At 51.1% G+C, this 121896-nt stretch overlaps 1 protein-coding gene and 2 pseudogenes across 1 annotated transcript; 2 read left to right on the top strand and 1 right to left on the bottom strand.

Annotated features, from left to right (window-relative positions):
- Window positions 1-12646: 12646 nt before the first annotated feature.
- Window positions 12647-47190, bottom strand: LOC139230263 (germ cell-specific gene 1-like protein). The gene is made up of 5 exons (XM_070862093.1): window positions 46890-47190; window positions 24033-24080; window positions 21208-21360; window positions 19869-19980; window positions 12647-12917 (listed from the first exon to the last, which is right to left on the bottom strand). The coding sequence occupies exons 1-5, from the start codon at window positions 47188-47190 to the stop codon at window positions 12647-12649; spliced, it is 885 nt and encodes a 294-aa protein (XP_070718194.1).
- Window positions 15936-16167, top strand: LOC139230732 (U2 spliceosomal RNA; annotated as a pseudogene).
- LOC139230685 (U2 spliceosomal RNA) lies at window positions 16293-16493 on the top strand (annotated as a pseudogene).
- Window positions 47191-121896: the final 74706 nt, after the last annotated feature.

Below are 121896 nucleotides of genomic sequence, written 5' to 3'. Positions count from 1 at the left end.
TCATGGCTGATCACCCACCCCAGCACCTCCCCTCCACAACCCCCGACCCCCCCTCTCCAGCCGCAAGGACTACATCCAACTCCCTCCCGAACACATCCAATGAACTGGCATCAACAACTCTCCGCGGCAGGGAACCCCACAGGCCAACAACTCCCCGAGTGAAGAAGTCGCTCCCAATTCCAGCCCCAATCAGCACCCCCCCCCCCAATCCCAAGAGCATAGCCCCCCCCCCCCCGGCTCCGGACCCACCCAACACCGAGAACACTCCCCCCGCACCCAACCCGCCCCGTCCCGTCAGAATCCTTCCCAAATGCCAAACACCCCCGGAGGTCGAGCCCCCAGCTCCGGCCACCCCGGAGCCACGCCCCCGTGACGCCAACCACACCACATCCACCAACTGCCATCTGCGCAGTCAACCCGTCCACCCCACTCTGAACACTCCCCGCACCGAGGCACAGAGCCCCCAGGCCCGCCCCTCCAACACACTTCGCCCGCCCCCCCAGACCTCCGCTGTAATGTGGCCCCTCCCGTCACCCGCCCCCCACCTCCACCACTCTTCCCTCCATCCCCCGCCCCTGTCTCCCCTCATCTTCCCTCTGCCTCCCTGCACAGGCGCCCATCTTGGGGGCAGTAACCTTCTGGGGCAGGGAATTTTAGCCCCCAGCGTGGAAGTCCTGCTCCCGCCGCAGAATTGGCCTTACCGCCCCTCAATGGAAGCGGAGTGCAATTTCCCACACTCCACTTCCTTTGGGAGCAGTTACCAGAGCACGACTGGATGCTCCTGTGACAGTGGGAACTGGTGCTCTCCACTCTCCCGTTCTGTGACAGTGGGAACTGGTGCTCTCCACTCTCCCGTCCTGTGACAGTGGGAACTGTACCTGGCCCCATGCCCTTTGACCTGGAGTGATGGATTCATAGAAACCTAGAAGGAGGCCATTCGGCCCGTCGAGCCTGTGCTGACCTGTTGAAAGAATATTCGTGCTGAGTCCCTCACCCACGCTTTTTGTCCGTAACCCTATAAGTTGCCTCTCTGGGTAGCAGCGATCCCTATACTGTTCCCGTGTCCTGTTCTCCCTGCCCCTGTGTTGGGCGGTCCCATAGTGATGTTTGCCTAGCTTCCTTATCCAGTTCTACTGTACATGGTCCATGTCTCTGAGCCATACAGGAGGGCAGGTATTACTACAGCCCTGTAGACCATGAGCTTGGTGGCAGTTTTGATGTCTCCGCAAGATCCACAAATCCCCTGGAAGGACAGACGTACCAACATTAGCGTCCTCGACCAGACCAACATCCCCAGTATTGAAGCACTGACCACACTTGATCAGCTCCGCTGGGCAGGTCACATTGTTCACATGCCAGACACGAGACTCCCAAAGCAAGCGCTCTACTCGGAACTCTTTCACAGCAAATGAGCCAAAGGTGGGCAGTGGAAACGTTACAAGGACACCCTCAAAGCCTCCCTGATAAAGTGCAACATCCCCACCGACACCTGGGAGTCCCTGTCCAAAGACCGCCCTAAGTGGAGGAAGTGCATCCGGGCGGGCGCTGAGCACCTCGAGTCTCATCGCCGAGAGCGTGCAGAAACCAAGCGCAGGCAGCGGAAGGAGCGTGCAGCAAACCAGTCCCACCCTCCCTTTCCCTCAATAACTGTCCCACCTGTGACAGGGACTGTGGCTCTCGTATTGGACTGTTCAGCCACCTGAGGACTCATGTTAAGAGTGGAAGCAAGTCTTCCTCGATTCCGAGGGACTGCCTATGATGATGATCATCAGTTGTGAGGAGAGTTTCCAGCTGAAACATTATCAGTTGTGTTCGGAAACTGATTGCTGCAAGCCTGCGTTTGCAGCGATATCTGATTTCCAGTCTCTCAGCGTACAGGCTTTGAGAAACCCAATCAATTGAATTCAGTTTGAGCTGCTTCACAGCTGTTCCCAGGACCCGTCCGCCTTCAAATATCCATTTAAATCCTGGAAATGCAATCTTGGTCCATCTGCCTGGAGAATGCATTTAATTGTTATCAAATCCTCGCCATCAGTGAGAACGTTCCTTCATGGCAAGAGGGGGAAGTGGGTAGTGACTTGGTCATTGGCGTTTCATATTTCAGGCAACAAGGTGCTGTCTGTGTCAAACAGACCTCTTTGGCACTGAGTGTACTCTCTGGGGACGCAGCCTGTGCCCTCTCCTGCTCAAACAGCACTGCGGCCTCTCCCCCAGTCAGCAAACATCACACTGCCAAACCTTGAGTGAGATAGCACCAGAGGATAGGGAATTAAGGCACTCTCTTGTACTCACTCTGTGTATCTCTCACTCTGTCCATTTATCATTCACTGTCTCACTCACTTCCTTTTGCACTCTGTCACTAGTTCCCCATCTTTATTTGCAGTTCTCTCATACACAGGCAACTCTCGATTATCCGGGTCCCTCGGGGATCGGGCTATACCGGGTAAACGATTTCTTCGTTAGAGCGATTGACATTCTAAGTTAAAACCCGATGCCTTCCTGGGCCAAAATTTTTAATCCCGTTACAATGGTTTCCCGTTGGATCCATGTGCAGATAATCGAGAGTTGCCTGTACCTATTTCTTACCTGCCTGTCTCTCTCGTTCACTCTCTCGCTCTATCAAGCGATGACTTTCACTCTTTCTCTTGTTTTGGTTTTCTGGATTGAATTTTTCTCACTCTCTCTCCCCTCTATGTCCCGACTTACCTTCCTTTTCAGCAACTTGGGCCCAGGTGTTGGTGTTACAGTAAATATTACCAGAACGTGAGAAATCCGGGCAAAAGAAAAAACAGTTTAAACCGATCCCACACCCATTTAACCCTCCCTCACACTCCCTATCCACCCATTTAACCCTCCCTCACACTCCCTACCCACCCATTTAACCCTCCCTCACACTGCCTACCCACCCATTTAACCCTCCCTCACACTCCCTACCCACCCATTTAACCCTCCCTCACACTCCCTACCCACCCATTTAACCCTCCCTCACACTCCCTACCCACCCATTTAACCCTCCCTCACACTCCCTACCCACCCATTTAACCCTCCCTCACACTCCCTACCCACCCATTTAACCCTCCCTCACACTCCCTACCCACCCATTTAACCCCCTCCCTCACACTCCCTACCCACCCATTTAACCCCCTCCCTCACACTCCCTATCCACCCATTTAACCCTCCCTCACACTCCCTACCCACCCATTTAACCATCCCTCACACTCCCTACCCACCCATTTAACCCCCTCCCTCACACTCCCTACCCACCCATTTAACCCCCTCCCTCACACTCCCTATCCACCCATTTAACCCTCCCTCACACTCCCTACCCACCCATTTAACCCCCTCCCTCACACTCCCTACCCACCCATTTAACCCCTTCCCTCACACTCCCTATCCACCCATTTAACCCTCCCTCACACTCCCTACCCACCCATTTAACCCCCTCCCTCACACTCCCTACCCACCCATTTAACCCTCCCTCACACTCCCTACCCACCCATTTAACCCCCTCCCTCACACTCCCTACCCACCCATTTAACCCCCTCCCTCACACTCCCTATCCACCCATTTAACCCTCCCTCACACTCCCTACCCACCCATTTAACCCTCCCTCACACTCCCTACCCACCCATTTAACCCCCCCCTCACACTCCCTACCCACCCATTTAACCCCCTCCCTCACACTCCCTATCCACCCATTTAACCCTCCCTCACACTCCCTACCCACCCATTTAACCCCCTCCCTCACGCTCCCTACCCACCCATTTAACCCCCTCCCTCACACTCCCTACCCACCCATTTAACCCCCTCCCTCACACTCCCTATCCACCCATTTAACCCTCCCTCACACTCCCTACCCACCCATTTAACCCCCTCCCTCACACTCCCTACCCACCCATTTAACCCCCTCCCTCACACTCCCTATCCACCCATTTAACCCTCGCTCACACTCCCTATCCACCCATTTAACCCCCTCCCTCACACTCCTTACCCACCCATTTAGCACCCTCCCTCACACTCCCTACCCACCCATTTAACCCCCTCCCTCACACTCCCTACCCACCCATTTAACCCTCCCTCACACTCCCTACCCACCCATTTAACCCCCTCCCTCACACTCCCAACCCACCCATTTAGCACCCTCCCTCACACTCCCTACCCACCCATTTAACCCCCTCCCTCACACTCCCTACCCACCCATTTAACCCTCCCTCACACTCCCTACCCACCCATTTAACCCCCTCCCTCACACTCCCAACCCACCCATTTAGCACCCTCCCTCACACTCCCTACCCACCCATTTAACCCCCTCCCTCACACTCCCTACCCACCCATTTAACCCTCCCTCACACTCCCTACCCACCCATTTAACCCCCTCCCTCACACTCCCTACCCACCCATTTAACCCCCTCCCTCACACTCCCTACCCACCCATTTAACCCTCGCTCACACACCCTACCCACCCATTTAACCCCCTCCCTCACACTCCCTACCCACCCATTTAGCACCCTCCCTCACACTCCCTACCCACCCATTTAACCCCCTCCCTCACACTCCCCACCCACCCATTTAACCCTCCCTCACACTCCCTACCCACCCATTTAACCCCCTCCCTCACACTCCCTACCCACCCATTTAACCCCCTCCCTCACACTCCCTACCCACCCATTTAACCCTCCCTCACACTCCCTACCCACCCATTTAACCCTCCCTCACACTCCCTACCCACCCATTTAACCCTCCCTCACACTCCCTACCCACCCATTTAACCCTCCCTCACACTCCCTACCCACCCATTTAACCCCCTCCCTCACACTCCCTATCCACCCATTTAACCCTCCCTCACACTCCCTACCCACCCATTTAACCCTCCCTCACACTCCCTACCCACCCATTTAACCCCCTCCCTCACACTCCCTACCCACCCATTTAACCCCCTCCCTCACACTCCCTATCCACCCATTTAACCCTCCCTCACACTCCCTACCCACCCATTTAACCATCCCTCACACTCCCTACCCACCCATTTAACCCCCTCCCTCACACTCCCTACCCACCCATTTAACCCCCTCCCTCACACTCCCTATCCACCCATTTAACCCTCCCTCACACTCCCTACCCACCCATTTAACCCCCTCCCTCACACTCCCTACCCACCCATTTAACCCCTTCCCTCACACACCCTATCCACCCATTTAACCCTCCCTCACACTCCCTACCCACCCATTTAACCCTCCCTCACACTCCCTACCCACCCATTTAACCCCCTCCCTCACACTCCCTACCCACCCATTTAACCCTCCCTCACACTCCCTACCCACCCATTTAACCCCCTCCCTCACACTCCCTACCCACCCACTTAACCCCCTCCCTCACACTCCCTATCCACCCATTTAACCCTCCCTCACACTCCCTACCCACCCATTTAACCCTCCCTCACACTCCCTACCCACCCATTTAACCCCCCCCTCACACTCCCTACCCACCCATTTAACCCCCTCCCTCACACTCCCTATCCACCCATTTAACCCTCCCTCACACTCCCTACCCACCCATTTAACCCCCTCCCTCACGCTCCCTACCCACCCATTTAACCCCCTCCCTCACACTCCCTACCCACCCATTTAACCCCCTCCCTCACACTCCCTATCCACCCATTTAACCCTCCCTCACACTCCCTACCCACCCATTTAACCCCCTCCCTCACACTCCCTACCCACCCATTTAACCCCCTCCCTCACACTCCCTATCCACCCATTTAACCCTCGCTCACACTCCCTATCCACCCATTTAACCCCCTCCCTCACACTCCCTACCCACCCATTTAGCACCCTCCCTCACACTCCCTACCCACCCATTTAACCCCCTCCCTCACACTCCCTACCCACCCATTTAACCCTCCCTCACACTCCCTACCCACCCATTTAACCCCCTCCCTCACACTCCCAACCCACCCATTTAGCACCCTCCCTCACACTCCCTACCCACCCATTTAACCCCCTCCCTCACACTCCCTACCCACCCATTTAACCCTCCCTCACACTCCCTACCCACCCATTTAACCCCCTCCCTCACACTCCCTACCCACCCATTTAACCCCCTCCCTCACACTCCCTACCCACCCATTTAACCCTCGCTCACACACCCTACCCACCCATTTAACCCCCTCCCTCACACTCCCTACCCACCCATTTAGCACCCTCCCTCACACTCCCTACCCACCCATTTAACCCCCTCCCTCACACTCCCCACCCACCCATTTAACCCTCCCTCACACTCCCTACCCACCCATTTAACCCCCTCCCTCACACTCTCTACCCACCCATTTAACCCCCTCCCTCACACTCCCTACCCACCCATTTAACCCTCCCTCACACTCCCTACCCACCCATTTAACCCCCTCCCTCACACTCCCTACCCACCCGTTTAATCTCCTCCCTCACACTTCCTACTGTGGAAATTTACTTTTAAAGTTACATTTTCTGTTAAATGTACCCTTTTGTAATAAAACAAAATGGCGTCTCGGTTCTCCCAGAATCCCCTGCAGCAGACAGCCTGTTTCTGCATAAATATAATAACCTTGACTGATAGCCAACTAATTTAGAAAAGCAGGAGCCATCTGTGTGAGTGAGGGAACCTTGAGTTTACCCTCTCTAACAGAAAGAATGTTCTGTTAGAATTATACTCCCTGCTAATAATTGTTGCTATGCTAAACCTTAGAAATACTAGATAAAGGTTGTATAGATATAGAGTAAAACAAGGATGTGGTGTTAATTAAGTGATTGAAGAACTCCTTATCTGTATTTGCTAACCTCAAGGGCAGAAGTTATACACGTGATGGAACCATAATTTCTTTGTTTGTTCTTCAGTCTTCACTGAGCCTTTGACTTAGCAAGGCTTTTCCTTGCAGCAAGTAAAACTATTAAAGGGACATCTACCGGAGTTGTTTGTGTCAGAGTTTCATATTTTTTAGTTAAATTGAGAGTCGAGATTTCGACACTACCCACCCGTTTAACCCCCTCCCTCACTCCCTACCCACCTATTTAATCTCGTCCCTCACACTCCCTACCCACCCATTTAACCCCCTCCCTCACATTCCCTACCCACCCATTTACCCCCCTCCCTCACAATCCCTACCCACCCATTTAACCCCCTCCCTCACACTCTACCCACCCATTTAATCTCCTCCCTCACACTCCCTACCCACCCATTTAACCCCCTCCCTCACACTCCCTATCCACCCATTTAACCCCCTCCCTCACACTCTACCCACCCATTTAATCTCCTCCCTCACACTCCCTATCCACCCATTTAACCCCCTCCCTCACACTCCCTATCCACCCATTTAATGTTGTGTATCTGTAAAGCATGCACTCCCATGTTCCGCCACCAGGGAGCGCATCCCCTGAAGTCCCAAGGGATCCCAGCATCCCTTGGGAGCACTATATATAAGCCGGCCCCTAAGGCCTGTTCCTCACTCTGGAGTGTCTTAATAAAGACTGAGGTCACTGTTACTTTAACCTTCCTGTGTGCAGCCTCATCTGTGTTAGGAACACAATATTTAACCCCCTCCCTCACACCTTCTACCCACCCGTTTAATCTCCTCTCACACTCAGTACAGTCTTCTCCTTTGCATTCTCTTCCCACTCCATTAATTCTCTCTCTGCAGCAATCTCTTTTAATGTTTATTTGTTCAGCACTAACTGCTTTACCCGGTGCTGAGTTCCGGATGTTGAGTCTGTTGTTCGTTCAGTCAGAAGTTTTGTGACTGGAACCCCATCATAGGTTCCGGGGAGGGGGGGGAAGGGCGGGGTCAGTAAAGCCCCACTACTGCCACGCTGCTCCTCCCGCTCCCCAGCCTGCCCCGAGGGTGCTCGCAGGCCAGGGGCCGCTCAGCCTGCGGGGCCAGGCCGCCATGCTACTGTCCTATGATGATGTTGACTGCTGCATTCTCCCTCCCACCGATTCCCAATCAACCGAACAGCACAACCCCCTTGGCCTGCTGAGGGCTCGTTCCACCATCCGCTGTCCACATGCAGCTCACCGCTGCTCACACTGTGGGCCAGCCTTGCAGTGAATGTTTAAACAAAGCAAGCACTCTATTCCGAGCTCCGACACGGCAAGCGAGCCCCAGGTGGGCAGAGGAAACGTTCCAAGGGACACCCTCAAAGCCTCCCTGATAAAGTGCAACATTCCCACCGACACCTCGGAGTCCCTGGCCAAAAGACTGGCCAAAGTGGAGGAAGTGCATCCGGGAGGGCGCTGAGCACCTCGGGGCCCAAAATTGCCCCTCTCCTTCAGGCCTGTTACCATCGCAGAGCTTACGGAGTGGCGTGGCTGCCGACATTTCGTGGAATGGCTGCTGATAGCCCGATTGCTCTCTCGATGTTTCCCGGTGGTGCCCCGATCTCCATCTCCCCCCGCTGCCCCCCCACCGGACGACAAAATTCCTCTGGGAAAATCTTCGGCCCGCCCGGCAATGCCAAAACAAGCTTTTCCCCGGTGGTCCCGAGAGGCTGTGGCCTTCTGCAACGGCGGTATGGCTGCCCTGAAAGGGAAGGGCCTACTGCTGCTGCCGCCATGTTTTTTATTGTCTGCCGACTGCCATGTCGGGCCGACAAATATGCCCCCGGGTTCGGCCGGGCCGCCAACAGGCAGCCTTGGGTACCAGACCGCTGGCCCGGCCAAAACCCTCCCTGGTGGCCAAATGGAGCAAAGTTTTGAAATGGCGCAGGCTCTGCCCTTTAAGTGAAGGGGAGAGACATGGTGACGCGGCACGTGATGATGTCATCGCGGCGGTCACTCTGCACCTCCCCAACCCCCACCCCTCTCGTGTAGTCACCTCCCCCAACCCCCGCCCCTCTCGTGTAGTCACCTCCCCAACCCCCGCCCCTCTCGTGTAGTCACCTCCCCCAACCCCCGCCCCTCTCGTGTAGTCACCTCGCCAACCCCCGCCCCTCTCGTGTAGTCACCTCCCCAACCCCCGCCCCTCTCGTGTAGTCACTGCCCCAACCCCGCCCCTCTCGTGTAGTCACTGCCCCCAACCCCCGCCCCTCTCGTTACTCACTGCCCCAACCCCCGCCCCGCTCGTGTAGTCACTGCCCCAACCCCGCCCCTCTCGTGAAGTCACTGACCACAACCCCCGCCCCGCTCGTGTAGTCACCTCCCTAACCCCCGCCCCTCTCGGGTAGTCACTGCCCCAACCCCCGCCCCTCTCGTGTAGTCACTGCCCCCAACCCCCGCCCCTCTCGTGTAGTCACCTCCCCAACCCCCGCCCCTCTCGTGTAGTCACTGCCCCAACCCCCGCCCCTCTCGTGTAGTCACTGCCCCAACCCCGCCCCTCTCGTGTAGTCACTGCCCCCAACCCCCGCCCCTCTCGTGTCGTCACTGCCCCCAACACCCGCCCCTCTCATGTAGTCACCTCCCCCAACCCCCGCCCCTCTCATGTAGTCACTGCCCCCAACCCCCGCCCCTCTCGTGTAGTCATCACCCCAACCCCGCCCCTCTCGTGTAGTCACTGCCCCCAACCCCCGCCCCTCTCGTGTAGTCATCACCCCCGCCCCTCTCGTGTAGTCACCTCTCCAACCCCAGCCCCTCTCGTGTAGTCATCACCCCCAACCCCCGCCCTCTCGTGTAGTCACCTCTCCAACCCCAGCCCCTCTCGTGTAGTCATCACCCCCAACCCCCGCCCCTCTCATGTAGTCACCTCCCCCAACCCCCGCCCCTCTCGTGTAGTCATCACCCCCAACCCCCGCCCCTCTCATGTAGTCACCTCCCCCAACCCCCGCCCCTCTCGTGTAGTCTCTGCCCCCAACCCCCGCCCCTCTCGTGTAGTCATCACCCCAACCCCGCCCCTCTCGTGTAGTCACTGCCCCCAACCCCCGCCCCTCTCGTGTAGTCATCACCCCAACCCCGCCCCTCTCGTGTAGTCACTGCCCCCAACCCCCGCCCCTCTCGTGTAGTCATCACCCCCGCCCCTCTCGTGTAGTCATCACCCCCGCCCCTCTCGTGTAGTCACCTCTCCAACCCCAGCCCCTCTCGTGTAGTCACTGCCCCCAACCCCCGCCCCTCTCGTGTAGTCATCACCCCCGCCCCTCTCGTGTAGTCACCTCCACAACCCCCGCCCCTCTCGTGTAGTCATCACCCCCAACCCCCGCCCTCTCGTGTAGTCATCACCCCCGCCCCTCTCGTGTAGTCACCTCCACAACCCCCGCCCCTCTCGTGTAGTCACCTCCCCCAACCCCCGCCCCTCTCGTGTAGTCACCTCCCCCAACCCCCGCCCCTCTCGTGTAGTCACCGCCCCCAACCCCCGCCCCTCTCGTGTAGTCACTGCCCCAACCCCCGCCCCTCTCGTGTAGTCATCACCCCCAACCCCCGCCCCTCTCGTGTAGTCACCTCCCCCAACCCCCGCCCCTCTCGTGTAGTCACTGCCCCAACCCCCGCCCCTCTCGTGTAGTCACTGCCCACAACCCCCGCCCCTCTCGTGTAGTCACTGCCCCAACCCCCGCCCCTCTCGTGTAGTCACCTCCCCCAACCCCCGCCCCTCTCGTGTAGTCACTGCCCCAACCCCGCCCCTCTCGTTAGTCACTGCCCCCAACCCCCGCCCCTCTCGTGTAGTCACCTCCCCCAACCCCCGCCCCTCTCGTGTAGTCACTGCCCCCAACCCCCGCCCCTCTCGTGTAGTCACCTCCCCCAACCCCCGCCCCTCTCGTGTAGTCACCTCCCCAACCCCCGCCCCTCTCGTGTAGTCACCTCCCCCAACCCCCGCCCCTCTCGTGTAGTCACTGCCCCAACCCCCGCCCCTCTCGTGTAGCCAACTCCCCCAACCCCCGCACCTCTTGTGTAGTCACGCCCCCAACCCCCGCCCCTCTCGTGTAGTCACCTCCCCAACCCCCGCCCCTCTCGTGTAGTCACCTCCCCCAACCCCCGCCCCTCTCGTGTAGTCACTGCCCCAACCCCCGCCCCTCTCGTGTAGCCAACTCCCCCCAACCCCCGCCTCTCTCGTGTAGTCACTGCCCCAACCCCCGCCCCTCTCGTGTAGTCACGCCCCCAACCCCCGCCCCTCTCGTGTAGTCACTGCCCCAACCCCCGCCCCTCTCGTGTAGTCACGCCCCCAACACCCGCCCCTCTCGTGTAGTCACTGCCCCAACCCCCGCCCCTCTCGTGTAGTCTCTGACCACAACCCCCGCCCCTCTCGTGTAGTCACTGACCACAACCCCCGCCCCTCTCGTGTAGTCACCTCCCCCCAACCCCCGCCTCTCTCGTGTAGTCATCACCCCTAACCCCCGGCCCTCTCGTGTAGTCACTGCCCCCAACCCCCGCCCCTCTCGTGTAGTCACTGCCCCAACCCCCGCCCCTCTCGTGTAGTCACCTCCCCCAACCCCCGCCCCTCTCGTTACTCACTGCCCCAACCCCCGCCCCTCTCGTATAGTCACCTCCCCCAACCCCCGCCCCTCTCGTTACTCACTGCCCCAACCCCCGCCCCTCTCGTATAGTCACCTCCCCCAACCCCCGCCCCTCTCGTTACTCACTGCCCCAACCCCCGCCCCTCTCGTGTAGTCACCTCCCCCAACCCCCGCCCCTCTCGTTACTCACTGCCCCCAACCCCCGCCCCTCTCGTATAGTCACTGCCCCCAACCCCCGCCCCTCTCGTTAGTCACTGCCCCCAACCCCCGCCCCTCTCGTGTAGTCACTGCCCACAACCCCCGCCCCTCTCGTGTAGTCACTGCCCACAACCCCCGCCCCTCTCGTGTAGTCACTGCCCACAACCCCCGCCCCTCTCGTGTAGTCACTGCCCACAACCCCCGCCCCTCTCGTGTAGTCACTGCCCCAACCCCCGCCCCTCTCGTGTAGTCACTGCCCACAACCCCCGCCCCTCTCGTGTAGTCACTGCCCACAACCCCCGCCCCTCTCGTGTAGTCATCACCCCCAACCCCCGCCCCTCTCGTGTAGTCACCTCCACAACCCCCGCCCCTCTCGTGTAGTCACTGCCCACAACCCCCGCCCCTCTCGTGTAGTCATCACCCCCAACCCCCGCCCCTCTCGTGTAGTCACCTCCCCCAACCCCCGCCCCTCTCGTGTAGTCACCTCCCCCAACACCCGCCCCTCTCGTGTAGTCACCTCCCCAACCCCCGCCCCTCTCGTGTAGTCACCTCCCTTCTAATATGATTGAGTTCCGGATCGGAGAGCAGAATAACCCAAAGAGCTGAATGTCGCTCAAGAGGCGAGCTGAACCGCAGCTGCGGTAAAAACCATCGAGACTGGGCGGGAGCGCTCCGTTTCATGTGGGGGGCAATTTCTACCCCCTCGCGTCTCTTTGCCGGGAGCAGGCGGAAGCCAAGTACAAACAGTGAAAGGACCACTCGGCAACCCAGGCACCCCTCCAACCATCGCCTGCCCCACCTGTGACAGAGACTGTAGGTCCCGCATTGGTCTCATCAGTCACCTGAGAACTGGGATCAGTGTGGAAGCAAGTCATCCTCGACTGCGAGGGACTGCCGAAGCAGAAGAGTGTGGTGCAATTGATCCCGACATCAAACTCCAGGAGCCGCTATGCCCACATCTCAGGCTGTTTATTGTGCAAGGGGAAAACTACATCATATCAAAAACCACGCCGCAGAAGCAGGCAGTGCGGCTGCCACCCGTGTCAACAGTGCTCGTCTCCCAGGGACCCCTCGGGCCCCGGCTCCTCCAGTGTCCTCCTCAGCACATTCGAAGCCGGGTTGGAGAAAACTTCCACAGAGCTGGAAATGGACTGGCTGGAAGGGCCCGGGAAATAATACAGCCCCTCGGGCCGACGCTTCAGGCTGTGCTTGTAGATTTTCTGCGACTGGCGGAATTCGAGCACCGTTTTGGTGTAGATGTTGAGAGCGGTGACTGAGGAGGCCATGCAGAAGGTGAAGGAGAGCCAGGCCACACTGCAAAACAGCATTGGGTTATCGACAGTATACCAGCCGCACCGCACCCCACACACACACTGGCACATTCCCTGCCCCGCCCGGTTACATAGTGTACACACACACACACACACACACACACTGGCACATTCCCTGCCCCGCCCGGTTACATAGTGTACACACACACACACACTGGCACATTCCCTGCCCCGCCCGGTTACATAGTGTACACACACACACACACACACACACTGGCACATTCCCTGCCCCGCCCGGTTACATAGTGTACACACACACACACACACACACACTGGCACATTCCCTGCCCCGCCCGGTTACATAGTGTACACACACACACACACACACACACACTGGCACATTCCCTGCCCCGCCCGGTTACATAGTGTACACACACACACACACACACACACTGGCACATTCCCTGCCCCGCCCGGTTACATAGTGTACACACACACACACACACACACACACACACACACACACACACACTGGCACATTCCCTGCCCCGCCCGGTTACATAGTGTACACACACACACACACACACACACACACTGGCACATTCCCTGCCCCGCCCGGTTACATAGTGTACACACACACACACACACACACACACACACTGGCACATTCCCTGCCCCGCCCGGTTACATAGTGTACACACACACACACACACACACACACACACTGGCACATTCCCTGCCCCGCCCGGTTACATAGTGTACACACACACACACACACACACACACACACACTGGCACATTCCCTGCCCCGCCCGGTTACATAGTGTACACACACACACACACACACACACACTGGCACATTCCCTGCCCCGCCCGGTTACATAGTGTACACACACACACACACACACACACACTGGCACATTCCCTGCCCCGCCCGGTTACATAGTGTACACACACACACACACACACACACACACTGGCACATTCCCTGCCCCGCCCGGTTACATAGTGTACACACACACACACACACACACACACACACTGGCACATTCCCCGTCACATATTGTACACACACACACTGTTGTGTATGCAATAACTCAATAGACTGAATACTGTAAACTCCGAACAGGTACAAACCTGGCTCTACTTTATTCGGGCCCAAAGTGATCACATTACAAGATGGCTGGCCTTTTATACCTGGGCTGCATACACCTGCGCACAGCCCAATGACCTCCGACAGTGGCGCCACCTGGTGGCTAGTAAACCCCAAGCATACATACATGACAATATCCCCCTTTAAGATATTAGTAACGGTCTTTTTACAAATTGAGACGGTCCGGGGCTTTCCGCTCCCGAGTTGAACGTCTTAGTTCAACTCCAGCCTTAGGGCGAGTGTTCTGAGTCTGTTATGACTGGGGGCTGGGTAACCGATCTGATGGGAGTGGCAATGACCATATCAGGGATTGAAAGTCCAAATTCATTGATGACAGCGGAGTCCTCTGATAACTGAGGGTGGGTTGGTTGGGCACTGATTGTGTTAGCCTCAGACTGTTCCGGTTCATCTGTGTGCCACAGCTTTATCTGATCGACCTGTTTCCTGCATGTCTGCCCATTCTTGAACTTGACGATAAACACTCTGTTACCCTCCTTGGCCGTAACAGTACCAGCGATCCACTTGGGATCTTGACCATAATTCAGTGCTGGTCTTCCAGTGTACATACCCAGGATCATTGATAGAAATGTCGCGTGACACAGTAGCGCGATCATGATACACTTGCTGACTTTGACGTCTCTATTCGACACAATTATTCAAGTCAGGGTGGCCAAGAGAGAGCCTGGTCTTGAGGCCTCTCTTCATCAATAGTTCAGTAGGGGAGACCCCGGTAAGAGTATGGGGTCTTGTCTTGTAACTAAGCAATATGTGCGCCAAGCGAGTTTGCAGTTATACAGCGAGAACCTTGAGTTATACATTTCATACTCTGCTTGATGATTTAGACCGCATGCTCTGCTTGTCCATTGGATGCGGGTTTGAATGGTGCTGACCTCACATGTTTGATACCATTGAGTTTCATGAACTCTTGAAACTCCACACTGGTGAAGCAAGATCCGTTGTTACTTACAACGATGTCGGGCAGACCATGCGTAGCAAGCATGACACGAAGGCTCTCAATGGTAGCTGTGAATGTACTAAATGACATGATTATACACTCTATCCACTTGGAATAAGCATCCAACTAAAAATATCTTTCCCAGGAAGGGACCTGAAAAGTCGATGTGGATCCTGGACCATGGTTTAAATGGCCACGACCAAAGACTCAGCGGCGATTCCACTGGTGCTTTACTAAGCTGCATGCAAGTGTTGCACTGATGCACACATGATTCCAGATCAGAGTCAATTCCAGGCCACCATACATGAGACCTGGCAATGGCTTTCATCACGACAATACTGGGATGCACAAATTTCTCTCTGCATTTCTTGGGCATAATAACACGATTACCGCACAGTATACAATCTGATTGAATGGATAGTTGTCTTTGAGACAGATGTAAGGTTTGGTCTCCTCACACATTTGCTTGAGTATGATAGACCACTAAGGACACAACGTTTCACAACCGATAATATCGGGTCCTGGCTGGTCCAGGTCTTAACTTGTTGGGCCGTGACAGGGGTTCCTTCACTTTCAAAAGCATCCATGACTAACACTAGGTCTGCCGGTTGTGGCATTTCCACCTGCGGTGTGGGCAACGGCAGACGGCTCAATGCATCGGCACAATTCTCAGTGCCAGGTCTATGGCGAATGACATAATCATAGGCAGATAATGTCAGCGCCCACCTCTGGATGTGGGATGAAGCATTGGTATTGATACCTTTGTTTTCAGAAAACAGTGAAATGAGCGGCTTGTGATCTGTCTCCAGTTCAAACCGAAGACCAAACAGGTACTGATGCATCTTTTTAACCCCATACACACAGGCCAGTGCTTCTTTCTCTACCATGCTGTAGGCTCTTTCCGCTTTTGACAAACTTTTTGAAGCAGATGCAACAGGTTTTAATTTGCCCGACTTATTACTCGGCCTTTTGGCTAAGATCATGCGTAACTGACCTGACCAGCCACCATGACCTCCGGGTGGTTCTCCCTGGATCAGGAAGGTATATGCTTGCTTTTTTGGAAACAGGAGGTGGGTGGGGTGGCTTGACCCATCCACCTCCACGAAGGTGTGTGGGGGACCTGACCCATCCACCTCCATGGCACGAACCTGGTATTGCAGTACTTCCAGGAACGGTACAGTGGCTCTAGGCCTTTTGGCTAAGAGCATTGGCGCAGAGTGATCCTTGGTGTGTGCAAGGTGACCTCTGGCATTTGTGATTTGACAAAGAATTGGAACGATTGGCTACGAATTTCAAAAAAAAAAAAAAAAAAAATTACTCGGCCTTTTGGCTAAGATCATGCGTAACTGACCTGACAGGGGAGTAACCATGACCCCAATGTGGTTCTCCCTGGATCAGGAAGGTGATTCTCCTATGCTTTTTGGAAATAGGAGGTGTGTGGGGGTGCTGACCCATCCACCTCCATGGCATAAACCTGGTATTGCAGTACTTCCAGGAACGGTGCAGCCTTGGCTCTAGGCCTTTTGGCTAAGAGCAAAATCATTGGCGCAGAGTGATCTTTGTTTGGGCGTGTGGAAATGTATTTTTATCTAAGCTGATACCATACGGTATTTGTGTGCCTTTTAATTAAAATGGAGTCCTGGCCCTTCCAGAACTTTCTGCATTTTAGCAGTCAGCTTGCATAAACAGCTAAACCTGGTTTGAGATGGCTGATGGCCATCAGACAGCTAGGAGACAAGTCATGCTGAGACAAGTAGCCCCCCATGGTGCTCTCCTATTGTCTACACTACAGGAGTTCCATGACACCCCACCCTTATCTTCTAGCCATTATCTCTTTCCGAGACCTCATCCATTTGATGCAAACAGATAAACTGACCAGGAAATTGGAACAATCCTGACACAATACAAGACAGGTGATAGCCTGTAATGGAGTAATGGCCGTTTGGCTTTCTGATAACCCTGACAAAAGGAAATATCTGGATACCATGTCAGGACCAGGATATAGTAATTAACTCTTTATCTGTATTCACTGACTGTGAGACAGAGCAATACACAGGGAGAGGCCATAACTTGGGTTTTACTGTATAAATATCTTGTTAAACTGAACCATTTCGGAGGTGTTCACTTAGCCCTTGACTGAGTGAAACCCAACCCTTGCGAGCAAGTAAATTAAAGAAACTTCTACCGGAGCTGTAAGTGTCGGAGTCATTCTTTTCGGAGGTCGAGATTTCGACAGGCGCAAGGTGACCTTTGGCGTTTATGATCTGACAAGTTAATCTGACAAAGAATTGGAAAGATTGGCAACGAATAAAACAGGAAAAAAAAATTAGTTTGTTGGAGCACGCAACCAACTCCATATGACGAGGCATCACAGGCCAATACTAGACGTTTACACGGATCATAATGTACCAGCAGCTTGTTAGAGCAAAGCAGATTAGTAGCTTTCTCAAAAGCTCTATCTTGAGATGCACACCAAACCCAGTTATCGCCTTTTCTTAGCAGCATGTGCAGTGGCTCTAATAAGGTACTCAATCTAGGTAAGAAATTACCGAAGTAGTTGAGTGGACCAAGGAATGAACGCAGCTCCATCACATTCTGAGGCTTGGGTGCAGTTTTGATGGCCTTGGTTTTTGAGTCCATAGGTCTGATACCGTCAGCAGCAATTTTCCTCCCCAGGAATTCGACTTCCGATGCCATGAAGACGCTCTTCGAGGTTTCAGCCTGAGTCCCACTTTGTCCAGACAATGTAGAACCTCTTCAAGGTAGTTCAGATGTTCAGCAGAATCACGACCTGTGACCAGTATGTCATCTTGGAACACGACGGTTCTGGGGACGGACTTCAGTTCCTCTGAAATATGGCTGCAGCCGAGCGAATTCCAAAAGGGCACCTGTTGTAGATAAACAGTCCTTTATGAGTGTTGATGCATGTAAGTTTCTTCGACGTGTTGACCAGCTCCTGTGTCATGTAGGCCGATGTCAGATCCAGTTTTGTGAACGACTGGCTAGCGTTGCAAACAGGTCATCAGCCTTCGATAACGGGTATTGATCCTGTTTTGAAACTCAGTTGATCGTAACCTTGTAGTCTCCACAAATCCTGACAGTGCCATCACTTTTCAACACGGGAACAATGGGGCTGGTCCATTTGTTAAATTTGACCGGTGATATGATCCCTTCACGCTGGAGTCTGTCCAGTTCGATTTCGACCTTCTCCCTCCTCATATACGGAACTGCCTGAGCTTTATGATGGACGGGTCTTGTATCCGAGTCCATGTGGATCTGTACCTTGACTCCCGTGAAATTGCCGATGCCTGACTCAAACAACGAGGGAAACTTTCTCAGCACTTGAGCACATGGAGTATCCTCCTCCGATGACAATGCTTTGATCTCGTTCCAGTTCCATTTGATTTTTTCTAACCAGTTCCTGCCGAACAGTGTTGGATCATTTCCTGGAACAATCCATAACGATAAATCGTGAACCGCACCATCATACGACACCTTGATTACTACACTGCCAATCACCATTATGAGTTCTTTAGTGTACGTACGCAACTTGGCATTGACTGGACTCAGCTTAGGCCTCACAGCCTGTCGAATGTCCTCTGGCTTATTATTGATTGACTCGCACCCATGTCCAATTCCATCGATATCGGCACACCATTAAGTTTTACATTAATCATTATCGGTTGGCCCTTTGTTAGGAAATAATACAGTCCATACACTTCCTCCTCTGGTATCTCGGATTGCATATCCGGATCCGCGCTAGTCTGGTCATCATTCCTCACGTGGTGTGTCACAGCACACTCGCTTAGTTGCGGACACATGTGCTGGAGATGCCCCACTCTCGAACAGCCTTTACAAATATACTGTTTAAACCGACACTGATGATGCCGATGATTTCCCCCACAACGCCAACACGGTGATATCGGATTCATTCCCGTTGGCGGACTTTGAGCAGCCACAGGTTTTGCGTACGCAGTCGGGTAGGCCCTGCCATATGCAGCTCTACCAAACAACGATGCTATCTTGTTTACAGTACTTGCCGAGTTCCGATTTTTCAATGATATCTGCTTTAAGCTTTTGTCCGTCGTCATGCATGATTAGGCAATCGTGATGGCCTTGCTCAAATCCAGCGTCTCTGCCGCCAGTAGCTTACGCAGGATCACCTCGTGGTTGATGCCGATTACAAAGAAGTCCTGCAGCATGTCTGCCAACACAGTCTCGAACTTACACGGTCCAGCTAGATGTCTCAGGTCAGCAACAAATTGCGATACATTCTGGCCCTCAGAATGAACGTGTGTATAGAATCGATATCTTGAGATGATGATGCCTTCATCTGGTTTGAGATGGTCACGTACCAGAGCACACAGTGTTTCATAGTCCTTGTCCGTTGGACTTAAGGGCGAGAGGAGATTCTTTATGAGTCCATAGATTTTTGGACCGCAAACCGTGAGGAGGACCGCCCAGCATCGAACTGCGTCTATCTTTCTTCATTTTGTTGGCCACGAAGTACAGGTTCAAGCGGGCTACAAAGTCTGCCCAATCGTCTCCCTCCATGAACCGCTCCAGAATTCCAATTGTACACATTTTTGCATGCGAAGGTTCTTGTTACCTCGTCACCAAATGTTGTGTATGCAATAACTCAACAGACTGAATACTGTAAACTCCGAACAGGTACAAACCTGGCTCTACTTTATTAGGGCCCAAAATGATCACATTACAAGATGGCTGGCCTTTTATACCTGGGCCGCACACATGTGCGCACAGCCCAATGACCTCCGACAGTGGCGCCACCTGGTGGCTAGTAACCCCAAGCATACATACATGACACACACACACTGGCACATTCCCCGCCCACCCCGCCCAGCCCCATCACATATTGTACTCACTAGAAGGACCAGCCGAAGTCCCAGTGATGGGGTCTCCAGTCCTCTGGTCCCTGACTCGCTGTCACTTGGAAAACCTGCGTATACATCATATGGGCCACCATCCCCAACAGGCCTGAGAATAAAGGGAGAGCATCACACTCACACTCACAGTGACACACTCGCTCACACACTGAGATACACACACACACTCACACTCACAGTGACACACTCGCTCACACACTGAGATACACACACACACTCACACTCACAGTGACACACTCGCTCACACACTGAGATACACACACACACTCACACTCACAGTGACACACTCGCTCACACACTGAGATACACACACACACTCACACTCACAGTGACACACTCGCTCACACACTGAGATACACACACACACTCACACTCACAGTGACACACTCGCTCACACACTGAGATACACACACACACTCACACTCACAGTGACACACTCGCTCACACACTGAGATACACACACACACTCACACTCACAGTGACACACTCGCTCACACACTGAGATACACACACACACTCACACTCACAGTGACACACTCGCTCACACACTGAGATACACACACACACTCACACTCTCAGTGACACACTCGCTCACACACTGAGATACACACACACACTCACACTCACAGTGACACACTCGCTCACACACTGACACATTTACACACACACACAAACACTGTCACACACACACTGTCACACACAGTCTCACATACTCAGTCACACATACACTCACACTGATACACACACACACACACACAATTTAAATTCAGTTAATTAAATAAAGCTAGAATAAAAGGCTTGGATCAGTAATGATGACCGTGAAGCTACCAGATTGCTGCAAAAACCCATCTGCTTCACCAATGTCCTTTAGGGAAGGAAATCTGCCGCCCTTACCTGGTCTGGCCTATATGTGACCCCAGACCCACAACAATGTGTTTGAATCTTAACTGCCCTGTGAACTGGCCCAGCGAGCTACACAACGGCAACTAGGGATGGGCAATAAATGCTGACTTTGCCAGCGATGCCCACAATTTCTTTTTAAAACACAGTCACACGCTGCCCACACATACAGACAGTCTCACACACTGTCACACAGAAATACACACAGACACTCACTTACAGACATAGCTCTCACACAGATTATTTACTGGAGCTGTGTCAGTATTTATAGGGGTCCCTGGGAGTGTTTGATGGGACAGTGTAGAGGGAGCTTTACTCTGTATCTAACCTGTGCTGTACCTGCCCTGGGAATGTTTGATCGGACAGTGTAGAGGGAGCTAACCCGTGAACAGCCTGATGGTTTCAAACACTCACTTACCCGACAACACGGAGAAAACAGCTGCAAAAGCGTTGAGTTTGAGTCCACAGGTAGGGTTTCCAGAGAAACACAGCTCCAGGCCCATCAGCAAGAAACTAATGGACAGCAAGGCAAGGTAGAGAACTTCGGAGACCAGCGAGAGCCACAGGATACCTGTCCCACAGGAGAGAAGTTCAGTGTGAGTCAGCGCCAGTGTGATAGCCGTTCTCCTTTACACTACAGAGACATGGCTTAAGTACAGCAGACACCTCAAAGCACTGGAGAGGTATCACCAACGGTGTCTCCGCAAGACCTGCAAATCCCCTGGGAGGACAGACGCACCAACCTTAGCATCCTTGCTCAGGCCAACATCCCCAGAATTGAAGCACTGACCACACTTGATCAGCTCCGCTGGGCAGGCCACATTGTCCGCATGCCACACACGAGACTCCCAAATCAAGTGCTCTACTCGGAACTCCTTCACAGCAAGTGAGCCCCAGGTGGGCAGAGGAAACATTACAAGATCACCCTCAAAGCCTCCCTGATAAAGTGCAACATCCCCACTGACACCTGGGAGTCCCTGGCCAAAAACCGCCCTAAGTGGAGGAGAAGAATCCGGGAGAGCGCTGAACACCTCGAGTCTCATCGCTGGGAGCATACGGAAGCCAAGTGTCGACAGCGGAAGGAGCACACGACAAACCAAGCACCCCACCCACCCGTTCCTTCAACCACCGTTTGCCCCACCTGGGACAGAGACTAGATCCCGCAGTGGGCTCATCAGTCTCCTGAGAAAAGAAAAACAGAAAGTGCTGGAAATCTGAGCGGGTCAGGCAGCATCTGTGGAGGGAAAAGCAGAGTTAACATCTCGGGTCAATGACTCTTCGTCAGAACTGGAGCGTGTTTGAGAAGAACAGATTGTAAAGAAACATTGAAAGGGGGGAGGGGCAGAGAGGACACAAGGTAAGGTTTGTGATCGGGGGGATGGCAGTCGAGATTAGAGTGACTTGAGAACTCGGGTCACTGGGGTCAGGGATCAGTGTGGGTCACTGGGTCAGGGATCAGTGTGGGTCACTGGGTCAGGGGTCAGTGTGGGTCACTGGGTCAGGGGTCAGTGTGGGTCAGTGTGGGTCACTGGATCAGGGGTCAGTGTGGGTCACTGAGTCAGGGGTCAGTGTGGGTCAGTGTGGGTCACTGGGTCAGGGGTCAGTGTGGATCACTTGGTCAAGGGTCAGTGTGGGTCAGGGGTTATTGTGGATCAAGGGGTCAGTGTGGGTCAGGGGTCAGTGTGGGTCAGTGGTCAGTGTGGGTCCGAGGTCAGTGTGGGTCGGGGTCATTGTGGGTCAAGGGGTCAGTATGGGTCAAGGGTCAGTGTGGGTCAGGGGTCAGTGTGAGTCAAGAGGTCACTGGGGGTCACAGGGTCACTGGGGTCACTGGGTCAGGCATCACTGGGTTTGTGTAGTGTGAGAACTCTGTAATGTACAGCTGTTGTTCACCTTGATTCTGATCCAGACACTCGAGTCCCATTTGGGAATGTGGATTATGGAGGAGAATAATGAATAAAGGAGGGAGAAACAGACACACAAAGGCAGAGAGAGAAAAACACTCTGAATCAGAGATGCAGAAAAGGAGAAAGGGGAAGATAAACAGAGTGAGATACACAGAAGGAGAGAGGACAGAGCGACAGAGAACAAAAGATACCGAGAGAGAGAGAGAGAGAGAGAGAGAGAAAGCAATGAAATCTGGGCAGCAAGCAGAGAGAAACAGAATGAGAGAGAGACCGTAAGAGACACAAGTAACAGGGACAGTGAAAGGAGCAGAGAGAGAGCGAAATACCGGCCAGATCCCAGGATGCGAGACGGAGAGGGGCCGAGAGAATCAGAGGGAGGTGCTTGTTTAAAACAAAGTAGAAATGTGCACGTTCAGTGTTACCTCCCATGAATACAAAATGCAAAAACAGTGCAGCGAGCCCAGGAATTAAATGGGATTTCTGTTTTGACAAACCGTTCATTCCCAAAGTGACTTTTCAAAGCTATTTTCTTTGGTTGAACAGTTGGTTCAAAACCAGGACCAGATCCAATAATTCCCCTCCCTTTCCCCCCACTACCATCTCCTCCTAATCATCTCTCTCCCACTATCCCCCTACCCCAATCCATATCTCACCCCGATGACCTGTTGCCTTCTCACCCCGGTGACCTCTCACCCTGATGACCTGGTGCACACTCACCCCAGTGACCTGGTGCGCTCTCACCCCGGTGACCTGGTACCATCTCACCCCGGTGACCTGGTGCCCTCTCACCCCAGTGACCTGGTGCCCTCTCACCCCGGTGACCTGGTACCCTCTCACCCCGGTGACCTGGTGCGCTCTCACCCCGGTGACCTGGTGCCATCTCACCCCGGTGACCTGGTGCCCTCTCACCCCAGTGACCTGGTGCCCTCTCACCCCAGTGACCTGGTGCCCTCTCACCCCGGTGACCTGGTGCCCTCTCACCCCGGTGACCTGGTGCGCTCTCACCCCAGTGACCTGGTGCCATCTCACCTCAGTGACCTGGTGCCTTCTCACCCCAGTGAACTGGTGCCCTCTCACCCCGGTGACCTGGTGCCCTCTCACCCTGGTGACCTGGTGCCCTCTCACCCCGGTGACCTGGTGCCCTCTCACCCCAGTGACCTGATGTCCTCTCACCCCGGTGACCTGGTGCCCTATCACCCCGGTGAACTGGTGCCCTCTCACCCTGGTGACCTGGTGCCCTCTCACCCCGGTGACCTGATGTCCTCTCACCCGGTGACCTGGTGCCCTCTCACCCTGGTGACCTGATGTCCTCTCACCCGGTGACCTGATGCCCTCTCACCTTGTTGTGTAACGGGGGTCAAATCGATAAAACTCCGACACTTCTCCCCTGAAAAAAACACAGGCAGTTATTCAATTGAAATATTAAATTTCACACCCCTCTCTCCTCACCCCTGCCTGCAGCATTCCTGTACTGGAGTCTCCACACCTCAAGGTCTCGTGTCAGCCATGATACATCCAGCTGGCAAAACACCAGCTCACCAGCAGAGGGTACTGGTGTTCAGAGAGCTCACCAGCAGGGGGCACTGGTGGTCAGAGAGCTCACCAGCAGGAGGCGCTGGTGATCAGAGAGCTCACCAGCAGGGGGCACTGGTGGGCAGAGAGCTCACCAGCAGAGGGCGCTGGTGGTCAGAGGAGAGCTCACCAGCATGGGGCACTGGTGGGCAGAGAGCTCACCAGCAGAGGGCGCTGGTAGAGGGAGAGCTCACCAGCAGGGGGCACCGGTGGTCAGAGGAGGCTCACCAGCAGGGGGCGCTGGTGGTCAGAGGAGAGCACACCAGCAGGCAGCGCGGTTGGTGGGAGAGCTCACCAGCAGGGGGCGCTGGTGGAGGGAGAGCTCACCAGCAGGGGCCGCTGGTGGAGGGAGAGCTCACCAGCAGGGGGCGCTGGTGGAGGGAGAGTTCATCAGCAGGGGGCGTTGGTGGAGGGAGAGTTCATCAGCAGGGGGCGCTGGTGGAGGGAGAGTTCATCAGCAGGGGGCGCTGGTGGAGGGAGAGCTCACCAGCAGGAGGCGCTGGTGGTCAGGGAACTCGCTGCGATACCTCACGCAGGTGGCTCGTATACCTGAAGAAAGGTGAGAGAAAGAAACCAGTAAATTATAGACCAGTTAGTCTCACATCTCCTATGGGGGAAGTTATTGGAATCTATAGTTAAGGACAGTGAGTCTGAGCACTTAAATAAATAGAGGACAGAGAGTCGGGATAATGGGTATGTACTGGAATTCGAGGGAACATTGGCCTGAACTAGTCACTATATTTATTAATGACGTAGACAAAACAATAGAAAGCCTTTTATTAAAGTTTGCTGATGGCACAAAGATTGGTGGCATACAAGTAATGTAGATGGGAGCATAAAATCGCAAAGAAACAGATTGAGTGAGTGAGGAAAACAGATAGATTTCAACACAGGAAAGTGTGAGCGCATCCATTTTGGAGCAAAAAAGGACAGATCTGAGTATTATTTAAATGGTCTAAAGCTAGGAACAGTGGAGGTCCCAAGAGATTTAGGGGACCATGTTCACAGATGACTAAATGTTCTAGTCAGGTACAAAAAATAATCAGAAAGGTTAATGGAATGTCAGCCTTTATAACTAGAGGGCCAGAATATAAAGGGGAGGAAGGTTTGCTACAACAGCAAACTTGCATTTATATAGCACCTTTAATGCTATACAACATCCCAAGGCACTTCACAGGAGCGATTATCAAACAAAATTTGACACCGAGCCACATAAGGAGATATTAGGGCAGATGACTAAAAACTGGGTCAAAGGTTTTAAGGAGCCTTTTAAAGGAGGAGCTCGAGGTAGAGAGGCGGAGAGGTTTAGGGAGGGAGTTCCAGAGCTTAGGCAGCTGAAGGCACGGCCACCGATGGTGGAGCGATTATAATCAGGGATGCTCAAGAGGCCAGAATTAGAGGAGTGCAGACACCTCGGGGAGTTATGGGGCTGCAGGAGGTCACAGTGATGGGGAGGGGCGAGGCCATGGAGGGATTTGAACACAAGGATGAGAATTTTAAAATTGAGGCGTTGCTGGGACAGGTGTTCCTCACAGCAGTGTCCTGGAGATTAATCTGTCACTCCTGGAGACTCCCGGACAATCCTGGAGGGTAGGGGGAACCCTCGTTGGGGGAACTGTCTGCAAGATCAAAGATCTGAGCTGGTCTCAGAATCATTGAGGAGATAAACGGATTACAATGGGAAGTAAAACTGAGGTCAATGGGAATCCGGCGGGAAATTCTCCACTGGCTGGAGTCATACTTTTGATAAGGTCCCACATGGCAGACTGGTCACGAAGGTTAAAGCCCATGTGATCCAGGGCAAAGTGGCAAGTTGGATCCAAAATTGGCTTAGAGGCAGGAAGCAAAGGATAATGTGTTATGTCTGCAATTACCATCGAATAACTTCACGAGGGCTTGTACTGTGAGTAAAAGTTGTGTGACTTCAGTCCATTTAATACGACTGTAAAGTGAGGGGCAGCATGGCTGACTGCCTTTTATATGCCCCTGCACACCTGGGCAGGTAACCCCTGGGGCCTCCAACAGCAGCGCCCTCAGGTGGTACATCGTACATAGTTACATAGTGAATACAAAGAGTTTGCATACATGACATCATTCCCCCCCAAAGTCTTTGATGCGAGTTGATTACAGGTTAAGGCAAACCGGAGCCCTGCGTTCCCTGGGTGATCGTCTGAGTGTCGCTTCTGGCCTGGGTGAGTTGGTTGGGCCACTGCTGTCTTGCAGCACGACTGGTTGGGTTGGACTGTTGGGGATGGTGGGATCATCCTCGTGGTTGGCAGCGAGGTCTGCTGTCGATTGGGCCAGTGTCGGTGGGTCGCTGAAGATGAGGTCCTCTTCCGGTGGTTCCTGGTTATCTGTGAATCGTAATTTGGTTTGGTCCAAATGTTTTCTGCACATTTGACCGTTAAGCAGTTTGACACCAAACACTCTGTTCCCCTCCTTGGCTAATACAGTGCCGGCAACCCATGACCGTAATTCAGCACAAACACAGGGTCATTTACAGCGATGTCGCGTGATACAGCCGCGCGATCATGGTACGTGGTTTGCTGATAACGCCTGGTTTCCACCTGATCAATGAGGTCAGGGTGTACTAAGGAGAGCCTGGTTTTGAGTGCTCGTTTCATTAGTAATCCTGCAGGGGGAACCCCAGTAAGTGAGTGGGGTCGTGTCCTGTAGCTGAGCAGTATCCGGGACAGGTGGGTTTGTAAGGAGCCTTCCGTGAAACGTTTCAAGCTCTGCTTTATGGTTTGGCCTACCCGTTCCACTTGACCATTGGATGCGGGCTTGAACAGGGCAGATCTGACGTGTTTGATGCCATTGCGGGTCATGAATTCATTGAATTCCAAGCTGGTGAAGCACGGACCATTGTTGCTGACAAGAATGTCAGGTAAGCCATGGGTGGCAAACATGGCCCTGAGGCTTTCAATGGTGCCTGCGGACGTGCTGGATGCCATTATTACACATTCAATCCATTTGGAGTAGGCATCCACAACAACCAGGAACATCTTTCCCAGAAAGGGGCCCACATAATCCTGGACCAAGGTTTTGAGGGCCAGGTCCAGAGACTAAGTTGGCCCTCCCAGGGAGCAATGTTCAATTGTGAGCATGTGTTACACTGGTGCACACACGACTCCAGGTCTGAGTCAATGCTGGGCCACCAGACGTGGGAACTGGCGATAGTCTTCATCATGACTATGCCGAGGTGGTGCTGTGTAGGTCACGTATGAAGGTTGCCCTGCCTTTCTTTGGCAGACAACGCGGTTGCCCCATTAGAGGCAATCTGAATGGATCGACATTTCGTCTTTATGACGGTGAAACGGCTTGATCTCGTCTTGCTTGTCCCTAGGGGCCACTGACCAGCTCCCATTGAGAACGCAACATTTTACAAGGGATAGCAGAGGATCCTGGCTGGTCCAGGTCTTAATTTGGTGGGCCGTTACAAGTAACCTTCACTATCAAAGGTATCCATAGCCAGTAGCAGGTCTGCGGGCTGTGCCGTTTCCACCCCGGTGGTGGGCAACGATAGTCAGCTGAAAACATCAGCGCAGTTTTCAGTGCCTGGCCTGTGGCAGATTACATCGTTGTAGGCAGACAGTGTTAGTGCCCAGCTTTGGATTTGAGATGAAGCATTGGTGTTTATGCCTTTTGTTACGCTCATAATAAAATGATACGACTGAGTACTGTGTGCAATGAGTAAGTGTGACCTTAGCTCCTTTAATTAGACTCCAGAGCGTTGGTACAGCATGGGAGGCCTGCTTATATACAGTGCTCCCAAGGGATGTTGGGATCCCTTGGGACTCCAACAGGTAGGCCCTCTGGTGGTCAGGTGTGATGCAGGTTACAAAGGGTTAAATACATAACATCACTCCCTCGTAAAGTCAACAGTACACTTATTTACAAGGTGAGATGATCTGGGGCTTTTTGCTCCCTTGTCGATCGTCTCGGTACAAATGCAGGTGTGGGTGAATTGGTTGGTTCTTCACTGGGCTGCTGGGCAGTCGGCCTTGCCGGGCTGCTGGAGATGGTGAGTTCGGCTTCGTGGTCAACCATGATGTCGGTTGTTACTTGTGGGTGTGCTGGAGGGTCGAAGTTGGTGATGTCCTCTTCGGGTTGTTCGTAGCTGTTGGTGAACCACAATTTGATTTGGCCCAAATGCTTTCTGCATGTGAGTCCATTGGCCAATTTGACCTGAAACACCCTACTCCCTTCTTTGGCTGTGACCGTGCCAGCGAGCCATTTGAGACCATGTCCATAATTGAGCACAAACACAGGATCATTGATCTCAATATCATTTGCGCGATCATGGTACATGCTTTGTTGATGCCGCCTGCCCTCGACGTGATCATGGAGATCAGGGTGGACAAGAGAGAGCCTTGTTTTGAGCATCCTTTTCATGAGCAGCTCAGCTGGGGGAACCCCGGTGAGCAAATAGGATCTGGTGCAGTAGTTCAGCAGGACTCGGGACAGGCGGATCTGCAGGGAGCCTTCCGACACACGTTTCAAGCTTTGCTTATGGTCTGGACTGCCCGTTCTGCCTGGCCGTTGGATGCGGGCTTGAACGGGGAAGAAGTGACGTGCTTGACCCCATTGTGGGTCATGAATTCCTTGAATTCAGCACTGGTGAAGCACGGCCCATTGTCGCTGACAAGGATATCCGGCAGGCCGTGTGTGGCAAACATGGCTCGTAGGCTTTCGATGGTGGCAGTGGACTGCTTACAGACATTATTATACATTCAATCTATTTTGAATAAGCATCTACAACAACCAAAAACATTAGGAATGGGCCGGCAAAGTCAAAGTGGATCCTCGACCACGGTTTGGATGGCCATGACCACAAACTTAGCGGTGCCTCCCTGGGTGCATTGCTCAGCTGAGAGCAAGTGTTGCACTGGTTCACGCATGACTCTAAATCTGAGTTGATGCTGGGCCACCACACATGGGATCTGGCTATAGCTTTCATCATTACTATGCCTGGGTGGGTGCTGTGTAGGTCGCGTATGAACATTTCTCTGCCTTTCTTAGGCAAAACCACACGATTACCCCACAAAAGACATTTTGTCTTTGCGCCGCTGGAACGGCTTGATCTCTTCGTGCATCTCCGCTGGGACGCTGGACCAGCTCCCATGGAGGACACAGTCTTTTTACAAGGGACAGTAAAGGATCCTGGCTGGTCCAGGTCCTGATCTAGCGGGCTGTAACGGGGGACTTTTCGTTTTCAAATGCATCCATCACCAAGAGCAAGTCCGCTGGCTGTGCCATTTCCATCCCAGTGGTGGGCAATGGTAGCCGACTGAGAACATCAGCGCAGTTCTCTGAGCCTGGTCTGTGGAAGATTACATAGTTGTATGCCGACAACGTGAGCGCCCATCTTTGGATGCGGGCAGAGGCATTGGTGTTAATCCCTTTGGTCTCTGAGAATAGCGATATGAGCGGCTTATGGTCAGTTTCTAGCTCAAACTTGAGACCAGATACTGGTGCATTTTTTTCACCCTGTAAACGCACGCCAGAGCTTCTTTTTCAATCATGCTGTAGGCCCTTTCGGACTTGGACAAATTCCTGGACACATAAGCGACCGGTTGCAATGTTCCCGATTCGTTAGCCTGTTGTAACACACACCCGACACCGTACGACGACGCATCGCAAGCTAGCATTAAACGTTTACATTGGTCATATAATACCAGCAACTTATTCGAACACAGCAGGTTTCTGACCTTCTCAAAGACGGCGTCTTGATTTTTACCCCAAGCCCAGTCATCTCCCTTACGTAACACTTGTGCAGCGGTTCCAGCAAGGTGCTCAACCCTGGAAGAAAGTTATCAAAAGATTTGTGGAGTCCCAGGAACGAGCGCAGCTCCGTTACATTTCATGGTGTGGGTTCATTCTTGATGGCCTCTGTCTTTGAGTCCGTGGGTCTAATGCTGTCAGCCGCAATCTTCCTCCCCAGGAATTCTACCTCTGGCGCCAGGAAGACACATTTGGATCGTTTAAACCGGAGTCCAACTCTGTTTAGTCGACTTAAAACTTCTTCCAGGTTGTGCAGGTGTTCAGAGGTGTTGCGGCCAGTGATGAGGATGTCGTCCTGAAATACGACAGTGCGTGGAACCGATTTCAACAGGCTCTCCATGTTTCTTTGGAATATGGCTGCAGCTGAGCGAATCCCGAATGGGCACCTGTGGTACATGAACAGTCCTTTGTGCGTGTTAATGGATGTTAATTTTTTCGACGACTCAACCAGCTCCTGGGTCAGGTAAGCAGAGGTTAGATCCAACTTGGTGAACGCCTGTAACCCTGCTAATGTCACGAAAAGGTCATCGGCTTTGGGTAGTGGGTACTGGTCCTGTAACGAGGCTCGGTTGATCGTTACTCTGTAGTCGCCGCAGATTCTGACCGTCCCATCGCTCGTTAGTACCGGGACAATCGGGCTGGTCCACTTGTTGAACTCGACTGGCGCTATGATTCCCTCGCGTTGAAGTCTGTCCAGTTCGATCTCCACTTTCTCCATCAGCATGTAGAGGACCGCTTGAGCCTTGTGATGAACGGGCCATGCCTCGGGGACCAAGTGGATCTGTACGTTGGCGGCTATGAAGTTGCTGATGCCTGGTTCAAATAAAGATGGGAACTTGCTCAGCACTTGAGCACAGGAAGCATTGTCCACTGACGATAATACTTTGACGTCTTCCGAGTTCCACCGAATCTTCCCCATCCAGCTTCTGCCAAGCAGCGCTGGCCCATCGCCTGGTACAATCACAGTGGCAGCTCGTGTGCCTCTCCATCATAGGATACTTTTACGTTCGCACTGCCAATAATGGTATCAGTTCCTTGGTGTAAGTGCGCAGCTTTATCTGAATCAGGCTCAGCTTGGGTCTCTGTGCTTTGTTTTTGCCCCACAGCCTTTCAAATGCCTTTTTGCTCATAATTGACTGTCTCGCCTCCATGTCCAGCTCCATGGATACAGGAACACTATTTAATTTGACTTTTATCATCATGGGAGGGCTTTTTGTGGAGAAGGTGTGCACCCTGCACACTGCTCCCTTGGGCTGAGTTACCGCTCTAGCTTGTCCTTTGTGATCCACGCTGGATCGGGACTCTTTTGCCGACTCCACTGCCACGTGGTGAGTCACGGTACCTTTGCACATTCGCTGGAGGTGGCCCCTTGTTCGGCAGCTTTTGCACGCATAGTCTTTAAATCGACATTGATGGGCCCCATCATTACCCCCACAACATAGAAACATAGAATCATAGAAAATAGGTGCAGGAGTAGGCCATTCGGCCCTTCGAGCCTGCACCACCATTCAATAAGATTATGGCTGATCATTCACCTCAGTACCCCTTTCCTGCTTTCTCTCCATACTCTTTGATCCCTTTAGCCGTAAGGGCTATATTTAACTCCCTCTTGAATATATCCAATGAACTGGCATCAACAACTTTCTGTGGTAGAGAATTCCACAGGTTAACAACTCTCTGAGTGAAGAAGTTTCTCCTCATCTCAGTCCTAAATGGCTTACCCCTTATCCTTAGACTGTGACCCCTGGTTCTGGATGCCAGCATTGTATTAATGATTTCGCATTTACACCCCTTGTGGCTGAGCAACAGGCATGTAGGCGCTGCTCTGTACAGTTCTTATTAGCTCAACAGTTCTGCCTGCAATCGGCGATATTTTACGCACAGTACTTCCAGTGAGCTCCGATTCTGGTAGGAAGTCATCTGTATGGTATCGCGACTCGAGGACATGAACGCCTGGCTTATGGTGATGGCCTTCTTCAGGTCAATGGTTTCGGCAGCCAGTAGCTTGCGAAGGATATCCTCGTGACCTATGCCCATCACAAAAGTGTCTCGCAAGGCATCATTCAAAAGTCCCACAAATTCTCACGGTCCCGCAAGCCATCTTAAGTTGGCGACATACTTCGTCACGTCCTGGCCCTCTGGGCGGCGATGTGTGTAGAGGCGATACCTGGCCGTTAAGATGCTCTCCGTTGGTTTGAGGTGTTCCTGAATCAGCGTGTGCAGTTCTGCGTATGATTTCTCCGTTGGTTTCACTGGTGCAAGCAGATCCCTGATGAGGCCATAGACCGTGGATCCGCAGCTGCTCAAAAGAATCGCCCTGCGTTTTCCTTCCAGTGCCTCGCCGTCCAGGTCATTGGCCACGAAGTGCTGGTCAAGCCGCTCAATGAAGGCTTCCCAATCTTCACCCTCTGCATATGTTTCTAAAACACCAATGGCAGCCATGACTGCGTAAAATTTTGCGTTCTGTAACTCGTCGCCAGTTGTTATGTCTGCAATTACCATCGAATAACTCCACGAGGCCTTGTACTGTGTGTAAAAGCTGTGTGACTTCAGTCCATTTAATACAACTGCAAAATAAAGGGCAGCATGGCTGACCGCCTTTTATATGCCCCAGCACACTTGGGCAGGTAACCCCTGGGGTCTCTAACAGCAGCGCCCTCAGGTGGTACATCGTACATAGTTACATAGTGAATACAAAGAGTTTGCATACATGACATAATGGTTGATGGGTCTTTTTGTGACTGGAAGGATGTTTCCAGTGGGGTTCTGCAGGGCTGAGTACTAGGTCCCTTGTTTTTTGTGGTATATATCAATGATCTAGATTTGAATATGCGAGGTATGAGAAAGAAGTTTGCAGATGACACTAAAATTGTCTGTGTGGTTGATAATGAAGAGGAAAGTCATGGACTGCAGGAGAATATCAATCTACTGGTCAGGTGGGCAGAGCAGTGGCAAATGGAATTTAATTCGGAGAAGTGTGAGGTAATGCACTTTTGGGAGGGCTAATAAGGAAAGGGTATACACTTAACACAATCACAATCACTAAGGAGGTGGTACTCAGTAAGATAATGGGACTAAAGGCAGATAAATCTCCTGGACCTGATGGCTTGCATCCTAGGGTCTTAAGAGAATAACGGCAGGGATTGTGGATGCATTGGTTGTAATTGACCAAAATTGCTTGGATTCTAGGGAGGTCCCAGCAGATTGGAAAACACAAATGGTTAGTATGCAGGTACAGCAAGTGATCAGGTCGGCCAATGGTATCTTGGCCTTTATTGCAAAGGGGATGGAGTATAAAAGCAGGGAAGTCTTGCTACAGCTATACAGGATACCTGGAATTCTGCGTGCAGTTTTGGTTTCCATATTTTCGAAACGATATACTTGCTTTGGAGGCAGTTCAGAGAAGGTTCACTAGGTTGATTCCGGGGATGAGGGGGTTGACTTATGAGGAAAGGTTGAGTAGATTATGAGGGGGCTTGACAAGGTGGATGCAGAGAGAATGTTTCCACTGATGGAGGAGACTAGAACTAGGGGGCGTGATCTTAGAATAAGGGGCCGCCCATTTAAAACTGAGATGAGGAGAAATTTCTTCTCTCAGGTTGTAAACTTGTGGAATTTGCTGCCTCAGAGAGTTGTGGAAGCTGGGACATTGAATAAATTTAAGACAGAAATAGACAGTTTCTTAAATGATAAGGTAATAAGGGGTTATGGGGAATGGGCGGGGAAGTGGAGCTGAGTCCATGATCAGATCAGCCATAATCTTATTGAATGGTGGAGCAGGCTCGAGGAGCCGTATGGCCTACTCCTGCTCCTATTTCTTATGTTCTTATGTTCTTATTAAACGGTAGGCCACTTAGAAGTATAGATGAACAAAGGGACCTTGGAATGCTTGTCCACAGATCCCTGAAAGTAGCAGGCTAGGTGGAAAAGGTGGTTAAGAAGGCATACGGAATACGAATTAGCCGAGGCATAGAATACAAGAACAGGGAGGTTATGCTTAAATTGTTTTAATTTAATAAAAGGGTTAGGCCACAGCTGGAGTACTGCGTGCAGTTCTGGTCATCATATTATGGGAAGGATGTGATTGCACTAGAGAGGGTGCAGAGGAGATTTACGAGAATGCTGCCTGGAATGGAGAATCTTAGCTATCAGGACAAATTGGATAGGCTGGGTTTGTTCTCATTGGAACAGAGGAGGTTGAGAGGAGACCTCATTGAAGTGTATAAGATCTTGAGGGGCATGGATACAGTGGATAGCAAGGGCCTATATCCCTTGGTGGAGGGATCAATTACGAGGGGGCATAGTTTTAAGGTGTTTGGTGGAAGGTTCCATCATCATAGGCAGTCCCTCGGGATCGAGGAAAACTTGCTTTCACTCCCAAAGTGAGTTCTTTGATGGCTGAACAGTCCAATACGGGAGCCACAGACCCTGTTACAGGTGGGACAGACATTCGGCGAGGGAAGGGGTCGGTGGGGCTGGTTTGCCGCGCGCTCCTTCCGCTACCTGCGTCTGGCCTCTTCACGTTCTTTGCGTCGAGCCTCAAAGAGCTCAATGCCCTCCTGGATGGACTTTCTCCACCTCGGGCGGTCTGCGGCCAGGGTCTCCCAGGTGTCAGTGGTGATGTCGCACTTTACCAGCGAGGCTTTGAGGGTGTCCTTATAATGTTTCCGCTGTCCTCCTTTGGCTCGTTTACCATAAAGGAGCTCTGCATAAAGCATTTGCTTAGGGAGTCTCGTGTCTGGCATGCGAACTATGTGGCCTGCCCAGCGAAGCTGATCGAGTGTGGTCAGTGCTTCAATACTGGGGATGTTAGCCTGGTCAAGGACGCTGATGTTGGTGTGCCTGCCCTCCCAGGGGATTTGCAGGATCTTGCGGAGACATCGTTGGTGATATATCTCCAGCGACTTGAGATGCCTTCTGTACACCTTACAAAGGCCTTTGACACTGTCAACCGCGAGGGTCTATGCAGCGCCCTCCTCCATTTCGGATGCCCCCAAAAGTTTGTCAACATCCTTCGCCTGCTCCACAATGACATGCAGGCCGTGATCCTTACCAATGGATCTATTACAGACCCAATCCACGTCCAGACTGGGGTCAAACAGGGCTGCGTTATCGCCCCAACCCTCTTCTCAATCTTCCTCGCCGCCATGCTCCACCTCACAATCAACAAGCTCCCCGCTGGAGTGGAACTAAACTACAGAACCAGTAGGAAGCTGTTTAACCTACGCCACCTCCAGGTCAGATCCAAGATCACCCCAACCTCTGTCGTTGAGCTGCAGTACGCGGACGACGCCTGCGTCTGTGCACATTCAGAGGCTGAACTCCAGGATATAGTCAATGTATTCATTGAGGCATATGAAAGCATGGGCCTTACGCTTAACATCTGTAAGACAAAGGTCCTCCACCAGCCTGTCACTGCCGCACAGCACTGCCCTTCAATCATCAAGATCCACGGGGCAGCCCTGGACAACGTGGACCATTTCCCATATCTCGGGAGCCTCTTATCAACAAAGGCAGACATTGATGCGGAGATTCAGCATCGCCTCCAGTGCATCAGTGCAGCCTTCGGCCGTCTGAGGAAAAGAGTGTTTGAAGACCAAGCCCTCAAATCTACCCCCAAACTCATGGTCTACAGGGCTGTAGTAATACCCGCCCTCCTGTATGGGTCTGAGGCATGGACGGTGGAAGGTTCAGAGAGGATTTGAGGGGAGGCTTCTTCACGCTCAGGGTTGTGAGGGTCTGGAACTCACTGTCTGGAAGGGTGGTGGATGCAGGAACCCTCACCACATTTAAAAGGTGCTTGGATGGAACTTGAAGTGCCGTAACCTGAAGGGTTATGGACCTAGAGCTGGTAAGTGGGATTAGACTGGATAACCTCTTGTTGGCTGGCGCAGATACAATGGTAAATACTGCAAGGATTCAAATATTCCAGGGAATCGAATACGGCCTGAATGAGTTTCGTTCGCCTGGATGGATCGAAGAGGAATTTTTCCAGATTTTTTCTACCAATTGGCCTGGGTTTTTATGTTTTTTTGCCTCTCCCAGCAGATTGTAGGAGTGTAGCAAGGGGTGTTGCAGTTGTGTGGAGCAGACTGGTTGGGCCGTCTACTCTTTACCTGTCCGTCATTGTTCATAGGTTTATATGTAACCTTCAGGGCTACTGACCGAGGGCCGTGCGGCTCTTTGTCGGCCGGCGCGGACACAATGGGCCGAAATGGCCTCCTTCTGTGCTGTAAATTTCTACTTTTCTATACCTAGCACAAAGAAGATGGTTGTGGTTGTTGGAGGCCAATTATCTCAACCCCAGGACATCGCTGTAGGAGTTCCTCAGGGCAGTGTACTAGGCCCAACCATCTTCAGCTGCTTCATCAATGACCTTTCCTCCATCATAGGGTCAGAAGTGGCGATGTTCGCTGACAATTGCACAGTGTTCAGTCCCATTCGCAACTTCTCAGATAATGAAGCAGTATTGCACCGACCCTTGATACTCAGTGGCATTACCATCGCCGAATCCCCCACCATCAACACCCTGGGCGTCATCATTGACCAGAAACTTAACTGGACCAACCACATAAATACAGTGGCAACAGGAGCAGGTCAGGGGCTGGGTATTCTGAGGTGAGTGTCTCACCTCCTGACTCCCCAAAGCCTTTCCACCATCTACAAGGCACAAGTCGGGAGTGTGATGGAATACTCTCCACTTCCCTGGATGAATGCAGCTCCAACAACACTCAAGAAGCTCGACACCATCCAGGACAAAGCAGCTGCTTGATTGGCTCCCCATCCACCACCTTCAACACTCACTCCCTCCACCACTGGCGCCCCCTGGCTGCAGTGTGTCCCATCTACAAGATGCACTGCAGCAACTCGCCAAGGCTTCTTCGGCAGCACCCCCCAAATCCACGACCTTTACCATCTAGAAGGACAAGAGCAGCAGGCGCGTGGGAGCACCATTACCTCCAAGTTCCCCTCCAGGTCACACACCATCCTGACTTGGAAATATATCACCGTTCCTTCATCGTCGCTGGGTCAAAACCTGGAACTCCCTCCCTAACAGCACTGTGGGAGCACCTTCACCACACGGACTGAAGCCACTGTGCTGCCAACCTGACCAGTACATTGATGGCCCTGAAATTCCTGCCTCCACGGGTCCGTACTGAGTGTATACCACGCGGTGCACATGTGCCGAAAACCGGATTTTCCGATCTGTCAGGATTGGTCCAAGTCAGCATAGATTTATGAAGGGGAAATTATGCTTGACAAATCTTCTGGAATTTTTTGAGGATGTAACCAGTAGAGTGGACAAGGGAGAACCAGTGGATGTGGTGTATTTGGACTTTCAAAAGGCTTTTGACAAGGTTCCACACAAGAGATTGGTGTGCAAAATCAAAGCACATGGGATTGGGGGTAATATACTGACGTGGATAGAGAACTGGTTAGCAGACAGGAAGCAGAGAGTCGGGATAAACGGGTCCTTTTCAGAATGACAGGCAGTGACTAGTGGGGTGCCGCAGGGCTCAGTGCTGGGACCCCAGCTCTTTACAATGTGCATCAATTATTTGGATGAAGGTATTGAGTGTAATATCTCTAAGTTCGCAGATGACACTAAGGGCAAATGCATGGCAGATGTAGTATAATGTGGATAAATGTGAGGTTATCCACTTTGGGGGCAAAAACACTAAGACAGAATATTATCTGATTGGTGGCAGATTAGGAAAAGGGGAGGTGTAACGAGACCTGGGTGTCATGGTTCATCAGTCATTGAAAGTTGACATGCAGGTACAGCAAGCGGTGAAGAAGGCAAATGGTATGTTGGCCTTAATAGCTAGGGGATTTGAGTATAGGAGCAGGGAGGTCTTACTGCAGTTGTACAGGGTCTTGGTGAGGCCTCACCTGGAATATTGTGTTCAGTTTTAATCTCCTAATCTGAGGAAGGAAGTTCTTGCTATTAAGGGAGTGCAGCGAAGGTTCACCAGACTGATTCCCAGAATGGCTGGACTGATATATGAGGAGAGACTGGATCAACTGGGCCTTTATACATTGGAGTTTAGAAGGATAAGAGGGTTCTCATAGAAACATGCAAGATTCTGACGGGACTGGACAGGTTAGATGCGGGTAGATTGTTCCCGATGTTGGGGAAGTCCAGAACCAGGGGACACAGTCTTAGGATAAGGGGTAGACCATTTAGGACTGAGATGAGGAGAAATTTCTTCACTCAGAGTGTTGTTAACCTGTGGAATTCCCTGCCGCAGAGAGTTGTTGATGCCAGTTCGTTAGATATATTCAAGGGGGAGTTAGATATGGCCCTTACAGCTAAGGGGATCAAGGGGTATGGAGAGAAAGCAGGAAAGGGGTACTGAGGGAATGATCAGCCATGATCTTATCGAATGGTGGTGCAGGCTCGAAGGGCCGAATGGCCTACTCCTGCACCTATTTTCTATGTTTCTATGTTTCTATGTCAAGTTTTAGCTTGACAGATCGCACGCATCTCGGCAGCCAGGACATTCGCATGGGCAAGATTGCGGTATTTACCCATATCTTGCCCAGCGAATGTCCTTAAACTCTTGCGCCTGGTAAAAACAGGCACGTAGCCTACTTTTACTAGCTTAAGAGTTTTAAAACATACAAAAACATATAAAAATAAAACTTTTAATGTTAAAAACCCTGCCCACGAAGGTAAATTTATTTTAAACCATAATTAAAAAACTTTTTTAAAAATCGGAAAATATATTTTTTTCTAATACATTTATTAACTTTAATTTAAATTAATTTTAAATATGATTTTTTTGGTATTTTTTATTGGTGTTTGGGGAAGTTTCTCAATCATAATAATGAGAACTCCAACTTACGGAGTTCCCATTATTATGAATGAGAAAATACTGTACCTGGATTGGCTGCCCAGTGCCATGTGACTCCAGCCTACGGACATACCGACGTGCACGCGCTGCGATGCGCCGGGAGAGGAGGCCTCAGGACCAGGATCACTGGTGGGCACAGCAGCAAAAGGTAGGTGCGCATCTTTTCTCTAGAATTGAGTCGAACGCTGTGAGAAGGAACCGGGATTTCAGAGCCGATATCTTCCTGCAGTCCGCAGCTTTCTTCTTCATTATCAACCACTCGGCCTATTTTCATGTCATCTGCAAACTTCTTAATCACACCCCCAACATTTAAGTCCAAGTCATTGATATATACCGCAAAAAGCAGGGACCCAGCTCTGAGTCCTGCGGAACCTTACTGGATACAGCCTTCCAGTCACAAAAACATCCATCAACCATTACCCTTTGCTTCCTGCCTCTGAGCTAATTTTGGATCCAACTTGCCACTTTGCCCTGGATCCCATGGGCTATTACTTTCGTGACCAGTCTGCCATGTGGGACCTTATCAAAAGCTTTGCTAAACTCCATATACACTACATCATACACACTGCCCTCATCGACCCTCCTGGTTACCTCCTCGAAAAATTCAATCGTTAGGCAGACACGACCTTCCCTTGACAAATCCGTGCTGACTGTCCTTGATTAATCCACGTCTTTCCAAATGAAGATTTATCCTGTCCCTCAGGATTTTTTCCAATAATTTGTCCATCACTGAGTTTAGGCTGACTGGCCTGTAATTACTCGGTCTATCTCTTCCTCCCTTTTTGAACAACGGTACAACATTAGCAGTCCTCCAGTCCTCTGGCACCACACCTGTCACCAGAGAGGATTGGAAAATGATGGTCAGAGCCTCTGCTATTTCCTCTTTTGCTTCTCTTAACAGCCTGGGATGCATTTCATCCGGGCCTGGGGATTTATCCACTTTCAAAGCTGCTAAGCCCCTTAATACTTCTTCTCTCACTATATTTATCGTTTAATATTTCACATTCCTCCTCCCTTATTGTAAAGTCTGCATCGCCCCTCTCTTTTGTGAAAACAGATGCAAAGTATTCATGAAGAATCCTACCCACGTCTTCCACCTCCACACACAGATTCCCTTTATGGTCACTAAGAGGTCCCACTATTTCTCGAGTTATCCTCTTGCTCTTAATGTATATAGAAAACATCTTTGGGTTTTCCCAGATTTTACTTCCCAACATTCTTTCATGCTCTCTCTTTGCTTTAATTGAACCCCTGCACTTCTTATACTCCTCTAGAGGTTCTGCAGTATTGAGTTCCCGGTATCTGCCATAAGCTTCCCTTTGTTTCTTTATCTTACCCTGTATGTCTCTTGACATCCCGGGAGCTCTAGCTTTGTTAGCCCCACCCTTTTTCTTTAAGGGAACATACTTGCTCTGTACCCTCAGGATCTCCTCCTTGAATGCCTCCCACTGCTCTGACACTGATTTGCCATCAAGTAGCCGTTTCCAGTCCACTTAGGCCAAATCCCATCTCAGCTCGGCAAAATTGGCTTTACCCCAATTGAGAACCTTTTTTCCTGGTCCACCTTTGTCCTTTTCCATAATTACCCTAAATCTTATTGAATTATGATCACTAGCACCAAAATGCTCTCCTGCTGATACCCCTTCCACCTGCCCCTCTTCATTCCCACAAACCAAGTCCAGAATCGCCCCCTCCCTTGTTGGGCATGTTACATGCTGGCCAAAGAAGTTCTCCTGAATGACTTTTAGGAATTCTGCACCCTGTGTACCATTCACACTACCTTTTTCCGAGATAATATTAGGGTAGTTGAAATCCCCCACTGTTACAGCTCTATAGTTTTTGCACTTCGCGGCAATTTGCCCACATATCTGTCCTTCTATCTCCCTCGGACTGCTTGGGGGTCTACAGTACACTCCCAGTACTGCCCCTTTTTTGTTCTTTAATTCCACCCATATGGCCTCGTTTGATGATCCCTCTAACATAACATCCCTTCTCACAGCTGTAATTGTTTCTTGAATTGATACTGCCACCCCCCCTCCTTTTTTACCCCCCTCTCTATCCCGTCTGAAAACCCTGTAACCGGAATGTTGAGCTGTCATACCTGCCCCTCTTCCAGCCATATCTCAGTAATGGCTATAATATCATACTCCGAAGTGTCTACCTGTGCTCTCAGCTCATCTGCTTTATTCCCTATACTCCTTGCATTGAAGTATATACTATTTAGTATTGCCAAACTCCCCAATTGTCTATTTTCCAGCCCTTGTTTCCTCTGTCTTTCAAATTCACGTTCTACTTCTACTTCTCTGCTGCCCAATTCCAGATTTGCTTCTCTCCCCACTGAATCTATTCTCCGGTTCCCATCCCCCTGCCAAGCTAGTTTAAACCCTCCACAACAGCACTGGCAAAACCCCCCTGCGAGGATACTGGTCCCGGCTCTGTTGAGGTGCAACCCGTCCGGCTTGTACAGGTCCCACCTCCCCCAGAAACGGCCCCAATGCTTCAGGAAACTATAGCCCTCCCACCTGCACCATCTCTCCAGCCACACATTCATTTTCTCTATCCTCCTATTTCTGTACTCACTAGCACGTGGCACCGGTAGTAACCCGGCAATTACTACTTTTGAGGTCCTACTTTTTAATCTCTCTCCTAGCTCCCTAAACGCTGCCTGCAGGATCTCATCCCTCTTCCTACCTCTGTCACTGGTTCCAATGTGGACCACGATCTCTGGCTGTTCACCCTCTCCTCCCAGAATGCCCTGCAGCCGCTCAGTGACATCCTTGACCCTGGCACCAGGGAGGCAACATACCATCCTGGAGTCACGTCTGCGGCCGCAGAAACACCTGTCTGCTCTCCTGACTATCGAATCCTCTACCACTATAGCTCTTCCATTCTTCTTCCCCCCCCCCCCACCCGCCCCCTCTGTGCAGCTGAGCCACCCGTGGTGCCGTGGACTTGGCTCTGGCTGCACTCCCCAGAGCCACCATCGCCCTCACCGATACTCAGAACAGAGTATCGGTTGGAGAGCGAGATGGACTCATAAGAACATAATAAGAATTAGGAACAGGAGTAGGCCATCTAGCCCCTCGAGCCTGCTCCGCCATTCAATAAGATCATGGCTGATCTGGCCGTGGACTCAGCTCCACTTACCCGCCCGCTCCCCGTAACCCTTAATTCCTTTAAGAGGGAGATAGATCGATTTCTAAAAACAAAAGGCATCAAGGGGTATGGGGAAAAAGCGGGAATATGGTGTTGAGGTAGAGGATCAGCCATGATCATGTTGAATGGCGGTGCAGGCTCGAAGGGCCGAATGGCCTACTACTGCTCCTATTTTCGATGTTTTTATGTTGCTATGCAGGCCGAGCTCACCCACAACAGGCGGGAGGAGGGGAGCCCGACCTCCAGGACCTCACCGCTATCAAGGAGCGAGTGAGTGTCTGTCCCCATGGGCCCAGCAGTCGGAGCGGTGATGGCTGGACAGGCCGAGCTCCCACAGCACACTGACGCTTTGTCAATCAGATGTCCGCTTTCTGCGACACCCCCCCACCCTTCATCCCACATGCCTTACAACCTGTGTCTGCAAAATAACGATGCCCCCTCCTTCTTGCCTTCCTGCCCCCTCCCCAACTGTTCCCCAAACGTGTGTTGCTTTCTGCTTATAGACGATGAACCGAACGAGGAGGGGCGAGGAGGATGTCGGGACGTGTGTGGCCACCGGCCGGGACCCGACCCTAGTGCCCGCGAGTGGGGACACCAGCAACTTCCGGGGCGTCCCAGATCCTGATGCTCCTGGACCCAGTGGCCTGCACCAACGCCCAGCGCGAGGGGAAGCGAGGGGAGCCAGCTCCCCGGAGGGTAAGTCGGCCCAGGAGTCCTGCTCAGAGTCAGGCAGATGAGGATCTCGATTGGGAAGGCTCTGCACAGGGAGTCATCACAGATGCACCAAGAGATTAATGTGCAAAGTTAAAGCACATGGGATTGGGGATAGTGTGCTGACGTGGATTGAGAACTGGTTGGCAGACAGGAAGAAAAGATTAGGAGTAAATGGGTACTTTTAAGAATGGCAGGCAGTGACCAGTGGGGTGCCGCAAGGTTCTGTGCTGGGGCCCCAGCTGTTTACATTGTACATTAATGACTTAGACAAGGGGATTAAAGGTAGTATCTCCAAATTTGCGGATGACACTAAGTTGGGTGGCAGTGTGAGCTGCGAGGAGGATAAGAACATAAGAATTAGGAACAAGATTAGGCCATCTAGCCCCTCGAGCCTGCTCCGCCATTCAACAAGATCATGGCTGATCTGGCCGTGGACTCAGCTCCACTTACCCGCCCGCTCCCCGTAACCCTTAATTCCCTTATTGGTTAAAAATCTATCTATCTGTGATTTGAATACATTCAATGAGCTAGCCTCAACTGCTTCCTTGGGCAGAGAATTCCACAGATTCACAACCCTCTGGGAGAAGAAATTCCTTCTCAACTCGGTTTTAAATTGGCTCCCCCGTATTTTGAGGCTGTGCCCCCTAGTTCTAGTCTCCCCGACCAGTGGAAACAACCTCTCTGCCTCTATCTTGTCTATCCCTTTCATGATTTTAAATGTTTCTATAAGATCACCCCTCATCCTTCTGAATTCCAACGAGTAAAGACCCAGTCTACTCAATCTATCATCATAAGGTAACCCCTCATCTCCGGAATCAGCCTCGTGAATCGTCTCTGTACCCCCTCAGGAGACTCCTGCACTACCTGCCTAGTACTCTTCTTCTGTCTGGTGGTCATCCACTTCCTCTCTGCCTGCACACTCTTAAGCTGCGGGAAGACCACCGCCTGAAACGTGCTATCCAACGAAATTCTCGCGGATGCAGCACAGTGACTCCAGCCGCCGCTCAAGCTCCGAACCGCGGAGCTTTGAGTTGCTGCAGTTGTAGACACCTACATGAGAACATAAGATATAGGAACAGGAATAGGATATATGGCCCCTCGAGCCTGCTCCGGCATTTAATAAGATCATGGCTGATCCAATCATGGACTCAGGTCCACTTTCCTGCCCGCTCCCCATAACCCTTTATTCCCTTATCGGTTAAGACACCTCCAGCACACGTGGTCATCCCGGCTGTGTGAAGCATCCAGGACTTCCCACATGCCACAGGATGTGTTCTCCTCAGGACTGACCTGCCCTGCCAGGCCTATAGTTAATAGACTTGGAAATATCGAGCAGAAATAAACTCTAAAACTTAGCAAAACTCAGCAATCAGCTGATTTAATTCATGAGGTTTTTTAGATTAGAAATATCACTTATCTATGTTTACTTTTTGAATTGATTTTAATCGTCCCCCTCTTCTCTGAATTCCCACTCTTTCCAAATAAACCACTCTGCTTACGTCCACTCCGTTTAAGTCCGCCCTACAGATCACAGTTGAGTGGGGAAAGACCCAGGGCATTGCAGTGTGTGAGTGTGTAACGGTTCACCATCACTGCCGAGAGGCGAAATAGTGAAGGCAAGTAGGGTTATTAGGATAATCCAGTCTAAAACACAGAGCACCATCATGTCCCTGTACAAGACCTCGGTTAGGCCCCATCCAGAATAGTGTACTGTTTTGGTTATCTCGGGTGGTGGGAGATATTGAGGCTTTGGGAAAGGTTCAGAGGAGGCACACCAGATCCATACCGAGTTTAACAACAGGCTCAGGGGTACATTGCTCCCATTCTCTTGGCCACTTCCTCTTTGTGCTTGTTCCTCATTTGATGCCTCTCCTTTGCCTCACTGGGATCTCCCAGCACCTTTCACCTCTTTCCAGCTTTTCTATCAAGACTGTCGGACATTCTGCCCACGATGACCTATCTGTGACGGGAGCCAGCGACCCCGATTCTTCACCTCCGCCAGCAGTTGTTCTGTTCGATCAAGGGCTTTGTTTACCAGCCACTGCTCAGTCTGAACTCAGTCAGCTTCAGCTGTGGCACACTCGCCTCTGAGTCAGAAGGTCGTGGGTTCAAGTCCCACTCCAGAGACTTGAGCACAAAAAGCTAGGCTGACACTCCCAATGCAGTGCTGACGGAGTGCTGCACTGTCGGAGGTGCCGCCTTTCGGATGAGACGTTAAACCCAGGCCTGTCTGCTCTCTCAGGTGGACGTAAAAGATCCCATGGCACTATTTCAAAGAAGAGCAGGGGAGTTATCCCCGGTGTCCTGGGGCCAATATTTATCCCTCAACCAACATCACTAAAAACAGATTATCTGGTCATTGTCACATTGCTGTTTGTGGGAGCTTGCTGTGCACAAATTGGCCGCTGCGTTTCCCACAGTACAACAGTGACTCCACTCCAAAAAGTACTTCATTGGCTGTAAAGCGCTTTGAGACGTCCGGTGGTCGTGAAAGGCACTATATAAATGCAAGTCTTTCTTTCTTCTTTCCGATGAAGGGTCTCAATTCTCTGCATGTGCGCTGTGCGGACCCGCTGTGGCTTTCCAGCATTTTCCATTTTCATTTCAGATTAGCAGTTTGCTTATTAATCTTTACTTGGAACCATGTGACCCAGATATTAATCTTCTCATTTTATGTAAGCCTTTTTCCATTCTCTATGAAAGATAAAATCACTTAATCGCCTAAACACTGACTTAATGTTGGAAACCTGGAGTGGTTGAAGCGGATAGCATCGAGGTATTTAAGGGGAAGCCAGATAAGTGCACGAGGGCGAGGGAGTTGAAGGAGATGGGGACAGGGTAAGATGAGGTAAGGAGAGAGGAGGCTCATTTGGACCATAAACACGGGCATGGACTAGTTGGACCAACTGGCCTGTTTCTGTGGAATCGAACTTTTTATTCAATACAAAGCGATTCATTTATGTACAGACCCTGGGGCAAATTGACTCGGGGGAACGGGGGCAGATTCTGGGTGATAGTGCTGGGATTTACTGCCTGGACCAACTTGTTCACCCAGTGACCAGCGAGCATCCTGAGTAACACGGCTACAATCTTTCACAACGGACTGACTGCGTGCCCGAGGGCCAGTGAACCTCCACGTTAAATCACTTCAGAATGCACCACTGTCAATAACTCGTCTGTTTGATCTGGAGGTCACATCTCAGCCTTTAATGGCCCTTCGGTTTCTGACTCGCCAGAATCATTGAGGGAGAAACTAACAAAACTTACATTTATATAGCAACTTTCACCTCAGGACACCCCAAAGCGGTGTAGTCACTGTGGTACTGTGGGAAACGCAGCAGCCAATTTGCGCAAAGCAAGCTCCCACAAACAGCAATGTGATAATGACCAGATAATCTGTTTTAATGGTGTTGGTTGAAGGATAAATATTGGCCAGGACACCTGAGGATAGCTCCCCTGCTCTGTTTTCAATAGTGTCATAGGATCTTTTACGTTCACCCGAGAGAGCAGACGGGGCCTCAGTTAAATGTCTCAACCGAAAGACGGCACCTCCAACAGTGCAGCGCTCCCTCAGTAGATTCCCTCCAACAGTGCGGTGCTCCCTCAGTACTGCCCCTCCGACAGTGCAGCACTCCCTCAGTACTGCCCCTACAACAGTGCGGCACTCCCTCAGTACTGCCCCTCCGACAGTGCTGCACTCCCTCAGTACTTCCCCTCCGACAGTGCAGCGCTCCCTCAGTACTACCCCTCCGACAGTGCAGCGCTCCCCCAGTACTGCCCCTCCGACAGTGCTGCACTCCCCCAGTACTGCACTGGATTAGGTGCTCAAGTCAAGTGTTGGGTTCCCACCGGTGTCACCACATGATGATCAGCTGGTGTCAGGAATCGGGGGTGTGGGGGGGAGCAGAACTGGAAGTCTGGGGAATGGGGTGTCTGGGGAATTGGGTCACGTGATCGGGCATCACATGGTCAAATGTCATGTGGTCGGAGCATCACGTGATCAAGCCTCCTGGAATGCCTCGAACCAGAGACGGAAATCCTGAGATAAGTGATTCGCGCCATGGAATGCCGGCCTGCAATCAATGTGTAAAACGGAATGGAAACATTCTGACCTGTGCCCGTGATGTTCTCCTCGCACGAGATCCAGATTCCGGTGTGGAATGTTCGGAAGGTGAAGCGGTCATCGCCCATTTCCCAGCTGTACTCACGGCTTCCCGCGCTGGCGTTCTCCCCGCCCTCCACGTCTGGTGAAATGGTACAGTACGTGGTCCTGAGCTGGGTGCACAGTGGCTTCGGCACTTTCTGCGTCCCCACACACCAGTAGGTGCTGATCAGGGACGTGGCCGACAGACTCACAGCGAGGAAGTTCAGCACGAAGGATACCTTGTCACGGTTCATGGACAACCAAGCCATTGTGTGCCCTGCAACACACACACACACACACACAGCCTGGGTCAGGAGCATCAAATCACAGTCCATCCACCAAAGTCCGAGCGTACGGCCATTTATACACAGTCCCTTACTTTATGCCTCGGGGCTTCATATTAGATGAGTGTGTAATTCGGAGACATTCCCTGAATTAGTGCCTGGCAATTCTAGGGCTCAGTGATTGCCCTCTCACCCCTCAGGCAAAAGGTCTTGGGTTCAAACCCCACTCTAGCAACTTGAACCCATAAACCAGTGCAGTGCTGAGGGAGTGCTGCACTGTCGGAGGTGCCGTCTTTCAGATGAGACGTTAAACTGAGGCCCCGTCTGCTCTCTCAGATGGATGTAAACGATCTCATGGCACTATTTCGAAGAAGAGCAGGGGAGTTATCCCCGTTGTCCTGGCCAATATTTATCCCTCAATCAACATCACTAATAAACAGATTATCACATTGCTGTTTGTGGGAGTTTGCTGTGCGTGAATTAGCTGCTGCATTTCCTACATTACAGCAGTGACTACACTCCAAATGTGTCCTTGGCTGAAAAGCACTTTAGAATGTTCTGAGGTCACAATTTAACCCTTTTATCCCCAGTACCATTCTGGTGAATCTGCGCTGTTCCCTCTCCGAGGCCTGAGGGACGGAGCCCAGACTGAACACAGCTCTCCAGATGACCAGAGCCATAACTGTGGTACAACTTCCACACCTTTGTATTGCAGCCCCCTTGAGGTGAAGTTTAACATTCTATTGACCTTGTTAATTATTTTGTACCTTTCCACTAGCTGTTACACTGTCTTCTGGAATTGGGGCCCTCAATCTCTCTTCACCTCCATAGTTCCTGCTTCTCACCATTTAGAAAATACTCTGATCGATCTTGCTCAGGGCCGAAGTGGATGACATCGCCCTTCCCCACATTGAACTGCATCTGCCACAGCTTTGCCCACTCACTGAATCTCTCGATGTCCCCTTTGCAACTTTCTGCTCCCATCTACACTATTCACCGTGTCACCTAACTTGGTGTCATCAGCACACTTGGATATCCAGCTCTCTATTGCTCCATTCAAGTCATTGACAAATATAGTGACAAGCTGAGGCCCCAGTACTGATCCCTGGGGGACATCACCAGACACATTCTGCCAATTGGAGTACAAAGCCATTATCTCTACTCTCTGATTCCTACTCCTGAACCAATCCCTACCATGTCAATAGGTTGCCTCCAATTCCATGTTCTTTCATGTTTGTTAACAGTCTCTCATGTGGAACCTTGTGGAATGCCTTCTGGAAGTCCATGTAAAAATTTGGGGCGTGAGGTGCTTATATTTTTCGCACTTCTCAACCCATATAAATAACATCCATGGACACTCCTTTATCTGCCACATTCGTGACCTCCTCCAAAAAATTCAACTAGGTTCGTTAGACGTGTTTTGCCCTTTGCAAATCCACGCTGGCGCTGATCAGCTCATAATTGTCCAACTGTGCAATCATTCTGTCGCTAATAATAGATTCTGGTAACTTCCCCACAACAGACTGATCGGCTGATAACTTCCTAGTTTATTTATCCTACCCTTCTTAAATAGTGGAATGACATCGCATTAAACATCAGCAACCACCTGTAAGATAAGTCATTCAGGTTTAGTTGTCCTTCATAAGAACTTAAGAACATAAGAAATAAGAGCAGGAGTAGGCCATACGGCCCCTCGAGCCTGTTCCACCATTCAATAAGATCATGGCTGATCCGATCATGGACTCGGGTCCACTTCCCTGCCCGCTCCCCATAACCTCTAATCCCCTTATCGTTTAAGAAACTGTCTACTTCTGTCTTAAATTTATTCAATGTCCCAGCTTCCACAGCTCTCTGAGGCGGTGAATTCCACAGATTTACAACCCTCTGAGAGAAGAAATTTCTCCTCATCTGTTTTGGCGGCCCCTTATTCTAAGATCATGCCCCCTAGTTCTAGTCTCCCCCATCAGTGGAAACATCCTCTCTGCATCAACCTTGTCAAGCCCCCTCATAATCTTATTCGTTTCGATAAGATCACCTCTCATTCTTCTGCGAGATGCCTAGGTCATTTCAAGGTGAACTGAGGTGTTTAATCCCTCGCGATCGGTTCCGTCATCAAATAATCAAAATCAATAATCGAAGGCAAACAGAAATACGTTCCTGTCACACTCGGCTGTTGCTGGTTCTCCAGGTTGCCCTGTACATGTTCTGTACTTCACCATCGCTGCCCCAATTCACATCTCACTGCTTAACCTTCCTTTCCCTGTTCTGTACTCCACGTCTTACAATGCGCTGAGTTCTACCCCAGCTAACACAGCACCGACAGGGATCGGAACTGGGACCTTCTCTACTCCAAACTGATGTTACCCACGAGGGAGGGGTTCCCCAATCACAGTGGTTTATGGGGGGGGGGGCAGACAGCATAAGGGGAATACTCACTGGAGAAGGGTTTCCGAGTCACTAATTCCCATTCATCTTTCTTGTCCTATGAGGAGAGATTGAGTAGACTTGGCCTATATTCTCTACAGTTTAGAAGAATGAGAGGTGATCTCATTGAAACATATAAAATTCGTACACGGCTCGACAGGGTAGAGGCAGGAAGGATGTTTCCCCGGGCTGGACAGTCTAGAACCAGGGTCACAGTCTCAGAATAAGGGGTCGGCCGTTTAGGACTGAGATGAGAGAAACTTCCTCACTCAGAGGGTGGTGAATCTTTGCAATTATTTACCTCAGAGGGTTGTGTAGGCTCAGTCTTTGAGTAAATCCAAGACAGAGATCGATAGAGTTTTGGATATTAAGGGAATCAAGGGATACGGGGATAGTGCAGGCAAGTGGAGTTGAGGTCGAAGTGCAGCCACGATCTCATTGAATGGTGGAGCGGGCTCATAATTCTTATGTTCAAAGGTGCATTATGGAAGGGGGGGGGGGCGGTGGCTAGGGGTGTTAGTCACTGGGGGAGTTAGTGACTAGGGGTGTTAGTCACTGGGGGAGTTAGTCACTGGGGGAGTTAGTCACTGGGGAAGTTAGTGACTAGGGGAGTTAGTGACTAGGGGAGTTAGTCACTGGGGGATTTAGTCACTGGGGGAGTAAGTCACTGGGGGAGTTAGTCACTGGGGGTGTGAGACACTAGGGGGAGTTAGTCACTGGGGGAGTAAGTCACTGGGGGAGTTAGTCACTGGGGGTGTGAGACACTAGGGGGAGTTAGTCACTGGGGGAGTAAGTCACTGGGGGAGTTAGTGACTAGGGGAATTAGTCACTGGGGAAGTGAGACACTGGGGGATTTAGTCACTGGGGGAGTTAGTCACTGGGGGGATTTAGTCACTGGGGGGAGTTAGTCACTGGGGGGAGTTAGTCATTGGGGGAGTTAGTGACTCGGGGCGTTAGTCACTGGGGGAGTTAGTCACTGGGGGAGTTAGTCACTGGGGGAGTGAGACACTAGGGGGATTTAGTCACTGGGGGAGTTAGTCACTGGGCGGAGTTAGTCACTGGGGGAGTTAGTGACTAGGGGAGTTAGTCACTGGGGGAGTGAGACACTGGGGGAGTTAGTCACTGGGGGAGTGAGACACTAGGGGGATTTAGTCACTGGGGGAGTTAGTCACTGGGGGGAGTTAGTCACTGGGGGGAGTTAGTCACTGGGGGAGTTAGTCACTGGGGGGAGTTAGTGACTAGGGGAGTTAGTCACTGGGGGGAGTTAGTCACTGGGGGGAGTTAGTCACTGGGGGAGTTAGTCACTAGGGGGAGTTAGTGACTAGGGGAGTTAGTCACTGGGGGAGTTAGTCACTGGGGGAGTTAGTGACTAGGGGAGTTAGTCACTGGGGGGAGTTAGTCACTGGTATGTTAGTCACATGGGAAGTGAGACACTAGGGGGAGTTAGTCACTGGGGGAGTTAGTCACTGGGGGAGTTAGTCACATGGGGAGTTAGTCACTAGGGAAGTTAGCCACTGGGGGAGTTAGTCACAAGGGGAGTTAGTGACTAGGCGAGTTAATCATTGGGGGAGTTAGTCACTAGGGGAGTGAGTGACTAGGCGAGTTAGTCACTGGGGGAGTTAGTCACTAGGGAGAGTTAGTCACTCGGTGGAGTTAGTCACTGGGGGAGGTAGACACTAGGGGGCGTTAGTCACTGGGGGAGTTAGTCACTGGGGGAGTTAGTCACTCGGGGAGTTAGTCACTGGGGGGCGTTAGTAACTGGGGGGGTTAGTCACTGGGGGAGTTAGTCACGAGGGGGAGTTAGTCACTGGGGGAGTTAGTCACTGGGGGAGTTAGTCACTGGGGGAGTTAGCCACTGGGGGAGTTAGTCACAAGGGGAGTTAGTGACTAGGCGAGTTAGTCACTGGGGGAGTTAGTCACTAGGGAGAGTTAGTCACTCGGTGGAGTTAGTCACTGGGGGAGTTAGACACTAGGGGGTGTTAGTCACTGGAGGAGTTAGGCACTGGGGGAGTTAGTCACTCGGGGAGTTAGTCACTGGGGGGCGTTAGTCACGAGGAGGAGTTAATCACTGGGGGAGTTAGTCACGAGGGGAGTTAGTCACTCGGGGAGTTAGTCACTGGGGGAGTTAGTCACTCGGGGAGTTAGTCACTGGGGGGCGTTAGTCACGAGGAGGAGTTAATCACTGGGGGAGTTAGTCACGAGGGGGAGTTAGTCACTGGGGGGAGTTAGTCACTGGAGGGAGTTAGTCACATGGGGAGTTAGTCACTAGGGAAGTTAGCCACCGGGGGAGTTAGTCACGAGGGGAGTTAGCCACTGGGGGAGTTAGTCACAAGGGGAGTTCGTGACTAGGCGAGTTAATCATTGGGGGAGTTAGTCACTAGGGGAGTGAGTGACTAGGCGAGTTAGTCACTCGGGGAGTTAGTCACTGGGGGGCGTTAGTAACTGGGGGGGTTAGTCACTGGGGGAGTTAGTCACGAGGGGGAGTTAGTCACTGGGGGAGTTAGTCACTGGGGGAGTTAGTCACTGGGGGAGTTAGCCACTGGGGGAGTTAGTCACAAGGGGAGTTAGTGACTAGGCGAGTTAGTCACTGGGGGAGTTAGTCACTAGGGAGAGTTAGTCACTCGGTGGAGTTAGTCACTGGGGGAGTTAGACACTAGGGGGTGTTAGTCACTGGAGGAGTTAGGCACTGGGGGAGTTAGTCACTCGGGGAGTTAGTCACTGGGGGGCGTTAGTCACGAGGAGGAGTTAATCACTGGGGGAGTTAGTCACGAGGGGAGTTAGTCACTCGGGGAGTTAGTCACTGGGGGAGTTAGTCACTCGGGGAGTTAGTCACTGGGGGGCGTTAGTCACGAGGAGGAGTTAATCACTGGGGGAGTTAGTCACGAGGGGGAGTTAGTCACTGGGGGGAGTTAGTCACTGGAGGGAGTTAGTCACATGGGGAGTTAGTCACTAGGGAAGTTAGCCACCGGGGGAGTTAGTCACGAGGGGAGTTAGCCACTGGGGGAGTTAGTCACAAGGGGAGTTCGTGACTAGGCGAGTTAATCATTGGGGGAGTTAGTCACTAAGGGAGTGAGTGACTAGGCGAGTTAGTCACTGGGGGAGTTAGTCACTAGGGAGAGTTAGTCACTCGGTGGAGTTAGTCACTGGGGGAGTTAGACACGACGGGGCATTAGTCACTGGGGGAGTTAGGCACTGGGGGAGTTAGTCACTCGGGGAGTTAGTCACGAGGGGAGTTAGTCACCAAGGGGGAGTTAGTCACTGGGGGGAGTTCGTCACGAGGGCGAGTTAGTCACTGGGGGAGTCAGTCACTGGGGGAGTTAATCACTGGGGGAGTTAGTCACTGGGGGAGTTAGTCACTGGGGGGCGTTAGTCACGAGGGGGAGTTAGTCACTGGGGGAGTTAGTCACTAGGGGGAGTTAGTCACTCAGGGAGTTAGTCACTGGGGGAGTTAGTCACTGGGGGAGTTAATCACGAGGGCGAGTTAGTCACTGGGGGAGTTAGTCACTGGGGGAGTTAGTCACTGGGGGAGTTAGTCACTGGGGGAGTTAATCACGAGGGCGAGTTAGTCACTCAGGGAGTTAGTCACTGGGGGAGTTAGTCACTGGGGGAGTTAGTCACTGGGGGAGTTAATCACGAGGGCGAGTTAGTCACTCAGGGAGTTAGTCACTGGGGGAGTTAGTCACTGGGGGAGTTAGTCACTGGGGGAGTTAATCACGAGGGCGAGTTAGTCACTGGGGGAGTTAGTCACTGGGAGAGTTAGTCACTGGGGGATTTAGTCACGAGGGGGGAGTTAGTCACTGGGCGGAGTTCGTCACTGGGGTGAGTTAGTCACGAGGGGAGTTAGTCACTGGGTAAGTTAGTCACGAGGGGCGTTAGTCACGAGGAGGAGTTAGTCACTGGGAGAGCTAGTCACGAGGGGGAGTTAGTCACTGGGGGAGTTAGTCACTGGGGGAGTTAGTCACGAGGGGGAGTTATAGTCACTGGGGGAGTTAGTCACGAGGGGGAGTTAGTCACTGGGGGAGTTAGTCACGAGGGGGAGTTAGTCACTGGGGGAGTTAGTCACTGGGGGGCGTTAGTCACTGGAGAAGTTAGTCACCGGGGGAATTAGTCACTAGGGGAGTTAGTCACGCGGAGAGTTAGTCAGTAGGGGAGTTAGTCACTGGGAGAGTTAGTCACTGGGGGAGTTAGTCACTGGGGGGAGTTCGTCACTATTTGGAGTTAGTCACTCGGGCAGTTCGGCACTGGGGGAGTTAGTCACGAGGGGAGTTAGTCACTGGGTAAGTTAGTCAGTCGGGGAGTTAGTCACTGGGGGAGTTCGTCACTAGAGGAGTTAGTGAGTTGCTGGAGTGAGTCACTGGGGGAGTTATTCACGAGGGGAGTAAATCACTGGGCGGAGTTAGTCACTATTTGGAGTTCGTCACTATGGGAGTTAGTCACTGGGGGAGTTAGTCACTGGGTAAGTTAGTCACGAGGGGAGTTAGTCACCAGGGGGGAGTTCATCACTGGGGGGAGTTCATCACTGGAGGAGTTAGTCACTGGGGGATTTAGTCACGAGGGGAGTTAGTCACTGGGTAAGTTAGTCACAAGGGGAGTTAGTCACTAGGGAAGTTAGCCACCGGGGGAGTTAGTCACTAGGGGAGTTAGCCACTGGGGGAGTTAGTCACAAGGGGAATTCGTGACTAGGCGAGTTAATCATTGGGGGAGTTAGTCACTAGGGGAGTGAGTCACTCGGTGGAGTTAGTCACTGGGGGAGTTAGACACGACGGGGCGTTAGTCACTGGGGGTGTTAGGCACTGGGGGAGTTAGTCACTGGGGGGAGTTCGTCACGAGGGGAGTTAGTCACTCGGGGAGTTAGTCACGAGGGGAGTTAGTCACCAAGGGGGAGTTAGTCACTGGGGGGAGTTCGTCACGAGGGCGAGTTAGTCACTGGGGGGCGTTAGTCACTGGGGGAGTTAGTCACTGGGGGGCGTTAGTCACTGGGGGAGTTAGTCACTGGGGGAGTTAGTCACTGGGGGGCGTTAGTCACGAGGGGGAGTTAGTCACTGGGGGAGTTAGTCACTAGGGGGAGTTAATCACGAGGGCGAGTTAGTCACTGGGGAGTTAGTCACTGGAGTAGTTATTCACTGGGGGAGTTAGTCACTAGGGGAGGTAGTCACTAGGGGATTTAGTCACTGGGGGAGTTAGTCACTGGGGGAGTTATTCACTTGGGGAGTTAGTCACTGGGGGAGTTAGTGACTAGGGGAGTTAGTCACTGGGGGAGTTAGTGACTAGGGGAGTTATTCACTCGGGGAGTTAGTCACTGGGGAGTTAGTCACTGGGGGGAGTTAGTCAGAAGGGGAGTTAGTCACTAGGGGAGTTAGTCACTTGGGGAGATAGTCACTAGGGGTGTTAGTCACTGGGGGGAGTTAGTCACGAGGGGAATTAGTCACTGGGGGAGTTAATCACGAGGGGATTTAGTCACTGGGGGGAGTTAGTCACTGGGGGAGTGAGTCACGAGGGGAGTTAGTCACTGGGGGAGTTAGTCACAGGGCGAGTTAGTCATCGGGGAGATATTCACGAGGGGAGTTAGTCACTGCGGGATGTCGTCACTTTGGGAGTTCGTCACTGGGGGAGTTAGTCACTGGGGGAGTTAGTCACAAGGAGTGTTAGTCACTGGGGGTCTTCATCACTGGGGGGAGTTCGTGACTAGGGGAGTTAGTCACTGGGGGAGTTAGTCACAGGCCGAGTTAGTCATCGGGGAGATATTCACGAGGGGAGTTAGTCACTGGGGGAGTTAGACACTGGGGGGAGTTAGTCACTGGGGGAGTTAGTCACTAGGGTAGTTACTCATTGGGGTAGTTAGTCACTAAGGGAGTTAGTCATTGGGGGTGTTAGTCACTCGGGGAGTTAGTCACTTGGAGAGTTACTCACTAGGGGAGTTAGTCATGAGGGAGTTAGTCACTGGGGGAGTTATTCACTGAGGGAGTTTGTCACTAGGGGTGTTAATAACTGGGGGGTGTTAGTCACTAGGGTAGTTAGTCATTGGGGGAGTTAGTCACTGGGGGAGTTAGTCACGAGAGGAGTTAGTCACTAGGGGAGTTAGTCACTAGGGAGTTAGTCACTGGAGTAGTTATTCACTGGGGGAGTTAGTCACTAGGGGAGTTAGTCATTGGGGGAGTTAGTCACTGGGGGAGTTAATCACTGGGGGAGTTATTCACTTGGGGAGTTAGTCACTGGGGGAGTTAGTGACTAGGGGAGTTAGTCATTGGGGGAGTTAGTCACTGGGGGAGTTAGTGACTAGAGGGGTTAGTCACTGGGGGAGTTGGTGACTAGGGGAGTTAGTCACTGGGGGAGTTAGTGACTAGGGGAGTTCGTCATTGGGGGAGTTAGTCACTGGGGGAGTTAGTCACTGAGGGAGTTATTCACTCGGGGAATTAGTCACTAGGGGAGTTAGTCACTGGGGTGAGTTAGTCAGAAGGGGAGTTAGTCACTGGGGGAGTTAGTCACTGGGGGAGTTAGTTACTGGGGGAGTTATTCACGAGGGGAGTTAGTCATTGGGGGACTTAGTCACTGGGCGAGTTAGTCACAAAGTGAATTAGTCACTGGGGGAGTAAATTCCTGGGAGGAGTTAGTCACGAGGGGAGTTAGTCACAAGGGGAACTATTCACTAGGGGAGTTCGTCACTGGGGGAGTTAGTCACTAGGGGTAGTTAGTCACTGGGGGAGTGAGTCACTCCGGGGAATTAGTCACTGGGGAAGTTAGTCACAGGGGGAGTTAGTCATTGGGGAGTTATTCACTGAGGGTGTTAGTCACTGGGGGAGTTAGTCCATAGGAGGAGTTAGTCACTGGGGGAGTTAGTCACTGGGGGAGTTATTCACTGGGGGAGTTAGTCACTGGGGGAGTTATTCACTGGGGGAGTTAGTCACTGGTGGAGTTAGTCACTGAGGGAGTTTAGTCACTTGGGGAATTAGTCACTGGGGGAGTTAGTCATTAGGTGGTGTTAATCACTAGGGGAGTAAGTCACTCGGGGAGTTAGTCAGTAGGGGAGTTAGTCACAAGGGGAGTTAGTCATTGGGGGGAGTTAGTCACAGGGGGAGTTAGTCACTGGGTGAGTTAGTCAAAGTTAGTCACTAGGGGAGTTAGTCACGAGGGGGAGTTAATCACTGGGGGAGTTAGTCACTGGGGGAGTTAGTCACAAGGAGTGTTAGTCACTGGGGGAGTTAGTCACAAGGAGTATTAGTCACTGGGGGTCTTCGTCACTGGGGGGAGTTCGTGACTAGGGGAGTTAGTCACTGGGGGAGTTAGACACTGGGGGGAGTTAGTCACTGGGGGAGTTAGTCACTAGGGTAGTTACTCACTGGGGTAGTTCGTCACTAAGGGAGTTAGTCATTGGGGGAATTAGTCATGAGGGAGTTAGGCACTGGGGGAGTTATTCACTCGGGGAGTTAGTCACTAGGGGTGTTAATAACTGGGGGGTGTTTGTCACTAGGGGAGTTCGTCACTGGGGGAGTTAGTCACGAGGGGAGTTAGTCACTAGGGGAGTTAGTCACTGGGAGAGTTAGTCACTGGGGGAGTTAGTCACGAGGGGAGTTAGTCACTAGGGGAGTTAGTCACTGGGGGAGTTAGTGACTAGGGGAGTTAGTCACTGGGGGAGTTAGTGACTAGGGGAGTTAGTCATTGGGGGAGTTAGTCACTGGGGGAGTTAGTGACTAGGGGAGTTAGTCACTGGGGGAGTTCGTGACTAGGGGAGTTAGTCACTGGGGGAGTTAGTGACTAGGGGAGTTAGTCATTGGGGGAGTTAGTCACTGGGGGAGTTAATCACTGAGGGAGTTATTCACTCGGGGAGTTAGTCACTAGGGGAGTTAGTCACTGGGGGGAGTTAGTCAGAAGGGGAGTTAGTCACTGGGGGAGTTAGTCACTGGGGGAGTTAGTTACTGGGGGAGTTATTCACGATGGGAGTTAGTCATTGGGGGACTTAGTCACTGGGCGAGTTAGTCACAAAGTGAATTAGTCACTGGGGGAGTAAATTCCTGGGAGGAGTTAGTCACGAGGGGAGTTAGTCACAAGGGGAACTATTCACTAGGGGAGTTCGTCACTGGGGGAGTTAGTCACTAGGGGTAGTTAGTCACTGGGGGAGTGAGTCACTACGGGGAATTAGTCACTGGGGAAGTTAGTCACAGGGGGAGTTAGTCATTGGGGAGTTATTCACTGAGGGTGTTAGTCACTGGGGGAGTTAGTCCCTAGGAGGAGTTAGTCACTGGGGGAGTTAGTCACTGGGGGAGTTATTCACTGGGGGAGTTAGTCACTGGTGGAGTTAGTCACTGAGGGAGTTTAGTCACTTGGGGAATTAGTCACTGGGGGGAGTTAGTCATTAGGTGGTGTTAATCACTAGGGGAGTAAGTCACTCGGGGAGTTAGTCAGTAGGGGAGTTAGTCACAAGGGGAGTGAGTCATTGGGAGGAGTTAGTCACTGGGGGAGTTAGTCACTAGGGGAGTTAGTCATGAGGGAGTTAGTCATTGGGGGAGATAGTCACTGGGTGAGTTAGTCAAAGTTAGTCACTAGGGGAGTTAGTCACGAGGGGGAGTTAGTCACGAGGGGGAGTTAGTCACTGGGGGAGTTAGTCACAAGGAGTGTTAGTCACTGGGGGTCTTCGTCACTGGGGGGAGTTCGTGACTAGGGGAGTTAGTCACTGGGGGAGTTAGACACTGGGGGGAGTTAGTCACTGGGGGAGTTAGTCACTAGGGTAGTTACTCACTGGGGTAGTTAGTCACTAAGGGAGTTAGTCATGAGGGAGTTAGTCACTGGGGGAGTTATTCACTCGGTGAGTTAGTCACTAGGGGTGTTAATAACTGGGGGGTGTTAGTCACTAGGGGAGTTAGTCACTGGGGGAGTTAGTCACTGGGAGAGTTAGTCACTGGGGGAGTTAGTCACGAGGGGAGTTAGTCACTAGGGGAGTTAGTCACTGGGGAGTTAGTCACTGGAGTAGTTATTCACTGGGGGAGTTAGTCACTAGGGGAGGTAGTCACTAGGGGATTTAGTCACTGGGGGAGTTAGTCACTGGGGGAGTTAATCACTGGGGGAGTTATTCACTTGGGGAGTTAGTCACTGGGGGAGTTAGTGACTAGGGGAGTTAGTCACTGGGGGAGTTAGTGACTAGGGGAGTTATTCACTCGGGGAGTTAGTCACTGGGGAGTTAGTCACTGGGGGGAGTTAGTCAGAAGGGGAGTTAGTCACTAGGGGAGTTAGTCACTTGGGGAGATAGTCACTAGGGGTGTTAGTCACTGGGGGGAGTTAGTCACGAGGGGAATTAGTCACTGGGGGAGTTAATCACGAGGGGATTTAGTCACTGGGGGGAGTTAGTCACTGGGGGAGTGAGTCACGAGGGGAGTTAGTCACTGGGGGAGTGTCACTAGGGGAGTTAGTCACTGGGGGAGTTAGTCACAGGGCGAGTTAGTCATCGGGGAGATATTCACGAGGGGAGTTAGTCACTGCGGGATGTCGTCACTTTGGGAGTTCGTCACTGGGGGAGTTAGTCACTGGGGGAGTTAGTCACAAGGAGTGTTAGTCACTGGGGGTCTTCATCACTGGGGGGAGTTCGTGACTAGGGGAGTTAGTCACTGGGGGAGTTAGTCACAGGCCGAGTTAGTCATCGGGGAGATATTCACGAGGGGAGTTAGTCACTGGGGGAGTTAGACACTGGGGGGAGTTAGTCACTGGGGGAGTTAGTCACTAGGGTAGTTACTCACTGGGGTAGTTAGTCACTAAGGGAGTTAGTCATTGGGGGTGTTAGTCACTCGGGGAGTTAGTCACTTGGAGAGTTACTCACTAGGGGAGTTAGTCATGAGGGAGTTAGTCACTGGGGGAGTTATTCACTGAGGGAGTTAGTCACTAGGGGTGTTAATAACTGGGGGGTGTTAGTCACTAGGGTAGTTAGTCATTGGGGGAGTTAGTCACTGGGGGAGTTAGTCACGAGAGGAGTTAGTCACTAGGGGAGTTAGTCACTGGGGAGTTAGTCACTGGAGTAGTTATTCACTGGGGGAGTTAGTCACTAGGGGAGTTAGTCATTGGGGGAGTTAGTCACTGGGGGAGTTAATCACTGGGGGAGTTATTCACTTGGGGAGTTAGTCACTGGGGGAGTTAGTGACTAGGGGAGTTAGTCATTGGGGGAGTTAGTCACTGGGGGAGTTAGTGACTAGGGGGGTTAGTCACTGGGGGAGTTAGTGACTAGGGGAGTTAGTCACTGGGGGAGTTAGTGACTAGGGGAGTTCGTCATTGGGGGAGTTAGTCACTGGGGGAGTTAGTCACTGAGGGAGTTATTCACTCGGGGAATTAGTCACTAGGGGAGTTAGTCACTGGGGTGAGTTAGTCAGAAGGGGAGTTAGTCACTGGGGGAGTTAGTCACTGGGGGAGTTAGTTACTGGGGGAGTTATTCATGAGGGGAGTTAGTCATTTGGGGACTTAGTCACTGGGCGAGTTAGTCACAAAGTGAATTAGTCACTGGGGGAGTAAATTCCTGGGAGGAGTTAGTCACGAGGGGAGTTAGTCACAAGGGGAACTATTCACTAGGGGAGTTCGTCACTGGGGGAGTTAGTCACTAGGGGTAGTTAGTCACTGGGGGAGTGAGTCACTACGGGGAATTAGTCACTGGGGAAGTTAGTCACAGGGGGAGTTAGTCATTGGGGAGTTATTCACTGAGGGTGTTAGTCACTGGGGGAGTTAGTCCCTAGGAGGAGTTAGTCACTGGGGGAGTTAGTCACTGGGGGAGTTATTCACTGGGGGAGTTAGTCACTGGTGGAGTTAGTCACTGAGGGAGTTTAGTCACTTGGGGAATTAGTCACTGGGGGAGTTAGTCATTAGGTGGTGTTAATCACTAGGGGAGTAAGTCACTCGGGGAGTTAGTCAGTAGGGGAGTTAGTCACAAGGGGAGTTAGTCATTGGGGGGAGTTAGTCACAGGGGGAGTTAGTCACTCGGGGAGTTAGTCACTGCGGGAGTTAGTCACGAGGGGAGTTAGTCATGAGGGAGTTAGTCATTGGGGGAGATAGTCACTGGGTGAGTTAGTCAAAGTTAGTCACGAGGGGGAGTTAGTCACTCGGGGGAGTTAGTCACTGGGGGAGTTAGTCACTGGGGGAGTTAGTCACAAGGAGTGTTAGTCACTGGGGGAGTTAGTCACTGGGGGAGTTAGTCACAAGGAGTGTTAGTCACTGGGGGTCTTCGTCACTGGGGGGAGTTCGTGACTAGGGGAGTTAGTCACTGGGGGAGTTAGACACTGGGGGGAGTTAGTCACTGGGGGAGTTAGTCACTAGGGTAGTTACTCACTGGGGTAGTTAGTCACTAAGGGAGTTAGTCATTGGTGGAGTTATTCACTCGGGGAGTTAGTCACTAGGGGTGTTAATAACTGGGGGGTGTTAGTCACTAGGGGAGTTCGTCACTGGGGGAGTTAGTCACGAGGGGAGTTAGTCACTAGGGGAGTTAGTCACTGGGAGAGTTAGTCACTGGGGGAGTTAGTCACGAGGGGAGTTAGTCACTAGGGGAGTTAGTCACTAGGGGATTTAGTCACTGGGGGAAGTTAGTCACTGGGGGAGTGAGTCACGAGGGGAGTTAGTCACTGGGGGAGTGTCACTAGGGGAGTTAGTCACTGGGGGAGTTAGTCACAGGGCGAGTTAGTCATCGGGGAGATATTCACGAGGGGAGTTAGTCACTGCGGGATGTCGTCACTTTGGGAGTTCGTCACTGGGGGAGTTAGTCACTGGGGGAGTTAGTCACAAGGAGTGTTAGTCACTGGGGGTCTTCGTCACTGGGGGGAGTTCGTGACTAGGGGAGTTAGTCACTGGGGGAGTTAGACACTGGGGGGAGTTAGTCACTGGGGGAGTTAGTCACTCGGGTAGTTACTCACTGGGGTAGTTAGTCACTAAGGGAGTTAGTCATTGGGGGAGTTAGTCACAGGGGGAGTTAGTCACTGGGGGTGTTAGTCACTCGGGGAGTTAGTCACTTGGAGAGTTACTCACTAGGGGAGTTAGTCATGAGGGAGTTAGTCACTGGGGGAGTTATTCACTGAGGGAATTAGTCACTAGGGGTGTTAATAACTGGGGGGTGTTAGTCACTAGGGGAGTTAGTCATTGGGGGAGTTAGTCACTGGGAGAGTTAGTCACTGGGGGAGTTAGTCATTGGGGGAGTTAGTCACTGGGGGAGTTAATCACTGGGGGAGTTATTCACTTGGGGAGTTAGTCACTGGGGGAGTTAGTGACTAGGGGAGTTAGTCATTGGGGGAGTTAGTCACTGGGGGAGTTAGTGACTAGGGGGGTTAGTCACTGGGGGAGTTAGTGACTAGGGGAGTTAGTCACTGGGGGAGTTAGTGACTAGGGGAGTTCGTCATTGGGGGAGTTAGTCACTGGGGGAGTTAGTCACTGAGGGAGTTATTCACTCGGGGAATTAGTCACTCGGGGAGTTAGTCACTGGGGTGAGTTAGTCAGAAGGGGAGTTAGTCACTGGGGGAGTTAGTCACTGGGGGAGTTAGTTACTGGGGGAGTTATTCACGAGGGGAGTTAGTCATTGGGGGACTTAGTCACTGGGCGAGTTAGTCACAAAGTGAATTAGTCACTGGGGGAGTAAATTCCTGGGAGGAGTTAGTCACGAGGGGAACTATTCACTAGGGGAGTTCGTCACTGGGGGAGTTAGTCACTAGGGGTAGTTAGTCACTGGGGGAGTGAGTCACTACGGGGAATTAGTCACTGGGGAAGTTAGTCACAGGGGGAGTTAGTCATTGGGGAGTTATTCACTGAGGGTGTTAGTCACTGGGGGAGTTAGTCCCTAGGAGGAGTTAGTCACTGGGGGAGTTAGTCACTGGGGGAGTTATTCACTGGGGGAGTTAGTCACTGGTGGAGTTAGTCACTGAGGGAGTTTAGTCACTTGGGGAATTAGTCACTGGGGGAGTTAGTCATTAGGTGGTGTTAATCACTAGGGGAGTAAGTCACTCGGGGAGTTAGTCAGTAGGGGAGTTAGTCACAAGGGGAGTTAGTCATTGGGGGGAGTTAGTCACAGGGGGAGTTAGTCACTCGGGGAGTTAGTCACTGCGGGAGTTAGTCACGAGGGGAGTTAGTCATGAGGGAGTTAGTCATTGGGGGAGATAGTCACTGGGTGAGTTCGTCAAAGTTAGTCACGAGGGGGAGTTAGTCACTCGGGGGAGTTAGTCACTGGGGGAGTTAGTCACTGGGGGAGTTAGTCACAAGGAGTGTTAGTCACTGGGGGAGTTAGTCACTGGGGGAGTTAGTCACAAGGAGTTATAGTCACTGGGGGTCTTCGTCACTGGGGGGAGTTCGTGACTAGGGGAGTTAGTCACTGGGGGAGTTAGACACTGGGGGGAGTTAGTCACTGGGGGAGTTAGTCACTAGGGTAGTTACTCACTGGGGTAGTTAGTCACTAAGGGAGTTAGTCATTGGTGGAGTTAGTCATGAGGGAGTTAGTCACTGGGGGAGTTATTCACTCGGGGAGTTAGTCACTAGGGGTGTTAATAACTGGGGGGTGTTAGTCACTAGGGGAGTTCGTCACTGGGGGAGTTAGTCACGAGGGGAGTTAGTCACTAGGGGAGTTAGTCACTGGGAGAGTTAGTCACTGGGGGAGTTAGTCACGAGGGGAGTTAGTCACTAGGGGAGTTAGTCACTAGGGGATTTAGTCACTGGGGGAAGTTAGTCACTGGGGGAGTGAGTCACGAGGGGAGTTAGTCACTGGGGGAGTGTCACTAGGGGAGTTAGTCACTGGGGGAGTTAGTCACAGGGCGAGTTAGTCATCGGGGAGATATTCACGAGGGGAGTTAGTCACTGCGGGATGTCGTCACTTTGGGAGTTCGTCACTGGGGGAGTTAGTCACTGGGGGAGTTAGTCACAAGGAGTGTTAGTCACTGGGGGTCTTCGTCACTGGGGGGAGTTCGTGACTAGGGGAGTTAGTCACTGGGGGAGTTAGACACTGGGGGGAGTTAGTCACTGGGGGAGTTAGTCACTAGGGTAGTTACTCACTGGGGTAGTTAGTCACTAAGGGAGTTAGTCATTGGGGGAGTTAGTCACAGGGGGAGTTAGTCACTGGGGGTGTTAGTCACTCGGGGAGTTAGTCACTTGGAGAGTTACTCACTAGAGGAGTTAGTCATGAGGGAGTTAGTCACTGGGGGAGTTATTCACTGAGGGAATTAGTCACTAGGGGTGTTAATAACTGGGGGGTGTTAGTCAATAGGGGAGTTAGTCATTGGGAGAGTTAGTCACTGGGAGAGTTAGTCACTGGGGGAGTTAGTCATTGGGGGAGTTAGTCACTAGGGGAGTTAGTCATTGGGGGAGTTAGTCACTGGGGGAGTTAATCACTGGGGGAGTTATTCACTTGGGGAGTTAGTCACTGGGGGAGTTAGTGACTAGGGGAGTTAGTGACTAGGGGAGTTAGTCATTGGGGGAGTTAGTCACTGGGGGAGTTAGTGACTAGGGGGGTTAGTCACTGGGGGAGTTAGTGACTAGGGGAGTTAGTCACTGGGGGAGTTAGTGACGAGGGGAGTTCGTCACTGGGGGAGTTAGTGACTAGGGGAGTTAGTCATTGGGGGAGTTAGTCACTGGGGGAGTTAGTCACTGAGGGAGTTATTCACTCGGGGAGTTAGTCACTAGGGGAGTTAGTCACTGGGGTGAGTTAGTCAGAAGGGGAGTTAGTCACTGGGGGAGTTAGTCACTGGGGGAGTTAGTTACTGGGGGAGTTATTCACGAGGGGAGTTCGTCATTGGGGGACTTAGTCACTGGGCGAGTTAGTCACAAAGGGAATTAGTCACTGGGGGAATAAATTCCTGGGAGGAGTTAGTCACGAGGGGAGTTAGTCACAAGGGGAACTATTCACTAGGGGAGTTCGTCACTGGGGGAGTTAGTCACTAGGGGTAGTTAGTCACTGGGGGAGTGAGTCACTACGGGGAATTAGTCACTGGGGAAGTTAGTCACAGGGGGAGTTAGTCATTGGGGAGTTATTCACTGAGGGTGTTAGTCACTGGGGGAGTTAGTCCCTAGGAGGAGTTAGTCACTGGGCGAGTTAGTCACTGGGGGAGTTATTCACTGGGGGAGTTAGTCACTGAGGGAGTTTAGTCACTTGGGGAATTAGTCACTGGGGGAGTTAGTCATTAGATGGTGTTAATCACTAGGGGAGTAAGTCACTCGGGGAGTTAGTCAGTAGGGGAGTTAGTCACAAGGGGAGTTAGTCATTGGGGGGAGTTAGTCACTGGGGGAGTTAGTCACTCGGGGAGTTAGTCACTGCGGGAGTTAGTCACGAGGGGAGTTAGTCATGAGGGAGTTAGTCATTGGGGGAGATAGTCACTGGGTGAGTTAGTCAAAGTTAGTCACTAGGGGAGTTAGTCACGAGGGGGAGTTAGTCACTCGGGGGAGTTAGTCACTGGGGGAGTTAGTCACTGGGGGAGTTAGTCACAAGGAGTGTTAGTCACTGGGGGTCTTCGTCACTGGGGGGAGTTCGTGACTAGGGGAGTTAGTCATTGGGGGAGTTAGACACTGGGGGGAGTTAGTCACTGGGGGAGTTAGACACTGGGGGGAGTTAGTCACTGGGGGAGTTAGACACTGGGGGGAGTTAGTCACTGGGGGAGTTAGTCACTGGGGGGAGTTAGTCGCTGGGGGAGTTAGACACTGGGGGGAGTTAGTTACTGGGGGAGTTAGTCACTCGGGGGAGTTACTCACTGGGGTAGTTAGTCACTAAGGGAGTTAGTCATGAGGGAGTTAGTCACTGGGGGAGTTATTCACTCGGGGAGTTAGTCACTAGGGGTGTTAATAACTGGGCGGTGTTCGTCACTAGGGGAGTTAGTCACTGGGGGAGTTAGTCACTGGGAGAGTTAGTCACTGGAGGAGTTAGTCACGAGGGGAGTTAGTCACTAGGGGAGTTAGTCACTGGGGAGTTAGTCACTGGAGTAGTTATTCACTGGGGGAGTTAGTCACTAGGGGAGGTAGTCATTGGGGGAGTTAGTCACTGGGGGAGTTAGTCACTAGGGGATTTAGTCACTGGGGGAGTTAGTCACTGGGGGAGTTAATCACTGGGTGAGTTAGTCACTGGGGGAGTTAGTGACTAGGGGAGTTAGTCACTGGGGGAGTTAGTGACTAGGGGAGTTAGTCATTGGGGGAGTTAGTCACTGGGTGAGTTAGTCACTGAGGGAGTTATTCACTCGGGGAGTTAGTCACTAGGGGAGTTAGTCACTGGGGGGAGTTAGTCAGAAGGGGAGTTAGTCACTGGGGGAGTTAGTCACTGGGGGAGTTAGTCCCTAGGAGGAGTTAGTCACTGGGGGAGTTAGTCACTGGGGGAGTTATTCACTGGGGGAGTTAGTCACTGGTGGAGTTAGTCACTGAGGGAGTTTAGTCACTTGGGGAATTAGTCACTGGGGGAGTTAGTCATTAGGTGGTGTTAATCACTAGGGGAGTAAGTCACTCGGGGAGTTAGTCAGTAGGGGAGTTAGTCACAAGGGGAGTTAGTCATTGGGGGGAGTTAGTCACAGGGGGAGTTAGTCACTCGGGGAGTTAGTCACTGCGGGAGTTAGTCACGAGGGGAGTTAGTCATGAGGGAGTTAGTCATTGGGGGAGATAGTCACTGGGTGAGTTCGTCAAAGTTAGTCACGAGGGGGAGTTAGTCACTCGGGGGAGTTAGTCACTGGGGGAGTTAGTCACTGGGGGAGTTAGTCACAAGGAGTGTTAGTCACTGGGGGAGTTAGTCACTGGGGGAGTTAGTCACAAGGAGTTATAGTCACTGGGGGTCTTCGTCACTGGGGGGAGTTCGTGACTAGGGGAGTTAGTCACTGGGGGAGTTAGACACTGGGGGGAGTTAGTCACTGGGGGAGTTAGTCACTAGGGTAGTTACTCACTGAGGTAGTTAGTCACTAAGGGAGTTAGTCATTGGTGGAGTTAGTCATGAGGGAGTTAGTCACTGGGGGAGTTATTCACTCGGGGAGTTAGTCACTAGGGGTGTTAATAACTGGGGGGTGTTAGTCACTAGGGGAGTTCGTCACTGGGGGAGTTAGTCACGAGGGGAGTTAGTCACTCGGGGAGTTAGTCACTGGGAGAGTTAGTCACTGGGGGAGTTAGTCACGAGGGGAGTTAGTCACTAGGGGAGTTAGTCACTAGGGGATTTAGTCACTGGGGGAAGTTAGTCACTGGGGGAGTGAGTCACGAGGGGAGTTAGTCACTGGGGGAGTGTCACTAGGGGAGTTAGTCACTGGGGGAGTTAGTCACAGGGCGAGTTAGTCATCGGGGAGATATTCACGAGGGGAGTTAGTCACTGCGGGATGTCGTCACTTTGGGAGTTCGTCACTGGGGGAGTTAGTCACTGGGGGAGTTAGTCACAAGGAGTGTTAGTCACTGGGGGTCTTCGTCACTGGGGGGAGTTCGTGACTAGGGGAGTTAGTCACTGGGGGAGTTAGACACTGGGGGGAGTTAGTCACTGGGGGAGTTAGTCACTAGGGTAGTTACTCACTGGGGTAGTTAGTCACTAAGGGAGTTAGTCATTGGGGGAGTTAGTCACAGGGGGAGTTAGTCACTGGGGGTGTTAGTCACTCGGGGAGTTAGTCACTTGGAGAGTTACTCACTAGAGGAGTTAGTCATGAGGGAGTTAGTCACTGGGGGAGTTATTCACTGAGGGAATTAGTCACTAGGGGTGTTAATAACTGGGGGGTGTTAGTCAATAGGGGAGTTAGTCATTGGGAGAGTTAGTCACTGGGAGAGTTAGTCACTGGGGGAGTTAGTCATTGGGGGAGTTAGTCACTAGGGGAGTTAGTCATTGGGGGAGTTAGTCACTGGGGGAGTTAATCACTGGGGGAGTTATTCACTTGGGGAGTTAGTCACTGGGGGAGTTAGTGACTAGGGGAGTTAGTGACTAGGGGAGTTAGTCATTGGGGGAGTTAGTCACTGGGGGAGTTAGTGACTAGGGGGGTTAGTCACTGGGGGAGTTAGTGACTAGGGGAGTTAGTCACTGGGGGAGTTAGTGACGAGGGGAGTTCGTCACTGGGGGAGTTAGTGACTAGGGGAGTTAGTCATTGGGGGAGTTAGTCACTGGGGGAGTTAGTCACTGAGGGAGTTATTCACTCGGGGAGTTAGTCACTAGGGGAGTTAGTCACTGGGGTGAGTTAGTCAGAAGGGGTGTTAGTCACTGGGGGAGTTAGTCACTGGGGGAGTTAGTTACTGGGGGAGTTATTCACGAGGGGAGTTCGTCATTGGGGGACTTAGTCACTGGGCGAGTTAGTCACAAAGGGAATTAGTCACTGGGGGAATAAATTCCTGGGAGGAGTTAGTCACGAGGGGAGTTAGTCACAAGGGGAACTATTCACTAGGGGAGTTCGTCACTGGGGGAGTTAGTCACTAGGGGTAGTTAGTCACTGGGGGAGTGAGTCACTACGGGGAATTAGTCACTGGGGAAGTTAGTCACAGGGGGAGTTAGTCATTGGGGAGTTATTCACTGAGGGTGTTAGTCACTGGGGGAGTTAGTCCCTAGGAGGAGTTAGTCACTGGGCGAGTTAGTCACTGGGGGAGTTATTCACTGGGGGAGTTAGTCACTGAGGGAGTTTAGTCACTTGGGGAATTAGTCACTGGGGGAGTTAGTCATTAGATGGTGTTAATCACTAGGGGAGTAAGTCACTCGGGGAGTTAGTCAGTAGGGGAGTTAGTCACAAGGGGAGTTAGTCATTGGGGGGAGTTAGTCACTGGGGGAGTTAGTCACTCGGGGAGTTAGTCACTGCGGGAGTTAGTCACGAGGGGAGTTAGTCATGAGGGAGTTAGTCATTGGGGGAGATAGTCACTGGGTGAGTTAGTCAAAGTTAGTCACTAGGGGAGTTAGTCACGAGGGGGAGTTAGTCACTCGGGGGAGTTAGTCACTGGGGGAGTTAGTCACTGGGGGAGTTAGTCACAAGGAGTGTTAGTCACTGGGGGTCTTCGTCACTGGGGGGAGTTCGTGACTAGGGGAGTTAGTCATTGGGGGAGTTAGACACTGGGGGGAGTTAGTCACTGGGGGAGTTAGACACTGGGGGGAGTTAGTCACTGGGGGAGTTAGACACTGGGGGGAGTTAGTCACTGGGGGAGTTAGTCACTGGGGGGAGTTAGTCGCTGGGGGAGTTAGACACTGGGGGGAGTTAGTTACTGGGGGAGTTAGTCACTCGGGGGAGTTACTCACTGGGGTAGTTAGTCACTAAGGGAGTTAGTCATGAGGGAGTTAGTCACTGGGGGAGTTATTCACTCGGGGAGTTAGTCACTAGGGGTGTTAATAACTGGGCGGTGTTCGTCACTAGGGGAGTTAGTCACTGGGGTAGTTAGTCACTGGGAGAGTTAGTCACTGGAGGAGTTAGTCACGAGGGGAGTTAGTCACTAGGGGAGTTAGTCACTGGGGAGTTAGTCACTGGAGTAGTTATTCACTGGGGGAGTTAGTCACTAGGGGAGGTAGTCATTGGGGGAGTTAGTCACTGGGGGAGTTAGTCACTAGGGGATTTAGTCACTGGGGGAGTTAGTCACTGGGGGAGTTAATCACTGGGTGAGTTAGTCACTGGGGGAGTTAGTGACTAGGGGAGTTAGTCACTGGGGGAGTTAGTGACTAGGGGAGTTAGTCATTGGGGGAGTTAGTCACTGGGTGAGTTAGTCACTGAGGGAGTTATTCACTCGGGGAGTTAGTCACTAGGGGAGTTAGTCACTGGGGGGAGTTAGTCAGAAGGGGAGTTAGTCACTGGGGGAGTTAGTCACTGGGGGAGTTAGTTACTGGGGGAGTTATTCACGAGGGGAGTTAGTCATTGGGGGACTTAGTCACTGGGCGAGTTAGTCACAAAGTGAATTAGTCACTGGGGGAGTAAATTCCTGGCAGGAGTTAGTCACGAGGGGAGTTAGTCACAAGGGGAACTATTCACTAGGGTAGTTCGTCACTGGGGGAGTTAGTCACTAGGGGTAGTTAGTCACTGGGGGAGTGAGTCACTACGGGGAATTAGTCACTGGGGAAGTTAGTCACAGGGGGAGTTAGTCATTGGGGAGTTATTCACTGAGGGTGTTAGTCACTGGGGGAGTTAGTCCCTAGGAGGAGTTAGTCACTGGGGGAGTTAGTCACTGGGGGAGTTATTCACTGGGGGAGTTAGTCACTGGTGGAGTTAGTCACTGAGGGAGTTTAGTCACTTGGGGAATTAGTCACTGGGGGGAGTTAGTCATTAGGTGGTGTTAATCACTAGGGGAGTAAGTCACTCGGGGAGTTAGTCAGTAGGGGAGTTAGTCACAAGGGGAGTTAGTCATTGGGGGGAGTTAGTCACAGGGGGAGTTAGTCACTCGGGGAGTTAGTCACTGCGGGAGTTAGTCACTAGGGGAGTTAGTCATGAGGGAGTTAGTCATTGGGGGAGATAGTCACTGGGTGAGTTAGTCAAAGTTAGTCACTAGGGGAGTTAGTCACTGAGGGAGTTAGTCACAAGGGGAGTTAGTCACTCGAGGGAGTTAGTCACTGGGGGAGTTATCCAAAGTTAGTCACTTGAGGAGTTAGTTACTCGGGGGAGTTGTTCACTAGGAGGCGAGTTAGTCACTCGGGGGAGTTGTTCACTAGGAGGCGAGTTAGTCACTAGGGGAGTTAGCCACTCGGGTAGTTCGTCACTAGGGGGAGTTAGTCACTGGGGGAGTTAGTCACTGGGGGAGTTAGTCACTAGGGGGAGTTAGTCACTGGGGTGTTGGTCACTGGGGGAGTTAGTCACTAGGGGGAGTTAGTCACTAGGGTAGTTAGTCACTGGGTGAGTTAGTCACTGGGAGAGTTAGTCACTCGGGGAGTTAGTCACGAGGGGAGTTAGTCACTGGGGGAGTTAGTCATTGGGGGAGTTAGTCACTGGGTGAGTTATTCACGAGGGGAGTTAGTCACTGGGGGAGTTAGACACTGTGGGGAGTTAGTCACTGGGGGAGTTAGTCACCGGGGGAGTTAGTCACTGGGGCAGTTAGTCACTAGGGGAGTTAGTCACTGGGGTAGTTAGTCACTAGGGAAGTTACTCACTGGGGTAGTTAGTCACTAAGGGAGTTAGTCATGAGGGAGTTAGTCACTGGGGGAGTTATTCACTCGGTGAGTTAGTCACTAGGGGTGTTAATAACTGGGGGGTGTTAGTCACTAGGGGAGTTAGTCACTGGGGGAGTTAGTCACTGGGAGAGTTAGTCACTGGGGGAGTTAGTCACGAGGGGAGTTAGTCACTAGGGGAGTTAGTCACTGGGGAGTTAGTCACTGGAGTAGTTATTCACTGGGGGTGTTAGTCACTAGGGGAGGTAGTCACTAGGGGATTTAGTCACTGGGGGAGTTAGTCACTGGGGGAGTTAATCACTGGGGGAGTTATTCACTTGGGGAGTTAGTCACTGGGGGAGTTAGTGACTAGGGGAGTTAGTCACTGGGGGAGTTAGTGACTAGGGGAGTTATTCACTCGGGGAGTTAGTCACTGGGGAGTTAGTCACTGGGGGGAGTTAGTCAGAAGGGGAGTTAGTCACTAGGGAAGTTAGTCACTTGGGGAGATAGTCACTAGGGGTGTTAGTCACTAGGGGGAGTTAGTCACGAGGGGAATTAGTCACTGGGGGAGTTAATCACGAGGGGATTTAGTCACTGGGGGGAGTTAGTCACTGGGGGAGTGAGTCACGAGGGGAGTTAGTCACTGGGGGAGTGTCACTAGGGGAGTTAGTCACTGGGGGAGTTAGTCACAGGGCGAGTTAGTCATCGGGGAGATATTCACGAGGGGAGTTAGTCACTGCGGGATGTCGTCACTTTGGGAGTTCGTCACTGGGGGAGTTAGTCACTGGGGGAGTTAGTCACAAGGAGTGTTAGTCACTGGGGGTCTTCATCACTGGGGGGAGTTCGTGACTAGGGGAGTTAGTCACTGGGGGAGTTAGTCACAGGCCGAGTTAGTCATCGGGGAGATATTCACGAGGGGAGTTAGTCACTGGGGGAGTTAGACACTGGGGGGAGTTAGTCACTGGGGGAGTTAGTCACTAGGGTAGTTACTCACTGGGGTAGTTAGTCACTAAGGGAGTTAGTCATTGGGGGTGTTAGTCACTCGGGGAGTTAGTCACTTGGAGAGTTACTCACTAGGTGAGTTAGTCATGAGGGAGTTAGTCACTGGGGGAGTTATTCACTGAGGGAGTTAGTCACTAGGGGTGTTAATAACTGGGGGGTGTTAGTCACTAGGGTAGTTAGTCATTGGGGGAGTTAGTCACTGGGGGAGTTAGTCACGAGAGGAGTTAGTCACTAGGGGAGTTAGTCACTGGGGAGTTAGTCACTGGAGTAGTTATTCACTGGGGGAGTTAGTCACTAGGGGAGTTAGTCATTGGGGGAGTTAGTCACTGGGGGAGTTAATCACTGGGGGAGTTATTCACTTGGGGAGTTAGTCACTGGGGGAGTTAGTGACTAGGGGAGTTAGTCATTGGGGGAGTTAGTCACTGGGGGAGTTAGTGACTAGGGGGTTAGTCACTGGGGGAGTTAGTGACTAGGGGAGTTAGTCACTGGGGGAGTTAGTGACTAGGGGAGTTCGTCATTGGGGGAGTTAGTCACTGGGGGAGTTAGTCACTGAGGGAGTTATTCACTCGGGGAATTAGTCACTAGGGGAGTTAGTCACTGGGGTGAGTTAGTCAGAAGGGGAGTTAGTCACTGGGGGAGTTAGTCACTGGGGGAGTTAGTTACTGGGGGAGTTATTCACGAGGGGAGTTAGTCATTGGGGGACTTAGTCACTGGGCGAGTTAGTCACAAAGTGAATTAGTCACTGGGGGAGTAAATTCCTGGGAGGAGTTAGTCACGAGGGGAGTTAGTCACAAGGGGAACTATTCACTAGGGGAGTTCGTCACTGGGGGAGTTAGTCACTAGGGGTAGTTAGTCACTGCGGGAGTGAGTCACTCCGGGGAATTAGTCACTGGGGAAGTTAGTCACAGGGGGAGTTAGTCATTGGGGAGTTATTCACTGAGGGTGTTAGTCACTGGGGGAGTTAGTCCATAGGAGGAGTTAGTCACTGGGGGAGTTAGTCACTGGGGGAGTTATTCACTGGGGGAGTTAGTCACTGGGGGAGTTATTCACTGGGGGAGTTAGTCACTGGTGGAGTTAGTCACTGAGGGAGTTTAGTCACTTGGGGAATTAGTCACTGGGGGAGTTAGTCATTAGGTGGTGTTAATCACTAGGGGAGTAAGTCACTCGGGGAGTTAGTCAGTAGGGGAGTTAGTCACAAGGGGAGTTAGTCATTGGGGGGAGTTAGTCACAGGGGGAGTTAGTCACTCGGGGAGTTAGTCACTGCGGGAGTTAGTCACGAGGGGAGTTAGTCATGAGGGAGTTAGTCATTGGGGGAGATAGTCACTGGGTGAGTTAGTCAAAGTTAGTCACGAGGGGGAGTTAGTCACTCGGGGGAGTTAGTCACTGGGGGAGTTAGTCACTGGGGGAGTTAGTCACAAGGAGTGTTAGTCACTGGGGGAGTTAGTCACTGGGGGAGTTAGTCACAAGGAGTGTTAGTCACTGGGGGTCTTCGTCACTGGGGGGAGTTCGTGACTAGGGGAGTTAGTCACTGGGGGAGTTAGACACTGGGGGGAGTTAGTCACTGGGGGAGTTAGTCACTAGGGTAGTTACTCACTGGGGTAGTTAGTCACTAAGGGAGTTAGTCATTGGTGGAGTTATTCACTCGGGGAGTTAGTCACTAGGGGTGTTAATAACTGGGGGGTGTTAGTCACTAGGGGAGTTCGTCACTGGGGGAGTTAGTCACGAGGGGAGTTAGTCACTAGGGGAGTTAGTCACTGGGAGAGTTAGTCACTGGGGGAGTTAGTCACGAGGGGAGTTAGTCACTAGGGGAGTTAGTCACTAGGGGATTTAGTCACTGGGGGAAGTTAGTCACTGGGGGAGTGAGTCACGAGGGGAGTTAGTCACTGGGGGAGTGTCACTAGGGGAGTTAGTCACTGGGGGAGTTAGTCACAGGGCGAGTTAGTCATCGGGGAGATATTCACGAGGGGAGTTAGTCACTGCGGGATGTCGTCACTTTGGGAGTTCGTCACTGGGGGAGTTAGTCACTGGGGGAGTTAGTCACAAGGAGTGTTAGTCACTGGGGGTCTTCGTCACTGGGGGGAGTTCGTGACTAGGGGAGTTAGTCACTGGGGGAGTTAGACACTGGGGGGAGTTAGTCACTGGGGGAGTTAGTCACTAGGGTAGTTACTCACTGGGGTAGTTAGTCACTAAGGGAGTTAGTCATTGGGGGAGTTAGTCACAGGGGGAGTTAGTCACTGGGGGTGTTAGTCACTCGGGGAGTTAGTCACTTGGAGAGTTACTCACTAGGGGAGTTAGTCATGAGGGAGTTAGTCACTGGGGGAGTTATTCACTGAGGGAATTAGTCACTAGGGGTGTTAATAACTGGGGGGTGTTAGTCACTAGGGGAGTTAGTCATTGGGGGAGTTAGTCACTGGGAGAGTTAGTCACTGGGGGAGTTAGTCATTGGGGGAGTTAGTCACTAGGGGAGTTAGTCATTGGGGGAGTTAGTCACTGGGGGAGTTAATCACTGGGGGAGTTATTCACTTGGGGAGTTAGTCACTGGGGGAGTTAGTGACTAGGGGAGTTAGTGACTAGGGGAGTTAGTCATTGGGGGAGTTAGTCACTGGGGGAGTTAGTGACTAGGGGGGTTAGTCACTGGGGGAGTTAGTGACTAGGGGAGTTAGTCACTGGGGGAGTTAGTGACGAGGGGAGTTCGTCACTGGGGGAGTTAGTGACTAGGGGAGTTAGTCATTGGGGGAGTTAGTCACTGGGGGAGTTAGTCACTGAGGGAGTTATTCACTCGGGGAGTTAGTCACTAGGGGAGTTAGTCACTGGGGTGAGTTAGTCATTGGGGGAGTTAGTCACTGGGGGAGTTAGTCACTGGGGGAGTTAGTTACTGGGGGAGTTATTCACGAGGGGAGTTAGTCATTGGGGGACTTAGTCACTGGGCGAGTTAGTCACAAAGTGAATTAGTCACTGGGGGAGTAAATTCCTGGGAGGAGTTAGTCACGAGGGGAGTTAGTCACAAGGGGAACTATTCACTAGGGGAGTTCGTCACTGGGGGAGTTAGTCACTAGGGGTAGTTAGTCACTGGGGGAGTGAGTCACTACGGGGAATTAGTCACTGGGGAAGTTAGTCACAGGGGGAGTTAGTCATTGGGGAGTTATTCACTGAGGGTGTTAGTCACTGGGGGAGTTAGTCCCTAGGAGGAGTTAGTCACTGGGCGAGTTAGTCACTGGGGGAGTTATTCACTGGGGGAGTTAGTCACTGAGGGAGTTTAGTCACTTGGGGAATTAGTCACTGGGGGAGTTAGTCATTAGATGGTGTTAATCACTAGGGGAGTAAGTCACTCGGGGAGTTAGTCAGTAGGGGAGTTAGTCACAAGGGGAGTTAGTCATTGGGGGGAGTTAGTCACTGGGGGAGTTAGTCACTCGGGGAGTTAGTCACTGCGGGAGTTAGTCACGAGGGGAGTTAGTCATGAGGGAGTTAGTCATTGGGGGAGATAGTCACTGGGTGAGTTAGTCAAAGTTAGTCACTAGGGGAGTTAGTCACGAGGGGGAGTTAGTCACTCGGGGGAGTTAGTCACTGGGGGAGTTAGTCACTGGGGGAGTTAGTCACAAGGAGTGTTAGTCACTGGGGGTCTTCGTCACTGGGGGGAGTTCGTGACTAGGGGAGTTAGTCACTGGGGGAGTTAGACACTGGGGGGAGTTAGTCACTGGGGGAGTTAGACACTGGGGGGAGTTAGTCACTGGGGGAGTTAGTCACTGGGGGGAGTTAGTCACTGGGGGAGTTAGACACTGGGGGGAGTTAGTCACTGGGGGAGTTAGTCACTCGGGGGAGTTACTCACTGGGGTAGTTAGTCACTAAGGGAGTTAGTCATGAGGGAGTTAGTCACTGGGGGAGTTATTCACTCGGGGAGTTAGTCACTAGGGGTGTTATTAACTGGGGGGTGTTAGTCACTAGGGGAGTTAGTCACTGGGGGAGTTAGTCACTGGGAGAGTTAGTCACTGGGGGAGTTAGTCACGAGGGGAGTTAGTCACTAGGGGAGTTAGTCACTGGGGAGTTAGTCACTGGAGTAGTTATTCACTGGGGGAGTTAGTCACTAGGGGAGGTAGTCATTGGGGGAGTTAGTCACTGGGGGAGTTAGTCACTGGGTGAGTTAGTCACTGGGGGAGTTAGTGACTAGGGGAGTTAGTCACTGGGGGAGTTAGTGACTAGGGGAGTTAGTCATTGGGGGAGTTAGTCACTGGGTGAGTTAGTCACTGAGGGAGTTATTCACTCGGGGAGTTAGTCACTAGGGGAGTTAGTCACTGGGGGGAGTTAGTCAGAAGGGGAGTTAGTCACTGGGGGAGTTAGTCACTGGGGGAGTTAGTTACTGGGGGAGTTATTCACGAGGGGAGTTAGTCATTGGGGGACTTAGTCACTGGGCGAGTTAGTCACAAAGTGAATTAGTCACTGGGGGAGTAAATTCCTGGCAGGAGTTAGTCACGAGGGGAGTTAGTCACAAGGGGAACTATTCACTAGGGTAGTTCGTCACTGGGGGAGTTAGTCACTAGGGGTAGTTAGTCACTGGGGGAGTGAGTCACTACGGGGAATTAGTCACTGGGGAAGTTAGTCACAGGGGGAGTTAGTCATTGGGGAGTTATTCACTGAGGGTGTTAGTCACTGCGGGAGTTAGTCCCTAGGAGGAGTTAGTCACTGGGGGAGTTAGTCACTGGGGGAGTTATTCACTGGGGGAGTTAGTCACTGGTGGAGTTAGTCACTGAGGGAGTTTAGTCACTTGAGGAATTAGTCACTGGGGGTAGTTAGTCATTAGGTGGTGTTAATCACTCGGGGAGTAAGTCACTCGGGGAGTTAGTCAGTAGGGGAGTTAGTCACAAGGGGAGTTAGTCATTGGGGGGAGTTAGTCACAGGGGGAGTTTGTCACTCGGGGAGTTAGTCACTGCGGGAGTTAGTCACTAGGGGAGTTAGTCATGAGGGAGTTAGTCATTGGGGGAGATAGTCACTGGGTGAGTTAGTCAAAGTTAGTCACTAGGGGAGTTAGTCACTGAGGGAGTTAGTCACAAGGGGAGTTAGTCACTCGAGGGAGTTAGTCACTGGGGGAGTTATCCAAAGTTAGTCACTTGAGGAGTTAGTTGCTCGGGGGAGTTGTTCACTAGGAGGCGAGTTAGTCACTCGGGGGAGTTGTTCACTAGGAGGCGAGTTAGTCACTAGGGGAGTTAGCCACTCGGGTAGTTCGTCACCAGGGGGAGTTAGTCACTGGGGGAGTTAGTCACTGGGGGAGTTAGTCACTAGGGTAGTTAGTCACTGGGTGAGTTAGTCACTCGGGGAGTTAGTCACGAGGGGAGTTAGTCACTGGGGGAGTTAGTCATTGGGGGAGTTAGTCACTGGGGGAGTTAGTCACGAGAGGAGTTAGTCACTAGGGGAGTTAGTCATTGGGGGAGTTAGTCACTGGGTGAGTTATTCACGAGGGGAGTTAGTCACTGGGGTAGTTAGTCACTGGGGGAGTTAGTCACTAGGGGAGTTAGTCATGAGGGAGTTAGTCATTGGGGGAGATAGTCACTGGGTGAGTTAGTCAAAGTTAGTCACTAGGGGAGTTAGTCACTGAGGGAGTTAGTCACAAGGGGAGTTAGTCACTCGAGGGAGTTAGTCACTGGGGGAGTTATCCAAAGTTAGTCACTTGAGGAGTTAGTTACTCGGGGGAGTTGTTCACTAGGAGGCGAGTTAGTCACTCGGGGGAGTTGTTCACTAGGAGGCGAGTTAGTTACTAGGGGAGTTAGCCACTCGGGTAGTTCGTCACTAGGGGGAGTTAGTCACTGGGGGAGTTAGTCACTGGGGGAGTTAGTCACTAGGGGGAGTTAGTCACTGGGGTGTTGGTCACTGGGGGAGTTAGTCACTAGGGGGAGTTAGTCACTAGGGTAGTTAGTCACTGGGTGAGTTAGTCACTGGGAGAGTTAGTCACTCGGGGAGTTAGTCACGAGGGGAGTTAGTCACTGGGGGAGTTAGTCATTGGGGGAGTTAGTCACTGGGGGAGTTAGTCACGAGAGGAGTTAGTCACTAGGGGAGTTAGTCATTGGGGGAGTTAGTCACTGGGTGAGTTATTCACGAGGGGAGTTAGTCACTGGGGTAGTTAGTCACTGGGGGAGTTAGTCACTGTGAGGATTTGTGACTAGGGGAGTTAGTCACTGGGGGAGTTAGACACTGTGGGGAGTTAGTCACTGGGGGAGTTAGTCACTGGGGGAGTTAGTCACTGGGGCAGTTAGTCACTAGGGGAGTTAGTCACTGGGGTAGTTAGTCACTAGGGAAGTTACTCACTGGGGTAGTTAGTCACTAAGGGAGTTAGTCATTGGGGGAGTTAGTCACAGGGGGAGTTAGTCACTGGGGGTGTTAGTCACTCGGGGAGTTAGTCACTTGGAGAGTTACTCACTAGGGGAGTTAGTCATGAGGGAGTTAGTCACTGGGGGAGTTATTCACTGAGGGAGTTAGTCACTAGGGGTGTTAATAACTGGTGGGTGTTAGTCACTAGGGGAGTTAGTCACTGGGGAGTTAGTCACTGGAGTAGTTATTCACTGGGGGAGTTAGTCACTGGGGGAGTTAGTCACTAGGCGAGTTAGTCATTGGGGGAGTTAGTCACCTGGGGAGTTAGTGACTGGGGTGAGTTAGTGACTAGGGGAGTTAGTCATTGGGGGAGTTAGTCACTGGGGGAGTTAGTCACTGAGGGAGTTATTCACTCGGGGAGTTAGTCACTAGGGGAGTTAGTCACTGGGCGGAGTTAGTCAGAAGGGGAGTTAGTCACTGGGGGAGTTAGTCACTGGGGGAGTTAGTTACTGGGGGAGTTATTCACGAGGGGAGTTAGTCATTGGGGGACTTAGTCACTGGGCGAGTTAGTCACAAAGGGAATTAGTCACTGGGGGAGTAAATTCCTGGGAGGAGTTAGTCACGAGGGGAGTTAGTCACAAGGGGAACTATTCACTTGAGGAGTTCGTCACTGGGGGAGTTAGTCACTAGGGGTAGTTAGTCACTGGGGGAGTGAGTCACTACGGGGAATTAGTCACTGGGGAAGTTAGTCACAGGGGGAGTTAGTCATTGGGGAGTTATTCACTGAGTGTGTTAGTAATGGGGGGAGTTAGTCCCTAGGGGGAGTTAGTCACTGGGGTGTTGGTCACTGGGGGAGTTAGTCACTAGGGGGAGTTAGTCACTAGGGTAGTTAGTCACTGGGTGAGTTAGTCACTGGGAGAGTTAGTCACTCGGGGAGTTAGTCACGAGGGGAGTTAGTCACTGGGGGAGTTAGTCATTGGGGGAGTTAGTCACTGGGGGAGTTAGTCACGAGAGGAGTTAGTCACTAGGGGAGTTAGTCATTGGGGGAGTTAGTCACTGGGTGAGTTATTCACGAGGGGAGTTAGTCACTGGGGTAGTTAGTCACTGGGGGAGTTAGTCACTGTGAGGATTTGTGACTACGGGAGTTAGTCACTGGGGGAGTTAGACACTGTGGGGAGTTCGTCACTGGGGGAGTTAGTCACTGGGGGAGTTAGTCACTGGGGCAGTTAGTCACTAGGGGAGTTAGTCACTGGGGTAGTTAGTCACTAGGGAAGTTACTCACTGGGGTAGTTAGTCACTAAGGGAGTTAGTCATGAGGGAGTTAGTCACTGGGGGAGTTATTCACTCGGTGAGTTAGTCACTAGGGGTGTTAATAACTGGGGGGTGTTAGTCACTAGGGGAGTTAGTCACTGGGGGAGTTAGTCACTGGGAGAGTTAGTCACTGGGGGAGTTAGTCACGAGGGGAGTTAGTCACTAGGGGAGTTAGTCACTGGGGAGTTAGTCACTGGAGTAGTTATTCACTGGGGGAGTTAGTCACTAGGGGAGGTAGTCACTAGGGGATTTAGTCACTGGGGGAGTTAGTCACTGGGGGAGTTAATCACTGGGGGAGTTATTCACTTGGGGAGTTAGTCACTGGGGGAGTTAGTGACTAGGGGAGTTAGTCACTGGGGGAGTTAGTGACTAGGGGAGTTATTCACTCGGGGAGTTAGTCACTGGGGAGTTAGTCACTGGGGGGAGTTAGTCAGAAGGGGAGTTAGTCACTAGGGGAGTTAGTCACTTGGGGAGATAGTCACTAGGGGTGTTAGTCACTGGGGGGAGTTAGTCACGAGGGGAATTAGTCACTGGGGGAGTTAATCACGAGGGGATTTAGTCACTGGGGGGAGTTAGTCACTGGGGGAGTGAGTCACGAGGGGAGTTAGTCACTGGGGGAGTGTCACTAGGGGAGTTAGTCACTGGGGGAGTTAGTCACAGGGCGAGTTAGTCATCGGGGAGATATTCACGAGGGGAGTTAGTCACTGCGGGATGTCGTCACTTTGGGAGTTCGTCACTGGGGGAGTTAGTCACTGGGGGAGTTAGTCACAAGGAGTGTTAGTCACTGGGGGTCTTCATCACTGGGGGGAGTTCGTGACTAGGGGAGTTAGTCACTGGGGGAGTTAGTCACAGGCCGAGTTAGTCATCGGGGAGATATTCACGAGGGGAGTTAGTCACTGGGGGAGTTAGACACTGGGGGGAGTTAGTCACTGGGGGAGTTAGTCACTAGGGTAGTTACTCACTGGGGTAGTTAGTCACTAAGGGAGTTAGTCATTGGGGGTGTTAGTCACTCGGGGAGTTAGTCACTTGGAGAGTTACTCACTAGGTGAGTTAGTCATGAGGGAGTTAGTCACTGGGGGAGTTATTCACTGAGGGAGTTAGTCACTAGGGGTGTTAATAACTGGGGGGTGTTAGTCACTAGGGTAGTTAGTCATTGGGGGAGTTAGTCACTGGGGGAGTTAGTCACGAGAGGAGTTAGTCACTAGGGGAGTTAGTCACTGGGGAGTTAGTCACTGGAGTAGTTATTCACTGGGGGAGTTAGTCACTAGGGGAGTTAGTCATTGGGGGAGTTAGTCACTGGGGGAGTTAATCACTGGGGGAGTTATTCACTTGGGGAGTTAGTCACTGGGGGAGTTAGTGACTAGGGGAGTTAGTCATTGGGGGAGTTAGTCACTGGGGGAGTTAGTGACTAGGGGGTTAGTCACTGGGGGAGTTAGTGACTAGGGGAGTTAGTCACTGGGGGAGTTAGTGACTAGGGGAGTTCGTCATTGGGGGAGTTAGTCACTGGGGGAGTTAGTCACTGAGGGAGTTATTCACTCGGGGAATTAGTCACTAGGGGAGTTAGTCACTGGGGTGAGTTAGTCAGAAGGGGAGTTAGTCACTGGGGGAGTTAGTCACTGGGGGAGTTAGTTACTGGGGGAGTTATTCACGAGGGGAGTTAGTCATTGGGGGACTTAGTCACTGGGCGAGTTAGTCACAAAGTGAATTAGTCACTGGGGGAGTAAATTCCTGGGAGGAGTTAGTCACGAGGGGAGTTAGTCACAAGGGGAACTATTCACTAGGGGAGTTCGTCACTGGGGGAGTTAGTCACTAGGGGTAGTTAGTCACTGGGGGAGTGAGTCACTACGGGGAATTAGTCACTGGGGAAGTTAGTCACAGGGGGAGTTAGTCATTGGGGAGTTATTCACTGAGGGTGTTAGTCACTGGGGGAGTTAGTCTCTAGGAGGAGTTAGTCACTGGGGGAGTTAGTCACTGGGGGAGTTATTCACTGGGGGAGTTAGTCACTGGTGGAGTTAGTCACTGAGGGAGTTTAGTCACTTGGGGAATTAGTCACTGGGGGAGTTAGTCATTAGGTGGTGTTAATCACTAGGGGAGTAAGTCACTCGGGGAGTTAGTCAGTAGGGGAGTTAGTCACAAGGGGAGTTAGTCATTGGGGGGAGTTAGTCACAGGGGGAGTTAGTCACTCGGGGAGTTAGTCACTGCGGGAGTTAGTCACGAGGGGAGTTAGTCATGAGGGAGTTAGTCATTGGGGGAGATAGTCACTGGGTGAGTTAGTCAAAGTTAGTCACGAGGGGGAGTTAGTCACTCGGGGGAGTTAGTCACTGGGGGAGTTAGTCACTGGGGGAGTTAGTCACAAGGAGTGTTAGTCACTGGGGGAGTTAGTCACTGGGGGAGTTAGTCACAAGGAGTGTTAGTCACTGGGGGTCTTCGTCACTGGGGGGAGTTCGTGACTAGGGGAGTTAGTCACTGGGGGAGTTAGACACTGGGGGGAGTTAGTCACTGGGGGAGTTAGTCACTAGGGTAGTTACTCACTGGGGTAGTTAGTCACTAAGGGAGTTAGTCATTGGTGGAGTTATTCACTCGGGGAGTTAGTCACTAGGGGTGTTAATAACTGGGGGGTGTTAGTCACTAGGGGAGTTCGTCACTGGGGGAGTTAGTCACGAGGGGAGTTAGTCACTAGGGGAGTTAGTCACTGGGAGAGTTAGTCACTGGGGGAGTTAGTCACGAGGGGAGTTAGTCACTAGGGGAGTTAGTCACTAGGGGATTTAGTCACTGGGGGAAGTTAGTCACTGGGGGAGTGAGTCACGAGGGGAGTTAGTCACTGGGGGAGTGTCACTAGGGGAGTTAGTCACTGGGGGAGTTAGTCACAGGGCGAGTTAGTCATCGGGGAGATATTCACGAGGGGAGTTAGTCACTGCGGGATGTCGTCACTTTGGGAGTTCGTCACTGGGGGAGTTAGTCACTGGGGGAGTTAGTCACAAGGAGTGTTAGTCACTGGGGGTCTTCGTCACTGGGGGGAGTTCGTGACTAGGGGAGTTAGTCACTGGGGGAGTTAGACACTGGGGGGAGTTAGTCACTGGGGGAGTTAGTCACTAGGGTAGTTACTCACTGGGGTAGTTAGTCACTAAGGGAGTTAGTCATTGGGGGAGTTAGTCACAGGGGGAGTTAGTCACTGGGGGTGTTAGTCACTCGGGGAGTTAGTCACTTGGAGAGTTACTCACTAGGGGAGTTAGTCATGAGGGAGTTAGTCACTGGGGGAGTTATTCACTGAGGGAATTAGTCACTAGGGGTGTTAATAACTGGGGGGTGTTAGTCACTAGGGGAGTTAGTCATTGGGGGAGTTAGTCACTGGGAGAGTTAGTCACTGGGGGAGTTAGTCATTGGGGGAGTTAGTCACTAGGGGAGTTAGTCATTGGGGGAGTTAGTCACTGGGGGAGTTAATCACTGGGGGAGTTATTCACTTGGGGAGTTAGTCACTGGGGGAGTTAGTGACTAGGGGAGTTAGTGACTAGGGGAGTTAGTCATTGGGGGAGTTAGTCACTGGGGGAGTTAGTGACTAGGGGGGTTAGTCACTGGGGGAGTTAGTGACTAGGGGAGTTAGTCACTGGGGGAGTTAGTGACGAGGGGAGTTCGTCACTGGGGGAGTTAGTGACTAGGGGAGTTAGTCATTGGGGGAGTTAGTCACTGGGGGAGTTAGTCACTGAGGGAGTTATTCACTCGGGGAGTTAGTCACTAGGGGAGTTAGTCACTGGGGTGAGTTAGTCATTGGGGGAGTTAGTCACTGGGGGAGTTAGTCACTGGGGGAGTTAGTTACTGGGGGAGTTATTCACGAGGGGAGTTAGTCATTGGGGGACTTAGTCACTGGGCGAGTTAGTCACAAAGTGAATTAGTCACTGGGGGAGTAAATTCCTGGCAGGAGTTAGTCACGAGGGGAGTTAGTCACAAGGGGAACTATTCACTAGGGGAGTTCGTCACTGGGGGAGTTAGTCACTAGGGGTAGTTAGTCACTGGGGGAGTGAGTCACCACGGGGAATTAGTCACTGGGGAAGTTAGTCACAGGTGGAGTTAGTCATTGGGGAGTTATTCACTGAGGGTGTTAGTCACTGGGGGAGTTAGTCCATAGGAGGAGTTAGTCACTGGGCGAGTTAGTCACTGGGGGAGTTATTCACTGGGGGAGTTAGTCACTGAGGGAGTTTAGTCACTTGGGGAATTAGTCACTGGGGGAGTTAGTCATTAGATGGTGTTAATCACTAGGGGAGTAAGTCACTCGGGGAGTTAGTCAGTAGGGGAGTTAGTCACAAGGGGAGTTAGTCATTGGGGGGAGTTAGTCACTGGGGGAGTTAGTCACTCGGGGAGTTAGTCACTGCGGGAGTTAGTCACGAGGGGAGTTAGTCATGAGGGAGTTAGTCATTGGGGGAGATAGTCACTGGGTGAGTTAGTCAAAGTTAGTCACTAGGGGAGTTAGTCACGAGGGGGAGTTAGTCACTCGGGGGAGTTAGTCACTGGGGGAGTTAGTCACTGGGGGAGTTAGTCACAAGGAGTGTTAGTCACTGGGGGTCTTCGTCACTGGGGGGAGTTCGTGACTAGGGGAGTTAGTCACTGGGGGAGTTAGACACTGGGGGGAGTTAGTCACTGGGGGAGTTAGACACTGGGGGGAGTTCGTCACTGGGGGAGTTAGTCACTGGGGGGAGTTAGTCACTGGGGGAGTTAGACACTGGGGGGAGTTAGTCACTGGGGGAGTTAGTCACTCGGGGGAGTTACTCACTGGGGTAGTTAGTCACTAAGGGAGTTAGTCATGAGGGAGTTAGTCACTGGGGGAGTTATTCACTCGGGGAGTTAGTCACTAGGGGTGTTATTAACTGGGGGTGTTAGTCACTAGGGGAGTTAGTCACTGGGGGAGTTAGTCACTGGGAGAGTTAGTCACTGGGGGAGTTAGTCACGAGGGGAGTTAGTCACTAGGGGAGTTACTCACTGGGGAGTTAGTCACTGGAGTAGTTATTCACTGGGGGAGTTAGTCACTTGGGGAGGTAGTCATTGGGGGAGTTAGTCACTGGGGGAGTTAGTCACTAGGGGATTTAGTCACTGGGGGAGTTAGTCACTGGGGTAGTTAATCACTGGGTGAGTTAGTCACTGGGGGAGTTAGTGACTAGGGGAGTTAGTCACTGGGGGAGTTAGTGACTAGGGGAGTTAGTCATTGGGGGAGTTAGTCACTGGGTGAGTTAGTCACTGAGGGAGTTATTCACTCGGGGAGTTAGTCACTAGGGGAGTTAGTCACTGGGGGGAGTTAGTCAGAAGGGGAGTTAGTCACTGGGGGAGTTAGTCACTGGGGGAGTTAGTTACTGGGGGAGTTATTCACGAGGGGAGTTAGTCATTGGGGGACTTAGTCACTGGGCGAGTTAGTCACAAAGTGAATTAGTCACTGGGGGAGTAAATTCCTGGCAGGAGTTAGTCACGAGGGGAGTTAGTCACAAGGGGAACTATTCACTAGGGTAGTTCGTCACTGGGGGAGTTAGTCACTAGGGGTAGTTAGTCACTGGGGGAGTGAGTCACTACGGGGAATTAGTCACTGGGGAAGTTAGTCACAGGGGGAGTTAGTCATTGGGGAGTTATTCACTGAGGGTGTTAGTCACTGGGGGAGTTAGTCCCTAGGAGGAGTTAGTCACTGGGGGAGTTAGTCACTGGGGGAGTTATTCACTGGGGGAGTTAGTCACTGGTGGAGTTAGTCACTGAGGGAGTTTAGTCACTTGGGGAATTAGTCACTGAGGGGAGTTAGTCATTAGGTGGTGTTAATCACTCGGGGAGTAAGTCACTCGGGGAGTTAGTCAGTAGGGGAGTTAGTCACAAGGGGAGTTAGTCATTGGGGGGAGTTAGTCACAGGGGGAGTTTGTCACTCGGGGAGTTAGTCACTGCGGGAGTTAGTCACTAGGGGAGTTAGTCATGAGGGAGTTAGTCATTGGGGGAGATAGTCACTGGGTGAGTTAGTCAAAGTTAGTCACTAGGGGAGTTAGTCACTGAGGGAGTTAGTCACAAGGGGAGTTAGTCACTCGAGGGAGTTAGTCACTGGGGGAGTTATCCAAAGTTAGTCACTTGAGGAGTTTGTTGCTCGGGGGAGTTGTTCACTAGGAGGCGAGTTAGTCACTCGGGGGAGTTGTTCACTAGGAGGCGAGTTAGTCACTAGGGGAGTTAGCCACTCGGGTAGTTCGTCACCAGGGGGAGTTAGTCACTGGGGGAGTTAGTCACTGGGGGAGTTAGTCACTAGGGGGAGTTAGTCACTGGGGTGTTGGTCACTGGGGGAGTTAGTCACTAGGTGGAGTTAGTCACTAGGGTAGTTAGTCACTGGGTGAGTTAGTCACTCGGGGAGTTAGTCACGAGGGGAGTTAGTCACTGGGGGAGTTAGTCATTGGGGGAGTTAGTCACTGGGGGAGTTAGTCACGAGAGGAGTTAGTCACTAGGGGAGTTAGTCATTGGGGGAGTTAGTCACTGGGTGAGTTATTCACGAGGGGAGTTAGTCACTGGGGTAGTTAGTCACTGGGGGAGTTAGTCACTGGGGGAGTTAGTCACGAGAGGAGTTAGTCACTAGGGGAGTTAGTCATTGGGGGAGTTAGTCACTGGGTGAGTTATTCACGAGGGGAGTTAGTCACTGGGGTAGTTAGTCACTGGGGGAGTTAGTCACTAGGGGAGTTAGTCATGAGGGAGTTAGTCATTGGGGGAGATAGTCACTGGGTGAGTTAGTCAAAGTTAGTCACTAGGGGAGTTAGTCACTGAGGGAGTTAGTCACAAGGGGAGTTAGTCACTCGAGGGAGTTAGTCACTGGGGGAGTTATCCAAAGTTAGTCACTTGAGGAGTTAGTTACTCGGGGGAGTTGTTCACTAGGAGGCGAGTTAGTCACTCGGGGGAGTTGTTCACTAGGAGGCGAGTTAGTTACTAGGGGAGTTAGCCACTCGGGTAGTTCGTCACTAGGGGGAGTTAGTCACTGGGGGAGTTAGTCACTGGGGGAGTTAGTCACTAGGGGGAGTTAGTCACTGGGGTGTTGGTCACTGGGGGAGTTAGTCACTAGGGGGAGTTAGTCACTAGGGTAGTTAGTCACTGGGTGAGTTAGTCACTGGGAGAGTTAGTCACTCGGGGAGTTAGTCACTCGGGGAGTTAGTCACTGGGGGAGTTAGTCATTGGGGGAGTTAGTCACTGGGGGAGTTAGTCACGAGAGGAGTTAGGCACTAGGGGAGTTAGTCACTGGGGGAGTTAGTTACTGGGGGAGTTATTCACGAGGGGAGTTAGTCATTGGGGGACTTAGTCACTGGGCGAGTTAGTCACAAAGTGAATTAGTCACTGGGGGAGTAAATTCCTGGCAGGAGTTAGTCACGAGGGGAGTTAGTCACAAGGGGAACTATTCACTAGGGTAGTTCGTCACTGGGGGAGTTAGTCACTAGGGGTAGTTAGTCACTGGGGGAGTGAGTCACTACGGGGAATTAGTCACTGGGGAAGTTAGTCACAGGGGGATTTAGTCATTGGGGAGTTATTCACTGAGGGTGTTAGTCACTGGGGGAGTTAGTCCCTAGGAGGAGTTAGTCACTGGGGGAGTTAGTCACTGGGGGAGTTATTCACTGGGGGAGTTAGTCACTGGTGGAGTTAGTCACTGAGGGAGTTTAGTCACTTGGGGAATTAGTCACTGAGGGGAGTTAGTCATTAGGTGGTGTTAATCACTCGGGGAGTAAGTCACTCGGGGAGTTAGTCAGTAGGGGAGTTAGTCACAAGGGGAGTTAGTCATTGGGGGGAGTTAGTCACAGGGGGAGTTTGTCACTCGGGGAGTTAGTCACTGCGGGAGTTAGTCACTAGGGGAGTTAGTCATGAGGGAGTTAGTCATTGGGGGAGATAGTCACTGGGTGAGTTAGTCAAAGTTAGTCACTAGGGGAGTTAGTCACTGAGGGAGTTAGTCACAAGGGGAGTTAGTCACTCGAGGGAGTTAGTCACTGGGGGAGTTATCCAAAGTTAGTCACTTGAGGAGTTTGTTGCTCGGGGGAGTTGTTCACTAGGAGGCGAGTTAGTCACTCGGGGGAGTTGTTCACTAGGAGGCGAGTTAGTCACTAGGGGAGTTAGCCACTCGGGTAGTTCGTCACCAGGGGGAGTTAGTCACTGGGGGAGTTAGTCACTGGGGGAGTTAGTCACTAGGGGGAGTTAGTCACTGGGGTGTTGGTCACTGGGGGAGTTAGTCACTAGGTGGAGTTAGTCACTAGGGTAGTTAGTCACTGGGTGAGTTAGTCACTCGGGGAGTTAGTCACGAGGGGAGTTAGTCACTGGGGGAATTAGTCATTGGGGGAGTTAGTCACTGGGGGAGTTAGTCACGAGAGGAGTTAGTCACTAGGGGAGTTAGTCATTGGGGGAGTTAGTCACTGGGTGAGTTATTCACGAGGGGAGTTAGTCACTGGGGTAGTTAGTCACTGGGGGAGTTAGTCACTGGGGGAGTTAGTCACGAGAGGAGTTAGTCACTAGGGGAGTTAGTCATTGGGGGAGTTAGTCACTGGGTGAGTTATTCACGAGGGGAGTTAGTCACTGGGGTAGTTAGTCACTGGGGGAGTTAGTCACTAGGGGAGTTAGTCATGAGGGAGTTAGTCATTGGGGGAGATAGTCACTGGGTGAGTTAGTCAAAGTTAGTCACTAGGGGAGTTAGTCACTGAGGGAGTTAGTCACAAGGGGAGTTAGTCACTCGAGGGAGTTAGTCACTGGGGGAGTTATCCAAAGTTAGTCACTTGAGGAGTTAGTTACTCGGGGGAGTTGTTCACTAGGAGGCGAGTTAGTCACTCGGGGGAGTTGTTCACTAGGAGGCGAGTTAGTTACTAGGGGAGTTAGCCACTCGGGTAGTTCGTCACTAGGGGGAGTTAGTCACTGGGGGAGTTAGTCACTGGGGGAGTTAGTCACTAGGGGGAGTTAGTCACTGGGGTGTTGGTCACTGGGGGAGTTAGTCACTAGGGGGAGTTAGTCACTAGGGTAGTTAGTCACTGGGTGAGTTAGTCACTGGGAGAGTTAGTCACTCGGGGAGTTAGTCACTCGGGGAGTTAGTCACTGGGGGAGTTAGTCATTGGGGGAGTTAGTCACTGGGGGAGTTAGTCACGAGAGGAGTTAGGCACTAGGGGAGTTAGTCATTGGGGGAGTTAGTCACTGGGTGAGTTATTCACGAGGGGAGTTAGTCACTGGGGTAGTTAGTCACTGGGGGAGTTAGTCACTGTGAGGATTTGTGACTAGGGGAGTTAGTCACTGGGGGAGTTAGACACTGTGGGGAGTTAGTCACTGGGGGAGTTAGTCACTGGGGGAGTTAGTCACTGGGGCAGTTAGTCACTAGGGGAGTTAGTCACTGGGGTAGTTAGTCACTAGGGAAGTTACTCACTGGGGTAGTTAGTCACTAAGGGAGTTAGTCATTGGGGGAGTTAGTCACAGGGGGAGTTAGTCACTGGGGGTGTTAGTCACTCGGGGAGTTAGTCACTTGGAGAGTTACTCACTAGGGGAGTTAGTCATGAGGGAGTTAGTCACTGGGGGAGTTATTCACTGAGGGAGTTAGTCACTAGGGGTGTTAATAACTGGTGGGTGTTAGTCACTAGGGGAGTTAGTCACTGGGGAGTTAGTCACTGGAGTAGTTATTCACTGGGGGAGTTAGTCACTGGGGGAGTTAGTCACTAGGGGAGTTAGTCATTGGGGGAGTTAGTCACCTGGGGAGTTAGTGACTGGGGTGAGTTAGTGACTAGGGGAGTTAGTCATTGGGGGAGTTAGTCACTGGGGGAGTTAGTCACTGAGGGAGTTATTCACTCGGGGAGTTAGTCACTAGGGGAGTTAGTCACTGGGCGGAGTTAGTCAGAAGGGGAGTTAGTCACTGGGGGAGTTAGTCACTGGGGGAGTTAGTTACTGGGGGAGTTATTCACGAGGGGAGTTAGTCATTGGGGGACTTAGTCACTGGGCGAGTTAGTCACAAAGGGAATTAGTCACTGGGGGAGTAAATTCCTGGGAGGAGTTAGTCACGAGGGGAGTTAGTCACAAGGGGAACTATTCACTTGAGGAGTTCGTCACTGGGAGAGTTAGTCACTAGGGGTAGTTAGTCACTGGGGGAGTGAGTCACTACGGGGAATTAGTCACTGGGGAAGTTAGTCACAGGGGGAGTTAGTCATTGGGGAGTTATTCACTGAGTGTGTTAGTAATGGGGGGAGTTAGTCCCTAGGGGGAGTTAGTCACTGGAGGAGTTAGTCACTGGGGGAGTTATTCACTGGGGGAGTTAGTCACTGGTGGAGTTAGTCACTGAGGGAGTTTAGTCACTTGGGGAATTAGTCACTGGGGGGAGTTAGTCATTAGGTGGTGTTAATCACTAGGGGAGTAAGTCACTCGGGGAGTTAGTCAGTAGGGGAGTTAGTCACAAGGGGAGTTAGTCATTGGGGGGAGTTAGTCACTGGGGGAGTTAGTCACTGCGGGAGTTAGTCAGTAGGGGAGTTAATCACAAGGGGAGTTAGTCATTGGGGGGAGTTAGTCACTGGGAGTGTTAGTCACTCGGGGAGTTAGTCACTGCGGGAGTTAGTCACTAGGGGAGTTAGTCATGAGGGAGTTAGTCATTGGGGGAGATAGTCACTGGGTGAGTTAGTCAAATTTGTCACTAGGGGAGTTAGTCAATTGGGGAGTTAGTCCTGAGGGAGTTAGTCATTGGGGGAGTTAGTCACTGGGTGAGTTCGTCAAAGTAAGTCACTAGGGGAGTTAGTCACTGGGGGAGTTACTCACAAGGGGAGTTAGTCACTGGGGGGAGTTAGTCACTAGGGGGTGTTAGTCATTCGGGGGAGTTAGTCATGAGGGGAGTTAGTCACAGGATGAGTTTGTCACTGGGGGAGTTAGTCATGAGGGAGTTAGTCACTGGGGGAGTTAGTCAAAGTTAGTCACTAGGGGAGTTAGTCACTGAGGGAGTTAGTCACAAGGGGAGTTAGTCACTCGAGGGAGTTAGTCACTGGGGGAGTTATCCAAAGTTAGTCACTTGAGGAGTTAGTTACTCGGGGGAGTTGTTCACTAGGAGGCAAGTTAGTCACTCGGGGGAGTTGTTCACTAGGAGGCGAGTTAGTCACTAGGGGAGTTAGCCACTCGGGTAGTTAGTCACTAGGGGGAGTTAGTCACTCGCCGCGGAGTTAGTCACTAGTGGGTGTTAGTCACTGGGGGAGTTTGTCACTGGGGGAGTTAGTCACTGGGGTGTTGGTCACTGGGGGAGTTAGTCACTAGGGGGAGTTAGTCACTCGGGGAGTTAGTCACTGGGTGAGTTAGTCGCTGGGAGAGTTAGTCACTCGGGGAGTTAGTCACGAGGGGAGTTAGTCACTGGGGGAGTTAGTCATTGGGGGAGTTAGTCACTGGGGGTGTTAGTCACGAGGGGAGTTAGTCACTAGGGGAGTTAGTCATTGGGGGAGTTAGTCACTGGGTGAGTTATTCACGAGGGAAGTTAGTCACTGGGGTAGTTAGTCACTGGGGGAGTTAGTCACTGTGAGGATTTGTGACTAGGGGAGTTAGTCACTGGGGGAGTTAGACATGTGGGGAGTTAATCAATGGTGGAGTTAGTCACTGGGGGAGTTAGTCACTGGCGGATTTAGTCACTGGGGCAGTTAGTCACGAGGGGAGTTAGTCACTGGGGTAGTTAGTCACTAGGGGAGTTACTCACTGGGAGAGTTAGTCACTGGGGGATTTAGTCATTGGGGGAGTTAGTCACTGAGGGAATTAGTCACTGGGGGAGTTTGTCACTGGGAGAGTTAGTCACTGGGGGAGTTAGTCACTAGAGGAGTTAGACATGAGGGAGTTAGTCAATGGGGGAGTTAATCACTCGGGAAGTTAGTCACCAGGGGTGTTAGTCACTGGGGGGAGTTAGTCACTAGGGGAGTTAGTCATTGGGGAAGTTAATGATTGGGGGAGTTAGTCACTGGGGGAGTTAGTCACTGGGGGAGTTATTCACTTGGGGAGTTAGTCACTGAGGAATGTCGACACTCGGGGAGTTAGTCACTTCGGGAGTTAGTCACAGGAGGAGTTAGTTATCGAGGAGATACTCACGAGGGGAGTTAGTCACTGGGGCAGTTAGTCACTGGGGGAGTTAGTCACTGGGGGAGTTAGTCACTACGGGAGTTAGTCTCTGGGGGAGTTAGTCACTAGGGGAGTTAGTCATTGGGGGAGTTAGTCACTGGGTGAGTTATTCACGAGGGGAGTTAGTCACTGGGGTAGTTAGTCACTGGGGGAGTTAGTCACTGTGAGGATTTGTGACTAGGGGAGTTAGTCACTGGGGGAGTTAGACATGTGGGGAGTTAATCAATGGTGGAGTTAGTCACTGGGGGAGTTAGTCACTGGGGGATTTAGTCACTGGGGCAGTTAGTCACTAGGGGAGTTAGTCACTGGGGTAGTTAGTCACTAGGGGAGTTACTCACTGGGAGAGTTAGTCACTGGGGGATTTAGTCATTGGGGGAGTTAGTCACTGAGGGAATTAGTCACTGGGGGAGTTTGTCACTGGGAGAGTTAGTCACTGGGGGAGTTAGTCACTAGAGGAGTTAGACATGAGGGAGTTAGTCAATGGGGGAGTTAGTCACTCGGGAAGTTAGTCACCAGGGGTGTTAGTCACTGGGGGGAGTTAGTCACTAGGGGAGTTAGTCATTGGGGAAGTTAGTGATTGGGGGAGTTAGTCACTGGGGGAGTTAGTCACTGGGGGAGTTATTCACTTGGGGAGTTAGTCACTGAGGAATGTCGACACTCGGGGAGTTAGTCACTTCGGGAGTTAGTCACAGGGGGAGTTAGTTATCGAGGAGATACTCACGAGGGGAGTTAGTCACTGGGGCAGTTAGTCACTGGGGGAGTTAGTCACTCGGGGATTTAGTCACAAGGGGAGTTAGTCACTGGGTAATTTAGTCACTGGGGGAGTTAGTCACTGCGGGGAGTTAGTCAATTGGGGAGTTCGTCACTGGGGGGAGTTAGTGACTAGGGGAGTTATTCATTGGGGAGTTAGCCACGAGGGGAGTTAGTCACTGGGGGAAGTTAGTCACTGGGGGAGTTCATCAGTAGGGGAGTCAGACACTGGGGTAGTTCGTCACTAGGGGAGTTAGTCACTGGGAGAGTTAGCCACTGGGGGAGTTATTCATTGGCGGAGTTAGTCACTGGGTGTGTTCGTCACTGGGAGAGTTAGTCATTGGGGGAGTTAGTCACGAGGGGAGTTAGTCATGAGGGAGTTAGTCATTGGGGGAGTTATCCACTGGGTGAGTTAGTCAAAGTAAGTCACTCGGAGCGTTAGTCACTAGGGGAGTTAGTCATGAGGGAGTTAGTCATTGGGGGAGTTAGTCACTGGGTGAGTTAGTCAAAGTAAGTCACTAGGGGAGTTAGTCACTAGGAGGAGTTAGTCACTAGGGGAGTTAGTCACTGGGGGAGTTAGTCACTAGGGGAGTTAGTCATGAGGGAGTTAGTCATTGGGGGAGTTAGTCACTGGGTGAGTTAGTCAAAGTAAGTCACTAGGGGAGTTAGTCACTAGGAGGAGTTAGTCACTCGGGGGAGTTAGTCACTGGGGGAGTTAGTCACTAGGGGAGTTAGTCACGAGGGGGAGTTAGTCACTAGGGCAGTTAGTCACTGGGGGAGTTAGTCACTGGGGGAGTTAGTCACTGGGGGAGTTAGTCACTAGGGGAGTTACTCGCCCGGGAATTACTCACTAGGGGAGTTAGTCACTAGTCGGGGAGTTAGTCACTCATGGGTGTTAATCACTAGGGGAGTTAGTCACTCAAAGAGTTAGTCACTAGGAGGAGTCAGTCACTCGGGACGGGAGGGCTCCCCCATTCACGGGTGGTTTACTGAGGGGTGCTCGGGGGAGTTACTCACTGAGGGGGGATCTCCGAATGTGCCGTTAGATCGAAATGTATCCGCTGGTTTCCACATGTCAAAACTTAGCAGCAGATGACTGACAGAATCAGAGCAGAGACTAACCCTCGCGGGTGATTGAACGCCTGTAGCTCCAGTGAGACCGACTCCCCCACCGCCCCTCTCGCTCAGAGGGTGATTGCGGCCCTGACTACCTGTGACTCTCGCTCCTTCAGGTTGTTGATCAGATCTCTCGGTGGCTGAGAATCATAGAAACATAGAAACATAGAAAATAGGTGCAGGAGTAGGCCATTCGGCCCTTCGAGCCTGCACCGCCATTCAATGAGTTCATGGCTGAACATGCAACTTCAGTACCCCATTCCTGCTTTCTCGCCATAACCCTTGATCCCCCTAGTAGTAAGGACTACATCTAACTCCTTTTTGAATATATTTAATGAATTGGCCTCAACAACTTGCTGTGGTAGAGAATTCCACAGGTTCACCACTCTCTGGGTGAAGAAGTTTCTCCTCATCTCGGTCCTAAATGTCTTACCCCTTATCCTTAGACTGTGTCCCCTGGTTCTGGACTTCCCCAACATTGGGAACATTCTTCCTGCATCTAACCTGTCTAACCCCGTCAGAATTTTAAACGTTTCTATGAGGTCCCCTCTCATTCTTCTGAACTCCAGTGAATGCAAGCCCAGTTGATCCAGTCGTTCTTGATTCGCCATCCCGGGAATCAGTCTGGTGAACCTTCGCTGCACTCCCTCAATTGCAAGAATGTCCTTCCTCAAGTTAGGAGACCAAAACTGTACACAATACTCCAGGTGTGGCCTCACCAAGGCCCTGTACAACTGTAGTAACACCTCCCTGCCCCTGTACTCAAATCTCCTCGTTAGGAAGGCCAACATGCCATTTGCTTTCTCAACCGCCTGCTGTACCTGCATGCCAACCTTCAATCGAGCTGAGCCGGGCTGCTTGACCGTGCTACTCAGAGCCGAGACATCGCTGGGATAGAGGGGGTTATCGGCCAGGGTCCCTGTGACCGCCGCTCAGCCCAGCCATCGGAAAACCAACGCACTGGCAGCAGCACAAGCTGAGGCTTTGAAAATTCCCTTATCCTGAGAGACGGCACCAGAGAGGAAGATTAATAAACTGAGCGAAGAATCAGGACTAACAAAAAGCTTGCATTTCAATAGCATCTTGCACAACCCCAGGACGCCCCAAAGCGCCGTGCACCCAAGGGAAAGTGTAGTCACTGTTGCAATGTGGGAAACGCGGCAGCCAATTTGCGCACAGCAAGCTCCCACAAACAGCAACGTGATAATGATAGAGAATCTGATTTAGTGATGTTGATTGAGGGATAAATATTGGCCCGGACACCAGGAATAACTCCGCTGCTCTTCTTCTAATAGTGCTATGGGATCTTTTACATCCACCTGAGAGACGGGGCCTCGGTTTAACGTCTGATCCGAAAGACGGCACCTCCGACAGTGCAGCGTTCTGGAATGTCAGCCTGGATTATGTGCTCAGGTCTCTGGAGTGGGACTTGAACCCACAACCGTCTGACTCGGAGGCCAGGCTGCTGCCCGCTGAGCCACAGCTCCAAGTTCTTCATGAAACTGTGATGCAAAGAATCCATTCACAAAACATATTGCAGCAAACAAATGCTTCAGAGTGGCATGGGGAAGGTTCCAGAACAAAAGTATCACAATTCGTCAGTGAACCATCTAACCTGGATAATGAGGTTAAGCCCCAGGGGTGACTGGTACAGAATTCCCCCGCTGGGAGAAGGTTAAGAGATTCCCTTTTGTTCCTGATATATTTAACCCCTTGTAACCTGTATTATACCACCACCAGAGGGCTTACCTGTTGGAGCCCCAAGGGATCCCAGCATCCCTTGGGAGCCCTGTATCTAAGCAGGCCACCCACGAGGTACCTCAACGCTGGAACCTGAATAAAGAGCGAAGGCCACACATTGCACATTACACACAGTACTCAGTTTCATCCTTTATTATGAGCTTATCACACGGGACGCTGGGAATGTGGACCAAACTCCTCGGGGTCGAAATTCGGTCCCACCGTATTTGGTGCAATATCACGGCCCGAGAGCTGATTTTACCGCCGGGCGTTCGGTGCAGGCTCAAACGCAGCCAAATTGAGTTTTTACGCCCCGAGATGAGAGAGCAGCGCTAATCAGGTGGCGTTGCACACTCACCCTCAGGCGGGAGAACATAAGAACATAAGAACATAAGAACATCAGAATTAGGAACAGGAGTAGGCCATCTAGCCCCTCGAGCCTGCTCCGCCATTCAACAAGATCATGGCTGATCTGGCCGTGGACTCAGCTCCACTTACCCGCCCTCTCCCCGTAACCTTTAATTCCCTTATTGGTTAAAAATCTATCCATCTGTGATTTGAATACATTCAATGAGCTAGCCTCAACTGCTTCCTTGGGCAGAGAATTCCACAGATTCACAACCCTCTGGGAGAAGAAATTCCTTCTCAACTCGGTTTTAAATTGGCTCCCCCGTATTTTGAGGCTGTGCCCCCTAGTTCTAGTCTCCCCGACCAGTGGAAACAACCTCTCTGCCTCTATCTTGTCTATCCCTTTCATGATTTTAAATGTTTCTATAAGATCACCCCTCATCCTTCTGAACTCCAACGAGTAAAGACCCAGTCTACTCAATCTATCATCATAAGGTAACCCCCTCATCTCCGGAATCATCTTAGTGAATCGTCTCTGTACCCCCTCCAAAGCTAGTATATCCTTCCTTAAATAAGGTGACCAAAACTGCACGCAGTACTCCAGGTGCGGCCTCACCAATACCCTGTACAGTTGCAGCAGGACCTCCCTGCTTTTGTACTCCATCCCTCTCGCAATGAAGGCCAACATTCCATTCGCCTTCCTGATTACCTGCTGCACCTGCAAACTAACTTTTTGGGATTCATGCACAAGGACCCCCAGGTCCCTCTGCACCGCAGCATGTTGTAATTTCTCCCCATTCAAATAATATTCTCTTTTACTGTTTTTTTTTCCCAAGGTGGATGACCTCACATTTTCCGACATTGTATTCCATCTGCCAAACCTTAGCCCATTCGCTTAACCAATCTAAATCTCTTTGCAGCCTCTCTGTGTCCTCTACACAACCCGCTTTCCCACTAATCTTTGTGTCATCTGCAAATTTTGTTACACTACACTCTGTCCCCTCTTCCAGGTCATCTATGTATATTGTAAACAGTTGTGGTCCCAGCACCGATCCCTGTGGCACACCACTAACCACCGATTTCCAACCCGAAAAGGACCCATTTATCCCAACTCTCTGCTTTCTGTTAGCCAGCCAATTCTCTATCCATGCTAATACATTTCCTCTGACTTCGCATACCTTTATCTTCTGCAGTAACCTTTTGTGTGACACCTTATCGAATGCCTTTTGGAAATCCAAATACACCACATCCATCGGTACACCTCTATCCACCATGCTCGTTATATCCTCAAAGAATTCCAATAAATTAGTTAAACATGATTTCCCCTTCATGAATCCATGTTGCGTCTGCTTGATTGCACTATTCCTATCTAGATGTCCCGCTATTTCTTCCTTAATGATAGCTTCAAGCATTTTCCCCACTACAGATGTTAAACTAACCGGCCTATAGTTACCTTCCTTTTGTCTGCCCCCTTTTTTAAACAGAAGCGTTACATTAGCTGCTTTCCAATCCGCTGGTACCTCCCCAGAGTCCAGAGAATTTTGGTAGATTATAACAAATGCATCTGCTATAACTGCCACCATCTCTTTTAATACCCTGGGATGCATTTCATCAGGACCAGGGGACTTGTCTACCTTGAGATCCATTAGCCTGTCCAGCACTACCCCCCTAGTGATAGGGATTGTCTCAAGGTCCTCCCTTCCCACATTTCTGTGACCAGCAATTTTTAGCATGGTTTTTGTATCTTCCACTGTGAAGACCGAAGCAAAATAATTGTTTCAGGTCTCAGCCATTTCCACATTTCCCATTATTAAATCCCCCTTCTCATCTTCTAAGGGACTAACATTTACTTTAGTCACTCTTTTCCGTTTTATATATCTGTAAAAGCTTTTACTATCTGTTTTTGTGTTTTGCGCAAGTTTACTTTCGTAATCTATCTTTTCTTTCTTTATTGCTTTCTTAGTCATTCTTTGCTGTCGTTTAAAATTTTCCCAATCTTCTAGTTTCCCACTAACCTTGGCCACCTTATACGCATTGGTTTTTAATTTGATATTCTCCTTTATTTCCTTGGTTATCCACGGCTGGTTATCCCTTCTCTTACCGCCTTCTTTTTCACTGGAATATATTTTTGTTGAGCACTATGAAAGAGCTCCTTAAAAGTCCTCCACTGTTCCTCAATTGTGCCACCGTTTAGTCTGTGTTCCCAGTCTACTTTAGCCAACTCTGCCCTCATCCCACTGTAGTCCCCTTTGTTTAAGCATAGTACGCTCGTTTCTGACACAACTTCCTCACCCTCAATCTGTATTACAAATTCAACCATACTGTGATCACTCATTCTGAGCTCAGGCGGCCGACTGTATTTCGCAACCGGGAGGCTGCCGCCATGCTGGCTGGGAAACGGGAAAGAACAAAAACTATCACTTCTCTGACGCACACCCACACTTCCCCTCTGGTACAACTAACGGCCACATATAGAAATAAATAAAGGCACAACTTGCCTGGCTCCCTGGGCGGTCCCGCCTGAGATCCGCTATGTGCTCCCCGCGTTATTCAGGCTGCAAGAACGGTCGTCGTGGAGACCACATATCGCGAGAGTGGCCACAAGGAGGTGCTGCACGTTGGATGATGTCACCGCGTGGGAGGGGGCATTAGACGCCGCAGTGTTACCTGTTGGAGCCTCCACCGAAGGCCCGACTCCATCTCTCCGGAGGCCTGGCCGCCGCTCACTGCTGACGAGAAGACTTTGCCGCCCGTATCCCACGGTAACGGGTGGGGTTAGAAATGGAATTTCGACCCCCCGCTAAAGTCTGTGGTTCGCTGGGAATCAACTCCCTGAGCCTGAATGAGGAAGAAAGCTACCAACATTCACTCCGGACCCCATTAGGTCTTAGGGCTTCAGGTCCAGCATGGGCAAGGAGTCCTCCTGCTGATTCCCACCGACCGCCCGCCCTCCGCTCATGGAAGGCCGCTCTCGCGATATTTGGTTTCTATGGCGACTAACCAGCAGGCGTTCTTACAGCCTAATCAGCACGGAATGCTTGCCTTTATTAGCCGAGGCATAGCATACAAGAGCAGGGAGGTTAGGCTTGAACTGTATAAAACACTGGTTAGGCCGCAGCTGGAGTACTGCGTGCAGTTCTGGTCACCACATTACAGGAAGGATGTGATCGCACTCGAAAAGACGTGGAAGAGATTTTCAAGAATGTTGCCTGAATTGGAGAATTTTGGCTATGAGGAAAGATTGGAGATGCTGGGTCTGTTTTCTTTGGAACAGAGGAGGCTGAGGGGAGACCTGTTTGAGGTGTAAAAAAATTATGAGGGGCCTGGCTAGAGTGGATAGGAAGGACCTGTTTCCCTTGGCAGAGGGGTTAACAACCAGGGGGCGTAGATTTAAAGTGATTGGGGGGAAGTTTAGAGGGGATTTGAGGGGAAATTTCTTCACCCAGAGGGTGGTGGGGGTCTGGAACTCACTGCCTGAAAGGGTGGTAGAGGCAGAAACCCTCACCACATTTAAAAAGTACTTGGATGTGACTTAGAGTGCTGTAACCTACAGGGCTACGGACCGAGAGCTGGAAAGTGTGATTAGGTGATAGCTCTTGGTCGGCTGGTGCTGACACGATGGGCCGAAATGTCTTGTAAATTTTGATGGTTCCTCCATGTTGAACGCCTCTTGGAAGAAGGACTGTGAGTAGCAAGGACGCAGAATGTACTCTGGGTGGGGGATTTCAATGTCCATCACCAAGTGTTGGCTCGGTAGCATCACAATTGACCGAGTCCTGAAGGACATCGCTGTCAGACTGGGCCTACAGCAGGTGGTGAGAGAACCAACACAAGGGAAAAACTTACTTGATCTCATCCTCACCAATCTACCTGTCACAGATGCATCTGTCGATGACAGGATTGGTCGCAGTGACCACCGCACAGTCATTGTGGAGACAAAGACCCATCTTCACACTGAGGACACCTTCTGACTGGTGACAGATTAGGAAAAGGGGAGGTGCAACGAGACCTGGGTGTCATGGTACATCAGTCATTGAAAGTTGGCATGCAGGTACAGCAGGCGGTGAAGAAGACAAATGGTATGTTGGCCTTCATAGCGAGAGGATTTGAGTACAGGGGCAGGGAGGTCTTACTGCAGTTATACAGGGCCTTAGTGAGGCCTCACCTGGAATATTGTGTTCAGTTTTGGTCTCTTAATCTGAGGAAGGACATTCTTGCTATTGAGGGACTGCAGCGAAGGTTCACCAGACTGATTCCCGGGATGGCAGGACTGACATATGAGGAGAGACTGGATCAACTTGGACTGTATTCACTGGAGTTTAGAAGAATGAGAAGGGATCTCATAGAAACATATAAAATTCTGATGGGACTGGACAGGTTAGATGCAGGAAGAATGTTGGGGAAGTCCAGAACCAGGGGACATAGTCTTAGGATAAGGGGTAAGCCATTTAGGGCTGAGATGAGGAGAAACTTCTTCATTCAGAGAGTTGTTAACCTGTGGAATTCCCTGCCGCAGAGAGTTGTTGATGCCAGTTCATTGGATATATTCAAGAGGGAGTTAGTTATGGCCCTTGCGGCTAAAGGAATCAAGGGATATGGAGAGAAAGCAGGGAAGGGGTACTGAGGTGAATGATCAGCCATGATCATATTGAATGGTGGTGCAGGCTCGAAGGGCCAAATGACCTACTCCTGCTCCTATTTTCTATGTTTCTATGTGTGGCATTACCACCGGGCTAAATGGGATCAATCCAGAACAGATCTAGCAGTTCAAAACTGGGCCTCCATGAGGCGCTGTGGGCCATCAGCAGCAGCAGAATTGTATTCCACCACAATCTGTGACCTCAAGGCCCGGCATATTCCTCACTCTACCATTACTATCCAGCCAGGGGACCAGCCCTGGTTCAATGAGGAGTGTAGAAGAGCAGCACCAGACATACCTAAAAATGAGATGCCAACCTGGGGAAGTTACAACACAGGACTACATGCATGCTAAATAGCGGATGCAGCATGCTATAGACAGAGTTAAGCGATCCCGTAACCAACGGATCAGATCAAAGCTCTGTAGTCCTGCCACATCAAGTCGTGAATGGTGGTGGACCATTAAACAACTAACGGGAGGAGGAGGCTCCATGAATATCCTCAATGATGGCGGAGCCTCAGTTTAAAGTCTCATCCAAAAGATGGCACACCCGACACTGGAGTGTCAGCTTAGATTTTTGTCAATCTCTGGAAGGGGAGCTGAACGCACAACCTTCTAGTCAGCGCCGAGTGTGCTTCCCACTGGGCCACTGCTGATACTTTATTTTAAATATTATCACTGACACAGGAAGATTGAGACTGACACATTGAGCTCCGAGTCACAGTGCGATTCAATCAATTCAACTGTCAGCTTAACAGTGTGGGTCCATGTTGCACTCCAGAGATTTCAGCACATTGTCCAGACTGACACTCTCACTGCAGTACTGAGGGAGCGCCGCATTGAGGGAGTGCCGCACTGTCGGAGGAGCAATACTGAGGGAGCGCCGCACTGTCGGAGGGGCAGTACTGAGGGAGCGCCGCACTGAGGGAGCGGTGCACTGTCGGAGGGGCAGTACTGAGGGAGCGCTGCACTGTTGGAGGGGCAGTACTGAGGGAGCGCCGCACTGTCGGAGGGGCAATACTGAGGGAGCGCCGCACTGTCGGAGGGGCAGTACTGAGGGAGCGCCGCAATGTCGGAGGTGCAGTACTGAGGGAGCGCCGCACTGTCGGAGGGGCAGTACTGAGGGAGCGCCGCACTGTCGGAGGGGCAGTACTGAGGGAGCGCCGCACTGTTGGAGGAGCAATACTGAGGGAACGCCTACTGAGGGAGTGCCGCACTGTCGGAGGGGCAGTACTGAGGGAGCGCCGCACTGTCGGAGGAGCAATACTGAGGGAGCGCCGCACTGAGGGAGCGGTGCACTATCGGAGAGGCAGTACTGAGGAGGCACTGCACTATTGGAGGAGCAATACTGAGAGAGCGCCGCACTGTTGCAGAGGCAGTACCGAGTGAGTGCCGCACTGAGGGAGCGTCGCACTGTCAGAGGGGCAGTACTGAGGGAGTGCTGCACTGAGGGAGCGCTGCACTGTTGGAGGGGCAGTACTGAGGGAGCGCTGCACTATCGGAGGGGCATTACTGAGGGAGCACTGCACTGTCGGAGGGGCATTACTGAGGGAGCACTGCACTGTCGGAGGGGCAGTACTGAGGGAGCGCCGCACTGTCGGAGGAGCAATACTGAGGGAGCGCCGCACTGTCGGAGGGGCAGTACTGAGGGAGCGCCGCACTGTCGGAGGAGCAATACTGAGGGAGCGCCGCACTGTCGGAGGGGCAGTACTGAGGGAGCGCCGCACTGAGGGAGCGGTGCACTGTCGGAGGGGCAGTACTGAGGGAGCGCTGCACTGTCAGAGGGGCAGTACTGAGGGAGCGCCGCACTGTCGGAGGGGCAGTACTGAGGGAGCGCCGCACTGTCGGAGGGGCAGTACTGAGGGAGCGCCGCACTGAGGGAGCGGTGCACTGTCGGAGGGGCAGTACTGAGGGAGCGCTGCACTGTTGGAGGGGCAGTACTGAGGGAGCGCCGCACTGTCGGAGGGGCAATACTGAGGGAGCGCCGCACTGTCGGAGGGGCAGTACTGAGGGAGCGCCGCAATGTCGGAGGTGCAGTACTGAGGGAGCGCCGCACTGTCGGAGGGGCAGTACTGAGGGAGCGCCGCACTGTCGGAGGGGCAGTACTGAGGGAGCGCCGCACTGTTGGAGGAGCAATACTGAGGGAACGCCTACTGAGGGAGTGCCGCACTGTCGGAGGGGCAGTACTGAGGGAGCGCCGCACTGTCGGAGGAGCAATACTGAGGGAGCGCCGCACTGAGGGAGCGGTGCACTATCGGAGAGGCAGTACTGAGGAGGCACTGCACTATTGGAGGAGCAATACTGAGAGAGCGCCGCACTGTTGCAGAGGCAGTACCGAGTGAGTGCCGCACTGAGGGAGCGTCGCACTGTCAGAGGGGCAGTACTGAGGGAGTGCTGCACTGAGGGAGCGCTGCACTGTTGGAGGGGCAGTACTGAGGGAGCGCTGCACTATCGGAGGGGCATTACTGAGGGAGCACTGCACTGTCGGAGGGGCATTACTGAGGGAGCACTGCACTGTCGGAGGGGCAGTACTGAGGGAGCGCTGCACTGTCAAAGGGGCAGTACTGAGGGAGTGCCGCACTGAGGGAGCGCCGCACTGTCGGAGGGGCAGTACTGAGGGAGCGCCACACTGTCGGAGGGGTAGAACTGAGGGCGCGCCGCCCTGTCGGAGGGGCACAACTGAGGGAGTGTCGGAGGGGCAGTACTGAGGGAGTGCCGCACTGTCAGAGGGGCACTACTGAGGAAGCACTGCACTGTTGGAGGGGCAGTACTGAGGGAGCGCTGCACTATCGGAGGGGCATTACTGAGGGAGCACTGCACTGTCGGAGGGGCATTACTGAGGGAGCACTGCACTGTCGGAGGGGCAGTACTGAGGGAGTGCTGCACTGTCGGAGGGGCAGTACTGAGGGAGTGCCGCACTGAGGGAGCGCCGCACTGTCGGAGGAGCAGTACTGAGGGAGCGCCACACTGTCGGAGGGGTAGAACTGAGGGAGCGCCGCCCTGTCGGAGGGGCACAACTGAGGGAGTGTCGGAGGGGCAGTACTGAGGGAGTGCCGCACTGTCAGAGGGGCACTACTGAGGAAGCACTGCACTGTCGGAGGGGCAGTACTGAGGGAGTGCTGCAATGTCGGAGGGGCAGTACTGAAGGAGTGTCGGAGGGGCAGTACTGAGGGAGCGTTGCACTGTCGGAGGTGCAGCACTGAGGAAGTGCCGCACTGTCGGAGGGGCAGTACTGAGTGAGTGTCGGAGGGGAAGTACTGAGGTAGTGTCGCACTGTCGGTGGGGCATATTTGAGGGAGCGCTGCACTGTCGGAGAGGCAGTACTGAGGGAGTGCTGCACTGTTGGAGGGTCAGTGCTGAGGGAGTGCCGCATTGTCGGAGGAGCAGTACTGAAGCAATGCTGTATTATCGGAGAGGCAGTACTGAGGGAGTGTCGGAGGGGCAGTACTGAGGGAGCGCTGCACTGTTGGAGGGGCAGTACTGAAGGAGCACTGCACTGTCGGAGGGGCAGTACTGAGGGAGCGCTGCACTGTAGGAGGGGCAGTACTGAGGGAGCGCTGCACTGTCGGAGGGGCAGTACTGAGGGAGCGCTGCACTGTCGGAGGTGCAGTACTGAGGGAATGCCGCATTGTTGGAGGGGCAGTACTGAGGGAGCGCTGCACTGTCGGAGGGGCAGTACTGAGGGAGCGCTGCACTGTCGGAGGGGCAGTACTGAGGGAGTGCTACACTGTTGGAGATGCTGGCTTTCAGCTGAGGTCCTGTCTGCTCAGGTGAATGCAAAAGATATTTCGAAGAAGAGCGGGTGGGTTTTCCCCGGTGTCCTGGACAATAGTTAGCCATCAACCAACAGATTATCTGCTCGTTATCACATTGCTGTTTGCGGGATCTTGCAGTGCATAAATTAGCTGCTGTATTTCCTACATTACAACAGTGAGTATACGTCAAACGTTCTTCATTGGCTGTATACGGTTTGGGGTGTCCTGCGATGCTGAAAGGCGCTATATAAATGTAAGTCTTTTTTTTACTGCCACAGACTGAGGTAGCGCCGCACTGTCCGAGGGCTAGTCTGAGGGAGTGCTGCATTGTTGGAGGGGCAGTACTGAGGGAGCGCTGCACTGTCGGAGGGGTAGTACTGAGGGAGCGCTGCACTGTCGGAGGTGCAGTACTGAGGGAATGCCGCATTGTTGGAGGGGCAGTACTGAGGGAGCGCTGCACTGTCGGAGGGGCAGTACTGAGGGAGCGCTGCACTGTCGGAGGGGCAGTACTGAGGGAGTGCTACACTGTTGGAGATGCTGGCTTTCAGCTGAGGTCCTGTCTGCTCAGGTGAATGCAAAAGATATTTCGAAGAAGAGCGGGTGGGTTTTCCCCGGTGTCCTGGACAATAGTTAGCCATCAACCAACAGATTATCTGCTCGTTATCACATTGCTGTTTGCGGGATCTTGCAGTGCATAAATTAGCTGCTGTATTTCCTACATTACAACAGTGAGTATACGTCAAACGTTCTTCATTGGCTGTATACGGTTTGGGGTGTCCTGCGATGCTGAAAGGCGCTATATAAATGTAAGTCTTTTTTTTACTGCCACAGACTGAGGTAGCGGCTGTATTATTCAAGTTTACAGACAATAATTAACATTTTAAAGGTGGTTACCTCGCAGTCTTTCCAAATCCCACAGCGCTGTTTACAGTCAGAGTTCTGGAACACGCGAGTGAGGAGGAAGATGTTCAGTCCAGGCAGCAAATCCGTCAAATGACACAATTCCTCTTGTCTCAGGGCAGGGTGCGCTGAATGAGAATTTAATCCCATGGTTTAACTTCGATTCGATTCTAATCCTTCATTTAATAACAATCTTCCCCCGAGCCCTGATCTCTGCTGATGAAAAACAGCCTTTATTAAATTAATTCTCGGATGTGGGAAGCGCTGGCAAAGCTGACAATTATTTCCCAACTGAGCGGCTTGCTGGGTCACTTCAGCGGGCAGTCTCGTGTCGACCAGGGTGGTTTGGGACTGGAGTCACATATAGGCCAGACCGGGTAAGGGCGTAAGGAAAAAAAGGGGCCCTTCAGCCCCTCGAGCCTGTTCTACCATTCAATTAGATCACGGTGGATCTTTACCTCAATCATAGAATCAGAGACAGTTACAGCACAAGAGAAAGCCATTCGGCCCATTGTGTCCGTGCCGGCCGACAAAGAGCTACCCAGCCTAATCCCACTTTCCAGCTTTGGGTCGGTAGCCCTGTAGGTTACGGCACTTCAAGTGCACATTCAAGTAATTTTTAAATATGGTGAGGGTTCCTGTCTCTACCACCCTTTCAGGCAGTGAGTTCCAGACCCCCACCACCATCTGGGTGAAGAAATTTCCCCTCTAATCCCCTCGAAACCCCCTACCAATTACTTTAAATCTATGCCCCCTGGTTGTTGACACCTCTGCAAAGGGAAATAGACCCTTCCTATCCACTCTATCCAGGCCCCTCATCATTTTATACACCTCACTAAGGTCTCCCCTCGGCCTATTCTATCCTCAATTCCATTTACTCGTCTCTGCTTTACATGCCTCACTACCCTTACCCAACAAATATCCATCGATCTCAGTCCTGAAAGTTCCAATTTACATCCACAGCTTTTTGGTGGAGTTCCAGATTCCCACTGCACTTTGAATAAAGAAGTGCTTCCTGACATCACCCCTGAACGGCCTGGCTCTAATTTTAAGGTTCTTGTCATGTATGTACATGTTGCTTGTAGCCACCAGATGGCGTCATTGTTGGAGGCCACTGAGCAACACGCACATGGTCTGCTCTGGTATAAAAGGCCAGCCATTTTGCGAGTCAGGCACTTTGGGCCTAAATAAAGCAGAGCCAAGGTTGTACCTTGTTCAGTTAAACAGTACTCAGTTTGTACCTTTATTGCATACATAACATTTGGTGACGAGAATACAAGAATCTTTGTTTGCAAAATGAGCACAATTGGATTTTTAGAGTGATTTGTGGAGGGAGAAGATTGGGCAGACTTTGTGAGCCGTTTGAACCAGTACTTCGTGGCCAACAAAATGAAGGGGGTCGACGATGCAGATCGGCGCGGGGCCGTGTTCCTCACTGTGTGCGGTTCGAAGATCTACGGTCTGATAAAGAATCTACTCATGCCTAGTGATCCAACAGAGAAAACGTACGAGGAGTTGTGTACATTGGTACGGGAGCACCTCAAGCCAGACAACGGCATCATCATCTCGAGATACAGGTTTTATACACACGTTCGATCGGAGGGCCAGAGCGCGGCGGAATTCGTTGCTGACCTGAGACGTCTAGCGGGACCGTGCAAGTTCGGCACGGTGTTGGCAGACATGCTGCGGGACTTCGTTATCGGTATCAACCACGAGGTGATCCTGCGCAAACTTCTGGTGGTGGAGGAGTTGGATTTAGAAAGGGCCATCCAGATCGCTCAATCATTGTATGACGACGGACAGGAGTCTAAAGCAAATAGCGGTGAGGAACCGAATCTCGGCAAGTACTGTAAATGCGATTGATTCGGCGATCGGCAGAGCGGCACATGGCAGGGCCTATCCGGCTACGTTCGCGAAACCTGTGGCTGCCCAAAGTCCGCCAGCGGGAATGTATCCGACTTCTCCGTGTTGGCGTTGTGGGGAAATCATCAGCATCAGCAGTGCCGATTTAAGCAATATAGTTGCAAAGGCTGTCTGAGAGTGGGGCATCTCCAGCGCAAGTGTCCACAGATGAACAAGCGAGCTGCGACACACCACGTGGAGGATAAGAGTCAGACTAGCATGGATCCGGATACGCAATCCGAGATGCCAGAGGAGGAAGTGTATGGACTGTATTCTTTCATAACCAAGAGTAAACCAATTTTGATTAACGTGAAGTTTAATGTATCGATGGAACTGGACACAGGGGCGAGTCAATTGATCATGAACAAGACAGCATTTAATAAGCTGTGGGATACTAAGACTGTGAGGCCCAGGCTGAGCCCTGTTAATGCCGAGCTGTGCACGAACACCAAAGAACTGATAAAGGTGATTGGCAGTGCACAAATTAACGTGTTATAAAACGGTGCGGTTCATGAGTTACCGCTGTGGATTGTTCCAGGCAATGGACCAACGCTGCTCGGCAGGAACTGGTTGGAGAAAATCAGATGCGACTGGAATGACATAAAGGCATTGTCGTCGGAGGAGGATACATGTGGCCAAGAATTGAGCAAGTTCCCCTCACTGTTCGAACCGCTGTTCAACTTCACTGGAGCCAAGGAGCATACCTACGTGGACTCAGACGCAAGACCGGTCCATCATAAAGCTCGGGCAGTGCCGTATATGATGAGGGAGAAGGTCGAAATGGATAGACTCCAGCGTGAAGGGATCATATCACCGGTCGAATTTAATGAATGGGCCAGCCCCATTGTTCCTGTGCTGAAAAGTGATGGCACAATCAGAATCTGTGGTGACTACAAGGCTACGATCAATAGGGTTTCAAAACAAGATCAGTACCCGTTACCGAAGGCTGATGACTTGTTTGCGACGCTAGCCGGAGGGAAGTCATTCACAAAACTGGACTTGACATCGGCCTATATGACACAAAAATTATTCGAGACGTCGAAAAGACTTACATGCATTAACACGCACAAAGGACTGTTTATTTACCACAGGTGCCCGTTTGGAATTCGCTCGGATGCAGCAATAATCCAGAGGAATATGGAAAGTCTACTGTAGTCCATTCCCAGAACCGTCATGTTCCAAGATGACATCCTGATCACCGGTCATGACTCCAAGGAACATGTGATCAACCTGGAAGAGGTTCTACTGCATTTGGACAGAGTGGGACTCAGACTTAAACGCTCAAAGTGCGTTTTCATTGCACCGGAGGTCGAATTCCGCGGGAGAAAAATTCACCGCTGATGGCATCAGACCCACTGACGTGGAAACCAAAGCCATCAAGAATGCACCCAAGCCGCAGAATGTGATGGAGCTGCGTTCATTCCTGGGTTTACTCAACTACTTTGGTAACTTCCTATCTAAATTGAGAACCTTACTTGAACCACTGCACATGCTATTGAGAAAAGGCAACAACTGTCTATTCAAGCAGATTGCATATTGTGGGGCAATCGAGTTGTAATGCCTAAGAAAGGGAGAGGGAAGTTTGCGTGAGTTACACAGCACACATCCTGGTATAGTGATGATGAAGGCCATCGCCAGGTCCCACGTATGGTGGCCAGGAATTGATTCTGAGCTGGAAGCATGCGTGCATCAGTGCAACACCTGCATGCAGCTCAGCAAAGCACCAGCGGAATCGCCGCTGAGTCTGTAGTCATGGCCATCCAAACCTTGGTCCAGGATCCATGTAGATTTTGCAGGTTCCTTCCTGGGCAAGATGATTTTAGTGGTGGTGGATGCTTATTCAAAGTGGATAGAATGCATAAACATGTCATCCAGTACGTCCACGGCAACCATAGAGAATCTCAATGTCATGTTCGCGACACATGGTCTGCCTGACATAGTGGTGAGTGACAATGGGTAGTGCTTCACCAGTCAGGAGTTTCAGGAGTTTCTAAAACTTAACGGCATAAAATATGTAAGTTCAGCACTGTTCAAGCCTGCGCCCAACGAGCAAGCAGAACGTACAATACAAATTATCAAGCAAAGCATGAGGAGCGTAACCCAAGGGTCACTGCAGACCCGCTTGTCTTGCATACTGCTGAGTTACAGGACAAGACCCCACACACTCACAGGGGTCTCATGATGAAAAGAGGTCTTCAGACCAAGTTATCTCTTATACAACCGGATTTAAGTAATCATATTGAATACAGAGTACCATGATCGCGCAACTGTGTCACGCGAGATTTCTGTGAATGATCCTGTATATGTGTTGAATTATGGTCAGGATCCCAAATGGATCGCTGGTACAGTCATGGCCAAGGAGGGCAACAGAGTATTTGTTATTAAGCTCAAGAATGGGCAAACTTGTATCATGGATCAAACAAAGCTGAGGTACACAGACGAGCCAGAGCAGTCGGACGAAGAAACCGTCGACGACCAACCAACCTACCAGCAGCCTTCAGTGGACCCAAGGGTCATCAGTGAACCCGGAATTTCCATCACGGACTTGTTCAGTAAAAATGGACTTGCAATTCCTGACATAGCCACTGCCACCCCCAACAAGTCAGCCATCCAGCCACCAGCCACAACAGACCCCGCACATTCACCTAAGGCCGCAATCGAACTGAGACGGTCAACTCGGGAGCATAAAGCACCGGACCGTCTCAAACCTGTGAAAGACTGTGATAAGATCTCAGAGGAGGGTATTGTCATTTATGTATCTGCTGTTTGTAGCCACCAGATGGTGTCATTGTTGGAGGCCACTGAGCAACACGCACATGGTGCTGCTCTGGTATAAAAGGCCAGCCATTTTGTGAGTCAGGCACTTTGGGCCAGAATAAAGCAGAAGCAAGGTTGTACCTTGTTCAGTTAAACTGTACTCATTTTGTACCTTTATTGCATACATAACAGTTCTTCCCCCTTGTTCTTGATTCCCTCAGCAGAGAAAGTATCTACCCTATCGTTGATCATTTTAAACACATCCAGCGGATCATCCCTCAACCTTCTCAACTCAAGGGTGACACTGGGATTGGAGGTGGCTGCGTCTGGTCACAGAGCAAACCGCATGTTACTCTCTCAGTTTCTCAAATGCAAAGATATAAACAGACAGAGTGAGATTATAAACGGGGAAAGTGTGAGAAGACAGAGGTGGGGCTAGGATTCTGGTCCGCCCCCTCCCCTCACTCTCACACCTCCGCACACACACTGAGATTGGAACCCGGTCCATCCCCTCACTCTCCCCCCTTCAACCTCCCCGCCACACACACTGAGATAGGATTCTGGTCCGTCCCCTCACTCCCCCCCCACCTCCCCCCCCACCTCCCCCCCCCCACCCCATACACACTGAGATAGGAACCCGGTTCGTCCCCTCACTCTTCCCCCTCACCCCTCCTCCCACACACACTGAGATAGCAACCCGGTCCGTCCCCTCACTCCCCCCCTGCCGTGTCCCGTGCGTCGGCGAGAGGCTCGTGAGGTACGTGGAGAGGCCTATAAAAAGGCCCAGCTTGTGCAGCTACAGGGAGAAAGCAATAAAGAAGTAGAAAGAAACCGAAAGTTTACGTCACAGCCAAGGGGGTAAGTGATTGGCTGGTGATTGGTAAGTAGTTTTTCTTTTTTCCTTTCAATATCAGTAAGTAACCTTTAACACTGTTGTTGCCAATTTAAGTGTATCTAAGGGTTAAGTCATGGCAGGAGAGCTCGGACATGTGTTATGCTCCTCCTGTACTATGTGGGAACTCAGGGACACTTCCGGTGTCCCTGACGACTACGAGTGCGGGAAGTGTATCCGCCTCCAGCTCCTGACGGACCATGTTGCAGAACTGGAGCTGAGGGTGGATTCACTCTGGAGCATCCACGATGCTGAGAATAACGTGATTAGCGCAATTAGTGAGTTGGTCTTACTGCAGGTAAAGGTTACACAGCTAGATAGGGAATGGAAGACCAACAGGAAGAGCAGTGCAAGGAAGGTAGTGCAGGGGTCCCCTGCGGTCATCCCCCTGCAAAACAGATACACCGCTTTGAGTACTGTTGAGGGGGATGACTCATCAGGGGAGAGCAGCAGCAGCCAGGTTCATGGCACCGTGGCAGGCTCTGCTGCACAGGAGGGCAGGAAAAAGAGTGGGAGAGCGATAGTGATAGGGAATTCAATTGTAAGGGGAATAGATAGACGTTTCTCTGGCCGCAACCGAGAATCCAGGATGGTATGTTGCCTCTCTGGTCCAAGAGTCAAGGATGTCTCGGAGCGGGTGCAGGACATTCTACAAAAGGGAAGGTGAACAGCCAGTTGTCGTGGTGCATATAGGTACCAATGATATAGGTAAAAGAAACGGGATGAGGTCCTACGAGGCGAATTTAGGAAGCTAGGAGCTAAATTAAAAAGTAGGACCTCAAAAGTAGTAATCTCAGGATTGCTACCAGTGCCAGAGTAGGAATCGCAGGATAGCTCAGATGAATACGTGGCTTGAGGAGTGGTGCAGAAGGGAGGGATTCAAATTCCTGGGGCATTGGAACCGGTACAGGGGGAGGTGGGACCAGTACAAACCGGACGGTCTGCACCTGGGCAGGACCGGAACCAATGTCCTAGGGGGAGTGTTTGCTAGTGCTGTTGGGGAGGAGTTAAACTAATATGGCAGGGGGATGGGAACCAATGCAGGGAGACAGAGGGAAACAAAATGGAGTCAGAAGCAAAATATAGAAAGGAGAATAGTAAAAGTGGAGGGCAGAGAAACCCAAGACAAAAAACAAAAAGGGCCACATTACAGCAAAATTCTAAAGGGGCAAAGTGTGTTAAAAAAACAAGCCTGAAGGCTCTGTGCCTCAATGCGAGGAGTATTCGGAATAAGGTGGATGAATTAACTGCGCAGATAGCAGTTAATGGATACGATGTGATTGGCATCACGGAGACATGGCTCCAGGGTGACCAAGGCTGGGAACTCAACATCCAAGGGTATTCAGCATTTAGGAAGGATAGACAGAAAGGAAAAGGAGGCGGGGTGGCGTTGCTGGTTAAAGGGGAAATCAATGCAATTGTAAGGAAGGACATTAGCCTGTATGATGTGGAATCGGTATGGGTGGAGCTGCGGAATTCTAAAGGGCAGAAAACACTAGTGGGAGTTGTGTATAGACCACCAAATAGTAGTAGTGAGGTTGGGGACAGTATCAAGCAAGAAATAAGGGATGTGTGCAATAAAGGTACAGCAGTAATCATGGGCGACTTTAATCTACACATTGATTGGGCTAACCTAACTGGTAGCAATGCGGTGGAGGAGGATTTCCTGGAGTGTATTAGGGATGGTTTTCTAGACCAATATGTCGAGAAACCAACCAGGGAGCTGGCCATCCTAGACTGGGTGATGTGTAATGAGAAGGGACTAATTAGCAATCTTGTTGTGCGAGGCCCCTTGGGGAAAAGTGACCATAATATGGTAGAATTCCTTATTAAGATGGAGAGTGACAAAGTTAATTCGGAAACTCGGGTCCTGAACTTAAGGAAAGGTAACTTCGATGGTATGAGGCGTGAATTGGCTAGAATAGACTGGCAAACGATACTAAAAGGGTTGATGGTGGATAAGCAATGGCAAACATTAAAAGATCACATGGATGAACTTCAACAAATGTACATCCCTGTCTGGAGTAAAAATAAAACTGGGAAGGTGGCTCAACCAGGAAATTAAGGATAGTGTTAAAGCCAAGGAAGAGACACATAAATTGGCTAGAAAAAGCAACAAACCTGAGGACTGGGAGGAATTTAGAATTCAACAGAGGAGGACTAAGGGTTTAATTAAGAGGGGGGAAATAGAGTACGAGAGGAAGCTTGCATGGAATATAAAAACTGGCTGCAAAAGCTTCTATAAATAAATATGTGAAGAGAAAAAGATTAGTAAAGACAAACGTAGGCCCCTTGCAGTCGATTCAGGTAAAATTATAATGGGGAACAAAGAAATGGCAGACCAATTGAACCAATACTTCGGTTCTGTCTTCACAAAGGAAGATGCAAATAACCTTCCGAAGGTACTAGGGAACAGTGGATCTAGTGAGAAGGAGGAACAGAAGGATATCCTTATTAGGCGGGAAATTGTGTTTGGGAAATTGATGGGATTGAAGGCCGATAAATCCCTGGGGCCTGATAGACTACATCCCAGAGTGCTTAAGGAAGTGGCCCTAGAAATAGTGGATGCATTGGTGATCATTTTCCAATAGTCTATCGACTCTGGATCAGTTCCTATGGACTGGAGGGTAGCTAATGTAACACCACTTTTTAAAAAAGGAGAGAGAGAGAAAATGGGCAATGATAGACCGGTTAGCTTGACATCTGTAGTGGGGAAAATGTTGGAATCGATCATGAAGGATGAAATAGCAGCGCATTTGGAAAGCGGTGACAGGATCGGACCAAGTCAGCATGGATTTATGAAAGGGAAATCATGCTTAACGAATCTTCTGGAATTTTTTGAGGATGTAACAAGCAGAGTGGACAAGGGAGAACTAGTGGATGTGGTGTATTTGGACTTTCAGAAGGCTTTTGACAAGGTCCCGCCAAAAAGATTGTTGCGCAAAATCAAAGCACATGGTATTGGGGGTAATATACTGACATGGATAGGGAACTGGTTGGCAGACAGGAAGCAGAGAGTCGTGATAAACGGGTCCTTTTCAGAATGGCAGGCAGTGACTAGTGGAGTGGCGCAGGGCTCAGTGCTGGGACCCCAGCTCTTTACAATATACATTAACTATTTGGATGAAGGAATAGAGTGTAATATCTCCAAGTTTGCAGATGACACTAAGCTGGGTGGCGGTGTGAGCTGTGAGGAGGACGCTAGGAGGCTGCAGGATGACTTGGACAGGTTAAGTGAGTGGGCAAATGCATGGCAGATGCAATATAATGTGGATAAATGTGAGGTTATCCATTTTGGGGGCAAAAACATGAAGACAGAATATTATCTGAATGGCGGCAGACTAGGAAAAGGGGAGGTGCAATGAGACCTGGGTGTCATGGTTCATCAGTCACTGAAAGTGGGCACGCAGGTACAGCAGGCGGTAAAGAAGGCAAATGGTATGTTGGCCTTCATAGCTAGGGGATTTGAATATAGAAGCAGGGAGGTCTTGCTGCAGTTGTACAGGGCCTTAGTGAGGCCTCACCTGGAATATTGTGTTCCGTTTTGGTCTCCTAGTCTGAAGAAGGACGTTCTTGCTATTGAGGGAGTGCAACGAAGGTTCACCAGACTGATTCCTGGGATGGCTGGGCTGTCATATGAGGAGAGACTGGATCAATTGGGTCTCTATTCACTGGAGTTTAGAAGGATGAGAAGGGATCTCATAGAAACATGTAAGATTCTGATGGAACTGGACAGGTTAGATGCAGGAAGAATGTTCCCGATGTTGGGAAAGTCCAGAACCAGGGGACATAGTCTTAGGATAAGGGGTAGGCCATTTAGGACTGAGATGAGGAGAAACTTCTTCACTCAGAGAGTTGTTAACCTGTGAAATTCTCTACCGCAGAGAGTTGTTGATGCCAGTTCACTGGATATATTCAAGAGGGAGTTAGATATGGCCCTTACGGTTAACGGGATCAAGGTATATGGAGAGAAAGCAGGAAAGGGTACTGAAGGAATGATCAGCCATGATCTTATTGAATGGTGATGCAGGCTCCAAGCGCCAAATGGCCTACTCCTGCCCCTATTTTCTATGTTTCTATGCCCCCTCCCACACACTGAGATAGGAACCCGGTCTGTCCCCTCACTCTCCCCCTCCCCCTGCCCCACACACTGAGATAGGAACCCGGTCCGTCCCCTCACTCTTCCCTCTCCCCTCCCACACTCACTGAGATAGGATTCTGGTCCGTCCTTTCACTCCCCCCTCCCCCTCCCCCACACACTGAGATAGGAACCCGGTCCGTCTCCTCACTCTCCCCCTCCCCCTGCCCCACACACTGAGATAGGAAACAATGACAACTTTTGCAGCACCATTAATAGAGACAAATCTCCCAATGCAAGGCAGAGAAGCGCAGGCAAAATATTGACACCGATTCAAAGCACAATTAGGTCAGCTGACCAAAAGCTTGGTCAAAGTTCAGGTCGCCGTATTATAGGAAAGACGTGATTGCACTGGAGAAGGTGCAGAGGAGATTTACTAGGATGCTGCCTGGAATGGAGAATCTTAGTTATGAGGACAGATTGGATAGGCTGGGTTTGTTCTCATTGGAACAGAGGAGGTTGAGAGGAGACCTCATCGAGTTGTACAAAATATTGAGGGGCCTGGACATAGTGGATAGTAAGGATCTATTTCCATTGGTGGAGGGGTCTATTACGAGGGGGCATAGTTTTAAGGTGGTTGGTGGAAGGTTTAGAGGGGATTTGAGGGGGGCCTTCTTTATGCAGAGGGTTGTGGGGATCTGGAACTCGCTGCCTGGAAGAGTGGTGGATGTAGAAACCCTCACCACTTTTAAGAGATGGTTGGATGGGCACTTAAAGTGCAGTAACCTGCAGGGTTACGGACTTAGAGCTGGTTATTGGGATTAGACTGGATGACCTTTTGTTGGCTGGCGCAGATACAATGGTAAGTACTGCAGGGAATCGAATACGGCCAGGGTGATCTCCTGGACTAGTGTTGATCGCCTGGATGGGTCGGAGAGGAATTTTCCCAGATTTTCTTTCTCCCTAAATTGGCCTGGGTTGTTATCTGGTTTTTGCCTCTCCCAGGAGATCACATGGCTCCGGTTGGAGTGGAGTATAGAATGTTTCAGTATAAGGGGTGTCACATTTGTGTGAAGCGGACTGGTTGGGCTGGGCGCTCTTTGCCTTTCCGTCACTGTTCATAGGTTTATATGTAACCTTTAGGGCTGCTGACCAAGGGCCGTGCGGCTCTTTGTCGACCGGCGTGGACACGATGGGCCGAAATGGTCTCCTTCTGCGTTTCTATGTTTGTATGATTCTAAAGAGGTTGGTTTTAAGGATCATCTTAAAAGGAGAGAGATGTAGAGAGGTGGAGAGGTTTAGGGAGGTAATTCTGTGGAAATGTATTTTTATCTAAGCTATACCACACTGTATTTTTGTGCCCTTTTTCAATATAAAACAAAATGGAGTCCTGGTCATAGAAACTAGAAACATAGAAACATAGAAAATAGGTGCAGGAGTACGCCATTCGGCCCTTCGAGCCTGCTCCGCCATTCAATGAATTCATGGCTGAACATGCAACTTCAGTACCCCATTCCTGCTTTCTCACCATACCCCTTGATCCCCCTAGTCATAAGGACTACATCTAACTCCTTTTTGAATATATTTATTGAATTGGCCTCAACAACTTTCTGTGGTAGAGAATTCCACAGGTTCACCATTCCCTGGGTGAAGAAGTTTCTCCTCATTTCGGTCTTAAATGGCTTACCCCTTATCCTTCCAGAAATTTCTGCAACAAGCAGTCGGTTTGCATAAACAGCTAACCTGGCTTGAAATGGCTAATAGCCACCAGACAGCTAGAAGGCAAGTCCTGCTGAGACAAGTACCCCCCATGGTGCTCTCCTATTGGCTATACAACACCAGTTCCACTCCACCCCACCCTTTTCGAAGTACTCAAACCACCAGCCATTATCTCTTGTAGACCTCATCCATTTGATGCAAAAAGATAACATAGAAACATAGAAACATAGAAAATAGGTGCAGGAGCAGGCCATTCAGCCCTTCTAGCCTGCACCGCCATTCAATGAATTCATGGCTGAACATGAAACTTCAGTACCCCCTTCCTGCTTTCTCGCCATAACCCTTGATCCCCCGAGTAGTAAGGACTTCATCTAACTCCCTTTTGAATATATTTAGTGAATTGGCCTCAACTACTTTCTGTGGTAGAGAATTCCACAGGTTCACCACTCTCTGGGTGAAGAAGTTTCTCCTCATCTCGGTCCTAAATGGCTTACCCCTTATCCTCAGACTGTGACCCCTGGTTCTGGACTTCCCCAACATTGGGAACATTCTTTCTGCATCTAACCTGTCTAAACCCGTCAGAATTTTAAATGTTTCTATGAGGTCCCCTCTCATTCTTCTGAACTCCAGTGAATACAAGCCCAGTTGATCCAATCTTTCTTGATAGGTCAGTCCCGCCATCCCGGGAATCAGTCTGGTGAACCTTCGCTGCACTCCCTCAATAGCAAGAATGTCCTTCCTCAAGTTAGGAGACCAAAACTGTACACAATACTCTAGGTGTGGCCTCACCAAGGCCCTGTACAACTGTAGCAACACCTCCCTGCCCCTGTATTCAAATCCCCTCGCTATGAAGGCCAACATGCCATTTGCTTTCTTAACCGCCTGCTGTACCTGCATGCCAACCTTCAATGACTGATGTACCATGACACCCAGGTCTCGTTGCACCTTCCCTTTTCCTAATCTGTCACCATTCAGATAATAGTCTGTCTCTCTGTTTTTACCACCAAAGTGGATAACCTCACATTTATCCACATTATACTTCATCTGCCATGCATTTGCCCACTCACCTAACCTATCCAAGTCACTCTGCAGCCTAATAGCATCCTCCTCGCAGCTCACACTGCCACCCAACTTAGTATCATCCGCAAATTTGGAGATACTGCATTTAATCCCCTCGTCTAAATCATTAATGTACAATGTAAACAGCTGGGGCCCCAGCACAGAACCTTGCGGCACTCCACTAGTCACTGCCTGCCATTCTGAAAAGTACCCGTTTACTCCTACTCTTTGCTTCCTGTCTGACAACCAGTTCTCAATCCACGTCAGCACACTACCCCCAATCCCATGTGCTTTAACTTTGCACATTAATCTCTTGTGTGGGACCTTGTCGAAAGCCTTCTGAAAGTCCAAATATACCACATCAACTGGTTCTCCTTTGTCCACTTTACTGGAAACATCCTCAAAAAATTCCAGAAGATTTGTCAAGCATGATTTCCCTTTCACAAATCCATGCTGACTTGGACCTATCATGTCACCATTTTCCAGATGCACTGCTATGACATCCTTAATAATTGATTCCATCATTTTACCCACTACTGAGGTCAGGCTGACCGGTCTATAATTCCCTGTTTTCTCTCTCCCTCCTTTTTTAAAAAGTGGGGTTACATTGGCTACCCTCCACTCCATAGGAACTGATCCAGAGTCAATGGAATGTTGGAAAATGACTGTCAATGCATCCGCTATTTCCAAGGCCACCTCCTTAAGTACTCTAGGATGCAGTCCATCAGGCCCTGGGGATTTATCGGCCTTCAATCCCATCAATTTCCCCAACACAATTTCCCGACTAATAAAGATTTCCCTCAGTTCCCCTTCCTTACTAGACCCTCTGACCCCTTTTATATCCGGAAGGTTGTTTGTATCCTCCTTAGTGAATACCGAACCAAAGTACTTGTTCAATTGGTCCTCCATTTCTTTGTTCCCCGTTATGACTTCCCCTGATTCTGACTGCAGGGGACCTACGTTTGTCTTCACCAACCTTTTTCTCTTTACATACCTATAGAAACTTTTGCAATCCGCCTTAATGTTCCCTGCAAGCTTCTTCTCGTACTCCATTTTCCCTGTCCTAATCAAACCCTTTGTCCTCCTCTGCTGAGTTCTAAATTTCTCCCAGTCCCCAGGTTCGCTGCTATTTCTGGCCAATTTGTATGCCACTTCCTTGGCTTTAATACTATCCCTGATTTCCCTAGATAGCCACGTTTGAGCCACCTTCCCCTTTTTATTTTTACGCCAGACAGGAATGTACAATTGTTGTACTTCATCCATGCGGTCTCTAAATGTCTGCCATTGCCCATCCACAGTCAACCCCCTAAGTATCATTCGCCAATCTATCCTAGCCAATTCACGCCTCATACCTTCAAAGTTACCCTTCTTTAAGTTCTGGACCATGGTCTCTGAAATTACTGTTTCATTCTCCATCCTAATGCAGAATTCCACCATATTATGGTCACTCTTCCCCAAGGGGCCTCGCACAATGAGATTGCTAATTAATCCTCTCTCATTACACAACACCCAGTCTAAGATGGCCTCCCCCCTAGTTGGTTCCTCAACATATTGGTCTAGAAAACCATCCCTTATGCACTCCAGGAAATCCTCCTCCACCGTATTGCTTCCAGTTTGGCTAGCCCAATCTATGTGCATATTAAAGTCACCCATTATAACTGCTACACCTTTATTGCATGCACCCCTAATTTCCTGTTTGATGCCCTCCCCAACATCCCTATTACTGTTTGGAGGTCTGTACACAACTCCTACTAACGTTTTTTGCCCTTTGGTGTTCTGCAGCTCTATCCATATAGATTCCACATCATCCAAGCTAATGTCTTTCCTAACTATTGCATTAATCTCCTCTTTAACCAGCAATGCTACCCCACCTCCTTTTCCTTTTATTCTATCCTTCCTGAATGTTGAATAACTGACCAGGAAACTGAACAATCCTGACACAATGCAATGCAGGTAATAGCTCATTACCACACTCTCATCGAGTGATGGCCAGCTGGCCAAATAATAACCCTGACAAAAGGAAATATCTGGAAACCATGTCAGGACAAGGATGTAGTAATTAACTCTTTATCTGTATTCACTGACTGCGAGACAGAGCCAATACACAGGGAGAGGTCATAACTTAGGTTTTACTGTATAAATATCTCGTGAAATTGTACCATTTCGGGGGTCTCCACGTAGCCTTTGACTGGGTGAGACTTTTCCCCTTGCTGCAAGTAAATTAAATAAACTTCTGCCGGAGCTGAAGATGTCTGAGTCGTTTATCGGGAGTCAAGATTTCGACAGTTACTTCTTGGAGGTTCCACCGAGATGCATACTCTCTACCCTGTGAGTAAAACGGATACAGGCATAGTACCTCTTCAGTGAAAGGCTTCAGTGGCCAAAACAAGGTGAGTCTTTTGCTCACAAGCGGTTTCTTCACTGTTGAATCGCATATGTAATCTGTTGTCCACAGCGGAGGTACTGCAATCTACGAGACTCGACATTTAAAAGCTAAAGTTATTTTTTGTGATCATTTCTTTCTCAGCTTGCAGGCAGAAGAGATCTGGTTCTGGAAATATCTTGAAACAGCCCGGGGAAGGTTTCAGTAGGAAAAGGTAAAAAGAGCCCCATCGAAGGTTCTTATGTGATAAGATTAGGAAAACGGTTCTTATGTAATAAGATTAGGGGAAAAAGCACCAATCGATTGAAGGTTCTTATGTGATAAGATTAGGGAAAAAAGCACCAATCGATCGAAGTTCTTATGTGATAAGAGTTAAGGTAATGGGACCATAAGTTTTATAAGTTTTATTAGGATAAGTTAAGGATTCAGTCTGTAGTGGCATACAATGCAGGCTGAGAATTGATTATTTGTTTAGATAGAGTTTAAGGTTATGATTTGTATACTCGCGTGAATATTGGTTGTCCTAGTTGTCCTTGTTATACTGTTGTGTGCAATACCTTTGTGCGACATTGCAATTTGAGAAACGGGAAGAATCACTCGGGAAAATTGTGAGTTGGAAAAACAAGGATTGATTAAGAAAAGAAACAGTAACTGATTGATCAACTACGGTTGGTTTGTGCCAACATCTCTCACACACCCAGACTGAGCCCGAATTAAGAGCCTTTTCAGGCCACGTAATGGCCAGGAGAAGTGAGCGTAGAGAACTCGGTTAGCCGAAAGGATTGTGAGATCAGAAACTGTGGAGAATCTTAATCATCCAGAATGGGTGCCGAAGCAAGTAAAACACCACCAAAAGGCACACCAGCCCATTTCATGCTCCAGAATTGTGGTCAGTCTTCAATTGACCACCAAAAAAAAAAATGGGTAAGGTGGACTTAGGGTGAAAACAGGCCATTTCCACCTGATGGTTCATTTAATTTAGAGAGAACAACATGTCTTGAGGAGTGTCTTATAAACAGAGACCCAGGTAGAAGAGGTAAAGGAAAAAAAAAGGAAAGTACTAGAAAAGGCCTGGGTTCCGATTCTTCGAGCCCACATAAAATTAACAGAGGAATTAAATCAAAAAGGAACCTGATAGTGACTTATGGATCCAAAAATAGAGCTGGCAAAACAATAAGCTCTATTGAATGAAGAGAGACTTTTGTGAATGTCTGTCTTTAAATTTTTCATGTGTCTGAAAGCCTGTTTGGAAGGGTTGTGGAACTGCCTGTTTGTTTTAGCTCCACCCACTTTTTCAAACAGAGTGAAGGTTTTTTTAACCCTTCGTAGTGTTGTCCTGTATGTGGGAAGTTTAAGACATTTTAAGTTAGAAACGCAAGTGTGGATTTATTCGGATGAGAAGTTACGGAGCTAGGAAATGCACAAGGGATAGGTTTGTTGAGACATGGTCCCGGTGGTTAAAAAAAAAAGAGAATTTATTTGACACGCTCACTTACTTGTCGAAAGAAGACACGCAATCATTGATTACATTGGGTTGAAAGACATAAATTTAGTCTAGGAGTGAGATAAAGAACGGGGAAGGGAAGTTGTAATGCCTTTTTTTTTTAAAGCCTTTGTGGGTCTCTCGAGGCTGCAGGCTGGGGGAGTACGCTCCCATTGTCCTTGGTGTAAAACCTTGACGCGAAAGCTTCTAGCTCAGTAAGAGGATTTGTTTTTTTAAATAAATACAATATTTGAATTGGGATTTTGAGATATTTCATGTGATTCTCCTTGATCAACATTTTGGGTGCATTGGAAAAATCTTGGGTTTGGAAGCCTTTTAATAAAATTATAAAGCAAATACTTTACATTCTGTGATCTGTGAATCACTATAAGCATAAATGAGAAGTCCGTGTAACACGCCGATTCTTCCGGTTCAGAAGCCCAATAGTGACAAATGGAGGTTTGTCCAAGACCTACGAGCTGTGAATGAATCTACTATATTCTCACAATGCTTAAAGAAGGATTTGGAATGAAGTATCCCGGAACGCTTTCCAGAATCTTAAGCAGTCCTTCACTTCAGTACCAGCCTTGGGATTACCAGATTACACTAAGCCATTCAACTTATTTGTTCATCACAAGTCGGGTTTTGCACAATCTGTTTTGACTCAGTCACATGGGGACAGGCAGCGACCGATAGCGTATTTCAGTACCCAACTAGACCCAGTGGCACGCGGACTACCAGGATGTCTTCCTTCGTTGGCAGCAGCTTATTATGCTGTACAACAGGCTCAGACAATAACTCTAAATCATCAGACCATTCTATACATCCCACACTTTTTACTTACTAAATGTGCCACTCAACACCTAACCTCCGCAAGAACCATTAAATATGAAGTTGAACCTTATCATCAAAAGATGTACTCCCTTAAATCCAGCCACTTTACTCCCCACGGAAGAAGACGGCGAACCCCATTCATGTGAAATGGTAACCGAATTAGTGACTAAACCAATTTAACAGATGTACCAATGTACTATGTTGACGGATCAGCCTTACGAAACGGCCAACCTAGAGCAGCTTATGCAATTGT

This window comes from Pristiophorus japonicus, chromosome 19, assembly GCF_044704955.1.
Source record: "Pristiophorus japonicus isolate sPriJap1 chromosome 19, sPriJap1.hap1, whole genome shotgun sequence".
Taxonomy (NCBI): domain Eukaryota; kingdom Metazoa; phylum Chordata; class Chondrichthyes; family Pristiophoridae; genus Pristiophorus; species Pristiophorus japonicus.
The sequence above is the reverse complement of the archived record's forward strand: the minus strand, read 5'-3'. Positions and strand labels throughout refer to the sequence as shown.

Excerpts from the sequence above, each read along its gene's own strand:
- LOC139230263 (XM_070862093.1), bottom strand. The coding sequence starts at position 47,190 with ATGGCTTGGTTGTCCATGAACCGTGACAAGGTATCCTTCGTGCTGAAC. Across the intron at positions 21,361-24,032 it reads GACCCCCGTTACACAACAAG|GTATCCTGTGGCTCTCGCTG; the intron begins GTGAGAGGGCAT and ends CCTGTGGGACAG. Across the intron at positions 12,918-19,868 it reads GACTTCGGCTGGTCCTTCTA|TGTGGCCTGGCTCTCCTTCA; the intron begins GTGAGTACAATA and ends GCTGTTTTGCAG.